This window comes from Labrus mixtus, chromosome 19 (assembly GCF_963584025.1).
Source record: "Labrus mixtus chromosome 19, fLabMix1.1, whole genome shotgun sequence".
NCBI classification, from domain to species: domain Eukaryota; kingdom Metazoa; phylum Chordata; class Actinopteri; order Labriformes; family Labridae; genus Labrus; species Labrus mixtus.
In genome coordinates this window covers 9,741,521-9,850,316 of record NC_083630.1, presented here as the reverse complement: position 1 = coordinate 9,850,316, position 108,796 = coordinate 9,741,521, and the positions used below count along the sequence as shown (strand labels likewise).

General features: G+C 41.3%; 2 protein-coding genes across 2 annotated transcripts; one reads left to right on the top strand and one right to left on the bottom strand.

Moving 5' to 3' along the window:
- Positions 1-1,067: 1,067 nt before the first annotated feature.
- On the bottom strand, positions 1,068-85,343 carry sspo (SCO-spondin). The gene is given in 116 exon segments (XM_061065120.1): positions 1,068-1,561; positions 4,255-4,405; positions 8,924-9,054; positions 10,131-10,191; positions 17,354-17,449; positions 18,563-18,762; positions 19,970-20,134; positions 20,858-20,904; positions 22,386-22,540; positions 22,649-22,776; positions 23,277-23,447; positions 23,580-23,779; positions 23,945-24,083; positions 24,218-24,334; positions 24,629-24,790; positions 28,182-28,424; positions 28,524-28,570; positions 29,267-29,406; positions 31,554-31,678; positions 31,762-31,917; positions 32,682-32,858; positions 33,010-33,180; positions 33,372-33,418; positions 33,548-33,700; positions 33,835-34,072; positions 35,053-35,187; positions 35,426-35,593; positions 36,094-36,306; positions 37,600-37,776; positions 38,034-38,069; positions 38,536-38,756; positions 38,980-39,125; positions 39,240-39,406; positions 39,485-39,637; positions 39,829-40,049; positions 40,152-40,263; positions 40,368-40,568; positions 40,983-41,153; positions 41,455-41,655; positions 41,869-41,915; positions 42,030-42,199; positions 42,296-42,375; positions 42,502-42,672; positions 43,944-44,114; positions 45,026-45,075; positions 45,173-45,267; positions 45,386-45,522; positions 46,463-46,597; positions 46,677-46,847; positions 46,958-47,004; positions 47,112-47,367; positions 47,527-47,697; positions 47,800-48,003; positions 49,311-49,394; positions 49,733-49,866; positions 50,192-50,321; positions 51,276-51,398; positions 51,530-51,721; positions 51,817-51,981; positions 52,089-52,247; positions 52,433-52,588; positions 52,671-52,781; positions 52,902-53,027; positions 53,174-53,350; positions 53,485-53,626; positions 53,777-53,990; positions 54,139-54,259; positions 54,430-54,451; positions 54,771-54,846; positions 55,530-55,710; positions 55,922-56,092; positions 56,196-56,337; positions 56,434-56,561; positions 56,643-56,763; positions 57,845-57,972; positions 58,076-58,180; positions 59,649-59,697; positions 59,830-59,989; positions 60,514-60,664; positions 60,764-60,946; positions 61,073-61,210; positions 61,854-62,006; positions 62,117-62,348; positions 62,731-62,828; positions 63,040-63,162; positions 63,264-63,510; positions 63,601-63,749; positions 64,475-64,596; positions 64,830-64,944; positions 65,038-65,243; positions 66,276-66,485; positions 66,590-66,683; positions 66,917-67,066; positions 67,201-67,310; positions 67,632-67,759; positions 67,908-68,110; positions 68,662-68,796; positions 68,911-69,167; positions 69,248-69,342; positions 70,839-71,049; positions 72,629-72,881; positions 74,071-74,236; positions 74,315-74,533; positions 75,610-75,782; positions 76,248-76,383; positions 76,487-76,628; positions 76,714-76,963; positions 77,749-77,905; positions 78,190-78,315; positions 78,653-78,738; positions 78,878-79,036; positions 81,243-81,345; positions 81,485-81,708; positions 81,867-82,037; positions 83,565-83,647; positions 85,114-85,343. Coding segments are annotated over 116 exon segments (17,175 nt in total). The 3' UTR covers positions 1,068-1,538.
- A 5,975-nt stretch (positions 85,344-91,318) lies between these two features.
- On the top strand, positions 91,319-99,129 carry aoc1 (amine oxidase copper containing 1). The gene is made up of 5 exons (XM_061064980.1): positions 91,319-91,326; positions 91,909-93,447; positions 95,408-95,696; positions 96,614-96,746; positions 97,818-99,129. Exons 2-5 carry the CDS (start codon positions 91,911-91,913, stop codon positions 98,085-98,087), a joined length of 2,229 nt encoding a protein of 742 aa, XP_060920963.1. The 5' UTR covers positions 91,319-91,326; positions 91,909-91,910; the 3' UTR covers positions 98,088-99,129.
- The last annotated feature ends 9,667 nt before the right edge of the window (positions 99,130-108,796 follow it).

Here is a 108,796-nt window from a genome sequence, read left to right as displayed (position 1 = left end):
CTAACCTGTCAAACTCCTTCTCCCGTACAGATAGATACAGGGATGAATATAATTGCTTATGTAGTTTTTCTTTAGCTTGCACATTAATGAATAAAGGTCTGTAATTGAGCATCTTTGCTTTGACACATCCATAAGCTACACTTTCATTTTTTATTTGTATTTGTATTGTTTTTGTACAATGAAGTAAAAGTTCAGCAGTAAATCAAACTGTGCCAGATAAAAAGTGAAACATTTTCAGGGGAAACATTTTTAGATATCTGCAACTTTAATGAATCCATTCAAGAATAAATAAAATAAAATGGCAACACTTTCAGCTAAGGAAGAAATATCACTAGAAAAAAAAAAAAAACATTTTACATTTGTAACTGGCTGGCATCTGGTACAACAGAAACTTTAGAGTTAACTTTGTTTGGAAGATGAATCTAAAGGAGGGAGATTGTTTTATAAGCACAAACAAACAATTGATCCCAGACTGTAACTGGATAATGCAAACCTATGTAACTCCTGTGAAACAACATGATCATACAAATGCAGATGTGTATGATCAGTGGCGAGTCTAGAGTCTATTGGTGCCCTAGGCAAAAATCAATTGGGGGGCCCTCCAACCAGTGTTCATTACCATTATGTCTGCCAGTGTCCCCCCCTTACTCCTTTCTCTTTTTTTCCTGTTTAGGTTTTCTCCCAGTAGATGGATAATTCCTCTTCATTTTTCTTTGCTGATGTTCATTGAAAAACTTTGGTTTTAACAGCAATAATGGAGTGATGGGCAACAGGAGTGAGTGCTATCAAATGGGGCCCCCTTAGGGAGGTTTCCTACATTGCAAAATTTGCACCTTTTACACCTAGTGTTTTTTTTTCTGGGCAGAAAAGCGCTGGCTGTTATCTCGGGAGTGTCTGCATGAAGTGTTTGTGTACGGAGAAGAAAAGCGCTGCACGTCCGTCCTGTCTCTATGACAACAGTCTGTTGACAACGTCCGACACGGCTCCGTTTTTTTAACCCAGCAGACACGGAGCAAAGAGGATGTGAGTACAAGATACGATAAGACAGATAAGACAGCCAAACATCATCTCTGTATGTGGAGTCTTTTTATTTAAACTTTAACACTTCCTCAAAACAGCTGCTGGTACAAACATTTTCTTTAAACATACTAAGTAAACATTCCTGATCCATATAGATATTACTTAGATTGTATTATAGGTCCTTTAATATTACTATAAATATACACAAGAAAAAACGCTGTACAGGCTGAAGAACAAACAACATTTTAGAACATTACTATTCGCAGAAGTATCCAGTCATATGATGACTAAAGACTAAAGATGTGTACATCAACAGGACTCTACTCATCCGTCCATTCTTTGGTCCGTCCGTCCCAAAGCTCCCCATCCGTCACCCAGCTGGGCTTTCAGTGCTGAGCTCTTCCTCGGATCAGTGTTCGCCCTGCTCTCACTCTCTCTCTCTCTCTCTTGTGCCACACACGTTCAGATTCACACTCACACACACACGCTCAGCTCACCGACCCACTCAACATACTCGCTCAGCGTCTGGACAGGTCACCTCCTGTGAGGGAGAGAAACAGCGAGACTGATGGAATCGTAACTTCTCGCTTAGCATGAAATCAAGAAGAAAAATGCTCCCGCTGCAGGAGAAAAGATAAGAGAGCGATTGCCTCTAAAGCTTTCTAACAGCAGGAATTGAGATATTCTTGTACAAATGACTGTTTCATATTGGAACAGTACAGAATGATTATAAATAAAAGTAATAAATGAACTGCAAATGTACAGAAAAGATGCACAAAATGCCACTCCAGTCTTGTGATTGCATGTGTAGATAGCATTGGATGAAAAATGAGGAAACATGCAGGGTCAGACTATACGCGTGGGAGTGTGTGTATATGTGAGAGACCAAACACTATTAAAGATTGATTGCCGTATTGACCAAATCCGTCAGACGAGATGTCCGCATGTGTGTAGCGCTGAAGGCGAATATGAGCTAGGGGGGGATGTTCTGTGTGTCCTGTGTCGCTCCATCCAATTAACTAACGCAATCAGCCATGTTGATGAATGGATTAGCACGTAATTGCTTCAGAGGTGGGATCCTTGATTGAATTATTCATGGTGAGAAAAGGAAAACGTATGTTTCACTCTGATTAGACTGTATGTGCGCGTGTGGATCCGTGTAAATGTATGAATGTCAAAAGCCGTGTGTGTGTGTGTGTGTGTGTGTGTGTGTGTGTGTAGCGTTAATGGAAAGTGACAAAGACATTGTACAGAGAGGCAGAGAAACACTAACAGGTAATTAGAAGAAAACATAAACTTCAATTTGATCCACGACTGAGCAACCGAGCTGATGGAAAGTCCTACAAGCACCTGCTGTCTCACTGTATTTCAGTGGGTTTCCGCATCAGTGGCGATACATAACAAGCAGCACGCTGACATGACCAGAATGACCACAGTCCTGTTTGAACACCTGCTGTGACATCACTGAGTGGGGTGTGGCATCAACCTTAAAGGGTGCAACTAAAAGAAAGCATCCTCTATATATTTTAAAATCTGGATAACTGAAGCAGTGCTTGATTTGATACTCAAGTTATTTAGTTCTTTAAAGCTCATTTAACAAATACTACGACCTGTTGTCAGTGCTAGAGCTCCTCGAGCCAGAGCCTGAAGCTGTGAATATACTCACACAATAAGACCCATACTGTACATAAGTCCAGGTATTTTCCACTTATGAGTCATTGATACTGATCAATCGCTCTTGGTATTATCATAATAACGTAGGATACAAAGACTGTTGAATTGATCAAATTCACATTGAGTTTAAGCCAGTGTAGCAAAATGAGGTGTTCAAAGATAGAAGATAATATTCTTACGTTTGTTCTTCACAGCATTGGCAGTAATAAGGACATTTTTTTCTTACCACTGTAACTTTAGCTGCTTTGCTAAAGTGCTCATGATGGATTAAGATGGGTCTTTGTAATATAGCAATAAGTAAGGTCTTTTACCTGCTTTTTGTAACATAAAAATGAGCATGTTTTTTTTACCTGCTCTTTTGTAATATTAAAAAACACAGAGTAAGGTCTTTTACCTGCTTTTTGTAAAGTGTCTCGAGATAACACTTGTTATGAGTTGACGCTATACAAATAACAATTGATTGATTGATATTAGAATTGGGTTTAGCATTTACCCATCAGTTTTAGGGCTACTGTTTCGAAGCCTTCAAAACTGTCATTTTACTCGTCACCATCTTGTCTTGTGTCAGTCAGAAATGAAACGATTCAGAGCGGAGGATGAAAACACCGCTTCACCTCCGTACTAGTCGAGAGGTCAACATTGAAGAAACTTGTCAATCAAATGTAATAGTGTCGTTTGACTATATCGTCTCTTTAACCTTTAATGGGACAATATTTGTCCTAAATGAATATTATGCTATGTTGCTTAGAGACCTGAAAGTAGTGATTAAGACCATAAACACATTAGGAAAAATGATTACTGAGGTAATAAATCAACAGAAAAGTGGGCTTACTTTTAAACAATCTGACTTTTTGTGTTTTTTGCCTTGGGGACACATCTGCATTGACGCACATGCCAATACACTGTTTAGACTCTGAGTTTATTCCCAGGGTGTGAAGCCCACAGAATATGTGCAGTGATTTCTTTAAGCTGGCCCTCGCTGCATGCGATTCCACTGAAATGTGGGCAGGTCTCCCAGCTTCGCACTAACACATGTAAGACCGTTAGTCACAGTACGGTGATGGTGACTGGTGAGATCAATGATACGATCGGAAAATCAGCATTAAAGCGCTGATCATGGTGCTGAATGAGTCGTGTTGCCGTTTGTGTGAACAAATACACACATTTCTGTCTTTAAACTGTCTACTGTTAACACTTCAGTGAGGGTATTAAGTTAAATGATGCAAGCATACATGAGTGTAGCAATATTTAAAGACAAGTGTTTGGTTAGGTATCTGAACATGTTGTTTTGCATAATTCCACTTCAGTTGTAATGCAGTTATCCTGTGAGAAACATCCAGTATGTCAAAGACATCTTTCGATACTATTTCTTCCAGATTTCTCCGGTTTGTGACATGCCAAGAACATCCAGTCATTTCTGTGTGTCTGCTGGGAGCCTGACGTGTGTAAAATGTGTCCCCTGCAGACATTTTTTTTTACATTTATTTAAATTTTGGGTTCTCACAATGACATGTGGGATGCACATACAAATCCTCACTGCCACACTCATTATTCCCCCACCTTGGCAGCTGGTGCACTCGCAGCTGTGTATGACAGGCAGGACAACTGGCTCGCTCTCCCCGCTCTCACACCGCAGGCTGAGGAAACGGACCGGGTTGTCGGGGTCCAAACGGTAACTGCAGCACTCACACACTGACTGGAGGTAGGGCTCCTGTAAAAGAAGGAGGGAGGGTGAAAAAGAGGTGAAAGAAAAGCCGGAGGGATAAGGTGAACCAAGCCAATTAGGAGAGTGGAATATGTTGGGGAGGTGGTGAAATTCAAGGAGAGGAGGTTGTGAGAGAAAATATGAGAGACGGGGAAAACGGAGAATACAGAGAATACAGAGACGAGGCAAAAAGAAAGAATAGAAAATGACTTTAAGGGGTGTAAGAGTATCGGCAGGAGGAGGCACGGAGAGAAATCAGAACCGAGACTGTATGAACAGCAGTATACAGTGCTGAACACAGAAGAGGTTCTCAATGTACAGAAACATCCAGAATAGATTTACAATCTTTGGAATAAATGGATTACCTGTGGTGAATCTCAAAACACAAAATCACATAAGACACTAAAATCTAAAGCTCCAAATGAACAAACAGAATGATGATAAACCCACAGTACACTGCCCATAACCATATGGCAGATGGACAAAGTTAATTAACAGCTGCAAAAAACAGTCTTGCATTTAGAAGCTCATGACCTATTTATATGTGACCCAGACAGTAATTATGGCATTTACGCATCATTCAGCCAGAAAACAAAAAAAAAGTGAAATAACCATATTTTATGTCCCAGTTTTATTAAGGTTTCTTTTGGGACAGTGGGTAGAGTCAGAGATTGGGGAGGGAGAGAGAGTAGGGAGTGACATGGCGGGCAAGGAGCCACAGATCAGATTTGAACCTGGGCCGCCCGACTGTAGGACCATGACCTCAGTACACGGGCTGTGAAGGATCCACCATGCTACCGACGATCTGACAAGCTGTTTTCAGTCAGCACCAAAGCTGATCCGAGCCAGGCCGAGGAGGTGTATGTTAGCCAGGAGGCTGGCATTAACGCTGCTGATCTAACACACATCTATGGATATTATTAAATGACATTTGTAGAGGGCGGTCACCAAGGCTTTGTCACTGTTGGCGGGCCTGGCATATGGGTCTTCACATGTAAAAAACTAGAAAAGAACTGGAAAAAAAACCTAGAAAAAGTAGATGGCATGCATAAAGGTTTCTAGCCGTGACTAATTTGCAATCCCTGTTTAGGATTAAATAAAAACCTGTCTTATTGTGAATACATTAAATTAATTATTGCAACTATAAAACACATGATTATCAACACAGAGAATATCAGCTACTGTACATAAAACGATATTGGAACATTTTAAATGGCCACCTGTGATCATTTGACTTAGAAGGAACACTTTCTCTCCACCTGATAAATCCTGATTCAACATTGTTTCCTTATAAAGCTCATTTGGATTCTGTTGAAGACTCTCATGTTGAAAACAGTGATTAATGTGTAACATTTAGACTCTTTTAAAATTGTTTCTATAATCCGTGTGACTATTCTTCCGCACCAGTGCTTTTGTAGATCTCAGTGAGTGGTTCGTGTTTCTCTCCTTCCTTATTACTAGGTAGTCTATCATGGTTCACGAGCTAGCCGCTAACACTGTCTGTGTGCTGCTTAAGGCTGACCTGTTAGCTTTGAGTGGGTTTATAAGCCCTTTTACACAAACAAAGCCATCGGCTGCAGCTGGAAACAATGTTATATGGAGAGCTCTGGGTCGGCAAAACACTGTAATGCAGAAATCTTTATGGGCGCCTCCATGCATCAACGGCTGTTAAATTTAGTATCTTGGAGGGACCTTCTCATGTTGTGGCCCTGTATAACCTGTCCTCTTCTTACCCCTAATGAGTCAATATAATATGTAATAACACAAGTGCCAGTCAAGATACTCAGCGGTAATGAAAAATAACCTATAACCGCACCCAGGCAAAGAATTAAGAATCAGTTTAATAGTTTTACTTTTTCCTCACTCTTGAAATACAAAAGCCGGGCCTTGCCGATTTGCATGATAGAGGGACGTTTTTTTCAGTTTTTTTTTTCATGTGTCCAATTAGTCCAGGCAAAGAGCCGAGAAGGAGATTGTGGAAAAGCACAATGGATGGTTGCTGAGAATGATCGATTATAGGAGGAGAAGGAGGAGGTAGGAAGGAAGGAGGAGGTCCAGGATCAGAAACCTTCAACTTCTAAATTGCAGGTGCTAGTCCTTTGAAGGTGGAGAAGTCCACATTGTGTGTGTGTGTGTGTGTGTCTCTGTGTGTGTGTGTGTCTGTCTATCTGTGTGTGTGTGTGTTCATCCAGTGGTGTGGGAAAGAGTGTGATATATTTGTGTGAATTTATTCCTGCTGCTTCCAGTCTTCAGCTGATCAATGAAAAGGGAACCTTGCGACGCCGCCTAGTCACCAGTCACCATCCCTAGTTGCCACAGTAACAGGAGGTAACGACACATTTGGCTGAGCTGATGTTTATTTTTACTAATCTGACTGGCTCTGTTTTAATGGTGGAGATGTGTTGATGCCAAAGAAGAAGAAAGTCGTCATGGTGATGAAGTGATAATCTTGCTGTCTTATGAGGATAAAAAGACAACATGTGAAAAGGAAGAAAAAAAAAACCCTCTCCCATGTGACCCCTGTACCAGACTCATATTCAGAACATCTAAATTTAGATCAGTGGTGACTCAACTGCTGAATTATGTATTTTTGTTTACCTGGCTTCATGTCATCTACTATGTGGAAGGGATCTAACTGTAACCACAGTTGACACAAGTCAGATACTGTTAGCTGTTACCTACAGGTGTGTTGATGGTCTTCATTTAACAATGAAAAAATGTGATTAGGGCAGGTTAAAACACTGCACTGGGGCACATGTTTGACGACAACACACTGATGCCAGAGGGTTGTACTACCAGGCAGGACTAAAGGGTAAGCGGGGTAAGTTGAGCCTCAAACCTGAGCTTTTACTTCCTGATGGAATCTCCCTTTAAAACCTGTTAAGATTACTGGAGCACACCTAAACAGTTCTAAAGGAAGTATTTAACTTTTACAATTATTAAGCTGTATCATTTCTTGATTAACCATACTTGAGTAAATGAGTTACAGTGGCGCACGAAACAACACAGCATTGTGGGAATTTAAATTCATTCACATATAGGGCTTTCACACTGGCAGAAATCTCCTTAAAAAAAAAAACTCCTGATATTTCCAGGAGAAGCTGTATGTGTGAACGCAAACAGCTGAATCTTTCGCTCGGACTTCACCCGGACTTTCTGCTGCGAGACCCCTACTTTTTTTTCCGCAGCAAGTCACAGTGAGCTGATTGGAGAACGCAGCAGGATATTATCCGGAGAATTCAGCTCGAGCCAATAGGAGGGGGGTGTGACGTTTATATCCTGTGACTGGAGTCACTGGAGTCCTCCTTATCTAGATATTTTCAGGAGTGCACATGTGAAAATGGCTTTAGTGATGCAGGATATCTGACCCTCCCCATTATTAGTCCTAGAATTGATTCTGGTTTGCAGCAGGTAGTGAAATTAAAATACCGATTTACACTTTTTTTTTGCCAAAACAGTGATTTGATTTTAGTGACACTTCAGTTCTTGAAAACGTTTAGAATGATCTTCATCAGGTAAGCGCCCCACAATAAGCTGTTGTCATGTTAAAAAGAGGCATTAGTAAAATAATTATATGATTATAAAAATGTCCACAATGAGAAGTTTCCTCACTGTATTGCCCTCGTCATATCCTGGCCTGGTTCTAGATCAAAATGACTTTGGGTGCATCTGAGATTAATGGGGGGTGCAGCTAAGGTGACCGGCAGCAGCAATGAAAAATAGCATAGGATATGGGTCCTGGCCCACATGTGAACCAACAGGTCACATGCACCTGTCATGACCGTCAGATCATGGATGTAATAAACACAATCTGAATCACTGTTCTCAGTTGAAAGCCCTGATTACTTATTGTAAAAAAAAAAAACGGTCTTAGTTTTTTTTTGCCTTTTTGAGGGTGCAGAAATTCTAACTGTAATCTTTTTTAATTATAATGACCTGTTGACTAAAGCAGGCGGTAAATCACACATACACCATTTTATTGCACATAGAACAAACACGGAGCCGGAATAGGAACACCTGTGTTGACAAAAAGACAGTTGATTCCGCTGTCGTGAGAGTTTTACATTTTGTCCAGCCAGCTAAAGCATAGAAAGACGAGCCTTCTCAAACTTACTTCATAACCTGTGCTTATGGAGGAGATTATTTTGACGCATAGTGTGAAGACTGTTACAACAAAAGTAAGAGGATTTGTTCAAATTTGAAGGCAAACAAACTTTTTTTCAAGCACTTAGCATCCACAAGTTTATGCTTGTAGTCTGGTAGACAATTCAGGCTGAATGAATATTGCATAAACTCCTGAGAGTAGGGGCTAAAATTGATCTTTATGATTAAACACAACACAACAGAGTGTGTAGATACTTTATAACCATCAGATTGTCTCTTCTCCCGTTTGGTCCACTTTGCCTGAATGGATTCTCACTGTATTCATTCTTGTCTCTCCTATCGATGTGAGTACTTGTCAATGTCGCCTGTTGAAACAGTAATTCCTTCACCGTGTGTGTGTCGAAGTCTTTTTTGTCTTACCTCCAGGATTACATCAGTCCTGGACAGACAGCGTCCCCTGCAGAAGCTGACCTCCACGTTGTCAAGCCGACAGTCTCCCTTGGTGATGTTCCTGACCTGCAGGTAGCGACGACACTCTGGCACAGGCTCGCCTGACAGAGACACAGAGCAGAGTGAGAGGAGGGAGGAAAACGAGATAGGACAGAGTGAAGGGAGGATTCACAGGCCAGAGAAAAGAAGACTATGAGAAACCAGAAGCAAAAAAATAAAAAAATATTTTGTATGAAAAAGAAAGACAAAAGCAGAGAAGGAGCCGATGAGCTGCTTCCAGAGTGCACAGTGACATTGCCACACTCCCTGGCAGCATGTGACATTTCTTCCACTGGGAGAAAGATTAAAGCCCCAATGTAGGTTAAGTAATGTAATCTCTCACTAATTGGGCACAGCAGTACTTTGCTTTTAGCGTCCTATATAATGAACTATAGAACATTCATATCGAATAAAGTGCTTTAGGAAGTCATGAAATAGAACTGGGGACTGTGAGGTTTTTATATAGTTTAGATTTTGTAGGTTTTGCATGAAGTAGTATGGCAACTGCTCCATTTGTTGTACATTATAATAGATAATGATAATGATCGATAATGGCATCAATAGTCTGAATTTAAAAAAATAACTGTCTGCATGGGTAGCCATTTTCACACATGCGTTACTGATCATTTCTAGGAAAGTTCAGACTGGCCGGCAACTAAAAAAAACCTTAAGAACTTATTCACACATGCACATTCATTACATGCACAGAGATCAACAGGTCGAGTGCCGGTTGTAGAATATGAACATCATCAACCCCTTTTGCTCACTTGCGGTGAGATTTCCCTGCAGGTTAACACATCAGCTCACCCTGACTTCATAAAGGAAATTTAACCAACGGGCTGGCAGCAAAAAATCCCAATAAAGTTTGGGTGAATGGACACGCACTAATGGAGACATGTCAGAGCGAGGGGGAGGTTTAGTGCTTGCTATAGGGCATCTCGGCAGTACTAAGGAAGTGAACTGGCACCTCTCCAGCTACCAGATCAAATCCCCAGACTTGGTCCCCACGGTTCCCAACCCAAGTCCCTACAGACTGAGCAACTGCCGCCCCATTCGGCCATTTACATTCAAATATGGATACGATCACAAATATTCCGGGGATCTGTGCATGTGTGAATACAGCTTATGTTAAACTCACCAGGAAACTGCTTTCGACAGATCGGACAGCAGCTGCCGGGCTCCTCCACCTTGACCTCCCCCTGAAACAGAGATAACATAGATATCATGAGTTGCCTGTTTAGAATTCCGGTTGTCAGTCTTAATGAAAACAGACAGGTGCATGACACGAGAAGTGATGAACAGAAACATCACATAACATCTAGTCATGTGAACAGTCACAGTCATTTTATTAGACAGTTCTCCTTGGACATAACACCTCTGGTAAACATGTCATTCATATGCCACAAACACACTTTGTATATATACAGTCCATCTTTCTTCTTTGGAAAAGAAAAAAAGCAAACCCTACAGACCGAGTGAACAATGCTTCAAAAACCAAAAAGACAGAACACATCTGAAAGGGCAGGGTAATGAATATTTTCTGCTGTTTAGGAAGCCTTTTGCTACATTGTAAAATCCATAGAGAAGAGGTGTTGAGAAAAAAACCTGTCCATTTGAAAACCTTTGTACTGAATTATTTCTTGACCATTCCAGAAGTCCCTTTGAATAGACTTATCTATCTACATTTTGCTATTGTTTAAGGTTTTTTTAAAAGTTATTATTAGCCTTGTTATTGTCTTTATCTGAGGGACAGGACAGAGGGACAGGAATGGAAATTGGGGAGAGAGAGAGAGAGAGAGAGAGAGAGAGAGAGAGAGAGAGAGAGAGAGAGAGAGAGAGAGAGAGAGAGAGAGAATGGGAAGTGACTTGTGGGAAAGTAGTCCACAGATGGGACCTGGGCCTCCCGCCTCGAGGACTGCAGCCTCTGCAAATGGGGCAAACAAAGTAACCACCAGGCCACCGCTGTATTACCATTAATGCGGATGCAAAATGTTTGTGAAAAACAAACATTTTATGAGCCAAACTGGCTACTTTTCAGCATCAGAATCAGCTTACTGGTCAGGTATGCTCTCACTCACTCACACACACAAACACAGAAATAAATGTGTTTTCTGTGAACTGTGCTCTCAACGAACAAAAAAAGTAAAAAACGTTAAATATTAACAATAAACACAAAATAAGCAAAGTCAAGGCTAAATGAGACGATAGTGCAGAGGTGGGTAGTGCAAACATGTTAAGATAACCAGGATAATAAATATGTAATATGTAACAGGTGGTTAATTGAGGTAGAGAGTTTTTGCAGTATTTACATGAAAGGTGTGCATAGATTGATATCAGAGGAGGAGGAAATTAATAAAAAAAAGTATGTAGATGGTTAAGTTATTAAACCTAAAATGAGTTTCAATAGTCTTATGTACATTCAGAGTGGGTGTTTGGTGTCAGGGTTATTTCACAGTGACAGGTCTAACACTCTGTGACTGTTTAGAGTTCATCAGAGTGACAGCCTGGGAGAAGAAACTGTTCTGGAGTCGGGCTGAGGGGAGCAGTCTGAACTGTTTGTGACCGGGGTGTGTGGAGTCTGCAGTGATTCTACCTGCCCGTTTCCTGACCCTAAAAGTTCATCAGATTCATACTGTTTACAAACATGAACCTATAAAACAATGATTGGCTAAGTTTTCTAACTGTCATACAATCCCTGAAGGTTGAAAAAAAACAAAACTGTTCCTTCTTGGACCATGAATATCTGTTCAACATGTCATGGTAGCTTATTAAGTATGTTACGCCTTATTAAGTATGTTTTCTTGTTAGCTTTATTGCTTTATCTTGGACTACTTTAATAATTTGTCTCTGTGTTACATGTTTCTCTTTAGACAACCCCCTCTGGGTTTATTTGGCTCCTCCAGTACATTTCTTTCAAAATGCATATTTTGTTAATTAACTAATCATTATGTACTTTCTGTGTTTTCCATTGATCTATTATGTTTGTTTTTTTGTTTTGCTTTATAAGTGAAATAAAATAAAATACAAATATATAACATAAAAATGGTAATCAATCAAATGGCTGTTGAGATATTTTAAATGTGGTGCAGACTGTCAACGACAAAACTGTTGACATATCAAAAATGTAAGAAATACGACATATACCAATAATGGTACTGACTGTGTTAAAAATACATAAACGAACATCAGTCCAAGTTGTCATAAATCAGAGTGTTATGTGAACCAGGAGGTGGGATCGCACATAGCAGAGGGGAGGAGGGAAAAGGGGTTCAGAGGCAGACGCTCACACTAGCTTAACAGAAAAGGAAAAGAGCAGGAATTAAAAGAGCAAAAAGTCACATTTAGACACAAAAATAGCGAGAGATCGAGACAGTGACGTCAGGACACAAAGGACACGGACAGAGGCAGCACGCCACTGAGGCAGAGAGATCCAGAACAGTCCAGAGACGAGCAGCGTGTCCCGTGGTGTTCCTGTCTGAGAATAGCTGCTGCTAGCATGCAAAGTCGCATACACACACACACACACACACACACACACACACACACACACACACACACACACACACACACACACACACACACACACACACACACACACACACACACACACACACACACACACACACACACACACACACACACAGGAACACTCTCCCTAACTATTCATCCTGCGGACTTGTCCTCCCACTCCTCGCACTGCCACCAGCCTTCCCTCAGGGGTGCAGAGAGCCCACTCACTAAAGAGTGGGAGGTCAGGAAAGGACCATTTTTAAGTCCTTAAGTGAAGATGCAGTATGTGTCTGAAGTGTCTTGTGTGTGATGCAGCAGGAGGTGAGAAAAAGGTGAGAAATGCCGAATCCTAGTTAATTACAAAGGAGGGGTATATGTCATGTAAAGTGAAGGTGCGTTGTTAACATGCTGTGAGATATAAATCAGACACTATAAATACGTCTGGTGCAGAACAAGAAGTAAGAGGAGTCTGTGATTGACAGCGAAACATTGCTTTTATCACCAGAATTTGCTCTCCAACCTTTCAAAAGAGTCTCCCAGATGAGAAAAGAGGCATGCTGGGAGATTTCAACCAACAAACCAATAAGCTTAACTGTTAGGAGAGTCCTAAATAACAAGACGCACTGTCAGGAGAGGGAACACAGAGTATTCCATGACCTTTTTATATTGTCCAGGATAAAGAGTGCTTTCCCTGACGGCAACTTAGTGCAGCTGCAGGAGGTGAGGGATTTGAGACCGCAAGCAGTGCATCGGCGTAGAGACCAGTGTACACCACAGGTGAACGCTCGCTAGACTGTCTGCTGTGTGGAGCTTACTGTGCAATCAACCTCTCCTTTAAAGTCCTGGATGTCAGCAGAATGTATTTTTACCCTGGCCTTTATTCATTGCCGGTGTGCTAAAGATATAAATTCAGCTCACTGTGTCAAGGATGAGACAGACTTTCTACTGTGACTTTTCTCAACTTCATCACCATGGAGATCATACGTTTCTTTTTTTTTTTCATTGTGTAACCTTTTTATTTAAGGGGTTATTTTATGTGGACTTAACAAGCATATTTGTCCTTCTTGAATACCTGGTATCTAGCTATGCAGCTTGTTTTGCTGCTATTTACCCATATAGATATATATATATATATATAGTGGAGGATGAGTAACAACTTCTTCAAACCAACCTCCAGTGGTCCAGAGTCAGAAATGTAGTTAGATTTAATATGCAGATGGTTTGAGATTTCAGTTAGTTTGTTTTCTGTTTCCACTTCACGTATATTCTATTCAGAGAAATGTTACATCCTATCTTGCTTTAGAAACAGAAATGTGCTATAGACACAGTCTATCAATACTAAAAAAGACATTATTTCTGGAAAGATGTGCTGTCCTTCTGATGTGTTTCTTTCAATATAGGGAGCATTTTTTGATTCCCAGTAATTGAGCACATGCATTATTGACACTAAGCTCAAACTCTCCTGCAAGATGACCAGCTGCTTACTTCCTATAGACCACAGACTGTAAATATTAATGGAGGAAGCCTGAGTGACGTCACTCATCTGTTACGGCAGGGAGCTCCAAAGGCTCATCAGCAGCAGCCGCCATGCTGGAAATCCTGTCTCAGCATAACTTTCAGTCAACCCAATGACAGGCTGAGAGCTGGAGCTGAGGCGGATTTTAAGCCTCTTGACAAACCGTTACATCGCGCCCACCTTTAAATCATGTCAGCTACGTACCTAAATATGGATAACATATATCAAAAAATAGATCCCAAGATGACAATAAATAATGTTTTTTTGTACCAGGCTGAAAACATGTTTATTTATGCTGTAAAAACTGTTTTTTTTTTAAATTTGGTGTGTATTTGACTTCTGGTGTTCCTGGAGCCAGCCTCAAGCGGACACTCCATGTACTGCAGGATTTTGCACTTCCGCATTGGCTTCATTTGTCAACACCAGAGTTTCCTGCTTGTTATAGACCCATGACGGAACAGTGTGTGCGAGACGAACACAGAGTCCTTATTTTCTGTGAAAGAGCTGTAATCATTCTGAGTCATCAGCAATGACTGAGAATGATCTAGCCCTAACCTGACCCCAGCTCATTCAAAAATGGATTAGTACATAGAAAGAACAAATTCTGAATTTAATATTACCCGTTTAATGTCCATGGATTGTTGGTTTGTGGTTTGCACACAGCACTTAAAATTTCTCCCCTTTAATGGGTCAATTGGGGCCTTTTGCCATGGAAGTTGTAAATCACCTTGCACATTAGGCTGAAACAGTCGGTCGATGATTCAATAAGATGATCAATAGAAATGTAGCCCACATGTTGTTTCATTATTGATGAATGATTTAGTGAATTTGAAAGAAAAACTGCCAAATATATAGCTTGATTTTCTCCAATCTAAGAGTGACTTACGTTTCCACGATTAGAATAGAATGAACTCAGTGTCTTTGTGTGCATCTGCAAAACAATTATCCTTGTTATTGTTACACAAAAATGCATTTCGCTTCATACAACAAACACAGACTGACAAATCGATATTTGCACGTGCATTGAATTTAACATTAACAAACGTACTGATGCATGCCAGAACAGACTTGACTTCTTACCGCACATGACCTTTCACAATAAGATTTTCTCATTTTCTTGAACTGATTTCAAATTTTAACTTCAACATGAAGTTGTCTTTACGTACAAAACATGTTGCCATTTATTTTTGCAAAACAGGTATCCACCTTTGCAGAAAAAGCTGATACAACCCATGCTGCAAAAACTCACTGATGCATGTCGAGAGACCAGGTTATAGGGTATTAATGGGAGGTAAAGGCTTTAGAATAAAAAGTGCAGGCTGGTGGGAGAATCCGACAGTCAGGTATTGATCTCCTTCAGCCAGTGACTTGGAGAAAACATCCCACACATTCTTGAGGGAGCAGAGCGTCCCCCCCCCTTGCTCAGTGTAATCAAGGCGAGAAGCTTTGTGAACTGTACCACCCCACACAGGCAGTGGCTATTGAATGGACTGATGCGTTGGTCTTGTTGACTGATGGCACCTCAATAATGAACCTTCATCTAATCTGTTTATCAGTGTAAGGTTGCAGTCACTCCTGCAGATCAGCAAATAACTGGAACTTAAGAGTAGAACAACCTGTCGGCCCAATTCAGCCATTCTAAACCCAATGGTAAAGGTTGTCCATAAGATAAATGGGCGGATATATGTAAGGTCTGCTGGGATAATTACAAAGGTAGGAAAATCTTCTCTGTAATCGTTGCCTTTCCTTATATTAAATACTGCGGTAGCTTCACCTCTGTAAGCCTTTTAAAATCAGTCAACTGGAACATTCTGATAAGGGAAGATTGGTTGAAATGGCTGCAATGGAGAAATGGCTCTGTAATGACAAAGCTTAGTGTTAAGCTAAAAAAGAATGGCACCCGCTGGCCCCATAAGCTACACATCCCAGCATTCATATAAGGAAAGATAGTTGGTGAAACAATGGATCAAAACTCGGTGCAAGGGCTGCATCTGATTGAATCTATCTTGCAATGATGAAGACACCGATAATTATTTAAGTGCTTTTACTCCTCAACTAGTAAATGATCGTGTCGGCCTTGCAGACAAATCAAAGACAATAGACTAAACTCAGTGTACAGTGAAGAATATAAGTCTATTTCTTCAAGTCAGACGGTAAAAAAAGTGTTTTTCATTTTACAGCCGTATTATGAAGTCTGAAGTGCACAGATTCTTTCCTTAAAAGTAGCCCAGAATACAGAGTATGATTATGGGTTTGACAAAAGCACTTCTTTTGAAAGTAATCCAACTTAATCACTGCTAGTTTATGATGGATTTTTAGAAAAAGTTCTTGAAGAGCTCTGGTTTCTGTTGCGCTGTTTGCAGCTAAACATCAGTGCTTAACCCTGCCTGTCCCTGTCCAGCTGCATTCTGAACCTACATTAGACAACTGCCCTTATTAACACTGAACAGCAATTAAAAACCTTTATTACTAAAAGCACTGACTGACGGCACCCAGCCGTTTGTATTTCACCAGACAAGGATTTAAATGTGCTTAAAGTGAAGTTTAGTCCCACCCCCTATAAAAAACTATGAGTGATCTTATTCATTTTGAATGTAGGACACAGAGCTACGAAAATTGTTCATTACAGCACTGTCAGAAAAAGATGATCACATCATTAACAGGTGCCCCAACACATTTAAATTCACATTTTATCCAAGACATAGGATTAGCATTGTGATACGTTGAAAGATCTCAGTGCCAGTGCACTACAAGTTGCCCCTGATTAACACACGGTATAACTGGGACAATAATAACTATGAGTAGTTCAAATTTGAGCCAGACCGATTAATCAGCTCGCCAATAATAATATCGTCCGATATTAGCTTATTCAGTGATTATAGGTTTCGGCTCATTTTAAAGATGTATTCACCAGTCAAATAGCATTTCATTTGAGTTTCATTGTATTAAACTAGCATCTCTTTCACCAGCAGAGTGTGCTGTATAAATTACAACAAACATTATAACTCCCCAGGATGTCATGCGGTGATGCACGTACATGAACAGTTACTTTCCAGTTGAGTGACCGTCTTGTCTTCCTTCTATGGTATATCTTTTCAACAAGTGTTTGATAACTGCATTCGAGGGATCAATGGGACAAATGTGAATATCTATCTCTAAAGAGCGAACACAAATCCAAGAAAGATATCGGCAGAAGTATCGGTATGTGGTACTTTTTCTCTCCCCAATATCGCTATCGGCCCCAAAAATGTCCATATCGGTCAGGCCCTTGTTCAAATACCAAATCGGACAGATGATCTTCAACGTAGCACTAAGTGTCAGTGTGTGTGTCTCACCTCATCACAGTGAAGTGGAGGACATCTTAACTGGCACAGTTTTCTCCCGTTCACGCAGCGGCATGACAGACAGCCTTCATCCCACTCCGCTCCTGCCTGTCACAAGAGACACACACACAATGAACAAAACAAATCGTACTCACTTTGACTTACTACCAAAATGCAGGTGATATGAAGGTGTGTCAAAAGCTTGTTAGACTCTCCTAATGCACATTCACTAATATGAGTGTGCATTATGTAAAACTGGACATATATTCAGGATCTATTTATCTCTTCTGGTTATACCCTTTGGCATAATAAAGTAATGTAGGGCTTTAATGATGCTGTAATTACTACGACACATAATAGATACTTACATTCTACAGCATTAATTGTGTGAGTGTGTTGGCAATGGGAATCATTAACAAGGCTTGGTTTTTAGCCGTGTAAAAGCACCCACTTCGACGAGCTTTCACAACTCACATTAGGCATAAGAGTCATGAGGTGGTTGATTAGAAAACCCAAGAGGGTCTTTAAATGGACATCAGTCGTCAATGTCTGACAGACGCACACCGCAGAAACAGAGCAGACAGAAAAAGAAAGAACTAGACGGATAGAATGAATGGAAGGGTTAGAGGCTGGAGACTGGTGGAGAGAAAAAAAAAAGAGAAAAAGGGATGGAGAAAATGAGCAGTAGAACATTAATCCTGTAAATAGGGAGATGAGGGAATAGTGAAAGATAAAGCAGATGTAACGGAGGGAAAAGAAAGGAACAGAGAATGAAAGAGAGAGTCCTGAAGAAAAAAAAAGATCAAGAGGAGCGGATCTGACCTCTTGTCAGTTTATGATTAATTCTTATAATCCTATAATATCCCCACCGTCATAAATAATTCCTGGCAGGCTAGCCCTGTTGCGCTCCCAGTGCCGGCTTTCTACGGCGCTACATACATAATTGATGAAGCCGAGGGCTGGAGAGGCATTGTGGTGTAATGCTGCCCGAGGGCATGTCACTCATCTTCTAATGGGCCCTTCTTTATGAGTAAATAACACAATGGGAGTGAATGGGAGGGAACGTAAACACCCCAATGGTAAAGTTCATACAAGCTACACAATAAGGCATGCACAAAAGAAACAAGCGACGGAGTTAGCTGGACAGCAGATGTCCGTTTACTTTGGGTTAAAGCCAGTGTGTGTGTGTGTGTGTGTGTGTGTGTGTGTGTGTTTGAGTACCTCTCGCATGATGCCCTGGTCATGGCAGGGGCAGAGAGCTGGAATGACACACACTCCCTCCGCGTTTCGGTAAAGCCCCTCCTGACACACGCAGCCTTCGATGGAGTGGGTGCAGTTGACAGGAGAGGAGTAAATGTCCTCGCAGCTCCTCTCGCACAGCGGGGACACACTCCTCCTCCACTGCTCGCCAGCAGGACACGCTGCGGAAGAGGAGCGGGAAAGGATGGAGATGAGGGGGGAAAAAAAGGGTGTCAGGGAGGAGTGAAAATAAAAAAGAAAGACAAGGGACGATGAGGCAAGACGGAAAGGGGACATTGAAAAAGAGAGAATTTAATAATGTGTTATTCAGAATGATAATTATTATTTGTCATGCTTCTCTCTCTTGCTGCTACAACTATATATTTTGAGAACATTTTATGATCCCAGATGATACCTGTATCACCAAATAGCTCTTGGTTTAAACCATAAACTTGCCTTGGACCGTGTAATGTTTGTTCTAGAAGTATTTCCTTTTGTGAGGTTTAAGTGATCACATGAAGTTTGAAGATGTTGCACTTGCATGTAACCTAAGCCTTCAAACAGGGTTTGGTAGGATAAACTAATCCTGACTGAGAGCAGGACTAACTACATGTAACTCTAGTGCATTACAAGCACAAAGGTGCTTATGTGTGTACATCTTCTGAGTTCTACAGAAATAAAACAGAATGAAGGTATATATCGGCCTCTTAGAATCTTTGGAGCTTCTCGATTCTTCTGTTGGGATTCTAACTATTGTTCTGTTTTTCCTCTTCGAGTGTCTCGCTCTGATTGCCCCAGCGCTCCTGAACGCCGCCAGCCTCACCGCTCACTTCAAGTCACCGTTTGCAACAGCTCGGACATCCTTTCCCCCCCTGATTCTTCAAATTACCTTCAGCGACACGGACACTGTTTTTCCCCGTTTACATTCATAGCCTTACCTTTTCAACCTCTCATTCTGAGTTTCGCTTTTCGGATTCAGGAGCAGCTAAACCGTCACATTTGTTGTCCAAGTGAGGACAGCGTTTTCAATCAATTCTCGAAGCAAACAACGCAGAAATTGTACCTTAAAATTGTCTGCTAGCAACAGGTGTCAGTTCAGCTGATGAAACACTCAAGGGTTAGGAAAGAGAATATTTTGTCTAAACACGGGGCCCAAGGTCCAAACAGAGGTAGTAATATGAAGCTGTGAATCTACCAATTTGAAATGCATAATGTGACAAGAGCCTGAAAAGCTTAACAACAGTAACTACGGGTGACATGGTAGTCAAGAAAACTGTCAGTTATCACTCTATTTATTCTTAGAAGAAGCTGCAGCGTCCACACTGCCGAACATAAATCCCAGTTAATATGTGTTCTTATTATGTGAGCCGTCTCTCTTTACAAACTCACCACAGTCGGGGGCCGTGCAGGTGGTTGTGCGGTGGTCTGGGCCCTCACATTCGGCCCCCTCATACTGACTGGGCTGCAGGATGATTCTGGTGGAGCGCTGTCGCCCCGTACCACAGCTTGCCGAGCACGGACTCCACAGAGACCAGCTGGACCACTCGCAGTCCACTGCAGGAGACGAGGACGGGAGAAGAACATTAGCGCGTTAAGGTCTGTGGTGGTGATCAGTTTACTTTCATAAACCTGCAGCATATAAAATAAGCATAATGTAATATACCTACAACCCAAAATTATGATTAAAGGAGGCAACACTCCTTGAGCACTCTAATCAACATTTCCTTGTAAGAGTCACTGTTTACCAAATTTCCACTATTGAGGTGTTGAGTAAACAGTTGTTCTCTAAATAAAAGAACTACTGCCAGAATGAAAAACACCTTGTTGATAATGACTCTGTAACACACTGCTCTCTGTGGAAAAAAAGAAATGCCCTGCATCAGAGGAAGACTGATAGAAACCTAGGATGGAGCAACACACACGTTCAAATCTATTTCCAGGGTTTAGGAGGATGCACTTTATGATGCTCTGCTCTCAGCCCCTGCTCTCTCTCCCTGCTAGTTTGAGATGGTATCATGTGTTTGCGAAACAAAAAACCCCAGTAATGGCCTTTGTATGCTGTGACTGATGTGTCTGCCACTCAGTTATTTGAGCCAACTGTTGCAGCAGCTGTTACTGACTATAGATAGGTCGACATATCTCTATCACCGTCCTGATAGTTCAACCAAAGATGACTGTTGCGGGAGTTTTGTTTTTTTTTCTTGCTGAAAGAGGGATGCCCTATGATGTGAAAGACATACGTTAGGATAAGAACAGTTGTGACACCGTATCACTCACCATCACAGAGCTCGGAGGTACAGTGGAACGCTCCACGCCGGCACACACTGAGGAAAGTGAGAAGAAGAACAAGGGCAGGGAGGTTAAAATATCTGATCTCTGAGACGTCAAACCCAGCCATCATGTAACACAGCCCAGCCCTTCAGACTATATTAACTGAATATAAAGACTCTGTGAGAGCGATAAAATAACCTACGACATGTCTGCTGCAAGCCAGACTATCTGTTACATGTAACATGATTGGTGTTGGCTATAAAGATCGACTGGGACAATGAAATTCAACTCTGCTGATGCTCCGAAACATTTTCAAAAATGAAGTCAAAGATCATTTTTGGGGAATATTAAGCATTAAAATATTGTGGTATCTATGTTAATAAATATATCAGATAATTGATTTCATGCTTACTGTATATTTTAACTTAAACCAACCTCTATATAAGCCTCTCTGAGTATATTGCCGCTAAGACATTTTGTAACTCCTATATTTTGGTGTTAGGCTTTTACTTCTAATTCATTAAACTCATGTATTTGTTCTTCAGAGCTCTCATTTGTGATAAAACCTCCGACACAGTGACTAATTGAATTAATTCCTTCTTACATTATCTTCCTTCCTTTCTCCCTTCATAAATTGTGTTTTTAAGCTATTACTAGAGATACGGTTTTTAAAATGATGCTACATTGTCCCAGTATGAAGTGACGAAGGTTTAAGTCATAAATGCATTAGCACATGCTTAAAGACTGAAATAATTAATAAGCTTAATAATTTTCGCTTCTTTCAATGTCAAATGTGAATTATTTGATGCAACAAGTGACAAGGTTTACCTAAATGTACAAGTAGCGTTGTTTATTAGTAAAACTACAGACTCCTTCTGTGATCAGGCAGAGATTAACTCTTGACCATATCAACCACATAACACAGCCTCTGAAGAAGGCAAGCATGGTACAGATCCTTGAGGTAAAGAACAGACTGGCTGATCTGGTCTTAAGAAAACCATTAAAGGTCACATAAACGTCATTATGTTTTTTCTAACACTAATATGTGTCCCTAGTCTGTCTACAAAAACCCCCTAAATATGAGAAAAGTCCATCATATCTGTCTTTTGCCTGCTCCACTTTTCTGAAAATGTGTGCAGGCCATAACCCCTCCCCCAGGTGGGTGACACTCCCACATCTGTGTCAAAACAAGTGTTTGACCTGTCCCCTGAGTCTGCCTTCTCAATGTCAATAATAATATAGCATGGTGTGAGAAAGCACAAGCCACCCAAGCCCTTCCAGAGGGGCGTGGTTGAATACAGCTCACCTGCATTTAAAGGTACAGACACAGAAACAGCCTGTTCTGAGCAGGGCTGAAATATAGGGCTTTAAAGGCATGATCAAATACAGAATTAGAGTGGATTTTTGGTAAAAACACTTTACAGACATGTTTTTGGGAGCTCTGAGACTTATGTAAAGTGGTTAAAAATGAGGATAATAATATGTGACCTTTAAAGCAGTAAATGAATAGGTGAAAGCAGGTTTAGTGTATAACCATGTGTTGCAGAGGTGGTGAACGGCAGTCCCAGGTGGCAGCAGAGCTTCTGTGTCCTCGTCCTCACTGATGTTCCAGCTTCGGTAACCAGCTGGCAGGGACAGGGGTGAGCAAGGACAGTCGTCATGGGAGACACAGGAGCCGCCATGCAACACCTATAAGGAACACAATGAGAACAGTATATTGTCGGGGATTAAATATAATGCTTTCAGTGCTGTCACGCATGCACAAACACACATAAACACAAACAGATGTGTCCTGACCTGTCCTGGAGGGCAATCGCACCCAGGGGTGCAGGGTCCAGGTAAACACTGGGTGTGGGGCCACAGGTCCTCACAGGTATATGGGCAGGAACCTGAACAGTTACTATACACCTGTCCCCTGGGACAGTCTTCAACACACAGAAGAAAATAAACCTTCATGAATTCAAATATAACTAATTTATACCACTCATTCAAATTAAAGGAACAGTGTTTTCAAGGTCACAACTGCTCTACCATGAAAGTTAGGTTCTGTGAAGTTATGTTATGTTTTTGGGTAAATTAATCTTATGGATTGTGATTGTTGAAAGTCTCCTGTCTTACTCAGAATAAATGCAACTATGCACTGATATTTTTTTCCCCAACATTGTAACCATGGCAACAAAAAACATTACATGCACAGGTATATCCTTTAGTTTGATGGAGTAGTATATATTTCAAGGCACACGTTTTTTTTCATAAATATTTTACAATCTGCACTAATTGGCTTGATCACATTTGAGGTGACACCTAATAATAATACTTATGGGAGATACATTCATAACTTTCATTGATGTGTGTGTGTGTGTGTGTGTGTGTGTGTGTGTGTGTGTGTGTGTGTGTGTGTGTGTGTGTGTTTGTGCAGTGTTACCAGGCAGGCAGCTGTTGGTATTGCAGACAGTGTGTTGTTCAAGTGGTCCAACACAAGCCGTCCCGCCAGGCTCTGACTCTCTGAGGACTGTCTTGTTCCGCATTGATGCCCCACCTCCACATGTGGCGCTGCATTCACTCCAGGGAGACCACTCGCTAAGAAGACATCCCACTGGAGAGAGACAGGGAGGAGGCAGATAGGGAATAGGTGGACAAAAACAAAGAACTTTAAGTAGTACACTGCCCTTTTGTCATTTGGTACTTTTTTTAAATTGTGCATGTGGGTGGATGTTCATTGTCAGACCTGGACACGTTGGCATCACTTCACAGCTCTCTGTCTGCATGGCGTCAGCACAGGAAGGACCCCCCTCTGTGTCCTGGCAGAGGCGCGTCCTCGTCCTCTGTCCACGTCCACAGGAGGCTGAGCAGGAGCTCCACGGACTCCAAGGCTCATAAACCGGGCAAGGGAGTTTGGTGCACACCAGAGTGCCATTCTCACACACACTACAGATGGCGGGGTGTTAAGAGGGGTCAAATAAAATCTTAATCATCGACATCTTGTAAAAAGTAAGGTAAATGAACTCTAGAGAGAAGTATAAAAGGCCTGAACAGGCTCGTAAAATGTTTTTTTCAAATACAAAATTAAATTCACATAAACGCTTTTCTCACCAGGTGTTGCAGTCCACAGAAAGTTCCTCTTTGGGGTTAAACTCTAATGTCCCATTGCCTGATGGGATTCCACAGCGACACTCTGCAACTGACACACAGTGGCCGTCCTGCAACAACTGTCCTTCATGACACCGACAACCTTATGAATGAAAGAATGAAGAATTTAAATGAAGGAGAATTTTGCTGGTAAAGAAACATATCTTTTTTTTTAAATGGTGCATGAAGAAATCAAAGTCTTTAAAGGTACTGTTCATGTGAGAAGTTAATGATCACCTGGGTGACAGGCTCCCTGGAGGCACTGCACATGCTCCCATAAGTCAGTGCAGCTGCGGGGACATTGATTGGCACAATTCTCTTGGTAGGTCCGCCCCCTGTCCTCACAGCGCTCGCCTTGGACAAAAAGGAAAATCAATCTTTTTCCACTCTTAGTAAATTAAAAGATAAGCACAGTCCATGCATTTGCCACATAATCTTTGTTGCAATTGCTAGAGTGGGATTGGAATGACTTGATTGAATATCTTTAAAAAAAAACAAAAAAAAAAAACAGATTTGGACCATGTATATAAGTACATTATTCTGACCTGTGACCTGTTGGTTTCTGTTTCTACTTGTACTACTTGTGTCTGCTTGTGCAAATGCATTACAATATTTGCATTATTAAAGTGAGTTTTCAAACAGTTGTACCTGGGCAGAGTCCCGTGTTACAGCTCTGACTCTGGGTCTGTTGGCTCTTGCAATTCGGTCCCGGAGCAGAGGCCAGGGGCCATCTGAAGCGCTGTCGGACTCCACCGCTGCACGGCTCAGCGCAGGCTGTCCAGGCGCTCCACGCACTCCACTGACACAGATCTTAAAGGGTGAAATTATATTATTAGCCTCCATCAATTCTATTCTTGTTCTAATTACAATGAATGTAATGAGGATGATGACTTCTATAATAGCTGTAATTGTTGCATTGCTCATCATCAACGATAACAGACACAGCGTATTTACTGTTTTGTGGACTGGCCTGGCTGAGCTGGAAAGAGGTCTGATTTATACGTTAGAGATTTATCTGCTTGTTCATATTGAATAGAACCTCTGTGTTCCTCACTGTGCATCATTTGTATCAACAATGATGAAGCACTATACTTTACACATTTGAGATGCAATTCAAGCCAAAGGTCAGATTCGGATCCATTTCCATTCATATCCAAAGGTGAAGAGAAGAATCAATGGGATGACAGAGTTGCAGCACGAACACAAACAAAATACTAAATCTAATTAACCCCACAGATATCAAACTCTTCCTTTTCTTCCGACCTCTTTCCTATTTTCACTCCTTTGGAAAATAAAATGAATAAGGCTGCAGCAGAGATATAGAAAAAAGTGTATGGTTTGCTGCTGATTGTAAAAATAAAAAATAAAATACAGAAGAGATTTGTGACCTTAAGAAACTTGGATTTTGTTTTCAGTTCTCCAAACAAAATATTTAGAATTATTTAGAATCAGCACTACTAGATAAAATGCTGCAACTTTCTGGCTATTTCTAATGTGCTTAAAATTGTACCTACAATAACAATCAACTCCCTGCCAATTTGCAGAGTTCATGCTTTATTCTGTAACCTCATCAGTGCAACCTCTACAACTATCTCCTATTAGTTCATATTAGGGGAAAAAGAAACACCATGTCATCATATAGCATACATGTTTACATAACAATATCATTAATCCTTGAGTAGCCATTTAACTTGACAAAATTTCCTGCACTAATCTTGGTGAGGTCATTGACTCTGAAGTGAGCATGAGCATCCACAATAACACGATGATTAAAACAGTCTACTACCCTTTTAAGAAAAGACTCAAATAACTTATTATTCTAAGCAGGACTTAGAAAACCCTCTCTATCGTCTAGATTCAAACACTGTAATGGAATCTTCACATGTCATTTTTTTTAAATCAATCAGGCAGCTACATCTCATTCAGAATTCTGCTGCTAAAGCCCTCATTAAGCCTGAGAAAGTGGAATATATCCATCCAGCTCTCAGGGGTTTCGCTGGCCTCATGCGTGTCAAAGAAGTGATCTTTCACTGGATGGTTTAGGACTGAAATACATCTTTGAGCTTCTGCTACGTTATGAACCATCAACATGAGCTCGCTGATCCTTTGGGACAAGTGTGGTCACTGATCAGAGGGTCAAAACTCAATACTTTGATGCAGCGTTCACTGTTGAATCACTGCTCTTGCTCTAAAATCATATATGCAAGACTTGAGGTGTTTTTAACTGCTCTTCATTAGGTTTGGTTTTGCCAATTAAATTCTACAGTTCACTTATCAGACGCTTTTATCCAAACATCAGAGAGTAATTACAACACAAGCAATGATCTAGAAAGGAGGAAACGTCAGCAAGTGCAAACAAACAGCTTGTCTGATCGGACACACAGGTGCTGACAGGAAGTGTACAGAAGCAAAGCATAACATAACCAAAACCGTCCTAATTAACGTCACTGTCATTATCAAACAAGACCACCATCAGCATCATAGTCATAATCAATATAATTAAGAGTGTAGGGGTTCATGAAAGAGCTGCGGCTTTATCTTTGTCTTAAAGGTCACGTAATATACTTCTTTTCAACTCGATTAGATAAGTCCCCAAGACATGTCTGTGAAGTTTCTTGTTCTAAATCCACTCTGATCCTGTATTTGATCATGCCTATAAACCCATCTATCTCAGCCCTGCTGAGGCAGGCTGTTTCTGTGTCTGTAGCTTTAAATGCAAATGAGCTGTGTCTGACCACGCCCCCTCTCTGGAAGGGGAGGTGGCTAGGGATTTCTTGCTCCATGCCCTATTGTTTACGGAGAGAAGGCAGAGTCATAGGGCAAAACAAACACCTAGCTGTGGGAGTGTCACCCACCTGGGGGAGGGGTTACTGCCCTTTGTGATGTCACAAAGGGAAAATCTCCAAACAGCCTGATTGAGAACACATTTACTGAAAAGTGGAGCAGACAAAAGACGGAGAGGATGGACTTTTCTCTTATTTAGGGGGGTTTGTTGACATGCTAGGGACACATATACGTGTTAGGAAACCATTGTAAAGTGTATTTTGCAAAATATGTGACATTTAAAGGTGCAAAGGCACTCTGCAGATGGAATGAATGGAGTGTGGTAGTTTGTTCCACCACTGGAGGGCGACAGAGGATGAAGAATATATACAGTGTATCCTGTTTAATTCAATTATTTTAAAACTTTCATAAACTTTGTCTCTATCCTTTTCACTGTGTGTTTCCATACTGGTTTGTGTCTTTTATACAAATTATTGTAATGCATTTTGTTCAGTGTAAAGCTCTTTTGTTCATAATTTAATTCATTTTCTTGCCCTTGAAAATTGCTTCACGAAAAAATATGCCATTAGTACAGCCCTCCATATTTATGACGTGCAGTATTTTCCTCTCTTCCCCAGAATAAGACATTAAGGAGTCACTTCAGCACCACTCTTTGACCCAGTCTGTTATTCCATTTTTTTTCCTACACTGTCATGCTTGTGTGCCTCTGAGTGGTTCACTGCATTGTCAGTTTACACTGTTATGATAGGAGCAAAGTGTCAAACTTCTGCAACATACGGAGGGGAACTTGGGTGAACCAAAACCTTCCCATTCATTACTTTTCCTTCAGTGAGGAGTGAAAGGAACAGCTGGAGCTTAAAAACGGTAGACTGAGGAAGAGAATTTACTTTTTGACTGAAATAAAGAACTCTCTTGTGGGTTGGCGGCCTGCCAGAACAACACCCCCCCCCCCCCCCCACCGGATTGCTGATGGACGGTCTACCTCCCCCCACCCCCTTGCTCTCTATCCCTCTTCCTGCATCTTATCCCATCTCTCCCCCTATCCTTTTCCAAGCCCGGCGCAGTCTAGGCCTGTGAAGGCTGTTTCGTCATGAGCCGGGGATCCGGCCGAAGATTCGGCCGAAGGCAGTTTTTTCTTACCACTGTAACTTTTGCTGCTTTGCTAAAGTGCTCATGATGGATAGGCCGGATCTTTGTAACATAGCAATAAGTAAGGTCTTTTACCTGCTTTTTGTAACATAACAATGAGTAAGGTCTTTTTACCTGCTCTTTTGTAATGTTAACAGACAAAGAGTAAGGTATTTTACCTGCTTCTTGTAAAGTGTCTCGAGATAACACTTGTTATGAGTTGACACTATACAAATAAAAATTGATTGATTGATTGATTGATCTTGTAAAATTAGACAAATAATCTTACCTCTGCAGATGCTTGCATCTGGACAGAGCCTCTCCTCTACAAGTGGTCCCGGACATTGGCTCTCCTCCTCCTCTTTTGGGACTGGGAAACCAGAGTCCAGGTCCAAACAAGCCCGGAAACGCCTCTGTATTGAGAGCATTTTAGCGCTGCTGATGAGTTCGGCTTGAAATTTGCTTTGCAGCATGGAGGAAGAGGGTGCACAGGGAGAACAAGGAGTCCACTGTGACCACTCGCTGAGGATGACTGAAAGCAGAATGAAAAAAAAAACAGGAGATGATATTTCATGCATATGGAGCTCTTTACCTAAATCTACACTCTACATTAATTGATTTGCTTTTGTACCTTCACACTCTCTCATGTCGCATTGCAAAGTTCCATCATGGCAAAGGCTGGAAGACAGAACAGACAAAAAACAAAAAAGTTATAATTACAATATTTCACACTGAGTGATAGCTCCCAAACAATCAAGCAAGGGAGGAGAAATAAGCTGAGAGTATGGTTACTTAGTACACATCAGTTTCTCTAATATCCTGTTTAATAACAGTTGACAATTTAACTACTGTGATATAAAAGGTCACTGATACAGAACACATATGACCTTCTCTCTGCCAATGTGGGTTATGAAAACATTATAACCGGTTGAATCAAAATGTAAGGTTTTGTGATTACTCAGCCTTCCACATGTGGTAGTGTTTTCTTTACAGTATGATAGCAAAAAAAATACTTTAACAACTTGGCCACAGTATCGCAAAAATTGAGCCTCAGGATATTCCAGAGAATTCACCTCGAGCCAATGGGAGGAGATTGTTCCATTTATATACTGTGATTATGCATGGTGCATAGCGTGTATACATGCAACCGCTACGATCTGCGTGCATGTTATTAAACAGCTGCATTCTGTTCGTCAGTATGTTCTTCTCCTCTCTTTTGTTGGTAGTATGAGTCCATTGAAATATAAATAAATATACATAGCATTGATATAAAGGCAAATATTCTGATTATAGCGTTATGAAGTGGACTCTGTTGCTTCGTCCACTAATTCCGCGTCTTTTATTAACATCATGTCTTCAGGACAGTGGACCTACCAAGTACTGCAGCCGATGGTGACAGTGCCACCCTGGGGGATGGTCACAGGTGTGGGTGGTTGCCCTGACGCCTGGTCCTGAAGGTGGACACAGCCACACTGCTCGGGGGGAACACACGTTCCATTTTGCTGCAACAGACCCTGGGGGTGAAAAGAAGTCAAAAATAAAGCGTGGACATGTACCATGTTTTTTTTCATTTGGTCTCTTCCCTAAATAAATTTAGATTTTTTTTTCAGATTTTAGACTTTTAATACTTTGTTCATAAAACATGATATTTGAATACTTAAGTAGGGTGGTCATGATACCAGAAAGATAATAATATACCACTTCAACAAAATAAAAGTCCAGGGCACACAGTTTTGTTTAATATATTGTGTTTGAGTACAAAAAATTGCGGGAGACGGTCTAAATTTCACACATTTATCAGCAACCTTACATTGCCCACATATTTTTGCAATCCGTCTTTCCTGACAGATTTGGTTCAAAATGTGACCGATTATCTCGTTTTTTTCTGATAAGTACTGATGAAAATAAAATAACAGATTTTATCATTTTAAAACACATGGTATTAAACTCCAGTGTGGTGACATCTTCTTACACTTTATGATAAAGTTTCACTAGCACTGTGTGACCAAAATGAGAACTTATGCTGCAGGTGAAAGTATTCAATGGGACATAAAAGCTGCTTTGTGTTTCATATTTCATTTCATCCCCCCTCCTACAGCTGAATGAGCTTGTCATCCCATCTATCACAAAGGATTGTTCAAGTTTTTGCAATAAATCAAAGCTTGAAACTTCCAAACTGGGTCAAATAACATAAAACTATCATTGCACCTAAAGGCAAAGTGATGTATTAACAACAGTATTATGCCCAGCACATTTCCCTCTTGAAATTCATGCTAGTATACTTTTGCCCAGGTGCATAATGCACTGTTGAAATGTTGGCTAGATGCAAATCCATACAAAGGTTGCAAAACACAGAAGCTTTTATAGTGGTTTTACCGTTTGTCTGTTTTTTTACTTTGCATTTTATTGTTTTACAACTCTGCATTCAAGTATACTTATTTTAGCTTTCGTCAAGGTTTGATGGACCACATAGTATGTAAATTACACCACCAAAAAAAACAGATGACATTGAGGCAGGCGGGGAATCGTTGGAGTGATTCTCTCTGTAAATACACCCCCACTGAAAACAAAATTTAGAGATGACCCAAGTCAAGATGAATGGGCGAAACTGACCTGACAATATGTTTACGAATGACCTAACGTATCCAAGTCTAATTTAGATGACGTTTTTTACGTCTTCATTTTCTAGCAGTCTTTAACGTAACATCTGGTTTTTCCACGGCAATGATAGTCATGTCATGTCCGTCATGATGTGCCGCTGTGATTAGACACGTCCAGTTGAAACTATAAAATGATGGATTTTTCTTGCTTTGATAACTGTTTGAGGTAATGAAAGTAGGCTACTTAACAACAACAAAAATATATATAATATAGCATGAAATAAAGTTGTTGCACATAATCCTAGATCCTTTTATATCCCAGGTGAAAATTATTGAGTATTGTTAGATTTTTTTCACTACCCCCCCCCCCCCCCCAAACCAAGTGTGGGTAATATAAATGTAAAGACCATAAAAAAGTGTCATTTCAAAATGTAAATATGAAAAACGCTAAAAACATCAAAGAACAAACATCATGATGTAATGAAAGCAGAAGTTATATTCTTCAAGCGTCTCATCTACATATTAAGGGCTAGAGTAGCATCAGTCAGTGCTGTTCCCCTTAGGGGGGTTTCCTGCTGTCATTGCAAACTTTGTACCCTTCGAACCACTGCTGTGGTTTCAAGTTTCTAAGCCCTGGAGGGCCCACTACTGGCCTGGGGCTCCAAGGAGTTGCCTGCCTTGCCTGTTGACAAGCAGCGGTTCTGTTTGTCATGGCCCTTGACCCAGGATATGACAATCAAATGTTTTAAGGCTTAGAATTAAGATTTGAATGATAAATGTGCACGACAAGGGATGTTTGTGACATTGATTTGTATAAGAAAACCCATCATTGCTTTACATTAATTTCCTTAAATGGTCTAAAGTTTCTGACATTTATCAGCTATCAGGATTGTGCCTTTGCCTTAACAAAATGTCATAGCCATGTTCAGAAAAAGGGACATGATATCTGTCTGTAGACAATGTTTGGATATGATTAGAATGATCCCATACAGGTTGTTTTTCCTTGTGAGTAAAAATCTGTTTACCATTTAAAAACAGGACAGGGCTCATAACATATTTACCTGGGGGCAGTAGCAGCCAGGTGTGCACTCCTTGACACCTAAACATTGATCTCGATGGCCCTGCAGCGCACACTGCTTCTCACAGGGTGCACCACATGCTGAGAACACAAACGGGGCTTCACAACCTAGAAAAACAAGATCAAATAGTAAGTCAGGAATATGAAGTTTCTTATAAGCCACGTTTCTTTCAGAATGGTGGTTTACTCACTATCACATTGACTCAGACTGCATGTCCTGCTTTGTGTTTCTACAGGAGTGCACTGTTGCCCCCTGGTGGCTGGGGAGAGAGCTACACGGTAGCGCTGCTGCTTCTGAGACTCACAGGAACACTTGGACCAAACACTCCACTGAGACATGGGACAGCCTGCAGGAGCAAACAAATCAATTATTCCGCTGCAGCAACAAACACATCATGGTACTTGTCACTTACTTTGAATTTATGAAGCACCACTTGAACTTGTACTCATGAGACGCTGAGCTTGTCCTTACAAAGACAAACTCCAATAACTTTAAATTAAATTTCCCTTTTGAAGAGTCACTATGAAATCAGTCTTAACAGCACCAACTACAAAAACAGAATTAAAGCAAAGACAAAAATGAACTCTAAATGATAATTCAACACTAATAATAACAAAAACACCAATGATATGTGATCAACCGTTACAATAATAAATAGCTGAAATTAGGGGAGGACAGGGCTGGAATCATTTCTTTTTCATTTACTTTTTTTTTCTACCAATCAGAACTCCTTTTTTTTTTTTTACTCCTGACACTCTTCACTTAATCTCAAGTTCATAAACACTTACTGACAGCAGTTACAGCATCCGAACACCAATTTAAACCATCGGGTTTAAATTGAACCAATAATTAAAATAAGATAATAAAAACAAAAAGGAGTAGGAAGAAGTAAAACCTTTCTACCCCAACCCCTTCGTCACATTGCTTTTATTAGTTATAAATGATTCCAACACACTCAAGCTTTTGGCAAAATGAATCAAACTACGTAAAAAAAAAAAAAAAAACAGCAAATGACAAAAAAGCTGCTCTAATGAGTTTTTTCTAAGACGTCCTCACTTGTTCCCAGGTTGAGACAAATATTACGTGGTTTGAAGTTTTGTGTGTACACACCTGGACAGGGCTGTTTGTAACACAGCTGGGTCTCCTCTCTGTTCCTCTCGGCCTCGATCTCAGAGGGGCACGCTGCATCCCCTCCTTCCTCACACACACACACCCTGCGCCGGGACACAGAACCCGCGCCGCAGCTCCGGGAACACGGTGACCATGGCGACCAGGGGCATAGGTCATCTGAAGATATAAGGTTCAATTTGATCAGAGTGAATCAATAAATAATCAAATTAAATACATGTATATGTTGTAATATTAGAACTTGAAATGATTTGTTCTACAAAGATTTACAGACAAGGACATTCAACTAATGTGGCCTTTCTTGACAAACCTAGACAGAGAGGAGTGTGACAGTCCTGTGTTTCTCTCTCTGGCCCGCTGCACTGAGAGCCGTTGTTGCGTGGAGGAGGATTGATACAGGCGTGGGTTCGCACCTGTGTGCCCCGACCACATGTCACTGAGCAGTCCGACCATACTGACCATGGGGTCCAACCACCAGCCACTAGAAACAGCACACATGATTAAATCAATCAATGCTTTTACTTTGAAGGCAACCTGACAACAAGGGAACTAAGTTATGACCAACATGTCAAAATTAGACGTAAATCACTAGACATAAAGATTTTCTCCGGACTGTAGCCCCTATCGCAGCTCACTTTGTGATGTGTCTTTCAAATGAAGGCATTGACCCACCTCTGCAGTCAATGTCTTGGCAGTAATCTCCCTCTGGAGTGCATGTGCTAGGAGGCAAAACAAATGAAGACAGTAATTGAAATGCAAAGTGTTTTTAAGTGTAAATTTGAATCAAGTTTTGAACTTTCAGCGACAGAATCAGTATTATTTGACTGCGTTATTTGCATGCATCTCACCATTGTTTACACTCGCCCTGCAGCCAGGTGTCTCCCACATGGAGCTCCCGGTTGTCATGGAGACAGAGAGGTGGGCAAAGTCCCGGGTCGCAGGATTTATGCTGGACTTCCTCAAACTGGCAATCTGTCCCTTCACTCTCTGGGATCTGTGACCTGAGACACAATAGTTACACAGGACAGAATACTTAGAATAAACAGCCCGAACAGGAATGAATATTTGACAAGTTTGGAATAATAAAAAAAATATAGAATATTAAACAGTATTTCTGAGTTTCTTTTCTGCACACCTGTATCTGGTTCTTTGGCCCTGCCCACAGGAAACACTGCAGGACGCCCAGCTGGACCAGGAGCTCCAAACACAAGCGGAGTGGCAGCTGTGATTGGTGCAGAGGAGCTGTCCGTCAGAGCAGCTGCAGTTGTTACAGTCCACCTGGTGCCAACTGCCAGCCGCCCAAATCTGTCCCAGCGAGTCCACACAGTCACACTGCCATAGCTGCACACACACTCCGTCCTGTTGCAGTTGGCCTGGACACACAAAGGGTCACGCTTAGGGTCATTTGACCAAAATACTTGCAAAATACATGTTCTTCATGTGAGCTATAAACAGATCCTTTTTGTTTACTACGTCCAGATTTGGAGATATATGAATTCTGTCTAAGGTACAAAAATAGGAGAGGAGAATATTCATCTTTGCAACTCACAAAATCAAGAAACTGAACTTGAATAATGGACACATATCCTTTGATATAAAGAAAATCCACAGCCATTGTTCACTGTTTTTGAATACTAGTCCAGCCTCACCCTGCATTTTAAGATAAAAACTCTGCAAATTTGTCTCCTCAATAAGATTGCTCAAGATAAGATCTTCATCAGCTAAGTCAAAGGGCAGGTGATGTCATTTTGACACGTTGCAGATATGTGTTGAGATGTCGAAACCATAAATTTCCCTGAGAAATGTTTTAAAAAACGCAGCAGGATCCTTGACACCGCCTCGGGCTGTTGTCGAGGAATTCAAGTGTCCTGGCATGACACCTGTTCTATTCTTCTCCTGATGCAAAATGGTGTGGCAGAAGTGCGTGTGTGTTAGTGAAAGGATGAATGAGCAGCAAAAAAAAGAGGACAGAAAAAAGTTAAAAGGCATTTTCTTTACCTCAGTATCTCATAGCTACAGCCCTAGTTGTAGTGGAAATTGGTGACAGTGAGCTCAAATGACTGAAGAAGTATTCCGTACTTTTTTGCTGTTAAGTTGAGTTTACCCTAAAAGCTTAGTTTAAAGGCAATTGTGACACTACAGTGGAATCAACAGTCATTTCTAAATTTAAATTTAGCTTGTCAACACAGGCAAACTCACAGACACTTTTTTGTGCGACTCTTGTGAATACCAGAAGTCACATAATCTGAAGGAAAAAAACACTCAGATAAGCAGACACACACACACACACACAAACAACACACACACACAGAAACAGGCTCATCTGTTAATAAACTGATATTAGCATCAGTGCCTTCAGGGCAGCGACAGCCGGGCTGACATTCGGTGTTTCCTTGGCACTCGATTCCCTGCTGGAGGTCTGAGCAGCGCTGTGGGCATTGGTTGGCACACAAGACGAACTCCTGGCCTGGCGGGCAGCCTTTCTCGTCTGACAAAACACAAACAGAAGGTCAGGAAATCTTCTCATGAAGCCGCAGGCATAAAGTGCCCCACAAAGAATGCTGATCGCAGACTGGGCTGAAAAGGACTCGCTTAGAAAACCAGCCTTATCAAAATCAGAAGAACTTTATTCCTCCCACAGTGGAATAATACGTTGAGTTAAATGACTATTGATTTTAGCACAGGATGAACTGCCCTTTGGTTCAAAACTGTGGGGTGTGTCTCACCACAGGGTTTGGTGTTACAGGGTTTGACCTGGTTCTTCTCTCCTTTGCACTTCTTGCCACCGTTCTTGGGTGGAGGGCTGGAGCAGGTGCGGGTGCGTATGGAGCGCCCGCCACCACAGCGCTTATCACAGCGGGACCACGGACTCCAACGAGACCAACCTCCATCCACTAAAGCATTCAGACACACAAACATGGACCTCTTATAAATATATACACACAAACACACACACAACATTAGGTAGGTAGGTAAAGAGTAGAACCCGACCGATTTTGGGATTTTTTGGGGTCGATACCGATATATGGCCGAGAAAAATTAAGATACCGATATATCAGCCGATATCTTTCATTAGATCTATCCTCAATATTTAAATCTTTAGAGATCTGATTGATATAGATACACACACATGTATTGCTATGATCCCTCAAATGCAGTTTTCATCGTCTAGTTTTATTGCTCCCAAAGTTTAGTAATTTTGCGGAGAGCTAGTTGTAGGTGTAGGAGGATTTTAAAAGTCTGTTTAACATCCCTACACAAAGACGACCCCTAGGAAGTAAGTACAAAACTTGAAAAACTGAGACTTGACAGACCCTAAATCCACGCAGACATTTCCCAAACATGTTCATTTGAAAACTGCAGACCAACTCAACCATCTCATCAGCTAGCTTGCCTCTGCAGGGCTTGATGTTACAGAAGCGATGCTCCTGGTTTCCTCCCAGGATGTCTTCGCACCAGGAGCCGTTGGTCCCCGGGCGGAGGAAGGTCCGGATCCTCTGCTGCTGACCCACTCCACAAGACCGCGAACAGGAGTTCCAATCGGCCCATTCTGTCCAGGAACAGTTTTTCTGTGCACAGTCGGCCCCGACACACACTTCAGATCCATCTGGGAACAAAAGACATATGACTCCTGAAGCTGTGGATTTGTTGCTGGCATCTCTCTCCTTTTTTTAATTTCTTACAGCTGTCTTTAGATTACAATAACTGTTTGCTTCTAATCATAGTACTGCTGCAATGTTTAATCATGACAGTCCCAACTAAACACAGAGCTACTTTTCAACACAGCTCAATTTGATTTAAGTGTATTAAGTTTGTTTGAAGGCAGAATAAAGGCTGAAAAATATAATTCATAACCGACATTGTCTCACTACCATTTTAATAATGCTCCCTCGCAATTTGAACACAGAAGCAGAGGAATTTCTGACAAAACTTTACCAACTACAAAGGTGCATGAAGAGTGAGAGGCTTAGAAGAGGTCAAAAAGCTCTCTGCTCTTGTTGGACACGCCCCTCACCTCCATGTCACTTAGCCAACAAACCTAACCAGCCCACCTTTGCATGCGCCCTATTGGCTGAAATACATATATGTGGATGTATCTGATTGGCTGTTTTGACCTTTTTTGAATTTTTGTACCTTTCTGTCTCTGACCCTGATGAAGGCCACAAACCGAAACGCGTCGGTCCAATCTGTTAATAAAGTTGATCTTCGTTCTACAAGTGTTGCTGGAGCTTTTTGACCTCTTCTTACACACACACAGAGACGCACAAACATGTGGTGTAATTATTTTTCTCTACATTCCAGATATTCTTGTTTGTTTGTGAAAACTTTTTAATCAACCCTTTGATGGAATAGAAATTTGGGATGAAGGCAGAAAGCTGCATATCTCCGGTTTAGATGTGACTACATTTAGATCTTGGGTACGAATGAAACGTCCTCATATTCTCAAACAATACAGCTTGCTCATACTGATCTTTTTCATGTCTGAATAAAATGGCAATTCGCCTTTAAAAAGCTGTTCTGTCTTCTCTGCGATAAGCATGAGAGAAAAAGAACAAACCAAGCGACAATACAAATAATCCCAAACATCAAAGCAAACAATGTTTTGAAGCTCAGTTTGTGTGGAGATTAGCTCACTTCATGTTCTCTCATACACACACAGACTCTACATAACTGAATGTTTCCTCTTTTTTCGGACATAAGCCATAAGTACACATATTATGAAATCTGTCACACATGTTTCTGAGCAGTGCATGGCCACCTGCATCCATAACTGGGAACTAAAATGACCTCAAATTAGCTACTGAAGTATTGATCATTTGTAGTTCCTGTAGACGACTGACTGGTACATGGACAATTAAACAGCCATCACATTATCTGAAAGCAGCAAAGAGAGAGAAACGAGAGGTTGTACCTGGACACTGGGGAAGGTTACAGGCCTTCTGTTGGTGAGAGCTTCCAGAGCAGGGAGGTTTCTCACACTGTCGATGGCGGGACTTCATGGCTGGGCTCAGAGCATCAGTGCATGTCTTAGTGCAGGGACTCCATAATGACCAGGGAGAGAAACCAGCATCTTCATCTGCAGAACATCAAGGACAAATATAGGAAATATAGGAAAATATATAGAAGTAATTTGAGTTCTTTCATCACTTAACACAAGCTCTCAGGAGCAAGTGAAGAAAAACAACTTTTTTTTTGTTGATAAAAACTATTTATTAAGTTTCAGTTACTGACAATGGAAAATCTTGATACTTTCTCAGCCCACTACCCTTTTTTTTTTTTTTTTAACATTTTTTGATTTTGCAGATGAAGAAAACATTAAAAGGGTTAATTTACCTGGTACAATTGGTTCATCTGTAGGACCAACAATAACTGCAAACAAAAGCAAAAATTTAACATTAGTATAATCTCAACCATTAAGTATGAAAGATACACAATTCCCCTTTATTATCACATATGATTTAAATGTTAATTGGTAAAAGGACTTGAGCTTGTAAAGCGCCATTCTAGTCTTCTCAAAGCGCTTTTACACCGCAGGTCACACCTACACATTCACACCTACACATTCACACCTACACATTCACACCTACACATTCACACACTGGTGGCAGAGGCTGCTATGTAAAGTGACCATCAGATGTAACTAATCCATTCATGTACAGCAAGAGCAACTTAGGGCTAAGTGTATTTCTTAAGGACATGTGGTTGCAGGAGCTGGGGATCGAACCCCTTTCGGCTGCAAGACCACAGACTCTACCACTGATCCACAGGCGCTCAATTTAAATTGATGTATACACATGAATTATAGAGCTTACTCTGCCTTAACTAGTTCCTTTACCTGGGCAGTCTGGTGCCTGGCAGTAGGTGGTTTCCTGCCGTGCCCCCTGGCAGTCTCTCCCTCCGTGGGCAGGTGCAGGCTGTGTGCAGCCCCTGGAGCGAGTCTTCAGTCCTAAACCTCCACAGGACAGGGAGCAGGAACTCCAGGAGCCCCAGGGTGACAAACCTCCATCAACCGGGCAATACTCCAAGGAACAGTTCCACCTGCCATGCTCACAGCCGCTGCAGGAAACAGAGGGGAGGGAGATTTAGTTGCTAGTGGACTTAAGAGTTTGACTATGAAAGCAATGCCAATAATAGGATGAAGATGATGAAGTTAAAGCTCAAAGACACAGTACATACATGTTTTATGTTACGCACCAATAGGGAATTCTTTGAAACTAATTTTTTAAGATTTTCAAATGGGATATCTAATGTCAAATCATTTCTGGTGATTTATGCTCACCAGGTGCTACAGTCATGGACCACAGTGTCTCCAGGCTGAAGTTCCACTCCCTCAGAGATGTTATGGAGGAGCAGAGATGAGATAGGTGAGATGGAAACACTTTGCAGAGAGGCCAGAAACTCTTTGTCTACCAGACATGGACACTCCTGAAACAACACATTACAAATGACGTTTTATAATATCAACCCTTTCTTCTTTTGTGTAGCAAGCAAATGCATGATATCAGAAAACTTCAGTTGCTCAGATGGCGATGAACCCACCTGCATACATGCTCCTTGATGTTGATAGGTGTTTTGGGGGCAGTGACAGCCTTCCTCACAGCCATCAGAGTAGCATCCCTCCCTGCCGCTGACCTGAGCGCAGCTGAAAGGACAGCCTTCACCTCGTTCACACTCCCTGTACAACCTGCCAGGAGGGCAGCCCACTTCTGCACAACGACATGATGTCAGTATGGAGACACGGGTTTAACATACTGCTAAACAATATATAGGAAAGGAGGACTCACCGAGGCAGACCTGGGTGTTGCAGGTCTTACTCTGGCGGCTAAGGCCGCTGCAGGGTTGAGAGTTGCAGACACGAGAGCGGGACTGCTGTCCTCCTCCACAGCTGACCGAACACACAGACCACTTGGACCAGGGGAGCCATGGACCCTTGGATTCTGCGACGGAAAAGCAGAATGAGAAGTAAAGACACAACTGCATAAAAGTCAAGAATATCTTTTTTTTAAATGAGCAAAAGGGATGGAAGCATCTTTTTTTTCCAAGGGTGACTCAAGAAATCAACTCTTAGATTTCAGGAAAGCTGAAGTATCACAGACGATTCTTAGTTGTGTTTGTTGTTGTCGGATACCTGTGCAAAGGTGGATGTTGCAGTCTTTCTGCTGTTCCGCGACTCCCAAACAGCCTCTCCCACCGCTCTGAGGAGTCGGGTTATTACAGTGGCGTCTTCTGAACTTTATTCCTCCTCCACAAAGAAGTGAGCAATCAGTCCAGGCCCCCCATTGGCTCCAGCCACCATCAACATGGCAACCAGGGACAGAGTGACACTGCAGAACACCAGCCTCGCATGAACTGAAATAAGAAGGGCAACAAATATTTCAGAAATATCTGTATATTTTTGTACTGCGGCTATTGTGATTATCAGACTGTTGTAGCTATCCAGGAGTGCTGTACCAGTTTTTGCAATCACTGATGATGCTGTCTCCAGGATATGCAAACTGCCAATCAGATCCACCCGGCCATACCCATGATGCATTAGTGGAATCAAGCCCATTGAATGTCATTTCTATTTCAGAGACAAAAATGAATAGATTAGATTAAACATTCTCCACCTTACAATGGCATCACTTCAGTATGCAATGCTCTCATGAAACAGATTGTGGATCTCACCAGTAGAAGAGGTATTGTGGTATTTGCAGCGACACTCCTCCCTGGTCACACACACTCCATCCTGCAGAACCATGTCACCCGGACAACCGCAGGTCTTTTGGCACCCGGGGGAGTCCAAGCACTCTGTGTCACCATGGAGATCCGAACAAGAGCGAGGACAGGACTTCCCACAAGGCCATTCCTCCTGACCGCCGCCGCAGTCTGCAAAACACAACAGGAAGTGAAGTTTGAAGGAAATAACACACAGAGGGGAGAAATAGGATTTTTGGTCGGATGTGCTTTAAAGGAGTTTCATGTTATTTAGAAGACAATTTGAAAGCAAAATTGAAACCTGCAATGGCTAGAGCCGATTACTGGTCCCTAAACGAGGAGTCAAGTGCTTCTTGACTGGGAGTGAGCAAATGAAAAGCATCGCTGAAATGTATGATTGTTGATGAGTGTTTGATTTCTCCCTCCCTTTTTTTTTGGGGGGGGGGGGGGGGGCAGTTATCCCTGATAGTATATCCCACCTGTGTTCAATTTTCTGATTTTCCCCCATATCCATCTCTCTAAAGAAACATATGACTGCTTTAGGCATAAATCCATAATCAACATACAATCGTTAATTACACAGACCTGCGCAGACAGTCATGTTGTCATGGCAACCCTGCCTCTGCCTGCCCTCCCCAAGACAGGGCAGACCACCAAACCTGGCAGGAGGACTGTTACACTGCCTGGTGCGAGTGGACGCTCCGGCACAGCCATCACACTCTGACCACACTGACCAGGGGCTCCACGAACCGTGCACTACAGAAAAAGGGATTAGACATTAGAATAGAGACACACACTTTTTTGTGAGAGAGTTAAGATATGAAAGTGTGTTGGGAAGAAAATTACAAAAAGATGTTTTTCCTTTTTCAGAAATTAACTCAAGTTGGGGGTGATACCAAGAATATATATTTAAAAAAATCTGTAACCTGTTTAAAATATTTACTACTTAGCACTTATTTATTGTTGCAGAAAAACATTTTAACATTGGTCTGTGAATTTCTGCCGGAGTTCTGTCATAAGGAATAACAGACAGTGTCGATGACTGATGGTCCCTTACCTGGACAGAAGGTAATGACAGGGCAGGGCTGTCTCTGGATTTGAACTCCCACCCCGTTGTGTATCTCCTGTTCTCCAGAGCAGGCCGCTCCTCCAGCCTTGGGCTCCGGACAGCCACAGCTCCTGTAACGAGAAACTGACTCTGCCCCACAGGTCCTGGAGCATGGAGTCCACTCTGACCACTCACACCAGCCACCAGACACTGGAAACAAACACAAGGATTAAATACACACATTTATGGATTGTAATAGCCATCATTTACCTGTGCTGACTTTCAATGATTATCATTTTGTGGTTGGATTTTAAAACGATTGTCAAAGTAACAGAGATTGCACAAAACCAATTAAATATCCCCCTGTTATTTTGCTTTTTAAAGCAATACATGCCTCTTCCTCGAAAAGATAGTCTGACTCACCTGGACAGGGGTTTCTTGAGCAGTTGAGCCTCCCTCCCTCACAGGTGCTAAAAAGAGGCGGTACACCAACATAATTATCTTACTATCCTGTTTCTTTTCTTTTAAAATACATGTGTACATGCATGTGCAGATTGTGATCCATGTATTTATATTATTGTTACCAGTTGTTACATCCATCAGGGGCTACCATGGTCTCCCCTGGTTCAAGTATGTGTCCAGTACTAAGGTCCAGGCAGGCACAGTCTTCTCTCTCCACACAGACTGTCCCGTTAGCAGACAGGACCTTTCCCTCTGTACAGTAGCACCCTGGCTCACATTGCCACTCACAGTGCTGAAGATCAGAAAGAACATTTCCTTCATGTCGTCTAGATTCTGTTTTTTTTTTTTTTTAAGTTAATCTAAAATCACTGCTCGGTGTGATACTCACAGCCAGGTCGTCACAGGAGCGAGGGCAGGAGGGACCACAGCTACTGAACACTGTGCCTGGGACCTGCGAGCATGGAGCCACTGGAAACACACACACAATATAACCAAAGTAAAAACACTGACATGGATGGAACCATGACTCTGATTAAAAGCTATAAGTGAAAGTTTAAACCACACACACAGCCTCAACGCACTCGATAGATGTACCTGGACAGTGGGCAGTGTTACAGGCTATAACCTCAGTTCCCAGCCCCTCGCAGTAGTTCCCCTCCCCTTCTGGACTGGGACTGTCACACTCTCTCCTCCTGCTTTTAACCCCCCCGCCACATGACTTGGTGCAGTCCGTCCAGTTACTCCACTGACTCCAGCCGCCATCCCCTGGAAAAAGCAAGAACGTCATTGATGAAGTCAAAAAAACATGAGAGCAACTTCGCAACAAATACAGATACAATAACGAACCAGGAAGTGACATCAGTTGTCAAAAAAAAAAAACAACATGTATCTGCTTTAAATGGGGGCAGCAGTAGCTCAGTCTGTGGGGACTTGGGTTGGGATTGGCCTGGTAGCTTGAGAGGTGTCAGTTCACTTTCAGAGCATTGTGGAGATGCCCTTGAGTAAGGCAACTGCTAGGGCGCTCTTTCATGTGCAGCACCTCACTCTGACATCTCTCAATAAGTGCATGCCCATAGGATCCTGTATGCGCATGTTTGTCAGCCTATGTGTGTGTAGCATGTCTCAATAACAGTATGAAAGCAATATCCCCTTGATAAAGGACTAAAATAGTCAGGATGTAAAATTGCAGCATGAGCCGGCTTCTTTTTTTTTTCTTTACAGAAAAGTCACCCTGTCACCTTCATCTATCAAAACAATGTCACCCTGTTGTACTGTTTGTTTATTGTTCACTATTTGCTAATTGTCATTTACAATATATTGAGGTCAACAGTTCGTTTAAAATCAGTATTCCTGGCAATTGACTGAGACAGAAACAAATTAAGTCAGAGAAACAAATATATATTTAAGCTGTCAAAATAGCGAGTTCATTTCAATTAAATTATCAAAGAAAAAATAATGCATTAAAATGGCTTACGCAGATTTGACAGGGATCAACATCAGGTAAACGAAGTTTGACAATTCATTCTTAATATGGTGAAAAGTTAGGGGGCGCAGGTAGCCTGATGGTTAGTGTGTGCACCCCATGTATGGCTATTGTCCTCCAAGCTGGGAGGCCAGGGTTCGAATCCGACCTGTAGCTCCTTTCCCTCATGTCATTCCCAATACTCTCTCTCTCTCTCTGCGATTTCTGACACTATCCACAGTCCTGTCTCTAAATAAAGGCATATGAACTCCAAAAAAGAAACCCTTAAATAAAACACAAGGTGAAAAGTTAAAAATAACTACGAACAGGGTTGTGCATTAAGTCTACCTGTAATGCAATGTTTCTCACATTATTTATAAGTGTTTGACGGTAATTAATTCATTAATCATAAAATGTGTAATCAATTGTGATTCATATTTTTTATCGAAATCTGACATGTATACAACTTTGAAAACACTCAAAATGGTCAATTAGGCGAATAAAAATTAAAGATTGGAAAATGTAATGCAAAAACATTTACAAATATAAATGACAAAAAATAAAAATAACTCACGGTCACATGGAGTGTTGACGCAGACTTGATCCTCTCTGTGTGCACCCACACACGGCAGGCCGCTGCCTGAGCGCTGGGGGCTGGAACAGAACCGATACCGGGACTGGAGACCTGCTCCACACGACACCGAACACTGACCCCACGGAGTCCACGTTGACCAATGGCCATCAACTAGATAGTGTGTGTATGTGTGTGTGTGTACGTAGAGGAACAGAACGATAAAATGTAAGAATAATATTACATGAAAAATATCATTCCTTTACTTTATTCATCAGACTTTTTTGCATAAATCACTAAGGCCAATGTAATTCACAAGGGCTATCAATAGCAGTTCACCAAGATTTACAAGCTCAGTATTATTAAAGATAAGACAATCAAATTATTATTTTTTTGTACTGTGGTTATTTTATACATTTCATTTTTAAATTTGGAGGCATTTCTAATATTACTGTTTTTTTTATTATTTCATCATATTTGTATTTGATTCTTGGGCTGAACTGTTTCTCTTATGCGCACAAAGCCTTCTAATGGAAATGAAATACTGCAGACAGGAGTTAAAGGCAGGGTCTGTAATTTTCTCCAGATACACTTTTTAATATTTAGCTTGAAATTGTCTTTAGGTCCTGACACATTAATAATTCATGTGCTCTGAAAAAGGATCAAAGAAAATCCATCATCTGTAGCAGTTGTAAGCCTGTAAAAACTTTGACCAATGTCTGCCACGAGGTACCAATCTGATGAACCAATCGGACTCCCTGCTCGTTCCCTACCCCATGCATGCACAAGCCCACACTCAAAGCATGAGCTGAGGTCCGCTTCTGGACCAATGGCGCTTGTGCATGTAAGTGAGGGGGCGTGGCTTTTGAGGGAGCACAGAGGGGAGGGGGTGGGGGCAGATGGAGTACTGAGGGAATGCTAATTATAAAATCATGCTAGTTTCTGAAAATGACCAAACCTGCCTTTAAATGAGTGACTGCTGTCATACAAACGTAGAAGGTGACTTCAGTACTTAAAAATGATACGAGAGAAACAAAAGAGCACAGATGAAACTTGACAGTGGCTATATCAAGACTTTTTCTTACCATTGCAGCTGACTTGAGAGCAGTTGAGCAGCCTCCCTGCTTCACATGTACTGAAATAAAACAAGTCAAATGATCATTTTATCTCTTCTTCAGTAATGAACAGCTATATTTATCCAACAGAGATAACATGATTGGTGTTATACTTACCAGTTGTTGCAGTCTGTGGGGACAGTATCTCCTGGTTTGTACTGCTCTCCACCCACATCACAGCGACAGTCAGGCTCCCGCACACACACACCATCCTGTAAATACAAAGCACATTCAACTTTATAGCTGCAATCTCTGCCTGCGTATTTTTTTTTTTTTTAAATATATATACGTATACATATATGCTTGTTTGTGTTGACCCAGTCCACCCACCTGTTGGACTGTCCCTTGTGGACACTGGCAGCCAGGTGTGCAGTTCCTGCTGATGTCCATTGTGAGGTCTGTGCATGACACTGCCCCCCTCACACACTGCTTCCACTCCTGGCCAGTAGGACACGCTTTACCATCGCCTGAAAAACAGTAAACATGTGTCCAAGCAGAGGGAAATGTCAACCCTTCAATCAAATAGAAAAAAATGCAAAAAAAAAAACAGATGCATAAAATAGTAGAAAATACTATTTCCATCTGATTTGTTTAACTCAGGCGTTATAACTTGTCCAGCACTGAAACATCGAAAGCCCCTTGATTCACATGCTACCAGATGAACGATTAAAAAGTAATGTATACACCATGATTAATCTGCAATGAAATTAATGCCTTAATACTGAGGTTGTTATACAATCTACTTAAATGTTTTTAGCCCTCTTTTGTCTCTTATAATAATAATACATGTGATTTATAAAGCACTTTTCAGGAACTCAAAGACACTGTACATTCGTTAATAAAGAAAGTAAGAACAAGACAGAACAGTAAGAACAAACCAATAAACACTGCAACATTACACACAGGCCATAAAGACAACAACATATAAGCCAAGCCACACACAAACACAGCACACATCACAATTCTACATTAAAAGCTCGTTTGAAAAGGTGAGTCTTGAGTAGTGATTTGAATGTTGATGGGTCAGCGAATTTTTGAACATGTGTGGGGAGTGAGAGCCAGCGGGAGGGGGCAGCTATGTAGAGGACTCTGTCCCCCCAGGTTATACTTTTGTAAAACCCTTTTCTATGCTTGAAGAGGAGTATTTAAAAAAAAGAACAAACGTTTTTTGGAATTCCCTTTAACAACAAGGAACAAGCTCTCTGATTTTCTGTAATTCTGTCCAGCACATTCCAATACATTTGAATGATCTCCTTACTGGCTTTTGAATGTTTTATTCTGGTGCAAAAACACAATTTAATTTGATTCAAGTGTTTGCAAAGATGTCTAAAACATACAGTACCTACATATACAATTCTGATTTCTTAATCGGCAATATTGGGAAATGACAGTCTGAGATTTGCGTACCACAAGGCTGCAGGTTGCAGGCACTGAACTGCTGAGCAGTTCCATGGACTCTGATGGGCCCACGGGTTCGGGTCCTGTAACCTCCTCCACATGTCACTGAGCACTCTGACCATGCGCTCCATGGCTCCTTCACACCTTCAGACACATCACAGAGTGTTTATCATTTTCATATTCTTAACACGCAAGAGTCAAATACAAAGGTGCTTCTCCTCACCGAAACAGGGTTCAATGCTGCAGGTATCAATCCCAACTCTGTCTCCTTTGCAGGGCTGACCACCAAAAGCTGGACGAGGATTGGTTCCCGAACGATACCGCCTTCTCACCCCAACATCACACGTTCGACTGCAAGCGCTCCACTGCGTCCAACTGCTCCAGCCGCAGTCAACTGAGAAACACACAGATGGAGTCAAGTAAAGACTTAAGGATGCAGGAGACAGCGGAGAAGACGGCAAGGGAAGAAACAATATAAGACCAATTCATAAAAACGCAACTCACCAGAGCAGGGAGCGGTCCCACACTCCATTTCTCCATTAATGCAGGTACTGTGGGGGGAGACACAGTGCAATAAAAGAGGGACAAAACATTTCTGAAAAATGACATTAATTACAGCTATTTACATCGACTTGACATTAAAAGTTGGTTTTAGTACCAGTTATTGCAGGCATCAACAGGCATTGAGGCACTAGCAGGATACAGCTCCCCCTGGTGGTAACACGGACACTGCGCCAAGGGCACACAGCTGCTGTTGAGCAGGTAAAAGCCCAGGGCACAGTAGCAGCCATCATAACAGGAGGTGGCACACTGCACCTCTGTGGAGGTCATGTCCAAACACACCCGAGGACATGCACCGCCATGAGCCTCACACTCTGCTGCTGTCATGTACACCATGCCCTCTGGACACACACCTGAGAGGAAAGAGGCAGAGATAAGAACTGATTGGTGCACATGCACACATAGGCAATTCAATTGAGCAAAGAAAGGGAACACAAATGTATTTTTTTAATGAAGCTATAATACACTTTATTATTCTTCGAGTTGAGCGATAATACAACTGGATGCATTACCTGAGCAGGGGTGGGAGTTGCAGTCTCCAGTCTGTATATGAGGCCCAGAGCAGCTGTTGCCTCCATACTGTGATGGGGGTGAATTGCAGAACCGCTCTCTTGTTTGGACGCCAGAGTCACACTCTGATGAACACTGAGACCATGGTGACCATTCGGACCAGCCGCCATGCACTGTAAAGATACAGCTACGATCAGCTTTTCTGCTATACAACATTGTTGGAGACTGAGAGGAACAGAGACACTGTTGCTTGTGTTTGCCTGTATGCGTAATACCTGGACAGTGCAGTGTGTTACAAGGCTCCTGCTCCTCGCTGTCTCCACCACAGGCAGAGTCTGTATGGGTGTGGTTAAAGGCCGTCAGGGTGTGGTTGCAGCTGCGAAATCGTCGCCTGATTCCAACATCATCGACGTGGTTGAAACATGTCTTGCTACACTCTGACCAGCTGGTCCATTTACTCCAGACGCCATCTGGTAACACTGCACAAGAGATGAAAAATGAACACCATATGAGAACGCAAAAAGACTAGGATACTGAGCAGAAACTTGCAAACATTTGATGACATTAAAGTTCACATGCTGGACAGAGAAGAATTGCTGGTTTAAAGAAGGATTGAGGAAGCCAAAACTAAAGAGAAGGATTTTTAGTTCAGGAGAAGAAGAGGTGACAACGTGTCCTGCGTGGAGATTGTGAGGAGTTCTAAGTTCCTCGTTGTCCACCTCGCAGATGGCCTCCCCTGGTCCCTCAACACCAGCATGATAGTCAAAAAAGCCAAGCAGCACCTCTACTTCCTTCGCAGGCTGGCAAAGGTGCATCTCCCGCCCCCCATTCTCATACCATTTTACAGAGGGCTTGAACGCAAGATCTTACATACAATAGAGAGAACAGCTGAGAAGATACGTTGTACCTCTTTGCCTGCCATCACTGATATTTACCACCACGCTGCCTTAGTAAAGCCAACAGGATTGTTGCTAACCCCTCCCAGTCTTGGTTGTGCTCTGGTTTCCCTTTGTAGTACATGTCCAGTCTGAGTTTATTGACCAATTAAATATAGTGGATCGGAGAAACTGTCTGAGTGGACAGCAAAAATAAGGCGGACACTGGGTCTCAAAAGTAAATCAGAATTTAGTTTTCCTTAATATCTGATAGATCCAACCTTCATACAACAAACACACCTTCTGTAGGTAGAGACCTGACCAAATCTAGCATGTTTCCTTTTTCAAAAATCTGCATCATAATGTTGTTATTTTGGCTAACATAAACCCCCTTAATAAAAAAAAATATTTTTCAGGCTCATAAAGCTGAAGTGAGTGGAAGTGAAGCCGCTGTGTGACTTCATCTACTGAACAGAGACAGAACACATGAACGGGCGCTACTCCGGGATGTTATGGACCAAGAAATGACAGCGTTTACGTTGCAGATGTTAACGCCGCACAGAAAAGGAAGTCGGGCCTGAAAGTTGTTCAACACCAACCACTGGATTCATCAGAATTATGGAGAAATTAACATCCGATGGCCGAGACATATATCTCCATAGACGATGATTGCTGAAGGGTTCCGTGATTGCCATACTATTGACCCTCAGAGGCTTATATCTCCAGCTTCATTGACCAGTCAAATTGCAGCTAGAGAAGCCTTTCGAATAAAAGGTGCAACCTCTTCAAGAACTTCAATCAAATCCAGTTGAATCTGTGATCTTAAAACTACCATAACAATGTAAGTGTTAATGAAATAAATATCCCTATGTGTTAAAGAAATCACAAGTGTGACAGTAATAACTTCATACATGGACGACAGGAGCTGGAGCAGCGACGGGCCTCAGAGGAGTCTCCTGGACACATCTGACCTCTGACTGCTCCAGCTGGGTTCACTGGAGACCTGCAAAGAGAATAGAATGAAAGACATTAAGACTCCTGACCCACATGTAATAGCGAGTGTAAGAACTGTAAATCACATGACTCCATAAGTAGTGTACTTTGGAGAAACTTTTCTGTTCCTGTCGCAAAAAGTAAACCAGGCAAACATACAGAACCCATAGTTTGAAAACATTTGGTAGAATACTGACTGAGAGCAGTTTACAAAAAATTAAATTTAAAATGTTATCAGAGCAAAGAAAAGACAACAAACTTAAGAAAAAAGTACAGTTTGGGTACAAGAGTTATCCCGTAAAGGCCTTGTTTGCTGCTTTAAAGCTCAATGGGATTAAACAGACTCACCTGTAGCGTTGCTGTAGCCCCAGACCACAAGTTACATCACATGGTGACCATGACGACCAGGCTGACCAATTACAGGTCGCAACACATTTGGAGTTGTCACAGGTAACTTGTCCATCTTGGCACACACTGATTGACCAAAATAAACATTTCTATAAGCCTTTATTTTACATCAGATTTTTTTTTTTTTTTACAAAAAAATATCAACAAACACTGGCAGCAGTTCAATGTCCCAAGTTAATGGAGGAAATGAGCTGACTGTGAATGAAAATAGACCTGGAACTGAAAAATGTGACTGAAAAATACTTTAGCACACTTTTTGGTCATGATTGCTTCCTTAGAATTTAGAAAAATGTGATATTGAGCATTTTAAAAATATCAGTTATGAAATTGTGCCTTCCTTTGAAAGTGTGAAACAAAAAAAAAAACAGAATGAGTTTGAGTTGTTTCTCACCATGTGGTACAATGGTACTTGATGATGATTTGTCCTGGCTGTAGTGTTTGACCGTTCCAGACACAAACACATTGACTAGCATTCACACATCGCCCACCTTGAAGATACAGACCATCAGGACAGCGACACCCTGGAGAAGAAAGAGAAAAAGTCTTATCAGCATTTCACCTACCAGTGAATGAGTCTTTGCTTAGTAGAGGTTTGACACTATTTCATGTTGATCGCTTTAATAAATGCATAAACTTTCTATCCCACTCAACCATAATGAGGGCTTAATTCCTGGCAATGGACCACATGTCATTTTGTATAGTCTCTCTTCATATAAGTGGAACAGCAAGAGATCTTTTTGTTTTTACAGGGCTGACCTAAAACACAAAAATGCATGTCAAAAGCATGACTTTTTTTATTTTCCACCTTTGCAATGAAAGATGACACAAATGTTCAAGCATTTAAAAGAGGCTTTTTAGGGGCAGCAGATAGCCTAGCAGTTACTATATGTTGTGTTGTGCCCCTTGGTTGGAGGCGGGTCCTCATCGCAGTGGTCGTGGGTTCAAAGACAGATGCTGCATGGACACAAGCCATGAAATTAAAGGTACAGTCCCTTTTATAAGTCATTTACATAGCACTTCCCTCTCATTTACACTAAATCTTGTTTCCTGTTCTCAACTGTAACAACAGGATAAATTGAAATGCAAAAAAACTCTATTCATTCACTGGGCACTGGTTCGGAAACCCATGCAAAATTACCAACTGTAAATGGCACATGTTTCTTCTTTTCAAGAATTGGCAATGCAAATTAATTGAAATGAGATTTGATCCATCATGAAACGTGCAACACACACTGGTTTTCTACTGCAGTACATGGCAGGTTGACAACACATTTAAAACAAATTAAAATTCAATACGCAAACACGGGCAAAAGACTGTTTTCATACAAAAAGATATGCAATGTAAACACAAGTTTAATTAAGGGCACATTGGCTAAAAATGAGACAACAATGAGAAGCAAATGATGCAAAACATTTCCATCACTCTGCACACTTAAGGTCTAAAACGTCGCACCATCACCTCCTGCGTGTCCTACCTAGTATGCACACCTCAGTGCAGTTGCTGGTGGAGCTGAGATGTGAGCAGGTAGGAGGACAGGGCTCAACCCTCCCAGCCCGGCAGTCTGATTCAGTCACTAGAACCATGTTGTTTACACAGCCTGAACAACCAATCAGAGAGCAGACAGTTAACTGACTTCTTCATGCAGCAATGGTAGTCAATGCAGCAGTATTAGAAAGCCAAGCTAAAGGAAAATATCAAAAATATGAATTGATTTTTGAACGCAGTCACCTGTCTGTGTGCCTGTGTCTTTGGTGCAGGGCTGGCTGTTGCAGCTCTGGCTCTGCAGGGTCATGCCCTCACACTCCTTTCCTCCATTCTTGGGAGGAGGAGCAGAGCAGGTTCTGTTCCTCTGCCTGACACCACCTCCACACTGAGCATCACACTCGGACCACTCCGTCCACTCTGACCAGTGGCCGTTAACTAAAAGAGAAGGCGGGAGAGACTAACATTGTAATAATTATATCAGATTTTGCGTACTTGTAAAAAAAAAATGCAATCAGGTTCAGAGAACAGACCTGGACAAGCTCGAGGGAAACAGGCTCGACTGTCGAACTGAGCTCCACCACAGGCTCCACCTGGTAGAGCTTCTCTCATTATGTCCCTCTGTCGGAACAAGGAGCCCATACCACAGGTTACACTGCATGCACTCCAGGCTGTCCAGGGGGACATGATGCAGTCCACTAGACAAGAGGGAGGAGAGAGGAGGTGGAGAACAAAAATGAACAAAAAAATGTATTTCCCAGTTCTTTTTTGTCTTATATGGAGTGGGCACACAGTGTAATCTCACCACAGTCTTTTTCATCCGATCCATCAACACAGTCCTTCTGCAGATCACATCTGCGGTCCAGGTGAACACACTCCCCACTGACACAAGAGAACTGCTTTGCAGAGCAGGGACTGGGCAGCGGTGGGCCCTTTGGAGTCACAGCTGGCCTGGCTGTGGTGCCTTTGGAAAACAAACAAAACTTTCTTAATTTTACATACGGATTTCTCTTTAGAAATAACAAAACAATTACTGCAAAGGGTTCATTTGACAACATAGTTTAAACTGCAAATAACTGTATTCTACATGCACGAGTGTAATTAAATTATTCTGCACTTTCACCAATCTATCCAGTTGGCGATGCCTACCGCAGCGTTCCTCATCTGACCCGTCCAAACAGTCCTGTCTGCCATCACACACCTGCGCTGAGTCCACACAGCCAAATGACCGGCATGCATATTGGCCCTCCACACAAAGCACCCTGGGTAGTCCACCATCATGGGAAGTTGTCGCAATCCATGGGGCTGTCAGTGACAATAAATGAGAGATTTTAAGACATATACTTGATAAACGGCTGTCTGTCTGAAGTAATAGTGTGTCTCTCACCTTTTGTGGGTTGCAACCCAGGTTTTCCAGAAGTAGGGCTTGTGGTGAGATGCAGCCCTGGTTGGCCTGTGGTGACACCTGGGTAGATCGATGGGGTGGTAGTCCAAAGGCCTGCTCATTAAGCACAGAAAAAGAGACACATTTCAGAAAGAGAATAAAAAAGTTGATATTCCAGGGGAAAAAAAACTAACGACAATTGAATTTGAAGATAGATCACAAGCTTTCTAAAACCTTGATTTGAGGTCGAAGTCTTCTGAAGTCCAGGTTCACCTGTGACACCCTCACTAGCGACACCAGGGTGGCCACCTGGGGACCTGGTGGTATGTAGCCCTGGAGGGCCTCTAGTTGGAGCCGTACCTTTAAGAAGAGAAGGAGTTGAAACATAAACAAAGACAGTAACTGATCAAATTACTCACATAATTATTTAAGAACACTAAAAACACTAGCTCTGTGAGATGAAGAAAAAAAAACATACATATGAACATATAGCACACAATCCTTACCACAGTTGATCTCGTCAGAGTGGTCCTTGCAGTCCGGTCGACCGTCACACAGCACAGAGACAGATACACAGTCCTCACTGTGCTGACATGCAAACTGACCGGGTTTACAGCGCTGCACTGTTACATTGTCACCACCAGAGGGAGACTTAGTCGCAGTGCTGGGTGTCACCAGCTCATCTACAGGAAAAAAAAAGAAGAAAGTTTCTTATTTAGACATAAGTGGGTGGTACAGCCCAGCACTGGTGCTGTTAAGCAAAACGTTTTAATGACAGTAATAACTATCAGGAGGTGATTTTATATAAATCACTCACCTCCTCTGCAGCCGAGGATCTCAGCACGCAGGTAGAACGTGTGTCTGAACTCAACAGGAATGATGCGCAGGTATCGAGCTCTGACCAGCCGACCAAGCCAGCGAGTCACAGGGGTCCTGCCCACCATCCGCACCTCAAACACCTAGAACACAACCAAAGGGACACTGTTGAAATAATGCATGATGGACCTCAGATTTTCTATTTCTTTACCCTGTATGGTCACATTTACAAAACATTTAATCACAGGAGGGTATATTAACCAATACCTAAAAGTCCATATTATTACAAGTACCTGAGCTTGACCACCAGGCTTTCCATCCTCAGTGTAGTCTGTGAAGAGGCTACTGTGCAGGGCGAAGGCCAGGCGGTATTTCGAGATGTAACCCCACATACGTGCACTGCCTTGTGTGACCAGCCCTGACACCCATGTGGGCTCCAGGAAGTCCACCTGAAAGTATGGCTGAGGATCTGTGGGCAAGGGGCTCCATCCTGGCTCCATGACTTGACTGCAGTGAAGATGACATGGCTTGTCATTTTTTGTTTGCTTAATATACTACTTTCCCAAGAAAACTGCAGAAAAATGCAACCACTTGTGCATGTAATCGTATCAAATGTTTAGGCTGGGACCAACCACAGACAGACCAGCTCACTCACACATTAGGGACGATGTTTAGCCGTCCAGCATCAGCGGGGTTGTTCTCACGGTACGAGGATGAGGTCAGCTGACCATATCTTATTCTGCCATCCTCCAGTCCGAGAGGAGAGGAGCAGATTCCTGCAGAATATGACACATGTTTATACCATCTAACATAGCCAGTTTGGCAAACTGAAAACTTGCAACAAGATTTTAGCATTTTGGATTTCAGTTCAATTGAATTTAAGTTATTAGCAGACGCTGGTTTCCAAAAGACAAGATGGTCACAAAAGAGTGAATTTAACACTCACCGCGATATCCTGGGCCACCATCCTGTTAATAGAATCAGAAAATAATTCAAGTGTTTATGTTTAGAAAAGACCACTCAATATTATCACATGCTTTTTCAGCACCCATGGGCATAACTGAGAAATTACCTTTTAACACTGCTTTCTCAAAATCAAGGTCTGGTATATAAGTGTGTACATTTTTAAAGAATCAAGTTCATTTAAAGCAAGCGTGTATGACATTTTTTGAAGCAACATTTGTCAACCCACTACACTTGAAATCAGACGATCAAGAGGTATAAAAAACATTGACATAAACCTCCAGGATTTAAAGAAAGTAAGGATTATTATAAGTGTTTTCCTACCGTCGGTTTCACTGCGGGATGCGTGACAGCAGCCATGGATGGAGTCCTGAGAGGTGCAGGGGTGGATGTGTATGGTCTGTAATTTAGCACATGATAACAATAATGTGCAAAATATTTTAAATCGTTCCTGATTATGTTTCAATAAAATTGACTAAAATAAAAAGGTCCGCCATTTTTATTCTCGCTACAGAGGAGTGATGTCTACGGGGAAAACTCAGGGGAGGGGGCTCATTGCATTTAAAGAGACACACACACCAAAACGGAGCGTTCTGAGAGAGCTGGTTTATACAGGGTCACAAACATCCTCTGGTGCTTGATTCATGGGCGGTTCTAGGCAGGGGCCAACAGGGGCCAATGCCCCTGTAACACTGAGCTTGGTCCCCCCTGTGGCCACCCCTCCAAAAGGAAGAACCCCCCTAGTATTTGACTCAACAACCGGACTCACAATCCTGTTACTGAAACAAATATAAATCATGGTATTTTATGTTGTGGTATTTTATGATGTGCGCTATTATTTGGCATAATATATATATTTTTTAAAGCGATCATCTTTGTCTATTTTTCACCTGGGTTTTATGTTCCCCTCTGACAAAACAACTGGCTCCAGTTTGGCCCCCTCAGTAAAAGTGGTCTAGAACCTTGATTCATGTTATATTTTGACCAAAGCACAGCACAGATGTTTCATTTAGACCACATGAGACTGTTTGAAGTGGAAAAGGGGGATAATATGTCCTCTTTAAATAAAATAATGACCCTTACCTGTCTGACTGAGTAGTAGCGTTGTCGTGGTGATGGCAGCCTGCTTCATCCTCTCCTTTGGGACAGTGAGGGATCCCATCACAGCGATGTCCTTTCTCAATGCAGCCCCCTGGTGGAGGGCAGGAGAATTGACCAGCAGGGCAGCTGCGAGGACTGACGGACGTAGGGGATGGCTGCGTACCTGTGAATAGAAATGATCAAACTAGATTCACACTTACTTTTTCAGCTTTGGTTAGTGTAACTTCCATGCAAGGAAATTAAAAAGGCAAGGATGGAAAAACAGCTGATTGCATATCTGGGTTCCCTTTTTCACAACATTTCAGAGAAAATGAAAAGTAGCACACATCTAAGAAATAAAAGGAAACTTAAGCATGTAAAGTTGGGAAGCTCACCACAGTGCATCTCATCTGATCCATCCCCACAGTCATTGACGCCATCACAGACAACTCCCTGCAGACCTGCTGGCACACAGCGACCATTTTTACAGTGGAACTCCTTCTCTCTGCAGCCCCCTACTGGAGTGACTGGGGAGGGAGCGGTTGTGGTTGCCAACCATTGGTCACCTAAAGGAGAGAGAAGGGGACAATTTTAGTATCACAATTTCCCCCAAAGTTATGTAACAACAGAACAACAAAGTAGCATTGAAAAGTAGCATTATCTCCTAACCATCCCCACAGCCCATGATCTCAAGTCGAAGGTAAATGCCGTTCTGGAAGTCATGTGGCAGCAGGCGGACAAACTGAGCTGTGACCATCCTATCCAGTCGGATCTCTGCCACCCCTCGATCATCATGGTTACCGTTGAAAACCTGGAGGTTGAAAGGTTGTGGTAACGGAATGGTAAAACACAAACTGCCTTCAGAATAAATGATGAAAAGTTGCATGAACATGTTTTAATGTCTGACCTTGGCTCTTGGCCGGGCATCAGTCACCAGCTCTTTGTAAGTGTACCACTGTCTGCCATTGCTGCTAAACTGGAGATAGAAACTAGAGACAAAGGTGCCAAACACCCCTCCACCCTGGGTAAGCACACCTACAGAGAGTAAAAGAGAAAAATACTTATACACAGCACATTTTCTCTTTAGGAATGTACCTGCCTGTTTAGTCTATTTACCAGTAATGTTGTATGGCTGGAGAAGGTCTATCTGCAGGTAGGGGCTCTGTGATTTGCTTGCGTGTCCCTCAGGGCTCCGCTGTGGTAGGTCCTTATACTCCTCAGGTTCTGGACTCCAGCCCTGAACATTTTGCAGATAAATCAGAACATCACCTTATAATCATATTGCTGAAGAAATGTCTTTGAAGTGAATGTGAGGTTCAAAACCCTGGTGGTAAATATGACTTGGGATATGAAATGATTCTTTTTTTTAATCTGATGATAGCCCTACAGGAAAATAGATTCCAACTCAAATATAAAATCTATGACAATCTGGTGTGTGAATATCTCAGACATTAGAGCTAAAGTAGCGTACAAGATCCCCGAAGACATTTGGCTCCAGATACAGTAAATTGTAAATGGACTCTACCAACTGTGCCACAGCTGCCCGTAAAAGATACCTTGAATGTTTGTGCAAAAGTACATATATCCAGTAATTGTTCAAAGTAGGCATTTAAGTCTGGACTAAAACTGATAGAGGGAGCAACTGATCAACCAGCCATCCCTCAAATACCTTGAACCACACCAGTAGCATGGATCCAAAACAGGGACCAACATGGAAGGCTGATAACTCTAAGAAAAGTATTTGGTGTGGAAAACCAAAGGAGTATTATACATGTAGGTTAATCTACCAACCACCATAACTAAAGCAAGGAAAATAAGACAGAGCTCATTAACTATTGGTCAAAAGCAGCCAGGCACAACACAACAGGTTGTACTGAGCAAGCAATTTAACTTTAAAGATAGAGTCAATAGTGTTTTCCTAAAAAATAAAATACAGATCAATACAAAAGTAATACTGCTCAATCATCAGTTGTGGACCTCCATACATGTGTGTTGGTGACTGTGCCTGATCAGAATGTATTTTTTTGTTTTTATTTACATGGGACATTTCTGCGCGGGGAGCTGGTGTGTTTCCCAATTCCCTCAGCCAATGACAGCACACAGGTGAGTTTAGGAGTGGATACTATTCAGCGATTGGATGCAATTCAAACCTCTTCTGTTATAATTATTTCAGTTCTGATTTAACATGATCAGGTCAACTACAAAACCAAAGTCTCTGAGCTAGTGGGTGTTCAGCAACTTTCTCAATAACATCTCAAATGCATGAATATTGAAAAGTCTGATGGTACTAACTAACTCTATCAGTAGGCTTGGTTTACCTGGAGGTCACTATGTGGCTCCCAACTGTGTAGGCGTCCTGCCTCAGGAGGGTGACCGGTCTGCTGTGAGGAGGAACTGAAACTGGAAGCTGGGAGAGACTGAACACCCAGAGGAGACCAACACTCATCTAAATAAAAGAAGGTGAGATTCCATAAAAAACCCATGAGAGGAGACAGAAACAACAAACTGAAATCTTCTACCTGTTTGACTGTGTGATCAACTGATCTTACCTCCAGGAGGTAGTGGATATGTCGGGACCAGAGGTTTACTGCCCTCTGCTGGCGATGATGTCACAGTGTCAGGGCTGATTGTCACAAGAATGGTGTCATTTTCTCCTACAAAGACGTAAAAAGAGAGAAAGATTAATGTCGGAGAACTCTATATTCCAATTTAAGAAACAACAAACTGGGTCTTAATATTTGGACTTGGCTGCACCTTTTAGTGTCAGACTAAATGAATGCAAACTATATGTAGCTGGTAATATGCTTACCCATCCTCTTTTGATCTCAATTTATTCCTCTATAAAAAACATGGATGAATTATTGGGTTGATACCAAACATTCAAATATACTACTACAGGTTCTCTGACTCTAAAAAAAAAAAACCTGTGAAATCTCTATAAAGTTTGAGATGTTTGAATACTAAATGTATAATCTCAAGGGTCTAAAATAAGTTTGTGGTCCAAACATAGATTGTAAATATTAATGGACAAAGCCCGAGTGATGTCACCCATCTGTTACTGCAGGGGGCTCTGGAGGCTTATTGGCAGCAGCCGCCATGCTGGAAATCCTGTCTCAGCCTAACTTTCAGTCAATCTAACGACAGACTGAGAGCTGGAGCTGAGGCGAGTTTTAAGACTCCTGACGAACAGTTACAGCACGCCCACCTGTCAATCATGTCAGCTATGTGCCTAACTACGGATAGCATGTATCATTCATAAAATCAAAACAGATATGGGCTTAGTTGGTAGAGTCATTTGTCTCTTAACCTGAAGGTTGGGGGTTCGATCCCCAAACTTCAGCTCCTCAATGTGTCATTGGGCAAGACACTTAACCCCGCATCACTCCCGCTGTTGTCAGCGCAGTATGAATGTGTATGAATGGGATTAGTTACTTCTGATGGTCACTTTACATAGCAACCTCTACCATGTGTGTGAATGTGTAGGTGTGACATGCAGTGTAAAAGTCAGAAGACTAGAATAGTGCTATACAAGCTCAAGTGCATTTACCATGTATTCTGAAAGAAATTCTGCCCATGCACGAGAACAATAACTAATCCGACCTATTTTCATTTTTGTACTGGGCTGTAAACATGTTTATTTCTACTGTAAAAATGTGCATTTTTGAATGTGGTGTGTACGTGTCTTCCGGAGCTCTTGGAGCCAGATCGAAGCGAACACTCGACGGACTGCAGGATTTTGCACTTCCGCATTGGCCTCACTTTTCAACACAGGAGGTTGACGCTTTGATCCAAGAGTGGAGCAAGGGAACCCTGTCTCTCGTCTGAACGGGATACACTTTTGATCCCTTTTCAAAGCAACATAAACCAAACGTAAAAACTGACATCAAATTTATAGAAAGGACAATTAAACATTTCTTCCACAGTAAGAATGATTTTTAAAATCATATTTCCTTACATTCGTATCAAGGTCATCTTTGACTTCATTGATCATTGACTGGCAAGATAAGTATCCTTGAAGTGCAGCTATATTTGTATAACTAATAAAAGCCATTTATTTAAGTCAAAGTTGAACAGGCAGATATTTCATCAGGGAGGAATTCAGATCAACAGCAATGATTTTACCTTGGCAGTAACAACACCTGTCTCCCTCTCCAGGCACCAGGCTTTGACCCTGCACAAACAGAAGATCATTTCATATTTGACACAGCCACACACGTGATGAAATTGCTTTAATACCTGTACAAATGCACTGACAGTATGCACTCCATCATATTTTTTATAAATATTAAGAATCTGCACTAACCTGAGGGCATCCACTGACAGCGTATGGACAGAAGGGGAAACAGTGTACTGTGAGGTTTGGCCGACAGTGACATAAAAGGCAGTGGTCCGACCTCCATCTGTCTCCCACAGTGTGGGACTGACCCTGGTACTCGCACTCATCACAGGGGTCAGTCTGGCACCTGTGCATGCAAAAAAAACCTTTTAGATATGGTGAGCATATATGTCTATTGTTTTGCGATGTAATCAAAAGGAGGGTGTTTTTCCTCTGTGGCCAACAAATAACCACTCGAAGCCTAGTTCAAGTTAAGGACTTTCAGCTAAGCATTTGTATTTTGTTATGCTTGGTGAAGACTCAAGTTTAGAAGGGTTAGGCTTTATACTAGTCCTGTGGATGATAATGTGGTCAGTAGATTGAAAATAAGATCTCAATTGTATTCCTTCCTTAAGAAATATGCAGATAACCTTGCACTACAAACATTAGCACAAATCATCTGGGAACCATAAACATCAGATGGTAAATATGGCCTTTACTTTTCAAGGAAGCTTTGTCAAGCAAGGGTCAAGGTTGGAGACGATAGGGAATCATGGAAGGTAACAAAGAACGAATATCTTAATGGAGATCAAAATAATCCACATGTACAATTGAATGAATTCAGTAGTAAATCAGACAAGCAAGTTGAGGGTCCAGGTTATGGGTACACACCGACGGGCTTTCCTGTAAATTCCTCTGCAGGCTCTCCCATCACCGTGCTTGATGGGGTTGTTTGGGCTGCGGAACGACCACTGCACACTCTGAACACCACATGGCCCCAAACACTCCCCCCACTCAGTCCATGACGACCAGCCACAGTGCACTGCAGTGTTACAAAGTAGACTTTGATAAGGCCCAGTAAGTGGTTAAATACGCTTTAGGTTTGATGTCGTCCTTACAATCAATCATTTTACAGACTGACCTGAACACTCTGGGTTAGGCTGGCATCTGTGAGGCCTCCCTCTCTCACAAACACAGATCTCACAGTCCACCTTCATCTGCTGACCCGGCCAGTACCGCACACCTGCCACCTCACACACACACTCTTCTGGTAACACACACTTTTGCATGTGGTTCATCACCTGTCCCTCAGCACACCAACAACCTGAGGGTTAGAGACACATGGATTGTATGAATCATCAGAAGAAAGCTTGTTAGACTGTTTCAACTTTTCAAAATGGAAAGGATCAACTTTTTTAGAGAAGGACACTCCAGATTCCTCTTGCCTGACCTGAGGAGCAGGGTGCTGTGGAATCACAGGTTGTCCCGCTGCTGATGTGAGCACAGGAAACAGGGCAGGGAGCACAGCTGTATCTCACCAGCCCTGAAGGACAGCTAGTGTTGTCACATCCATCATCAGGACAAGGCTCTGTGGTGGGACAGTGGACCAAAGAAGCGTCATGTTTTAAATATTAAAATCTGTCCACCATTCCCACTTTCTTTTCAACTGTGAACTCTTTCAGACTTTGATGTGAGCCTGTACCTAATATCACCATCGTCACATGACGTTAGAAAACCACATTTGAAGATTGAAACAATTTCAATTGAAGTTGTTCAAGAAAAGAAAATCGTCAAGGATACGTTTGTATAATGATCGACACTCGCTGAAAATATCCAACACTGGAAATACAATTCACAAAATTTCACTACTATCCTCTTGTACAGTAAATCTTATTCTGATGATACTGACAGAAACAACACCAAAAATAACTAAAATAAAATAAAAATGGCCAAAAGAACATGGATTTCCAGAAGCAGAGGGTCGGTTACTCAGCATGTCTTTTTCAAACATTTATTTTCAATTACACTTTCAGTATCTTTTAATTAATGTTTTCTCTTGTCTTGTTTTTTTTATTGGTGATAATACAGTATAACATGACAGGAGAAAAGGTCACGATGACACAACGACTAATGGATGTTGAAGAGTTGATCTATGAGTGGAGATTTGGGTGGATGGAAGAGAAGGAAGAATAAAAGCTTCATTTTTAATGAAGTTCACAGACGGCTCTTACTGATTTCCATAGCCAGGTTGGATGATCCAGGGAGCTGGGAACAATCTCGGCCTCTGTTGCGAGGAGGGACGCAGCCTCTGTGTCTGACCTGCACTCCACCACAACTACTCGAACAGTTCGACCAGACAGCCCACGGCATCCACTGCCCGTCAACTGGAGGAGGTGGAGAGAGAGAGCGCAACATATAAACAAACTATCTGATTTATTTATGGCTATTTTAGTGGCAGATGTGTGTTTCTTGTAGTTCATGCCCACTTCCTTACCAGGGCAGGTGGTGTTGAAGCACTGCTGCCTCTGCTGGTCCTGTCCATGACAATGGCGCAGTGGGTCACCAGTGGGGCAGGTTCGTTGGCGGCTCATGGAGCCTGTCCCACAGGAGGTGCTGCAGTGGCTCCATGGACCCCAGGGGCTCCAGCTCCTGCAGCCCTGCTCGTCAGTGGGGACTCCTATTTGATTTAATGAGGAGTCTGGACAGTCTGCCACACCGTTACACACCTAGGTGACAGGAAAAAGATAATGAACAAGATGTGCAGAATAGCTTTAAAGATGATAAGCTATTATTTTGCAAATTTTTACTTTTTTACAGACATTTATTGTTAAACATTAAAAAAAAATACATGCTGGTTATGAATAACCACGATGACTGTTGATTAGACCTCATCACCAAATCTTTTTTTTTCTTTTTTAAATATATTATCATGTAAATAAATAATTAAAAATGAAATTAATGTGCACTTATTTTACTAGCTCCTACATTTAAACACTTAATAGTTATGTAATGAAATCCTGTCCACATATTGGTATTTTAAAAAAATGGTTAACTGGAGACAACTGAAGTTTGGCTTGCTGTTTGTGATGTCATTTCAATTAGACTCACCATGTTGAAGGGGACACAAGATCCATCCATACAGGTAAATTCAGGGCAGGCGACAGTGTTGTTCCTTCCGCCAGGGGGCGCTGGTGAGACAGTTTTATCTGTACAGAGGTACATTACAGAAATATCATTACCAAAGATGAAAAGATCCCAACCATCAAACATGAGACACGGGGATCAACACTACCTTTTACTCTCTCGCTCTCATGGCTTTATATTTCCCTTTTACTCTTCCCTTAAACCAACCCTTCTCTAAATTCATCCACACTCCCATTCTCACCTTTCTCCTCTCCTTAACTTGTGAGAACTCACCACACACCAACTCATCGTCGCCTCGCGGACAGTCTGGTACACCGTTGCACACTTGTGTCATGTTCACACAAGTGCGGTTGTCGCATGAAAAGCTGCCTGGACATGGAGGTATCCGAATGGAGCCTAGTGGACAGACAAACCTATTTTCAGTTTTCACTTAGATTTTCTTTAACGTTTGTATTATTGTCATCTAATCCCCCTTAATATTTGCATTAGTAGCTTACCACAGTTGTCAATACTCTCATCAGAAGCATCCCTGCACTGTGGAATCCCATCACAGAGCTGCTGGTAGTCGACACACTGGTCCCCACTTTGGCAGGGCACCTGGCTGGGGCCACAGGGGGCGCTGCACTGCTGCTCATCACTACCATCCATACAATCTGTTTCCCCGTCACAACGCCAGGCCTGAGGCACACACTGCCCTCCAGTGGCACAGCTGAACTCATAGGACCTACAAACTGGAGAAACAGACTCCTTTACTCTGACTGAATACTGCACAGACCTCCTCCTGAATATTGAATCCTGACCGCCTTTACCTGAACTGGGCATAGTTGGAGTGACAGCTGGGGATGATGTTGTTATGATGACGCTGTAGCAGTTGGTTGTGTTTTCGTCCTCTCCACCTTGACAGTCTCTTGTTCCATCACACAGCTTAGTGTTGGAAACACATGTGCCGTCATTGCAGGCCAGCTGGTCAGGAGCACAGGTAACTGCAACACAAGAATGATCAAAACTTTGAAAATTCAAACCACACAGGGTGGCTCTTTGGGAAAAAGTTATGCACGTGAAGCTGATATATGAGTTGGCTGCCACCATTGTATTATAATTTTTCTGGCATGTGCACGGTGTGACCGCAAAGCAACCTGGAGCCCTTCCCTTTTTACAGACATACTAAGAGCCCTCTTAGCTGAAACTGATGCCTTAATTTGATACAATTATTGCTTTTTTCTCAATTAACATAATGAGTGAAAGGTAGAATGGCATCATCCAAAAAACTGACACAGTATGAATAATAGTGTAATGCGTACAAATTCTTGTAAGTCAATAAAGAAGCATAAGTGTGTCTGCAGTTTAAGTTTCTGCGTGATCTGAATTGAGCTTGTCAGAGCTGGGCAAATATTCGTGCACCACACAGCAGTGATTAGGAGGGAGAAGCCCTGTTTTTTTTTTCTTTCGTTTACTTCTTTTTCTCTTGTTTTTATGTTAGGAGAAAAGGTAAGAGATTTGTCATTTTGTTATTTTCTTTTCATGTTAGGAAAGACTAGGGTGTTGCTAGTCCTTTTGTTCACTGTTTTTTGGGGCCATTCTCTGCTCTATAAATAAATAAATGTTGAATCTGAAGTGACCTGGGGCTGCTGGTATTCTTGGGCGTGGGAAGAGTGGGGGTCACTTATCATGTTGTGTGGACATAACAATACATATCGGCTTTGTTTACCTTTACTTGGACATACAGCCTCATCAGTTCCAGCGGTGCAATCTCTGCGTCCGTCGCACACTTTCTCTGCAGGGATACACTGACCACCAGGGCACTGGAACTCCCCTTTTGAGCACAGACACCTGAAACCAGTTGTTTGGAAACGAAAGAAATCGAACAGTCTGTATGTTATGAACAGACATGGGCTGAAGAGTATTTGGAAATCATTTGTAATATTTGATGTAGCTTTCTTCAAATATTGTTTAGGATTTGAGAAATGAGTTGCCTTAAGTTGATGCTGACTAAAATATAGGTGTCAACTTTACCTTGACACCTACAATCTCAGATCCTAAAGTTCAATAGAAATTAAACACACCCTCTCTCATCACTGAGGTCCCCACAGTCATCATGTCCGTCACAGCGGTGGAGGTAGAGGATACAACGTCCTCCAGCACACAGGAATTCTCCTTCATCACACACCACGCCACAGTCTGGACGAACAGAAGTTCATGTGCATAATGTACTGAAAAGTAAACATTCTAGTATTGTCACATGTAAGAGTATCATGCTGGGTGATAGATTACCTTGTTCATCAGACCCATCAGCGAAACCACAGTCCAGCCGTCCATCACACACAAGGCTGGCTGGCAGGCACCTTCCACTGGCGCACTGAAACTCCCCCAGTGGGCAAAGGGGCACAGGGGTGACAGGTCCACAGAACTCCTCATCTGATTGGTCGGCACAGTCTGGGTGGCCATCACAACGCAGAACCAGGTTCAAACATGGTCCACTGCAGGATTGGGGTCATTTCACTTTATTGAGTTTAGGGACTGAGTTTTCAAATGTAAAAATCTAACTTCCGTCTAAAGCCATTGTTAGCAACCTGATAAGGCTTTAAAGGGAGGGATGAACAAGTAAGGATACAAATCACTGCTGTCGCATCCTCAACCTCAGTAGAGGAAAAGCATACTGTATTGTTTGATTAACTCTAGAAAGTGTACCTGCTGGTTTTTTGCTGGTAATTTCACTTTAGCATGTCAGCATTTATGTCAGTGCAATTAATAGCTGTGTAACTTTAACATGCTAACATTGCACATGTTAGAAGATGACGTTTAGCATTATAGCTTGTTTAAATAAAAACATTTTAGAATATAGCATTTTGCAGATCATAAGATCATGGATGCATGAATTCCAATAGGGATCGTTTTTTTATGTACTGTGGTTAATAAAAATGCACATGTGCAAAGTTTGGCCTGTCGTCTGATGAAAGTTGTTGGTTCCTAAAGTGATGGGATTCATCCTCGAGAGGATGAGGAAGGGAGCCAAGCAGGGCCGGCCCGTGGCATAGGCAGTATAGGCAAATGCTAGGGGCGCCTGCCATCCATAGGGGGCATCCTGGTACCCGAAATGAGTGAGGAAGAACAGTTGACGAAATTAAGAAGAAAAAGAAGGAAACTGTGTGTTTAACTATTACTTAATGTTATTTTATCTGCATCACCTATTTAAAAAGGTCCTATTGTCCTGTTCTTTGTAGGGGAGGAAGACAGACTAGTTATCAGAAGTGATTGACACTGATCGTAAAGAAAAGCTGTAAAACATTAAGCTGTATGCCAGTTTTCTTGAAGTGTATGAATATTGTGATTGGTGGTGGAATCGGTTGCAATTCAAGGGGTACCAGCTAAAATCTTGCCTAGGGCACCAAGTGGGTTAGGGCCGGCTCTGGAGCCATGAACCAACCAAAGGTAATTTTTAGTCTTTCTTATCTTAACACAAGGAAATTACGCTGCTGATAAACTAGAGTGTTTTTTTTGTTTTTTTTTACCTCGGCGTGCTGGTGCAGCGGAATTGATCTGGAGAGCACGTGGATGGGCAGACTTCATCTGATCCATCACCACAGTCATCTTCATTGTCACACATCCACATAGAGGGGATACAGCGCCCCCCAGCGCAGGTGAACTCTGAGTCCAGACAGGGAGGGGAGGGAGGGGGGCAGGCCACACCCTGACACTGCCACAAACCATCCTCACAGGAGCTGGAGATGCAAAGGCAAATCAATCCACTATAATTGATAAAGTGTTATTGAAGAATAAATAAAACATCTACTATAGTTAAATAATAGAGAGGATCTTCACTGACCAGTTCTGGCAGTGTTGAGTAATGACTGAATCGGCAGGAAACATTGAGCCGTCCCACTCACACGGACACTCACTAGGAACTACACAACTGTCACCTGTAGAACAGAAAACAAATGGACTATTCTGCTATTCTCAGAGCTTTGCGAGCCGTAATGCGAGATATTTTGTCCTAGGTGAGGAGAATGGCAAAAGAACATGGGCTCATTAGAGTCAAAGGGCTAACTGAAAGGTCTGTCAGTCATTGAAACATCAGAAAAAGTCCTCTGGGGAGCAGAAATGTGTCATCTCAAATATGTCCATTACTTAAAAGCTTGAGTTTCAGTTTTACCATGTTGGACAGTGCCAACGGGACAGAAGCAGCCCTCCACGCAGGAGAGAGCACCGCACTGGGAGTGTGGACTTTTCTGAACACTTGGGCACAAAGGGGAGCAAGCTGGACCGCAAGGATCATACACCAGACCATTGTCACACTGCAGAGCTGCGGGGAAGGAGATGAACAGAGAGATAGTAAGACAAAGTGCAAGACAAGGACAACATAACAACAGCTACAGGAAACTGGAACACAACAGTATACATGTGTGTGTGTGTGTGCATTGTGTGTCTCTGACATACGACAGAGCTCTTGAGACCTCCAGCGGATGTAGACCCCTCGTCGGTTGCACTCTTCAGCATAGGCAGCAATGGCTGTACAGAGACACTCACAGTCCCCGCCGGAGTCACAGCTGAAACACACAAAATTAGCTAAATGGTTAGAGTGCTGGTTACTTTGTTCTAGATATGAAAGGTGTGTAAAGATAATTATGGTGCAATGGCCTAAATGTTAATGAAAGTGGTTCAGTAAATGTAGCTTGCAATTGTGTGCATTTGAGTATGTATTCCTAATTCCAACAATTGCAATGCCCTGGGTGTCGTGAAGAATATTTGGTAAATCAATGGTTGTGGCTGGAAATGTTAATTAGGAGCAGGCATGTCTTCATAGAATTGTATGCTAATCCAACATTTGAATAAAGCTCTGATATTTAGTGCTTACTGCTGTCACTCACCCACAAGCATCAAAGACACACCAGTCATAATACTGCTGGAAGGGCACCTCGGGGTGGCACTGAGAGAAGAGCGCCTGAGTCAGAACTGCACACCTTTTCCTGGCCCAGGTCACCCTGTGAGGGTTCAGCTGAGGAGAGACAAAAAGAGAGAGAAGATAGTTAGCTTTAGTTTGTGTGTGCTGGTTCTGCAACAAAGTCGAACATGTCTTCTATTTGGAATATTCTTGGAAAGTGTCCGTTTGTGAGTGAATGCGCACGTCTCTATACTGAACTCACAGCACAAGGGTCCCGAAGGTCCTGGTTTGCCACGTCAGGGCAAGAGGGGCTGACCTTCCAGGAGTTACCAAACAGCTCGGGTGTAGACTCCACGATGCCCTGCCGTGTGGTGAAATCATTCTCTGTGTCTCCATCAAAGTTACCGCACAGGCCTCCGACCCTGCCGCGCAGGTTGGCCGCCAGACGCACATACACACGCATGCCTGGAGACCACATGACGGAATGACAACAACATTACCAATGACATGCTTATTAACCTGTATCCAAAGATAAACACACAAGCAAGAAAATTCTTTCCTCTACAATGTATAATCTGTCAAATAAATAAAACTTTGGCATAATATAAATAAAGAAACATAATAGCCTGACCGATATATCGTTCGGCTGATATTAACAGCTAATGATGGCTTATAATAGATCCAAATTTTGATGTATGTTTTCTTCAATAGGCTTATATGAAACCTTTAATGAAGATAGAATATTCCCAAAAAATAAAATATTAGGGCTGATTTAGGAACTGTCCTATAATAATGTTGTCTTGTCTTGTTTTCCTGTTTAAGAAAGCATCCATCTGTTTACCTCAGTAATGTTTTCAAGCTAAACAAATCTCTCTATTTACTTTATATATACCTATATCATTCTCTCCAAAATCAGAATTAAAGATGGTCTCAAAAATCATCAATTGGTAAATGTTAGTTCACATTGACGAACAAATTAAGTCTACAGAGACTAAAAGAGCATGAAAGGGTCATACCTCCGTCCCACAGAAGAGTGACCCCCAGTCGGGAGGACAGGGCGACAAACAGTCCGACTCTTTCCAATGTCAGACCACTGCCACTGTAAGACTTTGGTAGATCAACTGGCATCCCGTTTACTGTAACAGCTTTACCTAAAAGACAGAGACAAGACAGCTTACCTAACACGCCTATTTATCCATAATCTTCAGTGGTGTCTATAGACCAAAACTTCCTACAATCAATCATTGTATCACCTGCCCACCTACCCCTCAACAGATGTATGACCGTATTTCCCAGGCTGAGGGTGACTGACTTTGTGCAGGTGACCCCGGTGCTCCCACAGGGCACGTTCTCTGCCGTGACACTGAACAAACCGCTGGTCTCGCGCGCAAGCACGTACTGGCAATCTCCCAGGAAAGAAAAGCAGCGCCCGTCGAATGTCATATAGTGTGGGTCACCAGTTGCCAAACACACGCCAGCACAGGCGGACTGGCTGCAGTGCCAGCGGCGCTCGTTGCACACACTGAAGGAATGAAGTAAGTATAGTGAAGATCATACTGTGTTAAAGGGAATGTTCAGCAATGATAAAACTGCATACTTTACCATGTGTTGCAATCCTTAGTGATGGTGTCATTGGTGTAGTAAAGATGACCATTATGGTGACATGGGCAGTCCTCTGGCAGAACACAGTTATCACCCTGATTTAAACAAATTTAAGTGTTTTTAGCCATATGGGGTCATGAGATATCTAACATATGAGAAGTCCCAGACTTCAAGGTTTTTATCATCCCGACATACACAGAGTCACCTACTGGTCTTTCCTAATCGAAATTGATTCCGGCTCACAGTTTGCACCTGTTTGCATCTGTGTTCGGGGGCCCTGGAAACCCCACACCATGGTTGCTGTGCTGGCGAAATCAACCCACAGATGTTACAGTTCAACACTACGGTACACTACTTTATTATGGAGAATTGAGTTGGGTCATAAATAGTGAATTAATCCGAGAATCATGTGTTTTGAAGTCGATGTGTCTTGTTATCTTAAAACACTTTGAATACTTGTTATATCAAATTTTATCTTACCCTTTGAGTTGTTTTTTCAATTTTTTGTTTTAAATTCATTCATTGTCAAAAGAGGATGCACAGTTTAAACTCATTTCCTCTAGGGTTTGCATCAAGACAAATTTAATTCCCCCACAAATAAGTCAGTGTGGGTGAAAGATGTAATAGTCTTTCAATAGTGTTTAAACAACTTTTTAATGTAACTATTGTTTTCAGGGTGTGCTTTTAATGTTTGTCTTTACATTATCATTATTCCTGTCTGTCTGTAAATGGTTAATGGTAAATGGACTTGAGCTTGCATAGTGCTTTTCTAGTCTTCTGACTACTCAAAGCACCGCATGTCACATTCATATCCATTCACATACTGATGGTAGAGGTTGCTATGTAAAGTGACCATAAGAAGTAACTAACCCCATTAATACATATTCATACGCCGCTGACGAAGTAGCGTGAGCAATTTGGGGTTAATTGTGTTGCCCAAGGACACATCGGACATGTGCCTGCAGGAGCTGGGGTTCAAACCCCCAACCGGTTGAGTGACGACCGACTCTACCAATGAAGCTACAGTCGCCCCTTGTGCATCTATTTGTTCTGCCACAGACCTGCTGCTAAACTGTTTTTCATTGTTTTTACAGCAATGACAATAAAAGTATTCTATTCTAGGTATCCACCACACAGCGAAGCAGTGCTGTGGGAAGATGAAGAAACTAAAAGAAGAATTAAAAAAAAAAACTAAATCAGTGTTGGCCGGCTTACTTCACCATGGCCAGGGGAATGCAGACATATAAAAAATCCCCATGATGAGCAGTTCTCAGGGAACTCCCTAGATCCATAGCTCCTCTTCAAAAAGTCCCCAGAACTGTTTGGTCCAAAAAATACCTGTTATGAACTTTGAAGGGCTGGAAATAACAGGAGCAACTTGTGACATTAATTCAGAGTGACCCCTTTCTATGTATTAAACAGTAAAGGAACAAAGCCTTTTCAATTATATTATTACTACATCTGTGTTTCTCTGCAATAAAATGTCAAAATGTGTCATGGTAGGGCTTTATAGTCTCAACATTTCACATATTAAAAATACATTTGTTATCCAAAATTAGCTTCAGCAAATGAAATGTGAGTTTTCACCCACTTGAAGCACAGTTCCCTTGGGACAGACGCAGCCAGACAGCGGCTCTCTGCAGCTGGACTGTGAAACACTGGACCCCTGCTGTTGGCCTGGAGGGTCCAGGCTGGAGCAGGTGAGGAGGCAGGAGCGTGGAGAGTAGACCAAAGAGCCTGGACACCGGTTCACCTCTTCACAGCGCTCCTGAGTGCAGTTAAACTGTCCCTGCTCACACACACTGGAAAGGGAAGAGGAGAGTGTGCAGAATCACTGGAACCTTTTTTTTTTCAAATAGGCTAAGTGTACATTAAAGTATATCAGAAATTATTTAGAGCTTGCAATGAATGATTGAATTCAGCAAAAATCAAACTTCACATTGACATATGTGTAGTTTATATCTGACTAAAAGACCTGCAGCCAAGGCCGTTGGCAACTTGGCCCTGCTGTTAGTAGAGAGCCCTTGAGTGTTTTGTCAAATCACTACTGGCCCATAAAAGTTAACTACAGACAGATAAAGTTTCACTTTTATTTCTCAAGACTAGCTGTTAAATATTACAAGGAAACAATCAAATGTGCAATGACGTGTGAGTTCAATTCGCTTGAATCAATAAATTTAAGAGCCGTCATTTAATGGGAATGGATGCACTATTCTGTCCGTCACGTTGTATATTAGTATAATGATTATCCCAAATTCAACTGTCCTACTTCCTTATAACAGTTAATGAGATTTAATGTGAATGCCTGGACACGATTTGCAGTTACAACATAATAAAAGTAAGTCAAGTAAAGATAGGGCTATCCACAGACACAGACACAGACACAGATATAAACACATTTATCAGTAGTCTTTTTTTTCTTATTGATGACTACCCTGACTCAGATAAAGTGACGACCGCTCCGTTTGTGTAGTGAAGAGATGCAATGAAATCAACCTATCCTGAATCAGGGAGCAGGAACATAGGGCGATTTCATCAGAGCTCTAGCACCACCAGGGAGTCAGCACGCTCTCATACATGGTGAACACACAATTTAAAGTTTCAGCAATTCAAATTAAAATTGATAAAATGACTAAATTAGCTATAATAATAATTAAAAAAAAAACAGGACAAAAACACAGTTAAATTAATTCAGAATATACTTCGACTTCAGTTAAACGTATTCAGTCTCAGATGTTGAGAGTTTAAAAGGAAGTTGATTTGAGCAAATGAAGTCACCAAATGCATGTGATCACGATACACGATTAAAATGAAAGTGTGCAAATATTATATTGTGGATGCATTAAACCTCTGCTCTACAAACAATGAAAGGAAGTGCGTCCTCTGTTTCCTTTATCACAGCCACCACATGATAAAAGCAGTGAAAACAGAGACATGCTCTTTTTTTATGACATGTTGTGAAAATAAAGTTTATGCAATTGGGTCAGTAAGAGCTTGTGCTGAGTTTATCTCTGCAGTGTTCAAGGTTAAAAGTTGTCTTTATTATCCCTGCGAGAGGGCAATTTGTTTTGCAGTCAGCAGTAAAACACACTGTTGTGTCTGCTGTTCTTCATTGCAGGACTGTGTCTGTGCAGGATGTTAAAATTTAAACTGAGTCAAATACTGTCATTAAGAGTCAAAGATGGATCTGTAAAATAAGATCATTTAAGAAGCAAATAGCAATCTTACATTCAGGGTTCAATTTACCTTGCATACTGTATATACTTAGAATTAGGATTTTCACTACATAGAGACTTGATCATATTGCTTGTAAAATCTTGATCATGTTTGCATACTATATGTAGGGTATTAAAGACAGAGAGTACTTGATCGACAACATACCAGGTATTACAGTTGTTCTTAATAACAGCACCAGACTGGTACGTCTTGTCTCCTTGCACACAGGGGCACATACTGATGGGTACACATTGGCCCTGGTGGTCCTGCACTAGTCCTGTTGGGCACTGGCAACCTGGGATACACATCCTCATACCCACTCCAACACCTTCATCATCGCAGCTCCAACCCTCGGAACAGGAGCCACCACAGGCACGACCACACTCCTTGTATACCTGACCTCCTGAACACTGGACCGCTGGAAAGACAGGGGATTTTAGTTATTGTTTAAAGGTGGTTTAATGCTAAAGGGCAACCAGTTCTGTCGAGGATATTTCTGATTTTGGCTTTTAAGTAGTGTTAAAGTCATTATAAAAACAGACAAACAACATCAACACCTCCTTCAGCTTTAGGCTAATACTGAACACTAGCTTGGCTTAGCAAGCTAGTGCTAGCTTAGATCTTTCAAGTCATATTGCTCTAGTCACAGTAAATTCACAATTTAGTGATTTAGTCTTTGTGTGAGGTCAGGTCATGCGACTCCAAACTTGAGTGAATTACACAAGTTAAAATAAGTGGACATAGCTTCTTTGTTTCAAACGTGAAGCCAATACAATAGTGAAAAAAAACCCACAGTAGGAGACGCCACTGGTTGCAAAAGGAAATCCAGTTGTTAGTCTATCAGAAAAAACTAGTTTACTCATTTCAGGGTGGCTGTGGCTCAGCAGTGGAGTCGGTTGTCTCTCAACCAGAAAACCAGGGGTTTTATACCCAGCTTCTCCAGGCACATGTGGAAGTGTACATGGGCAAATCAATGAATGTGTCTGAACGGGATTATTTAATACTGATGGACAGTTTACATTCTGTAGCAGCCTCTACAACCAGTGTGTGAATGGGTGTGAATGGGTAGGTGTGACCTGCAGTGTCAAAAATGTTTTTGGTGGTCAGAAGACTGGAAAAGTGCTATACAAGCTCCACTTACCATTTCCACAGTATGCATTTTACTGATCAGTTTATGGTCCAAATCACTAATTTCACGAAAACAGCAGTAAAGAAAGGTCAGCTTTAAGGCTTGGCTTCCTGTGATTAACAAGTCCCTAACATGGCCACCTGTCAAACCAGGATACAGGTAGAGCAATGTGTTCAACTACGGTCACTTCTTGCTCCAAATAACTCAGACGGGATGATTAAAATGCCACACTTGAGCCTTCAAAAGTCTTTCCAAGAACCAATGGGTAAGTTGCGGTGGTTACGACTCTTACACACAGCCTAAGAAAAACAATACAGCTATGCCCTGCTCTTGTTGTACCTCGAACGAATAATAATACCATTAATGGATCTACAGGAACCATGAATGAACAAACATAACAAATGTAATGACAGCCAGGAGAAGACCAATCCATGTGATGAACTCACCAGGACACTAATCTATGGCCTTGAAAACTTACGGCAGAAGGTTTGATTTCGCCAGTGGATGGTAGCTCCTTCTTGTGCACAGTGTCGGGTGTAGGCGGTGAGGATGTTGCAATGACAGGCTTTCTGTGGATGGCAGCCACAAACCTCCGACAGACAGAGACGATAATAGGGCTCCCTCTCCACGACGTCATGACACACCTGCAAAATCAGAAAGAGAGTGTAACAGGAACCTCCTCCTTAGATAGTGGGAGATTTAAAACACTTCATGCACTTTACCTGAAAGATAGGACTGTGTATGATGGAGCACACAGTCTCTGCATATTGTCTCCTCTGGGTGTAGGTGGTGCAGGGATCTGATGGAGCCCCTTTAGGTAGGGCACAGCGCTCTGTTGTGAATTTCCCTGCAAAGGATGAAACACTGCTCTCCACGTCTCCTTCTGGTGTGGTGAAGTCATCATGCTGGTTCCAGGTTAACGTTCCACACAGGCCACGCACCTTGAATACAACAGTCATACTTTTAAACTAGAACAAAGGTATATGAAATGGTAGTTTAAGTTTATGACATTTTTTTTTTCTTCCCTGCATTACAGGGGAGTGTCCAAAGGGGTAGACAGAGGTGGCATGTGCCCCCCTTGAAATCTGATTGGCCACACACCCCTAAATCAAAATCTATGATTGGCTTTTTGCCTTATCAGAGGCGGGATCAACTGTTCTGGCTGTTTTCAACTGGTTAATGGGAGTACATTCAGTTGTAAATAAAAAACATTGCTTATCCATAAAAAGATAATGAAGGAAAAACTTGTACACAATGTCTAACTTGCAATGGATTTAATTGCCAATTCGTTTATTTTTGCAAGTTAGACCACGTGCAAGAGTTTGCATGCAATTTTCTAATTACTTAAAATTGTGACTTTTGACAGAACACTTTGTTTATGAGTCCCTAAAGAACCAAGCTAAAATGATTTATAAGTTGCCAAATTCTGTTACTTAAATGGACAGGACAGAAAGGCAAATGTTTTTTTATTAATTTGCATGCGTACACAATTGTCAGGCCACCCCTGCATAAGACAGTGCCCCAGGTGTGCCACCCCAGTTAAAAAAACAGTCTGGAAACCCCCCCCCCCCCCCCCCTCTGTATTAAGATACTGTTGCAGAATGTTTGGAAACTAAAAATACAAGTTCCAGACATAACATTTATCTCAACTCCTTTTAAACTAAATATGGCACAACTGATATGCCATATAGGGGCAGCTGTGGCTAAGTTGGTAGAGTTGGTCATCTCTCAAACGGAAGTTCGGGGGTTTGATCCCCAGCTCCTGCAGCTACATGTCCGATGTGTCCTTGGGTAAGACCCCAAATTGCTCTGGCTGCTTTGTTGTTGGCATGTGAATGTGTATGAATGGGATTAGTTACTTCTGATGGTTACTTTACATAGCAACCACTGCCATCAGTGTGTGAATGTGTAGGTGTGACCTGCAGTGTAAAAGCACTTTGAGTAGTCAGAAGACTAGAAAAGTGATATACAAGCTCAAATCCATTTACCATTTACTTATGAGGTGTAAAGAGAGTACCTTGTGTGCAAAGCCAGGTTGCAGTGTGATGAGCAACAAAGGTCCATCTAAGTGCAACAACAGCTGGGCTCCAAAAGTCTGGATGAGGAGAAATGACGAGGAGGCCCTACGTACAACCAGGTCCCCCGTCACCACAGGTAATGACTCCTTCTGTCCATTTAGTGTCACTGTACCTGGAAGTAACAATTCAAAGGACGCAATCAGAAAGCAGGTCAGAAAGTAGTTTTTTTTAGACAACAACCTCCTTGCGGGGACCCCATCTAATAGCTTTCAATCTCATTGCCCTGCTTAACGCTGGTTTGAGGGTCCCCCAACTGATTTTTGCCTTAGGCCCCAATGGACTATGGAATCACCAATGGTCATGTTTGCATACATTTAAATAAATTATTAACTGTTTCCCTTTATTAACTCTTCAGAAAAATAAAAGACTTGAAAAATACAAAAAATCACTTACGACAAATGTATTATGGTGCAAAAAGGACTAACGTTTAAACGCACTGTGTCTTCCTCAGAGTCAAAAATATACTTCTACTAAATTACAAGACTTTTTAGCCGCTAAAAGCTGCAAAATGTTCACGTCATTAACTTTGTCTGCCATTCAGAGAGGGTGAAAATGTCAGCGTGTAAGACTAACTCACCAGTGTCTGTGATGGTGACAGTGGTGCGGAGTGCTGTAACCAAGATCTCCCTCATACAACCAAGGCCTCCTCCACCTCCTCCTGCTGTACACTCCCCACTGCGCACACTCACCACCAGCTTCCTGTCAATAAAGTCCTGTAAACACATAAAATATAAACAGTAAGTGGCTGCTTCACGCACACAATTGTATCTCAAGGTGTATGTAAATGTGTGCATGGTTGCGTTTTAAGTGTCTCACCTCTACAGCAGTGAACAGACAGTCTCCTCCCTGCAGTGAATACCTCTTTTTGTCAAAAGTGGTCACCTGTAGCGCCCCCATCAGGCTGCACTGTGCTGCACACTTCTCCCCAGTACACTGCCACTGGCCTGCTCTGCACACACTGTGATGATTAGGAGTTCAAAAGTAAACTGAAGAGTCTGAAAGTGAAGAATTCCCATGTGTTAAGATCAAAAGAAAGGACATACCAGGTGTTGCATCTCTGCTGTATCCTGTCCCCTGATTTGTAGGTGCTTCTGCGATGGAAGCAAGGACAATCGTCTCTTTGCAGACAGAGTCCTTGGTGAAGGTAGAGGCCTGGTGGACACTCACAGCCCCCCACACACTCGTCCCTGCACTGCCCCATGGCTGCAGGACCTGTGTGCTGAGGAGACGCACAACTGGGGGGACAGGAGGACACGCAGTCTGAAAATACCTGATCTCTGGGACAGACACGACCTGGGGAGACAGAGAAGAAGAGAAAGAAATAGATTTGAAGATTTCTTTGCATGTGCTAGCATCATGTGTACCTACTGATAACTGTTACATAGACTGTGCTTAACTTGGCAGAGAATCAATCCATTGAAGGCAATAATTCATTACTTTATGATGCTGATGCTTTGAACTGTTTTAATAGGTTCAAACTAATTCAGTGGATTCCTTCTGTCAGATAGGTTTGAAAGAAAGTACTGGAGCACACAAATCAATAAAGGTACATTTAAAGGTGTAAAGGACTAACGTTTCAATGCACTGCGTCTCCCTCAGAGTGAAAGAGAACAGGTACAAGTTTCGAAATAAAAGAAATCCAGCGATAACAATGTGTCAGTGATTAGTTTTCCATTAAACTACTGATGGATGAGGATATTCTTAGACTGTGTGGCCATTTCTCTACAAGTTTTTTTCACATTTTACTTGGTAATACAAAAAATTATCCCAATAAAGTTGAAGTTAGAATTGGTCATTTCAGATCATGCCCCTCTTACAGAACCACAAACCCTATCACAGCTTACAAACCTACAATCAGAACTTTCAAAATAAACAAACTAGCATTAGCTTTAACAACATTTTCATATTGTCCTGTAATTGCCACTTGTTGCCACAGTGTTGAAAATGATTGCTTTAGAGAGCACCTTGTATTTTTGATAGATAATCCCAAAAATTAAATCGTCCGAGGCTGTTTTCTCACATAGTCAACAGTATATAAATACTATAGTATATAAATACTATATGTTTATTGTTATTACCACACAGAGCTGCTGTCCTCCACATAATTATGACGTGTTGTTGGGCACACTCGCGGGTGTAGCTGGCCAGGGTGTCACACACTGCGGAGTCCCTCTCTCTGGGAGGTAGGCTACAATACAGGTAGAGACAGGTGTCTACGTACGCTGCTGGGTCCACCTGAAAGACACAGAAACACAAGCTTAGTCATGTCAAGCTTAATCATGTCAGGGTTATTTGATTGTAACCAATAAGTGTCTGCAAAACCAAAACTGTACAAATACTGGAAAGAGAGGCTTTGATTTTAAGAGACGCACGCTACGGAGTCTGACCAGTAACTAAAAGTTTATTGGATTTCCAATGACATGCGCTAGAGTGTCTCCTTATGTTGTCTTAAAAGATGACAATCAATTGCAAAAAAAAAAAAAAGCCATGTGACTAGGTCGGTGTAATGGGTGTCTGACCCGGAGGTGACAGTGTGTGAAGGGGTCTGCCAGCAGTCGGTGACACACAGACTCTGCATGCCTGCGTAGTGCCGGGTCTCCTGAGACATCACAGCTGTGACCAAGCTCAGCTGCATCACTGCAGCCCTGAGGGAAGCACAGGACAGAGACACATCTAATTATAGAGGGTGCAACATATAAATGCAATTTGAGATGTATTTCATTTACAGTGAAAAATGTCCCACTTCATCCAAAGCAACAGCTAAAACCACCTCCAATGAGGAGATGCGTGTTTAGTCTGTGTTAACAGCTATCCAACATCAAGGACCATTATTCAGCCATTAAGTTGTTATTGATTCAGGTTTGCATTCAGAAAGCAGAAATATGTTATAATAAAGGTGTCCCACAAGAAAATATAACAGTGGTAACAAAAGTACTCTAAAGCTATAACCAATGAAATACAAATATAAATGAAGTGGAGTACTTCATTCTGCTGGTCTGGAACTTTCCATGAGTTGCCGAAGCTGGCAGCGTACTGGGACACAGTCCCACCCATTGTGGTGAAGTCATCTATGGCACAAATACACAAACAGGTTAGCTGTGTGATTGAAAAGTAAACTTGTCCAAATCAGTTTTATCAATCCAAATTTCAGTTGTAGAAAGTAAAGAAAAACCTTGACACTTGTATATTTAATGGCACTTTTCTTACCATCAGCATTGTTGTTGTAGACTCCACAGAGCCCCCTGGTGGCAGCAAGGTGCTCAGCAGTCACTGTCAAATAGACTGTGCTGCTCAGGTCAAACTTCAGTCTAACTCCCAGACCGCTCTCCACAAACACAAAGTCCCCGAGCCAGTGAACACTCACTCCTGTTAAGAGTCCAAACAATCATAGAACGTACTTTAAGTCCCAGGTATGTTAATGATTAATGATTAATCGATAAGAATGTAACCGATTAAAAATGGATTAACTGACAATCTGCTTTGTTTACAATTTTACCTGCGGCAACATGTGATATCATTTTATACTGCAGAAGGAAGCGGTACTGACAAAAGTGAGGCAAAAAATAAAGCAGTCAGCAGAGAGCGTTTTCTGTTTAATGATGCTAATCGAATTATTAATAATTTGTCGATTATTGATTGTTAATATGATCAACTATCGCTTTAGAAAAATGACTGAAATTTGCAACCCTAGTATAAGGTAATTACACAATATTAAAAATAATATTTTTTCAATAAACACATTTGAATTTTTTACATAGTGTCACCATAAGCTGTACATAAGATGTGAAAGTAAACATCTGGTCTGAAATGGCATGATAATGTTATTTCTTATGACCAGCAGGGGGCGATGACAGCGATCGCATTAAGATAACCATTGTAGAAAGATAATGACCTAACATCTTACTAGACCTATAACCTATGCATTTTCCTAATAAGGTAACAGTCTCAATAGCTAGTCTTTTTATAGTGCAGCATGAAGTTTCCCCCCCCCCCCCCATTTACAGTAAAGTGGCCATAAAGCAGGTTATGCTTTAGTGTGTGTGATTCTGATGTTGCTACCACAGTGACCTCTCAATCTAAGTGACGCCTTTTCACGTTATATATCTACAACTTGTCCAAGTATATTCATTTCTGGCTCAGAAAAAAAAGATGGCAACAGCCAGTATGCTAACTCGACTCTTCTACTCTGTAGTTTACAAACAAAATGGTGAAATCCCAGTTTTTTAAATCAATTTCGTTAATAATGGATGGCTGACTTTCATTTTACATGATGGAGATGGACCCAAAAAGATTTAGTAAATAATCAAAAATTATTTTTAAGTAGATATACATGATGATCCCATAATCTTGCAAAACATTGGACCCGCCTCCTCTGCCATTACCTGGGCGTAATCTGATCTGAGCAAAAGGTGTGGCCAAGGGCAAATAAAGCTCTTATGCTGGAGCCAGCTTGTTGGAGCAGACCATGTGCTCTGATGTCATGGGGGGGGGGGGGGGGGGGGATTTGGGTTTAGTTCATTTTTCTTTGTATTTAGTTAACTTGGCATCCGTTTTGTCTACACTTTGTGTTTGATTTGCTTTGGCCATACCCCTATATAAGTTCCCTTTTATCTCATTGTGTTGGGTCTGTTTCTTGAGTTAATGCCTTATTTTTAATCTTGTTTATTTAAGTTTTTATAAAGTTGACTTCATTCATAGCCCCAGTTCTTATAAAATGTTTTTTAAACTTGGTTTTCTTTGTTGGGTAAAATAAAAACCCACCCATTGTGTCCTGACGAAGACCCAGTTGAATCGAAGCGCATAGACACATCCCTGTTTATAAAATATTTTTATAGTGCATCAGAGTGCCTCGTACTATCAGACTGTCTTTTTTCACTACAAACTTTGTTTGTACTCAGGACAGTCATTTATTTACAAGTTTAATAAGTCTCAGCCTCTCAGGGCTCCTCAAACATGTCTGTAAAGTTTCTTGTCATAAATCCTCTCTGATCCTGTATTCTATCATTCCTATTTTTCAGCTCAGAACAGGCTGTTTCTGTGTCTGTAGCTTCACATGTAAATGAGCTGTGTCTGACCACGCCCCTCAAGAAGGGCTTGGGTAGCTCTGACTTTCTTGCACCATGCCCAACTGTTTACGTTGAGAGGGCAGTCTCAGGGGGCAGAACAAACACCTAGCTGTGGGAGTGTCACCCACCTGGGGGAGGGGTTACTGCCCTTTGTGATGTCATAAAAGGGAAAATCTACAAACGGCCTGTTTGAGCACACATTTTCTGAAAAGTGGAGCAGGCGAAAGACAGAGAGAATGGACTTTTCTCATAATTAATGGGTTTGAACACAGGCTAGGGACACATATTAGTGCTTGAAAACCAAGGTAAAGTGTATTTTGCATAATATGTGACCTTTAAAATGACTCCTTACTGCTTGGTCCTTTTTGATTTCAGAATATTTGCTTTATTTGGTTCAGTGCATGCCTATCGTGATGTTGCTAGAGCATTAGGGAAATTTGATCTTATTTTAAAATGGTCTAGGAGGAGAAAGCTTTACTGACAGGTAAAAATATCTTATATCTTACCATTTTGGAAGAGGGGTTCTCCATTTGGGACAGGCTGGTTGTTCAGCGTTAAGTTCTTGTGTCGAATGGTGACCAAATCTAGACCAAGCATTGTCCTCAAAGCCTGAGAGCAAAGAGGCAAGGAGTGATTACCATTATTTATATAACAAGTACTGCCATATTATTGCTACTGGTGAGAGCCAATTAGAAAAGCACTCAAATATTTGTCTAATAATTCCCCTACAATCGGACTTATCAATCACCTTACTGCAGCGTCTTCTCCCGTCACAGACTGTACTGATGTAGACAGCCCAGGTGCCATCAGTAGATGAGGCCAGCAGGTAAGTGCAGCTGCCCTGAAAGTGGAAGTGCTTTCTGTCAAAAGTGCGGAAGTGGGCTCCACCCCAGGACATGCATGTGGCCGAACTCTGAGGCAACCTGACGCTACCCAGCAGACCACCACGCACCAGAGGAGAGAACTGGGAGTCTGCAGAGGAGAAACAGGAGATCAATTTCATCCCTTATTGTCACATGAAATAAAAGCATTAAGCAGCTGCACACTTTTTCTTGGTGCGCTAAAATAAGAGTTTGAAAATGGGGCAAAATAAGTATAGTATGTGTGAGTGTGCATGCATGTTCACTGACCAGGAAGGAGAGTGTACGTGCAAGACAGGCAGGTCTGGTCCGAGGCATTCCTCCAGCTTAGACCCCACAGGCTGCTGCAGCACTGCTCCATGGGCATCAGGGAGGAGTTGTGAACTCCAGGGAATTCCTCACAACTCCACGTAGAGAAACACTGACCACGCACACCCACACCTGGAAGGAAGGCGGAACAGGACAAATAAGATACTAGTAGAAAAATTAGCAATGGACTTCAGTTACTCTATCAAATATATCAGATACAGTGAATAAATGATTCAACCAATTCCCATTATAATAACTTTAGAATCACAAAATAAGTGACATTACATTTAGAGCATGTCTAGACTGTATTCTTAGTTATATTTATAGTGCAAGAAATGTTTAATTAATGCCAGAATAGCTAGTAAAAAGATTTCACTCTTCAAAGAAACCAGTGCAAAATTAATGATAGGAAGTTTTCCAATATTCTATATTTTTCAAGAGTTTATTTTGGATTCAGATTCAGACAACTTTACTTATCCCTGAAGGACAATTCAGTTTCAGCTCCTGCAGTTTTTTGGGGCTTTTTACGCCTTTATTTTAGAGAGAGAAAAGTGGATAGAGTCAAAAATGGAGAGCGAGAGTTAGAGGAATGACATGCGGGAAAGGAGCCACAGGTCGTATTTGAGCCTGGGCCACCCGCTTGGAGGACTATAGGCTCTGTACATGGTGCACGTGCACTAACTACTAGGCTACTGGTGCCCCCTTATTTTCTATTTTAATAATAATAATATTTTAGGTAGATGTGCTGATTTGTTGCCCATTAAGCAATATGATAAATGGACTGTAGATAAAACAAGTGATAAACATAAACCATAATAATACTTGTAAGAATGCCACTGAACCTAGTCTGGAATGACAAAACAAACAAACAAAAAATATTGTTAAAATTTGGTAAACTTTCAAAATACATGTATGGATGCAATAGAGATATATAAATAACATTTATATAATAAAGAAGAAGAATGGAATCCAAAGAGGGGAAATTAGTTAAACACCTACACACACACACATAGGCTGAAATACACACACATGCACAAACAGGATCTTATGGACATGCACTAGCGGTGTGATGTCAGAGTGAGGGGGCTGCACAAGAAAGAGTGCCGAGCAGTTTGCCTTGCTCAAGGGCACCTCAGCAGTGCTCAGGAAGTGAACTGGCACCTTTCCAGCTACCAGACCAATTTCCAGACCGGCCACCCTCCAGTTCTCAAGTCCCGACACAGAGCTAGTCCTGCCCCACTACCCAATAATCACATAATGTAGAAAAATCTAAATTGTTTAATTTTAATCAATTCAATCAGTTTGATCATTTGAAGTTACAGCATATTTATGTGTTAAAATCTTGTGTGTAGGATTTTATCATGAAGGAAAACGTCTGGAGCACACGGTCGACACAAACATTTTAATGTGTGCCTGCACTATATCAAAATAGCTGAATGTGTGTCTGTGTGCTTCTGAAGTTTTCTTTCATGCTGTGATTATCTGCCCCTGTTCTGAGACGCAGCATTATGCTATGTCCGCCAGTTGGCACGGTTTCCCCATCTGTGTAGGATTATATATTTTACGATGTATAGCTTTTTCTGTGTCTACTTTACCAAGCGATATCAGCGTCATGCATGCTTGGTCGTTGCAATGACTTTCCTTCGTTTATGTACTCACCCTCAGAGCAACGTGGTCCTCCCCAGCCTTCACAACACACCCTCACTGTCTTGTTCACAGTCTGCGTCTCCATCTCTGGAGGTCTTAAAACAACAAACATGTCAGGTTAAGAGTTTATACATTTAGAAACTGTGTGCATTCATTCTAATGCTATACCTGTGGCTTTTATATCTATAAAGATACAACATGCAACCCTTAAATGCCATTTTAATTCAAATGAATAGTTTGTACTTCTAAGACTCATATACCCTTAATTACAACACGTAGCTTTAAAAATACATCCTACACAAGGCATTGCTTTTGAAATGTCTTGATTTATTAAATACGTTTACTCCCGTAATGCATTCCTTGTCAGTATATGTCACCAGGAGAGTGTAGAAAGTATGCTCCTGCAATCTTCCCTCTCTCATACCCAGCTCTCCATAAACTTCAATATTCATCCATCCATTATCTACAACACTTTTTCCCATTATGGGTTGCAGGAGGCTGGAGCTGATCCCAGCAGCGGGGTATACCCTGGACTGGTCGCCAGTCCATCACAGGGCTGCCATACAGTGTAGAGACATACAACCAGCCACACTCACATTCCTACACAGGCAATTTGAGAGTCACCAATTGAAGCCCATGCTTCAATATATTCAAAAATATTTGCCAAATTTCTTCAAAGTGACATGATGCAGATTTTTTTAATGATGCTTTTTTCCCCTTATTTTACACAAGAGAATGATCTTTTACTTGAGGATGTGACTTTATTAAAAAGCTTTTCCTCCAAGCCCCACACTTGCACTGACATGGTTTCATAGAACCCCAAGCATATAGTTTGAGCACAAGCAGAGCGAATCCAAACAGAGTGACAATTTTAGGTGAGTCAAAGAATGAAAAATCTGAATCAAAAGGTCATGTTCTCAATGTCTAAAAAGACCACGCTCAAGTATGAGAAGCCTCCATCTAATGCAGTGGTTCCCAAACTTTTTCTACAGGGCTCCCCTTTGGTAGATGAAAATATTTTTTAAGCCCCACAACCTCACCAAACACATCAACATATATCATATCGACATACAGTACATTAAACACAATGTCAGTCATGCTCTTCTCTAACAAATTCCTATTTAGAATGTATCTTTAACATTTGCTGCAGGGCCTAAAGTTATGAGAAAAGAGGCCCGGCAAGGCTTGACAAAAACAATGCACATCGTTTTTCACTACTTGCAAAGCATGGGAAATTTTTGTGAGAGGAAAATGTAAGGCCGAAAGTGAATAACACCAGACGTCACAGTTTGTGAAGTTTCATGTTGCCGTATCACCTTTTCCTCCCTTCTTCCCTTTTTTATAAGTGGCAAGCTAGTTTTCCTTTGTTGTCACAACAAACTGCTATCTTGGGGTCCCTGGCCCCACTTTGGGAATCACAAATTTAATGGAAACAATAATGCTACAATGTTTTTTAAACATCTATCTGGCCTTCCCATTCTGAGCTGTTCAATGCTATACACAAAAACCTCAGCTAACCTTACCAGCTATTTGAACTTCAGCTTGACCATTTTTCACTTACTTGTACATGTAACAGGTTGCCTTGGGGCCCTGTTGTTTGTAGTACAGTGCAATGCCATCATCGCCTCCGTGCTTGACTCGCATCCTGTCCACATCCAGCCTCCAGGCTTCAGTGTTATACTGATACACTTCTGAGCAGCTCACTTCAAGCTGCAGACGTGGGGACAGGACTCGCTCCGCTTTCTCCTGCACCGTGTGCTCACACCAGTGTCTGTGGTAGAATACATGCATTTCATTTTCACTGCAATACTGGATTTATTACAATACTGCCTCACACAAAATGTTTGCTTATAATTGAGTTACAGGTCCTAAATGCCGATCAAGGATGAAACGTCTACCCACTACTAACCTAAAGAAATTCATTATAAAACACATTCTAGTGCATTGTAAATACTTCTACTGTATGTATCTGTCCCTAAAAATGCCATTGGTTGGGGTGCCGGTAGCAGAGCGGTTAGTGTGCACGTCCCATGTACGGGGGCTGTAGTCCTCCAAGCAAGTGGTCCGGGTTTGAGTCCGACCTGTGGCTACTTTCCTGCACGTCATTCCCCACTCTCTTTCTCTTTGTGATATCTGACTCTATCCACTGTCCAATCTCTCACATAAAGCCATAAAAAGCCCAGAATTAAACGTAAAAAAAATGCCATCAGTCTTAAAATATCATCTTTAAGCATTTCCTGAGGCGATGTCATGACACTTGGCAGATAAAAAGTCCCTAAATTAACACAGAATCCAACAATAGTGGAAACATATATACATATATATATATATATACACAAATATTTTTTATAAAAAATACATGCATAAAATCAGGAGAAACCTTGGATTACTTCAATGAGCAATTATTTTAAAAAAGTTGCTACCTGGGAAAATATTGTGATCGCCTACTCAAGAAGCGCCAACAAATCAGGAAATTGGCAGAATTTTACCTGATTTTTGGAGTTGACCTGAATCCATGCTTAAACATTGCACATGAAAATAATGTGTTCACGGTGAGAAACTTTTTATGAATTCCCATATTTTAAATCAATTTTTTTAAAATCAATTAACCCAGATAACAAGTTACATAAAGCAAAGTTGTTTTAGGATTTTTTTTATTGGTGAAGCAGCTATTTGAACAAATACTACAATATCAAAACAAAACAACAAATTCTGAAAATAGATAATAATCTGTTAGGCTAATCCATCACTATAGTGCCCAGGGAATTTCCATTTTACAGCTTGGAACTCTAAAAAAAAAACTCCCAATTTGGAGGAACAAGTCAGGAGTTGGGACCATCCAGAGAACATCTGAATGAGCAATATATTGCATAATCATACAATTTTGCCTTGAACATAAACTCTCATGTTCAGTCAATAGTGAAAAATTAGACTGTGAATGAGCTAAGGATTAACAAAAGAAAACACCAGTGATTCACATCATGGCACTTCTAATGTGATAGTATGAGTACAATGATATACTTGTTGACTTGCAAACTTTTTTGAATCAGAAAGGAACCATTTGAATCAAAGTTAACCTGCTGTCTATGTGGTTTACTCTGTGATCTGTACACCATGTATTTCATACATTCCGTCTTTACCCACTTCTTTATTGCTAGACTCAGGTGTACCTTGTTTTTTTTTTGTACCTTTAATTGAGAGAAAGGACAGTGGATAGAGTCGGAAATCAGGGAGAGAGTGGGGAATGACATGCAGGAAAGGAGCCACAGGCTGGATTTGAACCTGGGCCGCCCGCTTGGAAGACTATAGCCTCCATAACTTGGGGCGCACACACTAACCACTGCGCCACCAGCGCCCCAGGTGTACCTTTTTTTTTTACCAAATTTCCCCCTGGGATAATTAAGAATTTTGGATTCTGACAAAATATTCTTAATCTTACATCAACTGGTCTGAATAGTACTCACCCCATTCCCATCACTGTGTACAGTCCAAGCAGAAACAATGTAAGTGTCTCCATGTTCTTCTTCTGAATGATTGTGCTTAAAAATCCTGTTTGGAAAAAATAATTTTACACTTTTAAGAACTATTTTCATAATCGTAATATAAAGGTGAAAATATCAATGTTTCCAGGAATACTAAGAAATATTAATGACTGAACTGAAACTTTAGAAAAATGTACTTACATTTACATATCTAGGCAAGTACGCTTCTGTTAATGATATGACTATAATGTGTCTTCTCTGTGAGCTGATGTTCATTTGTTCAACTATAAAAAATACATAAAATGATAAACATTTCTAAAGTACTCTATGTTTCCTATTTTATTTTAGAAAAGGTGCACCTACCTTTAAAGTGCTTCTGGGAATTCTTGGGTTTTTTGCCAAACAAAGTCCTTTGCTTGTAAATCAAAATTAGACGTTTTTATGGGTTGACTGTCCTGCTAATCACTTTTTTTTGTTCTGCCTGACACTATGTGTGATAGCATGTGATACAGTCCTCAGTGAAGTGATACTTTGTCTTATGGGGGAGCGGAGCCCCAGATGTAGGGTTTTAAATGTGGGGGGCAACTCAAGGGACGTACAGTAGCATCTGAACCTGCTGCCATTGGACACAAGAGGTAAGGTCACAGCTGGCAGGGCAGAGATAGGTCACCGGACCAGTGACGGACACGTCTACTGACCTCGCCCCGTCAACCATTACAGGAGGCTGTAGGTGATAGCGGGGGTGGTGGAGTCTCAGCCTCAGAAGAAAGAGATGTTTGTCAGAGCCTAATCCTGTAAAGAGAGGCGTCACAGGCAGGATGATGGGGGCTTTTATTCAATGAAGCGTGTCAACAGACATTGGGGACTGAAGGCTTTTAGACTCACCAATATCCCAAGTCTGACCTCCTGCCCCCTGAGCGAGGAGCCTCAAACACAGCTGTCACCAGACCGAAGCATGAGCAGGGGAGAGAAAGAAGAAACGGCGGATGTCACAAGGGTTTACTTGAATAGTGTGTGTATCATAATTTACTTTTCTAACAAGGCTACGTTTCCCATGCTTACCTGGAGACATTTCTTGATAGTGAGTGTAGTTGTTAGTTCACTTCTTCATCATTGCTTATGGGAAGTAGGAATAGGGGGGTGTTTAGTGGGAAAGGGAGGGACTTTTGCTAGCAGGTTTTATTGGCATTGGTGTAAATGCAGCGAAGGCTCAGTGCTTTAGCTTTAGCATGGTAGCATGCTAACAATGACAATGTGTTTGTAAGAAATATTGTGCTGGGGAATGAATGAGCTAATCAATAGATTTGTAGTTATAGTTTTACTCTTCTTGTCAGACATGGGTGGAATGTCAATCGCACTCGAGGGAAAATGTGGTTACCCAAACAGGTTACCTCAATTGTCTGAAAATGGTTTGTCTTTGCAGTGTCCAACCTTTTTAAGTCACTGGCCGCTGTAGAGCTTAATTGCTAATTATTAAATCTTTCTCCTATACGGAGGCACACAGCAGATTGGGAGAAATGTGGCAAAAAAAGTTGAACAAGACAGCAGCAGCCAAAAAAACTTTAGTGGCATGAAATCAACCATGGGGGAAGGGAGATTACCATATTGGGGACACTGTTAGTAGGAGGCTTAAAGGGGTCATATTATGCTTTTTCTGGTTTTACATGCTCTTTAGTGTGTTTTCCAGCTCATGTTGCACGCCCATTAACTTCTGAAGCACGCCCACGATATGCCGTAGTCTGCGGTAGCACAGTAGTGCTAAGGTGCTAATGTTTTTGCTCCACTCGGAGCCAAAGTGGCTGCATTCTCAATATGGTAAAAGGGGCGTGACATTTCCGAGAACCGTGCTGAGCGACTGACCAATTACGGCAGAGCCGACAGGCCGACCAATCAGATCAGACTTGGCACACGTGGGGACTCTGAACGTGGGCACTTCAGAGCCTTAGAGAGAGAGTCAGAAGCAAGCCGGTGCATGGAGCGGCAGTACATGAAAACAGAGACTTTTTAAGAACTTTAGCTATTGTGAACATACTTTAGTACATAGATTAAATATACGAACCCCAAAAAGGGCATAATATGACCTCTTTAAGGCGGCGGCAAGAGAATAATGAATGGAGAACCAACAGCTTTTCCAAACCGAAAAAAAAAGTCTCAGGGTATAAAATACTTTAAAGAAATAGGAATCCAGTCAAATTTGGGCAGCATATCTGTATGCAGGGCTTGTATTCACAAACATTCTGAGAATCCTCTCAGAGAGCTCCTAATTTAATTAGTAAAAAATCCTAACAAGGATTATAACAAGGATTTTTAGCCTAGGAGTGATTTAGGAACATCCTCAGAGCAACTCTGAGCAAGGAAAGTTTTATCTTAGTGAGGAGGTGTGGCTGACCCCGTTGTATGAACATTTTTTTCAGAAGCTGTGATTGGTTAATCCAAAAAAAGGGGAGAAAAAAAGTAAATCTATAGAATCCAGTCAGACATTGTTCAATTATGTACACTATGAAATTAGCATTTGTGTGATGATTTGTAAGACATACTTTATAAGTATAGAGCCTACAAGATGTTTAAAAACACTTGTGCGGCAGCTTCTTCCCATGATGATAGTTTCAGAATGACCCAATCTCAATGTCCACCCTTACACACTCACTGAATTTGATGCACGTTCCCGGTAAGTCTGTGAGGGCTTCGTGCTGTCCCACTGTCAAATTGTCAAGTGCATGAGGGACCTCTCGCTGACTTTAGGAGCCCTTTATGAACTCTGTTCACGTGAGGGAATTACATTGCATGCATTGCAGACACACAGCTTTGTTTTGATTTGAGAGACTGGTGCTGAAGTACTACATCTACCAAACATATACTCTAGTCCCATATCATATTATATCAATTAATATACAATATTTTGTAGATGTCACTTTGAGGGGCTTGGGCTTGGACCTCTGTTTTTCTAACACAATAGTTACGGCCCTGGCACTAACACCAAGAGTGAAACACTAAAGAGCAACAACATACATTCAAGCTGATTTTAAATAAATGTTCATAAGGTAATTTCACAGAGCTATAGCAGCCCTGAAGTGTCATACTACAATCATCATTGAGCTACTTAACCAGTTGAATCAGGTGTAAACATGTGAAAACGTTTCAGAATGAATATCTCACAAACACTATTTCCTTTACTACTATCACCATAGATGCCAAAGAAACCTTTAAAGCTTTACTATAGCATATGTTGTACTCTCACTACTGTGTTTTGACCAATACTTTAAATCAGTTTTTCACATTTGTTAAACTATATTTTGTCACAGTGTTTCCTCTTGTTTTCCCTGCTACTCTCCACCTTCCTCTCTGGAAACTCTCATAATATTAAATGTTCAGATATCTGATGCACTAGTAGAACAAAGTAGAACTTTGAAATGGCACTTAGTAAAAGTAGATTGCACCCTGTATTTATTCTTGTTAATGGTTAACTTTTGTTTTATTACACGTCACGTACACAGTGATCCCTTGAGGCAAATGAAGGTACAAAGTTCAATCTTGTACCTTCAATAAGTGGAAGGTATACACCATTGATCTAAATCAGTGTTATTCTATCAGGTCTAAAGAGACATAAAGTGAGAAAAGGGTGAGTCCTAACCTTTTTCTTTAGCTTCAGTTATCTACTGTGTTTTGCTTTTGTACTGCATCTGAGCAGCTCTGGTGGAGGTGTGGGGCTAAAAACAATATAAGGGATTGAGTAAATTTGTTTTCAATGCCTTACTACCACTGTACTGTAATGAGAGATTCTTTGTATTTTACCATCAGAAGCTGTGGCACTACAAACAAAATACAAATAAAATATGTTATCAAATTTGAACTGAATGAATTTTAACAGATGACTGAATATAATTATCATTAATGCATTGTAAATCCTACTTTTGTTTGGAACAATGCAACACTTCCTTTTTCTACTTAAATTAACATGATGACTGACTTCCTCTTTAATTCGAGACAAAGCCCTCTGTGTGACTCTTTTGTCAAATTCCTTGTGTTTATTCTCTTAATGCCCTTTAAGCACTTTAAATTGCTTTGTTATTGAAAAGGTGCTATGCAATCAAAGAGGCCTTCCCCTCTGCAGGTTTATCTGCCCATTTCATCATATTTACAACCCTGCCTTGGCCAATCAGTCTCCCTCACTGCTAAGTACCAGATTAAATATAAGCGCCATTCCATTGATCCTTTTTTTCCTTAAGATAGTTTTCTTCAATTGTTGAAACAGGGAGGACTGAGCTGATTCAACTTGTTGAGAATACCTGAAGGTAAGGCACCTTGGTCTATTGAGTTTCTTTAGGAAGCTTAGAACAACTTAAAAGTCAGTACACCATGTATCACAACTTAACTGTGTAAATTCTTAAGTGTAAACATGCAATTAAACTCACTCATTTGGAAGAATTTGATTAACTGCATTGAGAACTCGATTGGTAGTTGGGAAAATGATCCAAGAGTATGGGTCATTTTGAAAGTGTGCAGAACAAGGAATGAGGGAAGATACACTGAGAACAGGGACAATGTTGAGTCAGTGTGTCGTAGATATTGATTGTCTTTTTCTGTGGAGAAGTAGAGGAGAAACTGACAAAAAAAAAAAAGCAAAAGCAGTACCAGGCAAAAGAAAGCATTGCTTATCAGCTTTGAAGTAAAGTAAACAAAGATGAACAAAGCCAGTTAGTGAAATAACTTGCTTTAACTTTGAGTCTAAAAAACGATCTAATGCAGAAATGTAACACTTTCTTTTGTAGTTTTTACTCCTGGTTTAAAACATTGAATAATTCAGTCCCTATATTCGATTTAATGTCTTTATTCCCAGAATAAATGTTGTATATTCTTTTTTCATTTTATTACAGACATGAGGCTTCTCTGTCTTCTTCAGTTGGTCACTTTGGCTGCCTGTAGTGGTTCCAGATCCAGAGACTGGGCTCATCATGGCGCCCCCATGTTTGCTGACCTCACAGTGCGTGAGTTGAAAGCTGTCCGTGCCTACATGCACGGTATTCCAGAGCTGGAGCTCACAAACGCTCGTAGCAATACCCTGAAGAAGAACAGCATCCTAATGATAGAACTCCATCTACCAAGGAAGCATGAAGCCCTGAGAGCTCTAGACCGTGGACAGGCCAAACCCCTGCGTCAAGCTCGTGTGATAGTCCAGTTTGGGAACCATACTAAGCCCAACATCACTGAGTACATTGTAAGTCCTCTGCCATCTCCAAACTCCCATGAAGTCAAATCGTTCAAGGGGAACAAGCCAATCTCATTTGAGTCAAGGCCCATCACTGAGTCTGAATATTACCATATTGAGAGACTACTCGAGAAGATTGCAACCAAAGCTCACAAGCTCCTGTTTGAGACCACAGGTGGGTTTTCTTTCACCAACTGCTCTGACCGCTGTTTGACGTTCTCAGACATCGCCCCCCGTGGGCTGGGTCCAGGTGAGAGGAGGTCCTGGATCATGTTGCAGAAGTTTGTGGAGGGTTTTTTCATCCACCCAGTTGGGTTTGAGGTGCTCATCAACCACAAGGACGTGGATCCAGAAAACTGGACTGTCGAGAAGGTCTGGTACAACAGCATTTACTTTGACAGTATTGATGAACTGGTGGAAAAATATGAATCAGGAGACGTGGAGAAAGTCAAACTGCCCGAACATGACGACAGTGACCTCTACTCTACCTATATCCCAAGGGGTAAGAGCAACACTCCCTCTGATATCCATGGTCCAAAGCTTGTTGAACCCCAAGGACCTCGCTATTATGTGGACCGAAATTTTGTTGAGTATGCTGGATGGTCGTTTGCCTACCGAGTCCGTTCATCAGCAGGGCTTCAAGTCTTTGACCTTCGTTTTAATGGAGAAAGGATTGCATATGAGATCAGCCTCCAAGAAGCTATTGCCTTCTACTCCGGTGATACTCCTGCTGGCATGCAAACGAAGTACATTGATGCTGGCTGGGCGATGGGCGCGTCAAGTTATGAGCTGGCACCTGGAATTGACTGTCCAGAAATTGCCCATTTTGTTGATCTATACCACTTCTTTGACACGGACAAACCTCAACGCCACAGAAATGCACTGTGTGTATTCGAGATGAACACTGCTATGCCTCTAAGGAGACATTTCGACTCAAACTATAAGGGGGGATACAACTTCTATGGAGGGCTTGAAAACAATGTGCTGGTGTTGCGGACGACATCAACCGTATACAACTATGACTACATCTGGGACTTCCTGTTCTACCAGAATGGGGTAGTGGAGGTAAAAGTCAGCGCTACTGGATACATCCATGCCACTTTCTTTACTCTGAATGGACTTCACTATGGTACCAAAGTTTACAACTATGTGCTTGGTAACCTTCACACCCACCTCATTCACTACAAAGTGGATCTGGATATTGCTGGTGAGTATTTTGGCAGAATTATCATTGACTGTATACAAGAATTGGATGAAGCATCTTGGTTTTATTATGCCAACATTACAAATTTCCACGAGATATCTACCATAAACTATATATAAGAAGGGGATGTAGAGGCTGGGTCTGAAAAGTGAAGCTACAGTAGACGTGACTAAGTCCAGCATTCTTTCTAATGATCATCAATGGGGGACTCCACTGGTTACCAAATAAGCCTTTTGTATGAAAGCCGATAAGAAAAAGGCGATTCTTCAATGGGTACACTGTGGACAAATGTAGGTTAAAACAGCAAGTAGGCAGGGTTTGTTTGACTTCCTATGATTTACAAGTCACTATCATGGTGACCGAATGACAGTCATTTCAGTAAATTCTTGTGTCAGGTGGTTGTTCCAAAATTATAGTACAAAAAAAGAGTAACACAAAAGAGCATCAAATATGAGAGAACTAAAAAAACTAAATAAAGCACAAATTGGATAAGGGTTTAAAACAACAAAATAAAAAACATGCCTAAAAAAAGGATAAATACAAGTATAATAAGTTTAGTAACAGAGAAAGATAGGTAAAACATAATGGCATTATTGACAGTTCAGACACAGCTCCAGTCTCTGCTTATTCAAGCTACAGGTAGAGAAAACACACAACACTACATGATCATAAAGAAAGTGATGTTGAACATAATAGTGATAGTGATATGAAGGAACATTGCACATGATAATGAATGCTAAAGTCCAATATGGAAAGTAAATCAGTATTTCACATGGAAGTCAAACATTGTTATGGATAGATACCCAAGGAAACCACCAGTAGGTCACAGATTTCCTTGCTTGTTAGAAGTTATTGAGTGCACCTGTGACGCTTTCCTCACCTGATGACCATCAGCTGGGCTGGGAGGCTAGGGAGGTGGAATGCTTCTTTGCTCAGTTGGTTGTGTATCCAGAGAGTCAACACCATCAGTTGGCTTTCTGTGATTTTGCAGCCACATGGTTGATGTTGCCCCAAGCTGCTCGTTTGCGGCATATGAATGTTTATGAATGGGATTTGTTAATACTGATGGTTACTTCACATATAAACCTCTACCATCAGTGTGTGGATGTGTAGGTGTGACCTCGGTGTGAAAGAGCTTTGAGCAGTCAGAAGACTAGAAAAGCACTATATAAACTTAAGTCCGTTTACCATTTCTTCAACCACTGACAGTACTTAAGGGCAAAATTGAATGTCAGTTTATATCCTGCCCGATACCCTATAAATTGTGGAGCATTGCATCAGCTGGATCTCACAATTGATGTCAGAAATGTATGTCTTTATGTAGCTTATGGGAAAGAAGTGTTTGATTGGTCACATTGTCTTGTGAAAACAATGGGGGTTACAATAAATGCCCATTGTCGTCTTGAAATAATTGTTTTAAAGGTTTCTATTAAGGCTTTTATGCCTTTATTTAGACCGGACAGTGGATAGAGTCAGAAATCGGGAGAGAGAGAGTGTGGGGAATGACATGTGGATAGGGAGCTGCCGGATGAAGGATTGTAACCTCTGCACACTAGCCACAAGGCTGCAGGAGCCCCAAACTAGGTTTTGTTTAAATCAACTTAAAAAACAAGGCATTTGAATGTACTTTGAATTTAATTTGAAGGTGGTGAAATATGAAGAAACAAAGAAACCTTGTTTTGACTTGATCTTTTATTGATGCCAGTCAAGATTAAACAGCTTTCTGAACTTTATCCCGTCATAAAGAAACAGTTGCCCAACAACTGTGCGCAACTGTGATCTGTTGAAACATCCGATTAAGGCCATGCATCAATGAACTGCCTGACACCTCTGCTACTTGTGTTTGCGTTTGGTCTAAGGCCTTGTAATGGCAGTGCAAATGTCAATGTAAAAGTCTAAACAGAATGCTTTGACCAAGATATTTAACTTTTCATGACAACTCTTTGTCCTAAATTTAACACAGGTCGGGAAAACAGCTTTGAGTCCATAGATCTGAAGTTGGTGAACTTCACAAACCCCTGGAGCCCAAAACATTTCATCGTCCAGTCTAAAATCCAAAAAACGGAGCACAAGACTGAACGGTCAGCTGCTTTCCGCTTTGGCAAAAAGTTCCCACGGTATGTGCACTTTTACAACCCCAATGAGAAGAACAAATGGGGACACGAGAAGGGCTATCGGATTCAGTTTAACTCGCATGCCCACAGTGTCCTTCCAAGAGGCTGGAGAGAGGAAAATGGTATCAGTTGGTCAAGGTAATGAACAATTTTGATCTATGTTTCAGAAAAAAATAATAAAGACCAAATACTGTTATGGTTGTCTCAAGTCTCACTGTCTTATCATCTTAAGCACATTCCTCCCCTACCTATACAAATGTGGTTTCTTTAGACACATTGGGAACTGAGAAATGTTTACAAAAATATCACAATTTGTGATATGTGTGATGTGATATTTGTGATGATTCACTTAATGAGGATTATTGAGGTTAATCTCTGAATTGGAAGGTTGGTTTCTAAATTTGGTGAAAGTGAAATAATAGTTTGGATCCCAACAAAACAACAACAATCAAACAACAATCTGTTGAATATCACCTTGGTCACCTCGAGTTAGCCAAATCTTTGCTTTCTCAGTAGACTACTTTACTCATAATCAATCTGTATTTGTATAGCGCCAATTCATAACCAATGTTATTGAGACACTTGACAAAAAGCAGGTAAAAAACCTTACTCATTGCTATATTACAAAGACCCAACGTTAATCCATCATGAGCACTAAGCAACATTAAGTAAAGTTACAGTAGCAAGAAAAAACTTCCTTTTTAAGAGGCAGAAATCTTGGGCATACCCAGACTCATGATGAACAGCCATCATGCCGAAACTGTGCCAGGCTTGAAAAATTAGAGAAGATGCAGGAAGAAGGCTGGGGACAAACAGAGGGGAAGAGGGGGGTCCATAGCAGCAGTGCCGTCCCCACCAACAATCTATGAGAGCTCAAGCCATGACACTGCTAATGTTCCTAAACAACCAGCGGGAGGATCCTGTGTTTAGTGTAGAAGCTGTGTCTTCTAAAATGCCTGTTGGACAAAATATGAGCCCATTTAAAATGACTAAGTGATTTGACTTTGTGATAGCTAATATAAGAACTGAGTGTCTTCTGAACTGTTTCTCTGCAGGTATCCTCTGGCTGTGACTCGTCACAAAGATAGTGAAGCCACCAGCAGCAGCATGTACACCCAGAATAACCCCTGGGACCCTGTTGTTTCCTTTGAGGACTACATCAAGAACAATGAAGACATTGTCAACCAGGTACAGAAGTGAACATCAATACTGACCAGAGTATCCCAAACGTCTGTGACCATGAACCACTAAGATCAAACTAGGCCCGACACTTTTTCAATGAAAGGGCTACCTTGCCAAAAGTTCTAAACATGTTAATTAAGTTCTAGTGAGGGAAATGTATCTGTTCTGGCAGGAATCTACTGTGGGCGCAGCCTCGCAGTGGCGTTATCAGGGCCAGCATTGTCACTTTCCTCTCTGTTGTTTTTGGACCTTATAGCCTTCCAGTCCATTTCCCCTGCTTCAACCAACCATTAAAATGTTTGAATATAACCGTTTTCTTAATGTTACCAATGCAGGTTCATGCTATATGAGAAATGATGTCAGGTCCCTTTGAAGCAAATCAACGTAATACATTTTCTAAGATATATGCTGAGGACGTCGGCTACTTAGAAAAGCAAAATGGTTGGCTCTGGCGTACCACCCTTGGAAGCTCATTCATGGATAAAGCTTAGGAATCACTGATGTAAACACATTTACATCCTCAGTGTATGCGACACAATATTACAATGTGATTGTAGGGCAGTAACTAAGGCTACAGTAGTTCACAGTGAAGTAAATGTCAAGATGAAAAGTATATTGACATTGATGATCTTGTACATACAAAGTAAACACCTTTTTCAGTCAAGTCTTTTATCCACAATACTATTCAATCACTCGTAAGCTGACTGAATGGTACATTGTCACTTGCTGGTCATTTAAAATAAGGGCGCAAATGTTTATTCAGGGGGCAGTCTTTAATGATTTGGTTGTATGGTTTTTGAGAGGGCGAATTAAACGGCACTTTTCATTATTCACATGTGCATGAAGTCACAGTTGTTATGCTATGAGGGATTCTGGGAAATGTGGCTCACACTGTGGAAGTGATGTGTTGCAATATGAGGTTACATCCGTGGTTTGAATTTGGTCTCACTAGGATTCATCCATCTGTTCTAGTTACTAATACTGACATTTTCAACAGTGTGCTCTTCAAATGTAGATAAAAACATCTTTTATGTGACCCACTTTACTCTAATGTGATGTTTGCATTCCTGTGTGCAGGACCTGGTTGCCTGGGTGACGGTGGGGTTCCTGCATGTGCCTCACTCAGAAGACATCCCTAACACAGCAACACCCGGCAACGCGGTGGGTTTCTTCCTCCGACCCTTCAACTTCTTTGATGAAGATCCTTCACTGGCGTCCAAAAGCACAATTATTGTCAGGCAAGGGCCGGACGGCAGCCCCAAAGTCCAGCGATGGACACCTGAGGTCATCGGTCACTGTGTAACAGACAAGCCATTTTTTTACAATGGTACTTATGCAGGAGTCTAGAGTTGTTGTTTTCTTACTGCTTGTTCTTTTTTTTTTATTGGCTCGTATAAAACTACTGTGTTCACTTTTTGTTTGCAATCTTTGCTCTTTGCTGCTGTAACAATGTAAATTTCCCTGTTGTGGGATAAATAAAGGATTATCTTATCTTATAAGGCGCTTGGGTACAAATAGTCAGATTCTTTACTCTCAGAAATCTGTTAGACGAGGGCAGAAACAGACTTCTTTTTTTCTTGCAAAATATTATGGATAAGTGATGCAGATACAATTTTTGTTTTTTTGGAAATGTTTATATATGTCTTCAGGAAAAAAAAAAGCATCTATGAGATCAGAAGTATGACTTTGTCCACAGGGTGCGCCAAAATCAACACAAACCCAAAGTTCCTCAAAAGAGCTTTAACAAGGGAGAAGTTGATTGTTTTTCTTTTTTTATATATTAAGTCTATCACTACTTTTTTTTTTTTTTTTTCAGAAATCGTTTTGACATGTTTCCTGTGTCTCTTCAATGTTTCCCATACGAGATAAACATTGACCTCTAAACCAAGTCATATACAAAGTAAATCCTTATGTTGGTGGTCAAATCATACCACCGTGCTAAATCAAACCAGATAGTAACCTGACCAACGCAAGGGCGGTAAAGTGGGGGGGCTTTCTTTGGAACTTTGTAATCCCATGTTTGCGTCTCCATGACTGAGGTTTAGCAGCAGCGAGCATCCAGGATGCAGGATGCTCCGTATCCGCCCTGCATGTGGTAAACCTCTGGCTCTCAGCGTGCTCTGCTCGCCCCCGCTATGGGAATGTTTTTACTGGAAAGACAACAGGCCTTACAGAGCAAACAGCCTGATTCTGAATCCCTCCCCCCAAATAGTCCAGGATACCTCGTGCTGTTTCCCTTGGAAACCAAACTTTACATACAATGTGACACAATGCAATGAATATCAGCTGCACATGTAACTACTTTGTCCTTTATGTAAACATTCCTTTATAGCAATGGTACTTAACATTTTCTCAACCAAAAGATATTAAAAAGGCCAAATAAATCAAACCGTTGATCTTTTTTTTTTGTAAAATGTCTGTATCAAATAGTGAGAAATTCTCAGGTACACGCCCAGCAAACTAAAAATACCTGCTGAAGGAGGGATTGGATTTTGCAGTGGTAAAGTAGTTTGTGTGAAGGGTAAATAATGATTTGGGAAAAGGAATTTTGCCAACAACTGTCTGTTTTCCCAATCTTAAGACCCCTTTTTTATAAGTGTGTGCCAATGTTTTACAGTGTGCATGATAAAAGAGGGATAACATAAAAGCTATGCACGCACCAAAGAATGGACAGTGTCAGAGAGGAGAGAACAAAAAACAATGTTAACTCTGTAACAAGCATTCCTGCAGCTGTTCCCATGGCAATGATGCACCCAACGTCACAACAGACAAACTATAGGAACGCAGTGAGACCGTGTTGTGAGACCCTTGCTACAATGCCCATTCAACTTTTCTGCTGGTTCTCTTCTGAGCACATTGAAATGGATGATGTCACACTTTTTGTCCTTAAATCACATACAGTCATTAAAATACAAAAAAAAAAAAACATATACATCAGTCTTGTCAGTCATATATTCAGCAGGACAGTAGATCACAAATTACATATAATGTGAAGAATTAGGAGTTAAAGAAACCAATTACAAATACCTTAAATAATCAGCCAATGAATATGAAAAGTGTATTTTAAAAAAAAATCTTATTCTTCAACAAATACTTCTATAATAAAAGCCGTCCTTTTTTTACATTTGGGCCGGCTGTATATAAAACGCCTTCAACTTAAATATGGATTTGTCGCCACCTAGTGTTAGATTCCAGTACTGTTATACTAAAATCATTTATTGCAGATAATCCTGCAGCTACCCAGGAAGTTGTGACTTTTGGAAGATTTATTACAGCTTCTCTGTTATCATTTGGTTAATCATTCAATGAATCAATTCATCTTTATTAATATAGCACCTTTCACACAAATTAAATGCCTTTCAATGTGCTTTACAGTGACACACAAGAAAGAACCAAAAAACATAAAATAGCGAGAAAACATGGTACATACAAAAATGGATTTAGAAGTATTGATTAGAAGTATTAGAAGTTAAGACTACAATCGACACTGGTTTGAAAACGTTGATGAGTGGGTGGGTCGAATGAAAACCATAAAACAAGTGTAGTGTATAAGTGTATTTATTTTGGTATTCTTTCTGTCATTACTTCAGACAGTTTTTACAAACATCTGAGTCTGTCCTGTACATAGTCGTAGTCCCTTAATCAGGCACATTTTCAAGGATTACATTGAAGCTGCAGACAGAAGAAATCTATTGGTTCCTTTCCAAAACTTTTGTCATCTTTTAGTCATTAAGACCCTACAATGACAAAAATAGCCCGTCTCTGTCCATTACTCTCATTCTCTGCTGCTGAAACTCTAATCCATGAATTTATCAAATCCAGACTTCATTATTGCAATAGCATCTTTTATGGCACATCATCTAAAGTCCTCAATAAACTCCAATACATCCAGAACTCTGTTGCACACCTTCTCACCCGCATCCAATCCTGTGAACACATCACCCCTGTCCTACAAAATCTCCACTGGCTTTTTTAACAAATGTACAGTGTCTTTGAGTTTTTGAAAATCGCTTTATAAATAAAATGTATTATTATTATTTAAAATGTTCGGGTTGAATAGTAAAAAAACAAAAAAAATAGTACCCACTTAAGAAAAGAAAAGCCTTATAATAGGAGACACATGTTGCCTCCTGCTTTGCCGGCGTCAAGTTCCCCAGGTGATGACAGGCGGCAGATGTTCGAGGTTGGCAGCTCGTACCATCATGACGACAGATTTGATAGAGTATCACCAACCGTGCCAGGTGTACCACACAGGCTCATCAACAGTCATTGCTTTGTATGGTCCTTTGTAGTTCAGGTTGCCCGAATCACACCTGTTAAACCACCAACCCGACCTGCTGTGTCTGATACATCATTTCAGCATCACCAGCAGCATCAGTCAGGGAAGTAAAAGGATCCAGTTCAAAGGTTGTACTTGTACCAATCAATTTGCCCTAATACAGGCATTAGCCATTTTTTAATACATTTTAAATGACACTAAATTGCTTGAGTACCATTTCACTAGTCCAAGTTATTTGTGGCTTTTCCCATTAAGATACAATTTTGTAAGAGCATTTTCAATTTGCACAGGAATAACATTTACAAATAAAAAGTAGCCTACAACAATAATGATTTTGATGCATGGCACCAGCTTTTCACCTGATCACACCTCCTTTTAAATCAAACTCACCCACGGGCACTAACAAGGTTGCAAGTTAATTTGCTTTAACAATGTGAGCGCTGGGCGTAAAAGTGACAACTGCATCCCGCCTTTCGCACAATCGAGGCCATTGTTTTAAAAGTTTAGGATGAGTAGTAGTCACAAAAAACTTAAAAGCATACCATGATATAGCTCATGTCGTAAAACGACAACAACAGTACAATATAATTATAAAGGCAAGTAAGTCACAGCTTTCAACTGAATGGTGTCAGACATATACTATCAATGCCAAATGTGACATCTGTAACTGAAAAGAGGTTCAACATAATCGAACAGTCATCAGTGGAAAGACAAAAGAGGTTACCAAATCAACTCCTTCAATATAAAAACACTACCCGAGCAAAGCCTTCTGTTCAGACCATACATCCAATAAGTCGTCCAAAAAGTAAACCTTGTGTTAAAAACAAGTGGTCACATTTATGTCACAGGGGTCACTGCTGAGCTTCATGTTCTTGGAAGATGTTTTAATATTTTAATACTTACTTGTTTTTTTTTTTTTTTAAATGAAAAGTTATTTTGACCTAATTTTGTTGATAAAAAATACATATTTAAGGGCTCCTGAAATTCCTATAATGTTATAATGCAGCATTATCTCTATCCACTAGATGGCAGTAACTTCATTTACATTACAAGGCTTTGGACGGTATTGATTATGTCTTCATAAGAGTGAGAATAAATATTTAAAATTTAAATAAATGATGGTTTTGGCATTTTGATACCTTTGTAGATTACTATGCAAAGAAAATACATTAAACGGGCCCTGTGTGTTGCATTAGGCATACATTAAAAACAGGAAATGAAATGTTGATGTAGTGAGTGATAGGTCATACGCCTACGGCAGTTCCAAGTTTTCAATGGCAACACAAATGTTGACAAAACAGGCCTGTATAAATACACAAAAAATGTCACTACTGAACGTTAAAATGCATTTAAAAATTCAGTAATGGGTTAATGTCATTCTGATTCTCTGATCTGTAAGTCTCCAAAGTGACAAACCGAGTCATAAAAATAAAATGTTTCAACTTCTACTAAATAGCCTCTGTTTTTCTTTTGCTGGGTGATGATAGAACTCTCTATCTGGGAGCTGCTCTGTACAGCTGAAGACATTGTTTTCCTACAGGAGTCTTGCTCAGTGACACCTCAGCACCTACTGTCTGTGGAGAAAATAATATTTCTCACAAGCTGTCTCTAAAACCACGCTCCCAGCTGGAGTTGGCATTCAACCTGCAGTGAAATTCTAAAAGAAATGTGTGTACCTTCACTGAGAGACTTAATGCACACCGTGCCCATGTGTCAGAAGGAGTGATGTTGCCAGGCAGAGCATTATCTGAGTCATCATTAATCTCTCTCAGGTGAAAGCCTGACACTTCTGGTTAATGAGGTGGGGTGCACGTCTTATAGTGTTGCTAATTCAGCAACACTGTACGGTGTCCAGTACAGAGTCACTAATTAAAACTGACACCTATTACCCTCCTGTGTCATGGAGCTCTGCTTTGGGACACACACAAACACACACACAGAGGGGCATGCAGTTATAGCAGACTGATGGTGGGCGATGGTGTAGCTTCAGTCTCCTGACAACAGTGCTGTTAATTACTAGAAAAAGCTGCAGTTTCACAGCTACACAGCATTTAAGACCCCAGAATCAAACACTTTCAAAATACACAGCTGCTGTTTAGAAAGAACTATGAAATCACGACTTGCCATGTCACCGATGCACAAATATCCCCAAAGCTCACTCCTAAACTCACCTGCAGGCTGTCATGGGCTTGGGGAAAAACATCCATCCCACGCCAAGAATGTCCCAAGTCAACCGAAAAAAAAAAAAAAAAAAAATCACAGCCCATAAGGTCGAGTTGGTGGCATTTCTTTTGTATGAGTCAATATTTATTTATTTTTTTTAAAAGCTACTGACTCTCTTTAATTAAAACAATACACATCAGTGATTGGGCACCGTTCAAACATGACAGTGAAACACTATTAGGAGTAATGAGGACTTTTAACAGGCTTAAGAGTTTCTCAAGCAGAGGCGAAGATCTATCTTGAACTTTTAACAGTGCAAAGTGAGACATGCATGTTGAGTTTCTCTACATGCGGTTACCTCCACAGGTGCATCCAATCACTAATTAATGCTTTGTGCTGATATAACAACCAGCATGTGAAGAAGCTGCTGCATGTGATTTCAGACATCTTAGGCTGTATAGTAAGTCTAATATAAACTCCTCAAAAAAAGTTTGGAAACATTATTTTGGTCAATTATTTTGCTCCTTTAATAATACTAATTGGTGTTGTATTTTATATCGTTGGAAAGCCTGATTAGTTACCTTTACAACGAGGTATAACTTGTAAGGATTGTGCATTCTTGGAATGTGCAACACAGCTAAACGTGTGAGTAGCGCCCCCAAAAAATGTGCCAAAATCCCCTGCAATGTTCTTCTGTTGGTGTTCACTCCTGTTTTGAGTTGCTGGGTAGAATGGATGATTGCACTCTCCCACAGTAATACGTTTTTTTTACACTTTATTCATTTTACACCGTCAGGGACCTCAGTAGCGTGTGGAAGATCCATACACAGCCACAACATATCAGCACCTCCTGCTCATGCTGGTCACCAGCCTGGTCACATTTCGGAATGGGATGGCATCCCATTCCTCAACCACGAGTTGTTGAAGGTCAACCAGTGTGGTTGTGTTTGTCACTCTGGCATGAACAGCATGCCCAAGATGATCCCACAAGTGCTGTCAATCAGGTGCCAATCCAGATTTGACAGCAGAAGAGTTTCTCAATCTGAGGAGAAAATGGAGAAATGTTCTGCAAACGCTACATGAAGAATATTATTGGATCATAGTTGTGCGGAACAGACAAATGATTTTTGCAGACATTTCAAGCCAAAAAAAAAGCCACTTTTTTTCAGTGGAAAGTGAGACATGCATCTACAGGTGCATCCAATCACTTTAATGGTTTTATGGATTAAAGACTTTTAAATCAAGCTACATTGTTTTAAAAACTGGGGTACCACAGGGCTGTGTCTTATCACCAATCCTCTTCTCCATACACACATGATATAACCTGTGATGACAATGGCTAAAAACATTTTACCATCAGACAGGACATTTTAACAACAATATACCGGTCACTCATTGAATCAGTCCTCACATTTAACATCATATTCTGGTACAACTTTTCCCACCAAAAATGCAAGAAAAAACTCACTGGTATCATTAAACATGCAGCAAAACACACAGCACACACAGCACCACCCAGATCCAACTGTCAGAACTTTACATGCGAGCAGCAGAAAGGAAAGCAGTCTGCATCACTCAGGACCCTTCACACCCCCTTCACCACTCATTGCAGCTGCTCCCCCTCAGGCAGTCGTTTCAGAGAACCATTAGCAGTATTTTTAAAATTGCTGTGCATATGTGTTTTTACCTATTTAGTGTACTATTAGCTATTGTATGACTTAATGTGACTCTAAGTGTGCATGTTTGTATGTTTTCATGTTACTGAGCCTCAACAAAAGGTAATTTTCTGTCACTGATGATTCTCAGAATGTTTGTGAATCCAGGCCCTGGGGTGAATTCGGGTTGTCCCTTCTATCCCCTTCCACTATTCTCCTAACCCCGGGGAAAACGTCATGAGGTTAAAGAGAATTCATAAAGGACTAAGGGAAAGGCGACCGCATTGCCACTAGGCTACGTAATTATGCGACGGCCACTTCCCGACACTGGTACAGTGAGCTGAAGTAGGCAATGGCTATTTTTAATTTTTGGAGGGCAATACATGGGTTTCTGGTTATGTGTTTTTCTTTCAGAACTGCCTGTCTTTCCTCTGTGTGGGATGTCTGTTTGAGAGTTGGAGGCGAGTAAACCTGTTGTATGTATGGGTGTCAGGTTTTACCCTCCTGATGGACATTTGACATCAATTAAGCGGATTCTGTCCAATCAGGGCTCAACTGTGTCTGCCTCGCTGGTTCCAGTTTGTCTATTAACACTGGGTCTGATGTCGGCAATGGAGCGTCAGCAAGCTAGCACGTCTAGCACACAGGTTGGTCTCTTTTAGCTAGCTATATTCTCCTTTGGTCAAAGCATGAGACAGGAGTGCAGTTTGAACAAATAACTAACAATAATGTTGACCAAAGTATTGCTTCTTTTCTTCAGTTGTGTTCACGGTACACCTAATAAGCGACATATAAACTGACGGGAAACTTTAATCTGATGAACTAGAATCATAATTCAGTAACGACACTGAATGTAAGCAGTGAATTTACAGTAAGTAGGCCTAGCACAAACTTACATGTTTGATAGTCAAGACTCTGATTGTTGGTGTGCTGGGTTGGTCTTCTCGTTGCTCTCCACACACATCAGAAATGAACTGTTAATCTGTCACGATTTGTCGCTTAAGATTTAAAAAAATCTTTTAGTGTTTGCCAGGCCTTGGGAGCTTTTTGAAAGGGTTCTCAGGACGTTTGTGAATACGGGCCCAGAAGTCTAGCCTGAGACCTCCCTCCTAACATGGCTGTAGGAGCTGTATGTTTATGAAGTGTAAACACAAATTGTTCCAGCAGGTGTCGCCTTTAGGTTAAGGTGAAACTCTATATAGGTGGGAACTATCATTGGGGTGTCAGGTGTTGCTAGACGGGGAGCAATTACACTTTTTTGACCGCTGTACACCACGGTATGAGGTAATAGGAGTGATTGTAAATGGACTGGATGATTGTTTTAACAGTTCACATGTGACAGTAATCAAGACAATGATGGAATGAGAAACAAATATTCCTAAACGAAGAAGATATTGGACTGTCTTATTTCGAATTCTTACGCTCAGGAGCGAAGCCGGCAAGCGCGTCAATTAATAGGCTAGATTAGCCCGTCTATGTAGCCCCTCAGTGGCTTTAAGTTTTAGGCTTAGCCGCTATAATGGCTAACCTTGATGGTTTGGAGTTGAAATCCACTTGGAAGCTGCGTGAAAAGTTCTTGATATTCTGCATCACATTTCATTCGAGCAGGTTCTGTTGTGCTGCTGTTTTTCCTACTGACACACTTTCACTGTGGATACAAACATGACCCTTGTGCAGTTTTAATGTTTGAAGGGAGGCCAGCCTTGGCTAACAGCAACACAATGAATAACAGATTCTACAACACAAACCTCCGCAGAGACCCACATGCCGCCTCAGAGAGAAACAACATCAATTCAATACTGAGATTGAATCAGAGGGACAAAAACAAAAGGAATACACTGGGAAACTACAGATTAGCAACAAACAATGTAGAAAAAGAAAAACAGAGAAGAAAAAATAATTTAGCATAAACCCTGGCAGGCAACCCCTTGTGAAAAAAACATACAACAAACAACCAAAAGTTCTTTGTTTGTGTTTATATACAGACAGACAATGAGAGAAACTACAGGGAGAACCTCTCACTACCTCTGAAGGTGAGATAATGAGTCAGCACAGAGAACTGGATATAAACTCCCCACACCTGGTCTTAATCAAGGCCAATCAGTCACACACACACCTGACTCTGCACTGAGGTGATTCCTTCACCAACCTCAGTAAGAAGCTAGAGAGAGTGCCCTCACAATAAAGTATATCTGATCTTATTTGGCCCGATTCAACTGTGTTCATTTACAATTTCATACACAATGAAAACTTTTTCACTTTCATGGTATAATAAGATCGAAGCAAATTTATTTTAAGAAGGTCTACTTCTTAGAGTAAACTTTACTTTTCTTTTTTTGCATTTTGTAATTGTACTTTATTTGATATTCAATATGTAAGATATCTACTGACATAAATTATAAAAGTGACCTTACCTTATCATCAGACATTAAGGAAACATGCTATGTTGAAGTTCTGGCTTCTCTGACAGCAACTCAGCAGCCAGCATGTCCTCCTTCAAAGTTTTGATTTCGGTGCAGAAAGGTCTGGATTTATTTTGACCAGAGAAAATAGGTGGTTTTAGGGAACCCCCACACGGCCGATTTGGACGCCCCACATACCAACAGGTGTTGTAGATAAAAGTGGGCAAGCGAGCTGGTTCCGATAAAACAGATTTTACCCAAAAATGCCTCTGCATTTGTCTGAAAAAGTTTTACGACCAGAAATGTGGTCAAACTAGGATAAATATTGGAGATGCTTTTGAAAAATGGAGAGAGGTTAGAACGCAGAAAGGTTTCAAGATCGATGCAGGGCTGGCTAAACACTGAAGCTTCGGTGTGCACCACATGGCAACCTGTATGAGCATCGACTCTACAGAGGAGGGGTGTGGGGAGGCAGCTCTCCTCCAATGTTTTGAGTTTGGATTGCAATACCCATTTTTAACACTAGGTGTCATAGTTACATATCGCTCCTTTAGAGACCTGCAGCAGCTCACTGTACATTATTCCTTACTAGAAAAAAACAAACTCTCCTGGGTGCTAGATGAGACTTGTCCTCCAGGGGGCAATATTCCCATCTCACTGAAATATACTGTATTTTCACAAGCCATCTGCACTGCTGTCAACATATATTCATTACTAACATGTTAAAATAGTGTTAATTATTGTACTTTTAGTTCTTCTCTTCAAATAAGCTGTAAACTTATGCAAAGAAAAAAAAGGTTTCTGCAGTAACAGAATTAGAAGAACAAGTTGTTAGATTGTGTTTTTCAGCAGTTTTCCATGTTCCCTGTTTGATATTCACCTGAAAACAAAGATGTGCATAATGTGAGGCCGAAACATATAAATCAAACACAAGCATGAAGGATATGAATAAGAACCCAAATCATCATAAGTGACAAAATCACCTTCAAAGTCACATTCATCCATCAGGCTCCTGCTGCTGCTGCTGCTGCCAGCCTTCATATCTGCATCATAAATCAGTGTCATGCAAACATGGAGATTATGGAGAAGACTGTTCAATATCTCATGTAAAAATATATTGTCTTTATTCTTCTTTTATTCATGGAGTTTGTTTGGTGTGTACTGCGTTGCCTGCACATTTACGTTTTACGTCTATTGATAATGTAAGCTCCTAAATGACACAGTGAAACAGCTGACTAATGTTCCTAAACTGCACTGCAAATCTCTGCTAAACAGGCTGAAGTGTTTACATCCTCTGATAACCAGTAATTACTACATCAAGGTTCATCTGTCTGGGGGCACTGCTGGAAACAGAGCAGATGAAAGCTTGAAGCGTTAAAGAATCACAGAGTGTATCTGTCTCTGTATGTATGTATGTGTGTGTGTGTGTGTGTGTGTGTGTGTGTGTATGTGTGTGTGTGTGTGTGTGTATGTGTGTGTGTGTGTTTCCTCCCCAGAACAGTTTTCCTATTAGCACCAAAGCTCATCCTCATGCACTACAGTCTCTTTGCCAAACAA

Bases quoted from the DNA above. Each gene is read 5' to 3' on its own strand.
- aoc1 (XM_061064980.1), top strand. From the start codon at position 91,911: ATGAGGCTTCTCTGTCTTCTTCAGTTGGTCACTTTGGCTGCCTGTAGT. The intron at 93,448-95,407 runs GTGAGTATTTTG...AATTTAACACAG, and splicing joins AGTGGATCTGGATATTGCTG to GTCGGGAAAACAGCTTTGAG. The intron at 95,697-96,613 runs GTAATGAACAAT...GTTTCTCTGCAG, and splicing joins AATGGTATCAGTTGGTCAAG to GTATCCTCTGGCTGTGACTC.